Source organism: Parus major, chromosome 20, assembly GCF_001522545.3.
Source record: "Parus major isolate Abel chromosome 20, Parus_major1.1, whole genome shotgun sequence".
Taxonomy (NCBI): Eukaryota; Metazoa; Chordata; class Aves; order Passeriformes; family Paridae; genus Parus; species Parus major.
The window spans coordinates 10,661,624-10,805,802 of record NC_031788.1 but is presented as its reverse complement, the minus strand read 5'-3'; the positions used below and the strand labels follow the sequence as shown (position 1 = coordinate 10,805,802).

Genomic DNA, 144,179 nt, shown 5'->3' with positions numbered 1-144,179 from the left:
GTGGGAATCAAATGGAAGTAGTCCTCTGCTTAAAGTTAAGCCAGGTACAAACCTAAATGTTTGCAGGAACTAGTCCTTGGACTTGACAGAATAAGCAGCTCTTCCTCCAGTACATTCAAGTTCTCATCCAGGCAGCTCTTAGGTAACAATATTCATTATCAAAAATATCTTCTGATAAAATATTGAGCTGCAGTGTCTTTCTGGCAACTCTGCCACTTCCATGCTCATGGTCACATTAGGCGTTTTCTGTCTCCCTTGTAAAGAAAACCTATCCCTGCTTTTAATGGAATATAATCTCTCATGTTCTGAGTACTTTGATGATGTAAAGTGCAAACTAATTTATAAGTATTGCTACAAAATATGGAAGCTTCCAGTGCCTACAGCACAAAATGCTAATTCAGACACCGCCCATTTAAGCAATGTTAATCATACACACACAACTCACAACTCATCTTCAGTACATGGGTGGAGATATGTCAAATCTATCAAGGTAGTAATTTATTACTACATCTGCTCTACTTATTTTATATTAACTCACCCATCACAGCCACCTTATCAAGACAGAACAGAATCAAAAGATCCACTGCTTCCCTTTTTATTATCAATAGCAAGTGAAGGGCCCTTTAGAGGTTGTGGATATTTGAGTAGCACAGGTCTAATGCTTCTGCTCTAAAATACATCAAAAGATAACAGAAGTGAAGGGCAGAAGAGTAACACCAAATAAAAATTGCACAGCTCTCTAAAGCCTTAATAACAGACAAGCCAGAGGCTCCATTTTACAGGAGAGGTGATGGAGGTACAAGATGGTCTGGTGATGGAGCTGCCTGACAAACCACCAGGATCTCAAGGTTCTAACTCATCTCCTCTCAAACGTTCACTTCCCCAAAACCTTCAAATCCATTGTGTTTGATCATTGTGCTTGCCTGCACAACTGGCATAGGAGGCTGCATTTTAACTCTAGCTAGAAAATACCCAATTCACCAGGAAGAATATAATCATTATGTTCTACCAGTGAGTCAAAGAAATGTCAATTTAATGATATAACAATATCTTTAGAACCTGACAGGGCTGAACAGAAGGGCCACACTTGGCAGCTACACACAATGACTTAGCAACATTTACAACCAGTTGTGGAAAATGCTCACCAGGTGCATGTGTGCTCATTTCAAGTCTGTTTATCCACACCAAGGTCCATCTCCTGCTGCTCTGCTGAATGTGGGTTTGGCTCAGGCACGACTGAGAAGAACAATAATAGCAATTATCAGGACTGACTCTACTGCCTTTAGCTCTGGCATCTTAATTTATCTCTACTCAGTGATTTCTTAAATAGTCATGTAGACACTGATTTCCCATCCTGGCACAATATTAAAGCTGTAATAGCTGGTGTTTCCCAACCTCAATTTTCCTCTTGTCTTTACCTCCTTCTCCACCATTTCCTACATCCATTTCAGTGAAATGCCCTTTCCATTTATGAATGACATTTAAATTTGGATTGGGGATGTGACCCTGCCCCTAGGAAGGCTTTGCTGACTCCTGCAGCATAAATACAAACAAGGCTAAAGTACAGGTCAGCAACTAGAATGTTCTTCCCAGGAGAAAAGGAGAATGCATTGAATGATTGGGTCATCATTTGTTCCACTTTTCTTTCTCCTGGGGAAAAAATAAACTCTTATTTCTTCAGCAAGCAGAGGCTGCCAGGGTGTTCTACCCTTTGGATATAAAGCAGGATCAGAGAAGGCTTATTTTGGAGACAATCAGGCACTAATGATGAGAAAAACTGGAATATCTTTCCTCCATAGTTATCTTTTAAAAAACATGATTTTGTTTAATTTGAAACTTTATATTATTTTCAGATGATATGAAAATTGTTGATTCCATTGTTGATTTATACATTTTCACAGTGGAAAGCAGGCAAACATGGGAAGTAACTGAGGGGTTTCCTGGGCTTTATTTTGCTAATTTCAACATCTGACAAAAAGTATTTCTGCAATAGATTTTTTTTTTCAGAGCAAAGTCTTTTTCCCCTGAAATAAATGGACCAACTCTAATTATACATTTTATATTAATGAAACACTTTTCTAGGTGTTCATCCTGCTGGCACTGTTTTGCATATCAGGCAGAGGCAGCCCTGCACCTGTCTCACAGAAGAGAACCAAGATCCATTATTCTTTTTGCTTTCTCACAGTACCCCAGGTCTGTAATGATGAATCAATTAATGACACAATTCAGCTGAAAACCATGAACATTTGCCTGTTATAGTTTCTGTGCAGCTGGGCATCACTGTACAGCAACATCTGGTAGGACACTTGTCATGGTTTAACCTACAGGCAGCTGAACACCACACAGCTCCCTCCCTGCCTCGTGGGATGGGGAGAGAACTAGGAGAAAAAGTAAAATGCATGGGTTGAGATGGAGACAGTTCAATAGGATGGAAAAGAAAGGGATATCAACAACAACAATAATAATAACAACAAGAACTCAACCATCAGGGTGTATCAACTGTTCTCACCCAAGATCCAAATCACAGTTACTGGGAGGAAAAGTTACACACATCACATCACAGGACAACATTTTAACAAAGTGAGTTGCTATTTTTAAATTATTGCAGTAATTTATTTTTTAGTTACAATCATGAGTAACTGAGTTGATGAGCAGGTGCTTTATTAAGCACTTACCAACCACCTGTAGCCTGGACAGGTATCAAAAAAATCACTAGAGACTTAGCAACTGCTTTTTGAAGTCACTTTAAATTAATAACAGCCTGGTTTTCTTTCCCTTTTTTTTGCTTCACTGATTTTAATCACTTGTCACCAAGTTGTATATGTGTCACTGTTTTTTCTGAACAGCTGAACTCCCCATTTCAAGCAAACTGTTTGTAGGTACTTGTTTGAGAATTTGGGGCAGCAACTTCACCTGATCTGCTCTGGGTGGTGGTGATGCACAGTTTCGTGCCCCAGGAGCACACAAGGTAAGAAACAACTGCTTGCAAGAGATGCAGCTGCACCATGAGGAGAATCACTTGTTAATTCAAATGGATCAGTCTCAAGTGATTTCCCTGTCTGAATGACTTTGCTGTTGCTGAGTTTTTTGGTTTTTTTTACAGGAGCTCTGGAGTTTGTCTGTAGTGCTGAGTTAACTGGTACCAGCTCCAGCTCCTGGTTTGGCTCCCAGCTGACACAACCTGCCTGAGCCTGAGTGCTTTTGACTGGCACTGATTGACCTCGGGTGGGTTTATGAACCAGAGCCCCACTAAGCACAGCTCTGCACCTCTCACACGAGCAGGAATGTCTGGCTCATGCCAGTGTGGCTGAGCTCCTTCCCAGGACCTTTGCACAAAGTCAGAAGGAACAGCCTCACCTGTCCTAACAACATGTGAACTAAAGTAGAATCTCCAAGCTTTATACTCCAGGTCACATAATATTTTATCATACATTACATAGAGGGCACTGTTTGATAAACTCCAAGGTAATACTTTTAAAAAGTGGCTACAAAATTCTCATCTTTTTCCACAGCAACACAGAACACTGAGGGGGTTTATTTGTAGTAATTAAAAAAGACATAGTCCAGAAAGAGCTTTTCAAGAGCTACACCAGCTTTCCCACTACAGTATTTCTTGAGAAGGATGACATGATAAATAACATGATAAATAGCATTACTAGAACAAACATGGGACAAAACATAGGTGCTTTTGGAAGTGGATATTGGATTCTTGGCCCCTGGCAGCAAGAGAATGACACCTGTGGAAAGAAGGACATAAATCTTTCAGGTAGCAACTGCCAGAGGCTCTTCATCCTCTGTGCTGACCATCTGCCTGAGGGAGTGCAATCCCCTTTCTCAGCAGAAGTTTTCAAGATATTTTTCCTGCACCATCCATTAACTTGTAATATTTTTTTCTCTTTTGCCTTTGGAACTGGTTGTTTTGTATTAACCACATCCCTCCATTAGTAACTCACTTTGTAAAAGATTTTATCATTATTACTTTAACCAATCTGATAATTCAGCTAGAAACAACATTCTTCAGTTCTCTTTTTCACTGATGTCCTGTTTCTGGAGCTTGTCCTGCTCTGTAAGGTTATGACAGTCCTGAATCCTACACTTCTCACTGACACTATGGAAGATTTCCAGCCAAGAATTGTAAATCCTGACTGGGTGAGGGAAGATGGTGCTTTGTTAAAGCAGCAGTTTCTAAAACATTATGTTTCCATAGTGACATTACTGACGTTCTTTATTAAACCTTTTAAAGGTGTCCTTTGGCTACTTGGGTAAGCAAAGAGAGATCTGGAAGTGTGTCATGGTCACAATCTGTTCAGTCTGGGGATATTCAGCTCTGCTGAATACATCAATGATGTAATTGGAGAGCTTTAATCAGAGCTCCTAAAGAGGCGGCTATGTAAATGTTATGCAACGTCAAACTAATCACAGAGTCAGATATCAACTCACACCAGGGTGTCTGATCCTCCAGGGCACACTGCCCTTCCAGTATGATTTCATCTCCTAGAAAGGATCTCTGGTGTGAAAACAAGCTCCCTGGATCCCTTCCAGTCCTCCCCTGCATGTCATACTTGCTGTAGAACAACCGTAATTTAGCCAAGTCTTTAGAGATTTCAAACATCTTCAGAAACCATCTTGATTTTTGGCAATGAAGGAAAAACCCTGAAATTACTTAACCATCTAGTGATTGCAGCCTTTGGAGCTGGCTTTAGTTCTCGTTATCCAGTCGATATCTTGGCTGAAGCAACCACGAAACAGAGTTGTCTGCTGTGTTGGAGCTGCCTTGTCTGTGTGCAGTGGTCTCTAGCAGTGTGTGATTAACTGGGAGCAGCTCCTGTCACCGTGGCACACAAACTGCACAGCAGGGCAAAGTGGGAGGGTACAGAACCAGAGAGAGCAGGAGGGAATAAAGTTTGTACTGTAATTAATGCAGATCATTTAATTGTTAGGGCTTATCACTAAAATTCCTAAAGATAGGGACAGTAATGGCACAAATAATTAAACTGTGCTGTCTGCAATATCTTCTACCAGCAAGTATCACTTAATGTGAAATTAATTATTTAAATAAACTTCATATGAGCCTCAGTGAAAGCAGGGAAATGTGTTCAAGACCTGAAACTCTTCAGGGAAGCAGAGCTCTTTGTCCATTTCCATCACAGAGCGTGGGGAAATATTCTAAATAACCAAGTGCCTTCACAGGCATAATCAAATTCCTGCTACAATTTTATATAAGCAATGTCCTCTGAACACTTCTAATCTTAAGTAAACTCTCACAGTTAGTAACACATTTGAAATTACTATTAAGAAAACCAGCCAGTTTCCTCATTTGACCATTTTAGAGTAACATTTAGTGATATCTCTATTTGCTGTCCTCCCATGAATAGTTACCATATGTTGGAGTTAATAGAAACATTGCATCATCTTTTATGAGTGCATCAACTCATTTGCAATTAAGTTTAGATTGTCTAATAAAGTTCTGTGACATTTTAGCCTACATTTTATTTCCCAGTAAAAGACTCCTCTGAATGTTATTGCCATAAGAATCAGGGTAATGAGGAAAGATAAACCATTTCATTTGAGGCTGGACAGATGAATATGTCAGCAGAAAACAGCAGGTAATAGATGAATGTACAGTGAGTGAGGCAGCTGAGGTGAGGAACTCTCTGAATGAGGTTCAGCCAAAATTGCACAATCCAAGGAGCTCCAGAACAGTTTACCAGTAAAGGAGAGGATTCCATGGGGTTGGCACTTTCAGCTTTGTGCTGCTCCTAATCCCTGTGGAAGTGCTTACACATATGAAAGACAATGAAGGACAACAATTTTGCTGAAGAGAGACCCAAATCCACCTTGCAATTTAATAACTGTTCTTTCCACATCTTTAGTTGCAGGATATGGCTGACTAAGGCTCTTAGAGCTTGAGCTGAATTTCCACAAACTTGGAAGTTTGTTGTTGCCCAATATCTCGTTTCTTGGGAAGTCCCACCACACCTACCAGATCCAACTCACCTTGAACTAAAGGTCCACTGAAAACTATATTTTTTTGGGGGTTCCTATCCAGCCTGATAAAAAGTGTGTATATTGTGTTTCTTTTCCCCAAACAGAGCACTTCATGGGAAGGGATAAATTCAGCATTGCAATCAATCCTTGGCCTTGTTGAAAACATTATCAAAATTGCTAATTAATGCTTGTGCAAACAAAATTGTATTTCTGGATATGGATATCTAACATGGCAAGGCTCCAAATTTCCCTGAGGATATTCAGACTGAAAGCACAGAGTGCTCTAACAGACCATTCCTCACCACTCTTCACTTTTCAATTAAAAAATTCTCCCTCTTTGCTGTAGAATGTACATTACTCTACGTTTTCCTCAATGTCATGAATTATTTATTTAATTTAAACCCCTTGTCTTCAAAAAGAAAAGGATAAGAGATGAAGCAACTGGAGTCCTGGAAAGGTTGATAGACAAGGATGAATTGCAGCCAAAACCTAATTGAAGAAAAAGTGTCAATTCTCCATTTATAACTGAAAGCAACTTTTCAGCTGAGGATTCCTCTTCAAACACAAGCCTGGTTCTTTAATGAAAAAGAGAGCAAAACACACTTTAAAGAACTGTCCTGAGAGACTTTCAAACACTTTGAATTTGTCACACCAGCCTAAGTTAACAAATGTTATGGATGAACCTTTTGTTATAAAACAGAACTCGTGCAAAATCCTCCATGATTTGGAGTTTTTGAAAATCTTTGAGACCATTTATGAAGCAATTTCATGTATAAAAGATTCTCCTGGCCCTCACCCAGTGGCATTTATATTTTTACCCTAGACACCAATGTCTAGCTTGGAGGGAAGGAAGAAAAGGACAACTCATTACAAACACTGTAGGATCAGTTTAACTGTGGAATATTCAATTAGATCTCAATTAAAATGAAAAGAAATCGTGTTGAAATTTTGGAATTCTGCATGAAAAAAAAAAAAAAAAGAAAACCCAGATATGCCACCTTTCTGTTGCACATACATAAAAACACTACTCCACAGAGAAGAGTAAGACAACTCCAAACTTATCAGAGTAAGAATAGGTAGAGGAAACAAAAAACCAGTGCAATGAATTCGATGCTTAGTGTTTTGTGAGAAAGTTTTTCTACCACATAATTTCTGATAATTTTGTGACTCCTCCTGAGATACTTTTCCACTTGACTTAAACTTCAAAAAGATGGAGGAACGTTGCTGTAATTAAACTTTCTCAATCCCCTCTCTCTGCTTTTCCACAATATGGCACAAAGAAAACTTCACTGGACCTCCTCATGGATGCCTTCATGTTCCTTCAATAATGAAATCATACCCAAAAATTTGGAGGAAAATAACATTTCCAAATAATCTCTAAATGGGAACAGAATGTAATTTTAAAATAGCTATTACTTGACTGAAATGATGTGTTATTATGTACTCTTATAGGTAATTTGGTATATTTACTTTAATAAAGCATAATAGGTGTTTGAATCAGATATGCAATTTAATAATATTTGTTAACAAAAATGTTTACAAGGTGTAGCCATTTAGAGGGAAGATATATTAGCCCTAAAGTTAATAGATTGTCCCTTCCCTTTGCTTTATTCAATACAAGATGACAAAGAGAGTCTTCCTTTAGTTCATAATCTGAAATACTCTGTTATTCAACTTGGAATAATGTATCCAAATGATTTTTACACAACAAAGAGCTGCATAAGCCCAGCACTAATATTTAAAAGTGATGGATACAAACAACCTGTCCATATTTCATCCTCTTGCAATATTTATTCAGCAGAAAAGAGATGCGGGGTGGGAAATGAACTTTACAAAGTAATTACTCTGGATCTTGACAAAATCCATTCAGAGGCCTTCAGGTAAACATCAGCTTGATGGGTGCCCTGTGGTTTGCCACAGTTACGTGTCCTGCTTAATGGAAATGGGATGTAATTTAAACCCAACAGCTGGTCCAGGGAGGAACAGAAAATATTTAGAAAAAATGTAACTAATAATAGATGAGAAATGTAGGAATTAAAAAGACAACTGATGGTAGGATTGGATTCCACACCACAGCAGTTACTACAGACAAAAACACCTGAATTTAGCCCTGTTCTTTTGAAAGGACTCTTTATAGGCTTGTATACAACAAATACTTTGTATATTCAAATATTTTGAAAGACAGCTTAGAGAAATCTTCTAGAATTATAGATATAATCTGTTGATAAACAGTAAGGAAACAATATCACTATTAATATCTCCCAAGCCTCTTCACGAAACAAACAAACAAAATTGCAGTTGATATTCAGAGTATGACCAGGTCTCTGCTCTTCTTGGGAGTGGCTTGTGGGGGTTCAGACCTTGCTGTGAAGTTCCACCCTCAGTGCCATCACAACTAAAGATTTGTTAATGCCTGTATTAGAAAAAGCATTCTCTTGGAGATGATGAGGCACCAAATCCAGCTCCCAGACCTCCCAGGACACAGCACTGGACTCTCGCTTTCCACTTGAAGCCACGTGTGTGGCTCTGCTGGATGTGACCCACGAGCCATGGGAGTGTGGCTGCATTCTGCATTTCCTCATTTGAAGGTCTGGAAAGCACATTTGGATCACCCAGAATGAAAGTCACTCTGTAAATGTGATTATAAATGGATGCTGCTGAATTTGAATAAAATTTACAGCGAACAACAACAGACTTTACATCTCTTTTACACATACAAAGAAAACTGAGCATAATGGAACATTCTAAGGGGAATAATCAGTGTCAAACAGCACCATAAGAAACGGAAAGTTCCATATTACAGTAAGCAATCTTCTGGAGAAGATGGTAGGAAATGTTTTATATTCATATTTTCCTTATTATACTTTAAGCACACAAAAAAAGTAATTTTTTTTACAGCAGTACACTTAGTATGGGAATTGTTTTACTACTCTACTGATTTTATCTTCCCATTTCTTCACAGATAAGCAGCAATAAAGAAAAAACGGTCAATAAAACATTACTTTTTAATTTTTTGCATATTGCTCCTACTCTAGGTTTCATTCTTAGTGTTCCTAAATAAAAATCTTATTTAATGATCTCTGTTATTGGTTGTTATGTGAGGAAACAGAGCTGAGAATTTGAGAATGAAGAGTCTTCCAGATGGAGCTTACACATTAACATTTAATATTTATGACATGGAAAGGCCACCATGAAAAACTTTATACCAGCTGAACGAAAAGTAAATTTAGAAATTAGGACTGGCTGATGCTCAGTTCCTGCTGTGGATGTTACAGTCTGGGAAGTGATAAGTAAAATTTGGGTTTCAAGGAAAGAGATTAACACATGGGGTACAAGTTTTGGTGAAAATACTGTTTAGCAATCTGTGCTGTGCTGGGGTAGGGAGCTCCAATATTATCACACGATAATGCTGTGAGAAAAACCACCCATGTCCAAGGAGTCTGAACCTAAACAGGCTGGGCTGGCCTTTGTCTCTCCCTTCCCTCCACCCTCTCTTGATATTTGCTTTTCTTGGGCAGCCACGTGAATGTGGTAACATTTACTTTGAGCTGGTTGGAAAAAAAAAGAATGACAGCTTACAAACTGAGACTGGTCTAAACCTCCAGCTCCTGTTTCCATTCTCAGCTACATCTTTCCCCCCACTTCATTTGTTTTTCTATGTTACATTAAGTTCTAGTTTTGCTTAAATGAAATTATGTAAGAGAAGAAAAAGTGACTGTTTTATAGATAACTTCCAAAAAGTCATTTTGTTTGTGTAAAATACCTGGAATAAGTCAAATAAGCACAAAGATTTGTCTCAGTCTCACTTAAGTGCTGTGGTTTTCCTCATTTTCTTTCCCCCTATAAAGGAGGGGAAGGTGAGAGTGATGAGGAAGAGCAGGATGTTGGGAAACAGCAGCGTTTTGCTGAGGAGAATCTTTAAGTCTTGCACGTTGTTAATTAAAAGCAACATCATGCAATATTCATGGAAGTGATCACTGTGACAGTGCAGGGTCACAGGAGGATTCCCCTCTAACACAGCCCTTGGGAAAGGTTTATCTTCTGCTTAAAACACCAACTTGCAGATGTCCCTAAAAAGAATTACAGCGTTGATGTATCTGGAACGAGGCAGCTGCTGAGCTACTGCTCTGTTTTGCTCTTACAGCTTGAGAATCCTTCCCTGCCTGCCAAAATCAGTATCAGTCAGATTTTGTCAGCATCCAGCCCACAGAAATGCAGCACTGGAAGTCATCTGGACTGTAAGAGTCAACAGGAGGAGGAGAGGGAGGAAGGACTGTACTGTAAAATCCCATAACAGGCTTGATATTCATTTATAACTCCCTAGCCATGCAAATATTATTAGGTAAACACTGCAAGGCAGTGAACAGCAAGTGATTCTCCAGTGTCAGTTTTATGACTGGGATCAAAGCAGGCCAGCTTGATAATCTGCCTTTCTCTGTTTGCTGGCTCAGAAATATGCATTTTTCCACGTAATGTTCTCTCAAACCTGGTATTAAAATGGAAGGACAGAGATGTTTTGCCTTTCAGCTATTCTCAGAACTCCTCAGACAAGAAGGTAGAGTTTTCCCTACAGAGTCAGTTTTCCAGAAGATCAACACTTTGAAGGATAAAGAGGTTTTCTCTCTGCTGGGGACAGAAGAGCCTTGCAGGTAGGAGCTGCCACGTGTCTCTGATCAACCAGAGCCCCAAACCAGTGCCACTTTAACCTCCCTCTGGTCACCTCTGTCTCTGCTCTGTTCCAGTACCAGCAAAATGAGAACACAGCCATGAGAACATGCAGTCCTCTGAGAGAGGTGATTTTGGTTATTAACATTTTCACGATCTACACCAAAGGCCATGAATTTCTGATCATCTGGTTAAAAGGAACTGTCTGGGAGCAAATTTTCTATCATGAAGCTATTGTAGTAAATGGAGATATCCTGGTAGTGCCATGGTTTCTGCTGTTTAGACACCCTAAAAAACAGCTTGTCATTGTAATGGGCTACATTGAGTGCTCAATAGAGGAGTTTTCAGGAATCAGTCACATCTAGACCTATTTGATATTCTTGTCATAGTTTGTACCTGAAATAATGAACTGAGCAAATCTATTCAGAATTGGCTTCAAAATTATACAGCAAATTAATCAATAACTTGATTGCAGTCCTCTTTTCCACAGCAATGTTGCATTGACATTTTCAGGTTATAATAAGTGCCATTAGCTCTGACTACACAAACCCCATCACTTTTGGCAATGACAATACTTTTGTGGCTGGAGTGTTGGAGCCCGGGATCAGATCAGGTCCAGGATCAATACAGCAGCAAGCATTAGTCAGTTAATATTGAGAACAAACTGCTACAACATCCAAAAATGAAGCAGTTTCTTTTGAAGGTAATTTGTGCTTTTCAAAAGATAAAAATAATAGCAAAGTACAGAAGAAAATAATGGAATTTTAAGCTGCTCCTCTGTGCAGCTCAGCTGAAGCCTGTCTGTAGTCTCACAGGTCACCTGCTCCCATTTTCCTGCCTACACTCACACTTCTCATCATTCCAAAATCCTCTTGACACGGTGCTTATCCCCTTCTTGTCCACTTTTCAGTGTCCTGCCCCATGCTCAGCTCTGGAGGCAGAGATTAAAGCACTGAAAATCTGGACCTAACTAGTCTTGAACAAAAATTCATGAGTGGAAATAAAACTTTTTTTTTCTTCAGTATTCCATGTTAAAAAAAAAAAAAAAAGTTTTATTTAGGCTCAATTCAAGCAGAATTTATTTTTCCCTCAGTTTGGCAGCTGAATCAAAAAAAAAATCAATTATTCAGAGAGCCCTAAGAGCCTTACTGAAGCCACCAGGGACCAGTGCTCCACTAACGATTTTTTGTGAGTTATTTTGGTTTAATAGTAAAAAAGGCTGTGTCTGAGTTGAGCCAAGAGCCTTTTGTAATGTTTGTGTGTCAGCATTACACGGCCTTTATTTTCTCTTCTCTAAAGCCGGATTGTTTGAAGCCTAATACTGTGATCATTTATTTACACATGGCCCAGGAGGCAGCAGTTGGGCTTGGTTAATATTCAGCACAGATTTCTGCAGTGATTGTCCCTGGCTTGCAGCTTCCACATCAGACACGTGCTCTAAGCTCACTGTGCACAAAAGGATGTTGTTTCCACCATGACATTATTATTTTGTAATGGACTTAATTTTCATTTTAATCTACTCATGGATGATCTGTTGGTGGGGAATGCAACTGTCAGGCCCCTCTGGGCTTTTCCAGAGCTATCACAAGAGCACTCTGCAAGTACCAGACCACTGTTTTCATGCAAACCACAGGAGCAGAAGAATGAATATTGGAGGAGGAATAATGCACATTGACCTCCCAATGGGAAACAAAAGGGCTTTCTAAGAAACCAAATCATTTGTAGGTAAGAAGCTGTGATGATGAAACACAAAAGATGTATGACCAATATTTTATCCAGTATATACTGAAACCTATGGAAGGTTAACAAATAAACTTTTTTCTCTTCAACCTTTCCAAAGACAACATCAGCAAGTTCTCTTACAAAACATTGCCTTTTGAATTTCTCTTCCATGAGTGTACAGGCACGTTTGGAAAGGCCAGTGTATTTTGAGAGAGATCCCAGTCAAAATTTACAGAATTTCCTCCTCTGCAGCAGGGACTCTATGAAAGCAGCTGTGATAATTAGATTTATTAAGATCGCAAAGTAAATTTAAACCAGTTTCATGCACTGATCTATTCCTTTGCATTACATATATAAACCCCAGAAAACAAGGATTTGACCTGAAAGTTAAACACCTGCACCTGATAAAATAATTTTATGTGCTTATGCTGTAGATTAGTGCCACAATGTAGATTTTATTGGTAAGAGGTGCTGCCTTAACTTGGATCTTTTACCCAGTGCACCTGTGCTATTTCCAAATATCAAACCTGTGGTGGCTGATGTTTGCTAAACACAAATTACAGCAAGCTGTTGGAAGAGCCTTGAGGCCCATGTCAGGGTGCTGAGGGGTGTGTGTGCTCCGTTTGCTTGAAAGAGGGGATCAATTCTGTAAGGGATTTATTCCCTTCAGATCCTACAGCTAATACAGCATTAAGTGATCTTTTATCAGCTGTTCCAAGAGTGCACCTCACTGGTGGAAACAATGCAAATTTTAATCCCAAATCTGGAGTAGTGAGTAAATCCTCTGAAGAAGATTTAAACTCCCCCTTTCTCTTAGTGAAGCTCAGCAGTCTCCTGCAAACCAGGACTTAGAGAATTTGTCTGAATAACCTCCTACCACTGAGACCATAGAGAGAATGGAATATTTTACATTAAAAAAACCCCAAAACGAAACCACTTTGTAGTCTGCAGGAAGAAATTGGAATTAATGAACTATTACAGTGAAACAGCTCTGCAGTTTTTTGATATTTTCATCTTTTGTCTGTAAGCACACTGGTCATGGCAGGGCCCATATAAGCATTTTCTTTACATAATTATGTTATTTCTTGGGAAATGAAAACCTTCACAAACCATGAGATTTATGGTTGGACTCAGGGATGAGTCTAGTCCTGGCTAGACATTACCAAGTGATGTGTTTTCTAGAACAGCAGTTCTGGTTAAATACACAAAGTGTTACTGAGGAGGACTGAGATCACAAACCAGAAATCAAACTTTGAGACAATATCTTAAAATCCATGAGGACTTTTGTAAAATGCAGGATTTCTGAGGTGCAGATTTAGGCCGTTATGAGTGACCCCCTCTTGAGTAATCTTTTGCTGGTTCTGCTGCAAACTCATTACTCACTTTGTTTAAACTTTTAAATTCTATTTAAATTTTGCTAAAAATGCTGTTTTCCCCACTTTAATGGCCAAGCCATGTCACCCCCTCTTTCTCTCTTTTGCTCATCCCAAACTATTATTTTGACATGTATCTGTTGAGGATCTGGTTCATTATCTCCTGAAGAACATCTTTTTCTCAAATGTCAAAACAAAAGTATGCTCAGCTGTTCTGCAGAAATTTGCAAACTAATGGACCTTTCACTCTAGAAATAAAGGACTTTAATTGAGTATTTTAATGTGTTTGGGAGGATGTGGAAGATGGATGAATGAAAGTGATACGTTTTTTCACCAACAAAGACTAATGTTGCAAGAATGTAAGGGGAAGTGCATAATTAGTTTCCATTTTCATCAGAGCAGATACTCAGCTTCCAGAAGGTTTGAACTTAAACAATTTGGATATGTAACCTTTTCAAAATAAATTTTTAATGCTCATCTACTGCAAAAATATAGTGAAAGTTGGTTTCCACAACTAATTTTAAAAGTATAACAAGCTGGATGTTTTTTGCTAAGTTTTTACCTAAAATATTTCTATTTTCTTCTAAAGGTAAATTATTTTAAATTATATTTAAGTGCATTCTTATGCTAATGGCTTTCAGGAACAGCATCTCTCTAATTTCCCGCTCTGATAAGTCTTTGCCAGGGGATCTCCTGCCCATGAAATGAATCCTGTTGCTACCAGCAGGTTTGATGTATCATAGCAACAACCACTAATGTGGAAAATTCAAACAGAAGAAAGACACTTCACAAGCACTCAAGTGATATTCTAGGGGACCTTGCAGGAAGTACTTCAACTGCTTAGGTTAAAAAAAAAAACATTAAAAAATTCAAAAACCAATTTCTGCTCCTACTTTCATAGAAATCTTACAGCTAAATTCTAAGGCAAACATCACCCTCTCTGTATACAAAAATCTGAATCTCAGGGATTTTACCTCAGTGTAGAATAGGAGTGTGAGAAAAGTTTTCCCACAGTTGGAGTGCAGACTGCATGTGGGATCCCATACAACAAATATCAAATAATCAAATTAATTTGGGGGAATAGAGAGCAGATAGCTCATTAAATTTTCCTTGGTCCTTTTCACTGTTCTAAAAACTATGCCCAAACTCTATGAGCTGGAAAGAGTTTCTGAGAGTTAAAACCTTAATCTGTGTTTTTCCCTTATTTTTTGCTATTTTTACACTTCATTCTGAAATGAATTTGAGCACAGGTGTGCTGATGTACAGCCAAAATAAGGCTTTTTATGTTACTTCTCATCTAAAACTCTAGAAGTACTTTCTTTAAAATTGAAATGTGATTTCTGCTACGTATTTATTAAAAATACCCCCATTTATTTGAACCCACCAGCACTCCAGTGACTTAACTAGTGGTAAGAAACTGAAAGAGGCAGAAATGGGAACTCGTCTCCTGTAGTGCAAAATCCCAACCATTACACCCTATACCACGCCATTTGGTTTTTTCCATTTATTTTGGAGGCTTTATATTCCTGACAATTTATATTCTTTATATTCCTGACAATTCTACAGCAATTCAGAATCCATCCAGCCATGGGATGGGAGAAAAGAAGGGGATTTGTGACTGATGCTGCCAAGTTAGACAGCAAACAGAGAGAAAGTCAGGCTTTTCCCCAAAATCTTGCAGCCATGTCCCATGCCATAAACGTTCCTGTGAGTGACTCACAGCAGTGCAGAAATAACCAGGCAGGCCCAGCTCAAAAATCCAGGGAAATGTAATGAGAGACCCTCACCAGGGCACCATCTGTTCTTTCCCTGCAAGGAGATCAAATTGTTTTGTTATTTATGTAAAAAAAAAAAAAAAAAATCAGTAAAGATCCAAATTATGGTCATTTGAGTTTATTAAGAGCTGATGGATCCTCAGGGGGATTTTGTAAATAACTACAATGCAGATGCTGCCAATGTACTTTAGAAAAAGACAGCCCTATATGGGTCAGGGCTGCACTGCATGGACTGGAAAGAGTCATTAACAGATTTGGCTGGTTTTTCACTGCACTGTGCTGGTTAAATAAACCCGTTCATGCTTCATTCTCTTTTGGGTTGGCAGGATTTCTTCCTCAGTCTAAAAAAAGTCTTTCAGCTGATCTACCACAGGTACACACTGTCAAGTGGCCAGAAGTAGAACTGGGATTCCAGTCCTGGATCAGACTGTTTTATCTAATTTTTACCATCTGTAAGAGCCTAAGTCCTGGAAGTGCCCTGAATACTAATGGAAAAAGCTACAGTTCTACCCCTTAGTTTAGGAAAACTGCATTTTCCCCCTCATCCCAAAGCAAAGTTTAATTTCTCGTGTTACTGTCATTTTGATAAAGTAAAAGTTTGGTGTTGAAATCACATCTCAGGAAAGTGGTGGCAAATTGAAAGCGAGTACAATTTGTTCGTTAACACCTCATGTTTCGAAATAATTTATCATACAAACATTTCCTGGAAAACAAAAGCCACTTATGTGCAGGCAACTTATAAAATGTTACTTGTTTATCTAATAAACTACCCTGGGGCCAACAACTACATTAGCATTGCACAAACTTTCTAACTTATTCATCATCACTATTTATTATTAAAACTTTATCTGTTTCAAGTTAGTGAATAGCTGCCTTGGGATACACTGCTCAGAGCAGAGGCAACCGAATAAAGTTTACACAATTTGCATAATATTGTACAACGGATATTAGCTTAGAACAATATGAATCCCCTGGATCATTTGCACAGCCCCTTTGGTGTTTAATGTTGGTAAATATTTAAATAACAGCAAGCCTATATAATTATGAAAATTCCTCTTCCTAATCCGCACAGATTGTACAAAATGTCGTAAATCACGTCTGCTATGCAGTCACAGCCAGGCTGAGAATAAAGGGATGATTTAGAGATGTTTAATGCATTTCTGGGAATTTTGTGACCCATCATTCAGCACAAGGTGTCTGCCAGGCAGGAGGAACACGTGTGAGCAGTGCCCAGTGCAGACACTGGGTGTGACGAAGGACGGAGGCTTTGAAAGCAGACACAGATTTCATTGCTCTGCTGTGTTTTTGGTTTTACTACAATTCAGCTGTGGATTAGGTGCCTGAGAGGATTACACTCCCTCTGTGTTACTTTGTGCTGATGTACAAAGTGCTGGATAGACAGGAACAGGATGGGTTTTTTTTCTCCCAGGACTGGTAACACTCCTGAAGGAGAAGTCAGCTCACAGTGTAGAATGAATTGTGTAATGCTGGTAAACTCCTCCCATCTCGTGGATGCACATTTAAGGGCCTGCTTCCCAAAACTGCCTTGGGATTTATGATGTACTGTGGAGCAGCAGAACTCTGTGAGATCTTAAGATCTTTCCTGAGATTCTGATTATGAAACCCATGGCCCTCATAAATCACTTTTTTGCACATTCAAATTTTTTTTTAACATTTGTTTCTCTAGGGCTTTTTCAGTTAAAGATCAGTACCAACCACTACTGAGCAAGGGCAACTTTTACTAATGTGAAAGCTGGAACATGTTCTACATTATGTAAAATTCTCAATATCTGCAAAGATCAAGCTTAGTTTTAAGGTCTAAAAGTGTAGCCTGGTGGGTGATGTCCTGGATGAAGATACATGAGACCTGAGATCTATTTCTGACTCTGACACCAATCCACCACCCATCAATCAAATGTTCTTTACATTCCCTGCCTGTAGAATGACATTTAGAATTATCGTTTAAACTCTTCACTGCAGTAAGGTCAGGGATCTTTTTGGGTCTGCAGATAGTTGAATGCCTCCCTGTTATTGTAACAAACAAAATTACAATCAAGCCAAGATAAAACAAAATCAATTGCAAATTTATCAGTGCTTCTAAATTTATCTAGACCAACTAATAGCTAATTTCTAGTGCATCTCAGAAAGTAGCCCAATACCTCCCTTACATTTTCATGACTGGTATAAGATACAGAGAAGAATTTTTAAAACACAGCTCCTCTTTTCCACTCTTTTGTCACTTAGTGGCCCTTCCCAGGCTTTTAGCAGTTTGTTAGAGAAGCTAATACACTCTTTCCATCATGCTGTTCAGGAAAGTGAAAATTAAATAAAAGGACCAAGAAATATTTTGATGACTCTAATGTATTTTTTCACCTTTTCCCCTTAGGACACACACTGGGATTCAAATAGATATTATTTTTGATGTTTTTTAAAGAGACTAAAATGGATATCTGCGGAGTTAATAAAATATCTCATCCCTGAAGAGTGATTACATTTCTTTCACTCATGAGAAAGTCCTTCATAATTCATAATTCATTTATACCTGAGGGTCTTTTGAGTTATGGGTCCTTCACACTTTTGAAAGACATGTAATACCCTTCATGGATGACGTCTCTTATGTGTATTGAAATTGTAAAATTAAAGCATTGAGGTTTTGAAGGCATATTCTACATGTAAAATACAAATGCAAGAATGTTTCCTTCTCCTTTCTGAGGGGCCTGCAAGACCTTAGGAGAACTTGACAAAATGAAATATTATAGTGGAATCCAATGTAAGATGTGCTGCATGCAAGACAAGGAGTAAGAAATTGAGTTTTGCATTCATCTATGTCAGCAGAATGCACTGGTATAGCTTTATTTGCAATGCTTTAGATGTATTTCTTTTATACTTTCAAATTGCTAACAGAATATGAGTATTTCACCTGAAAGTATCAGCATTATGTCAGCAGAACATCCTGATATCGAAGAAATATTTTATACACTAAAAACCTATAAATTCCTGTGTAGAAGACACTGAGTGGACACAACAGGGAGATAAGCACTACTTAGATTTGCAAATATAGTAAATATCACACAGGTGCTGCAAAGAAATTTGAACACAGTTCACTAAGTTTCCTCTGTGTTCTACTTAATATTTATAGCTAATTTTTATTAAACTGTCACACAATATTATTTAGGTGCTTAAATTGGTACACTGTCCTTCAAACCAATTCCTGGAAGCCCTGGAGAAGAGGGAGATAATGAAAACACAGATTTTAAAAGGGTCATCCCACAGATGCTACACAAATATGTCACAGTCACTGACATATAATCTTGATTATGTGGATGACCAAAGTATATAAAAATCATTATTTGTTTGCTCAGCCATTGCAACAGTGCCAGACCTGCTGTCCCCCAAATCCCTGTAAAACCTGTGTCCCCAGGGAAGGCCAGGAGCTCATTGTGGTGTCACAGAGCCCCAGGAGGGCAGAGCTGGTGGCTCAGAGGGGCTCCAGGCGTGTGCAGAGCTCCCAGCCTGAGCCTCAGCACAGCACCCTCACCCTTCAGCACTCCCCACCTGCAATCTCAGGTGACCCCAGCACCCTGAGCAGCTCCTCTGGTGCCCACTGACAGCAGAAATAGGATTCTCAAGGCAATTAAGCACAAATATATTTGCAGAGCAGTCCAAATAGCATTTTACCATCAGTAATATGGAAAAATGTTTCCTTCAGGTACAACTTGACTGCTCCCTCCTCTGCACGCACCACTAATCACTGTGATGAGATGAAAACTGCACGTAACCAAGTGACAAATGAGCACTTGGTTTGGAGTAAAAGATGGAGGAAAAACTGGGGACAGATGTTGTGCAGAGTTTAAATAAATGGACAGAGTGTCACACTAGAAGCAGAACTGTCAGCTTGGAAGGATATGAGATTATAGACAGAGATCAACCACGAGGCTTCCAAAGACACACATCAGTCAGCATGAGGCTGTAAGCAAAGTCATGGAAGAGTGGTCTGGAAGTCTGGAAGGAGCTCCAGTTCAGAAATAAAACAATTAGAAGAACAATTAACTCATCTATTTTGTGGACAAGTCTTGTCAGAACACAGCCTGAGTAACACTAAAATTGTAGTTAGGAGTGATTCTAATATATTAACGCAGCATAGAATAATTCTGTTTTATTGAGCTCATTACAGCACATCTGTATTCCCAACACTTTAATCTGTTACTGGCAGAAGATATTAATGTAACCTTCAGGCAGAGGAAATCAGCATTGTCCTTTTCTAATGCCTGAAGTCCTCCAAGTTCCCCAAATCCACAATAAACTCCTGGACCTGTATCAAGGTCTGGCTGTAGGCACAAGACAGGATTTGTCTGGGTAGTTCAACTCTGTCAGAGTTGAAGTCACCATACCAGAAACCAGGACTCCCTATAACAAAATAATACTGAATTATCTTTCCTTTCCTCCTTAAGATCAGGTAGAAGATCCAAGATTAAAGACTGTGCTTTCCCTGCTGTTTCTTTCATTTATGGTGTTTTTAAACAAGAGATGAGTTAATGAGGGGAAGTTTCAGCTCTCTGATCCAACAGCCAGGTACTGTCAGTGACCAGGAACAAAATGTCTCCCCTTTGGATTGTATGGGGGGAAAAAAGGAAAAAAGAAAAAAGGAAAGAGAAGGGAGTGTGACCTCAAGGCTCAACAGGAAAGAGTAAATGAAGATTGAAATAGTCTTTGGATCAACTGATGGAAGAAAACAAAATATCTTTCCACTGAAGACAGTGTTGATAGAAGGAGGGAGGAGAAATAGAAAGTTTAAAAGATGAAACAATATGCTGTAGTTTTCTACAGGAAAAGGGCAGGAAAGATTTAGGTGAAGCATAAACAATTCTTTTCTCTTCTTATTTCCAAGGAAAGGCTATAAGAATATTCCATAGTCCTTGTTTAACTGGGGAATTACTGGGATGGAATGATGAGCTGAAATGACCAAGAACTTTTGTTTTTAAAAACTGAAAGTGTTTAAAATGAAGGCAGATTAACTAAGGTAGTATTTGCTTTCAAATAGGAAGGCTTTTTGCCCTCAATTTCCCCAAGTATTACATAACAAACTTATTCAATTAAAAAAAAATATTTACTCTTCAAACAAATTAACAGAATTTTCTGTAAAGAGCAGAGGCAGCAAATGTTGCTTTGGCATGATTTGAAAGGAGAATGGGAGTGATCCAGAAGCACATTTTGTATATGTTAAGACTATAGCAGATGTCTCATACAACATTTACAGTTCATTGTTTCTTAAGACATTTTGCAGTTTAAAAGAAGCTATGAAATAGTTCTTTGGTCTCACCCTTTGATTGTCTCTCTATTGCCTCACTCTGTACTCTCTCTATGGGGTCTCTGAGACAACACTCCTTTCATTAATCTTGCTTTCATGACCTTTCTGGAAATAAAAACAACAAGATGAGGCACACTAAAGAATACATATTATTCTTGGATGTGGATTAGAGCTGGGAATGAAAGAGGAATTCCAGGATTTCACTGGGCACACTGTCTGCAAAGCTGCCAGGAGCAACTTCTTCAGCCACAGTCAAGTAAGAAATTATCTTCTTCCAAGAGAATTCCCTCAAAGTTTGTTTCTTCCCAAAAACATTAAATGTGTGGTTATTTGGGTCATCATCTACCTGCTCTGAAGAACACATTTCCTAGGTACAAATTCTCTTTTTTGTATGCATTTGAATTTTAAAGCAAATGAATCTTGTGAATTGAGCAGTGCCTAGAGCAGAAATCCACACCATTCCTAAATAAAGAACAGGGCTGGGCATTTCGAGAGTGTATAAATATATATATATATATATATATATATGTATGTATGTATGAAATTAATTATATAATAGTGTATATGAGGACATAAATAGATAATTAATGTCAAAACTTTTCCAAATCTGTGCCAGAAGTCCTGAAATACAGTGCACACCATAGAAAACTGAAAATTCAAACCTAACCAAGTCAGTGCAGGTATTTCCATTCACTGAATTAATGTAAAATTTATGGGTTATTTTTTCTTTAAAAAATTTTGTTCCATATATCAAGTCTAAGATTATATTTACAAATATGCATTTAATAAAAATTATCATCACATAACACAGAATTTTGTTTTTTTTAAAAAAAATTTCTTGAATAACATTTTACCAATAGTAAGTAAAATTAAAAACATACTAGAAGAAAATGAACTGAAAAAATTCTAGCAGAACTGATCAAATACTTTGGCATTGTAATGCAAGTATTTTGCTTTTCTAATTGAACAAAAAAATGGTGGTGTGGAAAAAAGTAATGAAATCAAAACTGGGATGGGAAGGACGTACAGTCATGTCAGTCCAACAATATTTATGATAGTTTAAAAGTACTTGAATGTGAAAAATAAGCCTGGGCTTACCTCTCACTGTCATCCATGGCTGCATCCTGAAACACTCAGGATTTGCTCTGAGAGCTGCAGCTCTGCTCTTCCTGATTGAAAACAGCCAGGGAATGCAAAGGGCTCTCCCGAGGGCTGGGAAGATCAGCTTTGGTGAGCCTTGAGCACTTTGATCAGACCTGGGGGAACCCCCAAGATCATGAGCCTTTTTGTGCTGCAATCATCTCAGTTTTCTGTAACGTCCAAGGGTGAATCCATCCTCATCACCTGGTCCTGAACTTCCTGGACAGATCCCACAAGGAAGGGGAGTGAGTCTGTCCTAGAGATGGCACTGTTGCATTTCTGTCCTTCCTGGCAGTGGAAAGCTCCTAACTGGGTAAAAAGGAAATCAATCTATGCATCAGCTGTCATGTTACAGCATTTTTAATGTTAACTTGCTCTAAAGATCAAAATCCTCTCACCTTTTTTTTCCTGTCAAACTCAGATAACTCTGTTGGTCTACCTAAACCAAGATAAAAGCAGAAGATTCTATTTGTCTGTATAACAAACTATGGCATTTTGCTCTTTGAATTTCTTCAAATAACTATCTTAATTTTTACATGGAAGAAAAACTTAGAAAGATGAATTTAAATACCAAGACTCCAGTTACATTTGTTCTACTGCTTTAGACATTCCATTTTATTTTTGTGTGTGTGTGGGAGTGGACATGTAAGTGTTACATTCTGGGAGCAATACCAACTGAGCACACGAAGGATGAGACACCCAGGAACACCAGGAGCTGAAGCTTCCCACCTTGGTGGTGTCATTTAGTGCCTGACAGAAGAAGTAAAGTGATGCAGAAATAAAACTTCAGCTCTTAAAACCCCTAAATCAGAAACTTAGCAGAGTGGACTCCTGTCCTGTGAGCTGCCCCAAAGTGGGAAACTCTCCTTTGGGAACGAGGCATCTCCTCAGGTGGTTACAAAGCAATGTCCTTGCTCTGAGAGAGGTGGGACCAAGGCATTCCCAGGAAGTGCCCTGCTCATTCCCAGATTTCCTTCATGGGCTCTTTGCTGCCTAAGGCAAGGAAAGGAGCCAGAGTTGGATAATAACAAGGGTGGGGAAAATCCCCAAACTGCTCCCTCAGAGAGAGGAAAGCTCAAACCCAGCCCTCTGCCTCGTGGCTTACAGGAATGGAAATCAACAGAAAAAAAACAGAGCAGATCCTGGGAAATCTTGCCTTTGCTTGTTGAGAAGGCAGCATCTGACCTTGTCCCTTGTCTGGAAGTTACCTTGATAAAGCTGAGTTCGTTTGCCAAGATGAATTGTGGGCATGAATTGATCAGCACAACTGCCTCACCTCAGCCAAGCTGTCTGAACAGGTACAGCTATTCCAACACCTTCCTTTAAATAAAGGTACCTTTGGAGGCCTTTATTTAAAAAGGAATTCGGTGATGAGGTGACCTTGTACAGCCAAATCAAACACTTAAATCCATTAGAGTATTGAAATCCTTGGAGGACAAACTTGTTCTTGTTCACATATTCTTACTTTTTTCCTAAATATGATTTAATGGGGCATTTACAGACTGAGAGCAGCTCTTTGTTACAACTCAGTGTACAAAAATTAAATACCTGATTAAGTGCTCTGCAGGACCAGATCTTCATTTCATACTATTTTAAAAAAGTATCTCCCATGAAGTAAAAAGATTAATTCAATGTTTTATAAAACTAAAGTTATTAAAAATTTAGTTATAAAATTGCTATGCTAGAATTATACATGATTGGTTTGGATAACCTTAACATATATCTAAGACATTAAATAGAGTGTTGTAAAAGTAATGGCTTTGCCAATTAACAATATTTTTTTGCCTAAGAACTTAGAAGAATGAGTGTATTAAAAAGTAATTTTTTATTTGAGAGTAAGGTACTGTCATTAAAGCTGAAATGCATCATGGAGTAGGCAGGTATGGGAAAACAATTGTGTTTTCTGGCAGACAGAAGTAACAGGTGATCCTTCTGTGCCCTTTATCCTGTGTTCACGCAGGAAAACTGCACATGGTATCAAATGAGGATCCCCAGAACAGATTACTGGGCCTTAAAGCACAACTCTAACATGTTTTTGAACATGTTTTAAGTACCATTATAACAAAATTGGGAACATTCTGTTCACAAGATCTGTCTGAGCAGTGTGTCCTGTCAGGAGCACATGGAAGAGCTCATCTGTAGGAGCAGCAATTCCGTGTGCCATGAAATCCAGAGCCTTCCCACTCTCCTTATGGGTGGAGCAGGGAACACAGCAAATCACAACTTTATTAGAAAGGTTTGTGTTCTTCCCCTCCTATCTGCAGATCAATGAGTGCAATGCTCTCATTTTAGCAGAGCTTACAGCCAAAGTTGCATAATGAATTGTCTAAGACACTGCAGCTGACAGACATTCTCTTTAAGGACAAAGGGAGGTGAATGGCTTTGAGGCATTCTGCCCCTCTCACCTGTGTGCCCCTCTTCCCCTCACTGCTGAAGGCTGTTTGGGCCATAACAAATAAACACAAGTCACTTGCTAGTCCCAGGAAGGGAGCACAATTCAATATTGCACCTGTAAAGTTACACATTTCTATAGCAACTGATGTTTGCCAGAGTGGCCAAAGAGCTCCCTTTATCATAAAAACCCATGGAGAACAGTAGGGAGAAAATCCATTACTGAAGAAATACCCAATTCCAGGCAGAAAGGTCAGAATTGCTCCTGGGTTCTCAACATTGGATGCACATACCTCTGGGCACTCCAGCCATTCACTCAAGTGCTCAAACTGCATTTTTTTTATACCACCCATGTGCTGCTGCTTGAAGAACAAAATTTTTAACTGTCTTAAAAAGAATGAAGTTAGAGTGAAATCAAATGGACTGTAGTGACTACTTAATCTTTTCTCTCTTATTAATATTGAAGAGATTCTTGAAAGTGGAAAAACTAGATCACACTTAATCAGGTATTTAGTGGAAAAACTGCTCCGAGGCAGCCTGGGATGTAGAATTTTGGGAAATAGTTCTCTGAGAACCCCTAAGGTAAATCCCTGAGTGCCTGCTTTGGACACAGGATAAACTATTCTAGTTTGCTAGCACAAGTTATCAATTATTAGCCCCAGGACTTCAGGTGTTATCCACATGGTTTCCATGGAGTTTACAACAGTCCATATCAAATCCACAGAGGACACCAGGGGTGTTTTGATTGGGAGTAGTGCAAACCCAAAAAATAATAGGGGATGTTTTCAAGTTGGGTTCAGAATTAGTACAAATCCAGTAATGATGCCATAATAGGCTACTCAGTGTCTCCTTTCCTCATCTGCATCCAGGAAAACAAATTAAATTGTATAAAAAACAATGCAAAGGTCCTGGCAGATCATGTTAATTGGCACTACTTGTAGGACAGGAAACAGAAATTCTGTTATAATATGCCTTATCTATTTCTCACTCTTCTTTTACTTAGAAATAGTTTTGACTAGTCTGGTTTCCTGCTTGCACCATACCTGTTAGTAAAATTGCTGAGCAGAGTTAAAATCACATTACAAGTGTCTGTCTAGGGACTATTATTTAGAAGGTATTGCATCTAATGGAGGTGATACATTTTCAGCACTTTTTGTATTCAGGACTCAGGTTAAAATGGTTTTTTTAGGGGAAAAAAATATGACAAAAGTGTCTGCATTGTCAAAAAGTGGCAAAGAAGTGTTGATAAATTGGCTGGGCAGCACTTGTCAGGGCTGAGTGACCCTTGGAGATCTGGGCTCTGCTTGTGCCAGTCAGTCCCAGCAGCCCTGGGGGGGGGCAGAGGTCAGGACAGGTGCTGGGTGCTTGAACCAAAGTAGATTCATTGCTGAACTAATGAAGGGTTGTTAAAACATGCTTTGTGTGGCAAAACCACCATCTTGTGCAAGACCCCATGAAGCCTCACCTGATTTTACGAGGATTGAGAACAAACCTCTGCCCTGCAGAATATTATGGTGTAGCTACAAAAGCTGTGCAGTTCAGCCAGATGGTGTCAGGAGCAGGATAATTTGTCTTATCAAAGCCTCCATCAAGTACCAGGCTCCTGGTGCTTGAGTTAATTTGGAGAACTGTGAGACAGAAAGGCTTTGCACAGTATCGACAAATCCTACACTCCATCGTTCCAATTTTGGAGTGAGGAATCCAGGGAACACAAGTGACATGAATTTGTTCAGTAATCTCAACAGCTTGCAGACAAATATTCCAGAGACACAATGGCCCTTCAGCCAAGCCCAGCTCTCAGGGAATGCATGTTCAGTGCAGGCTGGGAAAGGCAAAGCCTGGAATTTCTGGAATTGAGGATTTACCTCTGGAATTGAGGTAAATAACTGCAGAATGAGAATAAAAATCCAATGTACTTCACGTACTCCAATCTCTTCTTTTCTAAAAAGTGGTGATAAAGGTAAATTTTTCCACGTGGACAAAGGTGCATAAAGTATTCTTGATTAACTAAGGTGAAGGATGAATTTCTGGATGTTGCAGAGGAAACAGTTTATAAATGGACATTTTTTCCAATGCTGTCTGCAAGTGTTTCAGTAGGAAATACTTTGCCCCAGATTTTCAATGGTGCTCTTCACTTTAAAAATCCAGTGATAAGTATGCTTTCCTGAAATGGACATTTTTAACAGTCTTAGTATACGAAATCTCTGGCAATGAATTTTGTTTGAAATCTAGAAATAATTCCAACCTAATGTAAAACAAGTTCTGGATTCCCTAACTTTATGACTAGAAACCACAATACAAACAGACAAATAGAACCCCCCCAAGTCCTCCAGTGAAAAAACACACAAGTTGTGCTCTTAAAAGGTGTTGCCATGAAGAACTGCTTTGTCCCTCATGCTGTGCAAATCCCCAGCAGCTGGATCCATATAAATCGCCGTGAAGATTCATCATCCTCTCCTGAAACGTCCCTGTAAGGAACTGCAGTTGTACGAGGTGTCTGCCGTGAGATACTGCCACAAATAAATCTGACAAGCAAACAGCTCCAGCAAAATGGATTGCAGCTGATGGAGTGTCAGCTGGCTCAGTGAGCTGGGCTCTTTTATGGCTGCAAAGAATGAAAGACCAATTTTTGCGGAAAAGTCGGGTGGCTGATGGAGTCAGTGCTTGGGCACAACTGTTTCAAAACACCCCCAAGTATTCAGTATTCCCAGCATATTCCATATTCCCAGCTGCCTGCTCACATAGGATGAGCCGAGAATCCCAATAATGCCGAGGGGTGAGAGCAAATCTGATAGGTCCTGGTCTCAGTTTGTGTATCTTGGACACGGTTTTGGAGATTTCTCCCACTTCATTGTGCAAAGATGATTTCTGGTGTTTTATTTGTAATCACTTCCCAGGAATGGAAATTAAAAAATATTTATTAAAGTGCTAAATGATTGCTGACCCCTGGATAGTCTCTCTTTTGGAAAGATTAACCACTGTCATATGTAGAGTTAATTGTATGTGTACAATTGTCCTTTCTCCCTTTTCTCCCCTTTTCCCTAAAGAAAACTTAAATATTTACTTTAATAAGTGAATTTAAATTATTTGGAATGGACTCATTCCCATATCAGATATTCAAATTAGTTTTTAAAGTTATTTTATGCTTTAAGAAAACCATTGCATAATAAAATTTCTTAAAATGGAATATAAAATAAACATTATGAATGGTCATTTCTATGAAGGAAATATTATTCTAATAATAAGAGTGTGAAATAGGCTGCTGGGATATACTGGATGTTTATGCAACTATTCTTACATCATGACTGTGCATTTGTTCCTATGATTACTACAAATTATTTAAATATATGTTAGATCAATACAAAATGTTTGAAGAAAGATCAAGAAAATTAAAAATCAAGACCACTCTTAAAAAAGCCTGGAAATATATGTACCCTCACAGAAGATAAAGCATTTAAAAATACAGTCTACAAACCTGAGATAAATTCATAGCACAAGATTAAAACTTTGAGTATATGTAATTCTAACTAGATCATACACTAACTATTTCCTCATTGTGTTCTAGCAGCCAAGTTTTAATTCAATGTATGCACATCTGCAAGATTATTTAACAAGAGGAGGCAGAAAAATAATTCAAACGTCAGACAGAGTGTTTTCCTGGCTATTTGTGTATATAGTGTAACTGTGGGAAATGAACAACTATTCCTGTTTTTGGGAAAATAGAGGTCCCAATTTCCAGTCACTGAAATTAATTCTACACACAATAATCTTGTCTTTTTTTTGGTTTGCTTCACAAACAGAAGTCTCTTGCACACAGTGCACTCTAAAGGCAAAATGTACTGTTCTCAGGTATGAGAAAATAACATTATTTCAGGGGCAGAACATCACTCACAAATATTGGCTATTTAACAAGGAGTCTTAAACATAAACCTGCTGAGCTACTGTGTGCCATTTTTCCAGAGAAAATGCACACCTGCCAGTAAACTGCATAAATCAGATTAAAGGAAATGTATGAAAGAAAGAAAAAATACCATCCAATTTTATACCATTACATAGCTTTTTATATGACAACATATATGTCAAAAGGCACTGCAGAGAGGAACATTTGCATCTCAGCTGTAAAGGAGAAAACTCCCCTGCCCTGGAATCAGAGGGATCCCCTGAGCTTTTAGAGGGGGTGGCATTTTTTTTTCAGCTGCAAGACTCTGCAGGCCAGGCTGCTAATCCAAATTTCCTGCAGTAATTCCCCCTCCCCTCTACCACCATTAAAGGGTATCTGCTCACAAGGGTCTAGACAACAAAATGCTTGCAAAAGGAAATGATCAGCAGAATGAAGCCAGCAGTGTCTAGGTTGATTTGCTGAAATTTTATGTATTTTGGGGTTTTCCTTTGGACTGGATTTAGTCTGAATTTAGGATCCTGCCCATCACACACAGACCAAAGCTGCCTAAAGGAGCAAGTGCTGGTTTGGACTCAGCATCCCCACTCACTGCTGGGTGGCCTGAGGACATCAGGACAGAGATTCTGATATATTTTTCTCAGGAAAGAATCTGCTCTGAATTTAGCTCTGAATTTAGCAGAACCCTTCTGCAACTGAGCCAACACGTGGCAAGTGGGGACAGCAGAATTCATTTATGAACTGCAGCTCTGAACAGATTCATGGATGTGGCCCATTAGTGTGAAACACATCATTTTCTGAAGGCTGAGAAAATTCCAAACTTATCTCAGATTCCATGTTATATTGTGAGCAGCAGCCAGTTCAGTGAAGCAACTTATATGGTGCAAGGACTGAAACCACTGGGGTAATTCCAGTTTGGGGAAGTGACAACAAAGAAGATGCAAGCTGAAAGCAAAGCCCTCATGTGGAAAGGCTCATTCCTCTGGCAGGAAATAGGAGATATTTGGTGATTGAACAGTGTTATGGTGTGAGCTTGAGACAAACATTTGGAAGCAGGTGAGGCAGAAGTCTTTAAAATAGAATAAAAAATATCTGGGAAAGCATTTCCAAAAGATGTTACATATAAATACTATAGTAGTATGCTGATCTGAAGCACTCCCTGTTTTTTATGTAATAAATTAGATTTGTGAATGGGGTTTTCCTTTTTTTAAAAATTCATTCTTGTTTGTTGGATTCCATATGCATACCACACATCCACCAATATTAACATTATCTTTGTTTCTCTGGTGCTGTTGCAATGGGTTTTCCATTTCCAAGGTTAAATTTCCCTCTGTACAGTAGAGCAGGAGTATAAAAGCCTTGGAAATGTTAAGATTGCACTGAACTATGACAGCTGTTCTTGCTAACTTTGCTGCTTACCAGTGCTGAGGCTTCTACTGAGCAGAGAATTAACATCTGCTGTCACAAGCTGATTCCAGAAGTGACAGTAAGTTGCAAACTGAAAAACGTTGGCACAATTTCTCTATATCCCTTACACTGAAAGCAACTTATGGAATTCACTGACTGCATGTAAGGGAGGCAGTGTGCAGTAATTAATGGCATATTTAAAATCTGTGGCACACATTTGCATTTGTCTCTAGAGAAAGAGGAAGATGACAGCATCTAGGTAAATACTCAGCAGAATTTCACACTCAGAATTCTTCTGTCTCAGTAATCTGTAAGCTTGCTGTAACCAACTAAAGATTATATTTGCACCACTGGGAAAAAATTCTTATTAAAGAGTATTCTGACTATGCAATCACTAATCAGTTTTAAATTCAGGGAAAGAATCTAAAAGATTGGAACATCAGCTTCCAGGGGATGGCATGAAGGAGAACTGGCTGGTTCACCTCTGTCACTTTTACTTCTTGTTTTGAAATCAGCTGGTGGTGAGTAAATTCTCCCATCTCCCCATGAACCTGTCAGGTTTGCAGTGGGCAGTAAAGCCCTCATGTCTTTCCAGGTGAAAAACTGTTAGAGAATGAGAAGTGACTTGGCTGATCAATGCCCAGAAGGAAGAGCCAGGTTTGAAGAGGGACACGTTTGTCTTGCTGCATTTGGCGCCGTGTGACCGGGTCTGAGCTAACATCAATAACGGAGCACACGGAGCCATCTGCTCAGCTGTCTGATGGAAGAGACTCAGTCCAGAAGCCCAGCTCTAGTGGCTCAAAACACCTACAGAAAACTTCTAGGAAGGAAAATGAAGCAGTTGTAACCCCAAAAAGCTTAATGACTGCCAGGAATCCACAGGTGCCTCACACCAGTTACTCAGATGACTTGGACATGCTGCAGCAACACAAGAGAAAAACCCAGCTAAGACTAAATCCTGTCTCCTCTGCCAAGGTGGTTTTTCTCTTTGCTGCAACTGTTTTTTAAAAAAGAAATAAAGATAGAGAAACATCCCAGTCACTGTCTTGGAAAGAAGAAGGAAGTTCATCTGTTTGCTCTCGGAAGACATGGCGAAGCTGTCATTGCAAATCATATTTTAAATAAGTGTGTGGGAGTACGTGTGAGACGGAGGGAAGATGAGAGAGCTTACACTTAGATAAGACAAAGACAAGCTCTTCATACACAAAAGCTATTCTTTTGTTGCTCCTACTAGTACCACCTCCTCCTCCTCCCTGAAGTTTCCACTTCCTTTCACTTGATAACATTTCCTACAGCCTCAGGTAATGCACTCTGGCAGAATTCTGTGCTGAGATCTAACTTTTAAGACACACAGAACACATCAGTAATTTCACACAGGAAAAACATCTTCAGTTGGTAGCCTTTAACAATAAGGAGCCTTAAGTAACAGCTTCTGAAACATTCCTGGTAGAATAAAAAAAAAAACCCTGACTGACAATTCATTCCTCATAATATGGTAAGATTGATTGCCTTAGAAAGCCTATGAAATCACATTCCCAGTGATGTTATTTGAAGGCTGTGTATAATTCATCGACCACTCTGTCATGCATTGTGCATGTGATGTTATATTTTGGACACACTGGGAAGTATTAGATATAAAATTACTTTGTATGATGCAGCCCAGACGTAAAAAAGTGCCTTGCTTGGGACTACATGATTCAGTGAGAAAATATAAATGGGAAATTGCTGGAGCTGAAATTTTATTGCAAAGTTATTTATCTTTGTTATTACTTTCTGAATCCTTTTGTGCTTATGGGTTGCTACAACAGATAGAAAAACTCTTACTTACACTTTACACTGAGGATTATGAAGGCGGAAATAGTCACTGAATACCAAAAAAACCCCCACATTAATACGTGGTCCAATTTTTGTGTTTATTCTCCTAATGTCTAAAACTGAATTTTATGTATATTTATCTGCTTATACATACACAGACACATTCTGAACAAACAGTTCTAAAATTAAACTGAACATGAATAGTGATGTATTATTTTAACAGAGAAAGATGTGAAGATGATTTTAAAGAGAAGGGAGGGTCATTTCATAGTGAGAAGAAGGAAGTATACATGTATAAAAATGCCTTGGCTGCACACAGATTTCACAGGTAGAAAAGCAAGTGCTTCCAAGGCAAACACATCTATTCATAAAGGTGACTATTTCCATCTACGGCTTCTAGTTCTGTAAAGCAGAGAATGCTTTCAGTTCCCATCTCTGCAGTGGCAGCCTGGCTCAGGACTTCAGTCCACATGCATCCCACGTGTCATTTAGTTTGTCAAATTAATTTCCTGTTCCTGAAATGTGCTGTTCCAGAAATGGGCTTGCACTGGCACTGACTGCAGGCACTGCTGGCTGTGGCTGTGCTGGAGAATCAGTCGTGTCCTGCACTACAGCACCAGCTGGCCACTGGCTGTGGGAGGATTTAGCTTTGGCCTCTGCCACCTCCAGTTTCTGAGCATTTAAACTTCTGAACTTTCCTTTCAGAAGACTCTGACAAATGACACACAGAGAGCTGGAAGAGAACAATTTCTGAGAGAAACACACACAGTTTGCAGGTGACTGCATTATGCTACCAAACCCCATCTCGGCATCACTGATTCCATCCTTCTCTTTTATAAAGGTTCCCACCATGTGATCCATCCCTCTGGAAGAGATGGAAAGGAAAAACACATCTGCATTCCAATATCATAATCTCCAACTGGATTTCTGTATTGCTAAGAGCAAAGGGAATTAGGGATTTCCAGAGGAGGCTTCAGCCCCATATACATCTCCAAAGCCGTGCCCTTTGCTCCAGCTCCCTCCCCTGTGCAAGCTGAGCAGGCTGGAACTCTGCTGCTTTAAAAGCATCTTCAACAAATATAAGAAAATGAATCAAAAACAGGAGATTGAGAATCCCAAATGATGCAGCCAGCTGAGCTCTTTGAATCATTTCTTATTCTCTGTAGCCTGAGAGGATTACAATAATGCTAATTTTTGTGAGGCCTTATCATGGCAAGTTGAGGGGGAAGTATATCCTACAGTGGTTTATGGGCTATAATAGAACTTTCTGTAACTCATAAAAAGAATCTAAAGATTCCATGATATGCACAACAAGGATATGAGCAGAAATCCTAAAATACACAAAGAACCAGATTTACCAGAAAGTGGTAAATATTCTGGTCAAGACAGGATCTGATAAACATGTAAAATAGAAATGCAATTAAACAAGATATCTTATGTTTTAGCAAGACATTTGCAGAGCTGCTTGTGCCCATAATCTCATGAACTTGAAACTTGCAGATGAAAAATTTGTGTATTAAAATCTTTGCTCTTAATTGTGGTTATATGATAATAATGTTAATTAAATGATCTTGTAATTATCTCACATAGGTATCTCTAAGGATCTACATACTAACATGAAAGTGCAATTGCATTCCTGATAGTAATGTCTTGGAAATAAATCTGAAAATTAAAATAAATCCTTACAGAGTCATGTCTCAGCCTCAAAGAGAAAAAATGTTGAGATGTTCAGAAACAGATTTTTTTTTTTCCAGTGGCAAGGCCCAAGATTCTGATTCAGAGCAGCTAATCAACAACTAAATTAATTCTGCTTGTAGTTAGGAAACACATATTTGGTGTGAGAGAGTATTTGGAAGGTAAAGAGCAGAGGAGGAGAGAATTTTTCATTTGAAGACAGTAATATCATTTAGTGTTTAGTAGCAAAAAAAAAAAAAAATATTTCTAGCTTTTCCCTTGCCTGTCATTTTCCTGTGCATGTCAGGATGTGTGCAAGCATCCATAAATCAGCTATAATAAAATCCAACTCTTTGAAATAATATCAGATTATTTAAACATGCCCAGAAAGAAGACACAGGAATGACAAATAATACTTCTACAAGGTACCAACTTCACATTGGCTATTAATGGGTGCATTTAATTTGTGGTTTAAATTAAAAGACAGATTCATAAGTGCATTTTCATTGTCCACAAATCAAGGGATATATAAGAAGAGAGAAATACCTATGTTTGGTTAAGACATATAATTTGCTCAGCTCCTTAATCAAGTACTAGAGTGAAGCGTTATTTTTTACAATTCAGTGCATATTAATTTTTGTTCAAAAACTCATCTGCTAAGTTTCAGTCCTGCATACATCTGCTGCAAAAATGCATTAGCACACTGCTTAGTGAAAGGGAACTATTTTACCCTTTTGTAGAGTTAAACCCATTTTCCAAAGCTTAATATTTGACATGGAATGAGTATGAGCAAACAGAGATTTTACCCCAGGCGCTGTTAGCCAAGTGTTTAAAAATCACCTTTTCTGCATGAAAGGGTGATTCCAAGTGACTAAACTGCAGACATTCAGCTGGTTAAGTAAATTCATCCATCTATCAGTGCTGAGCAAAGACTGGAACCTGCTCACCCCAAAGCCCCTGAGGCTGCTCCCAGGGCTGGGCTGCTGAACTGGGGCTTTTCCCTCTCGTCCCAAACTACCCCTTCATGCTCTCTCTGATACCATTTTTATTGGAACCAAAAGGAAATACCTCTCCAGAACAGCTTAACTGTTTGTTTTGTTACAGCAAACTGTTCTCCAGACTCCACATGAGACCAAATCTGGGCACTGCATGGAATCCCCAATACTGTAAATATTCAGTGCCAGGTAAGATTAATTTCTTGCTCTGCACACAGAGCCCTTCAAAGCACACTCAAGCGCCATGCAGCTAAAAAAAATTAATTTCTCTTTATTCTTCCTCTTTTGCCTTGGATTTATAATATTTTCCCTCTTCTCTAAATATAAGACAATTTTTAATTGAACTATCTCAGCATGGTGGGTTTTTTTGCAGCCCTGCAAGTGGTTGCCTCGTGAAAAATTGTCCTACATTGATCTAACCTGAGTTTGCACTGTCTCCCTCTGCATCATGAGCCAGACTGGTACTGTAACCTGAAGAGACACATCCTCTAAATGTGTTCTGGCTGTGGATTTTTTGAGATTTTGTCCTGTACAGAGAGCTTGGTAACATGTCCTCAAATCCTATCTAGCTCAGACAGACAGCCTCAAACTTTGACAGTTTTAGGAAAGAGCCCTAACTTTTCATTGTCTGTCCATTTCTCCATTAAGAGCAAACTCTTCAGCTATTTCTTTATGAATGTTTTTGGATTCATAGCAACTTGTATCAGTATTACAAAGTAAAAAGCATTTGGAAAATGTAACTATTTGGGCTTAAACAAATGCTCTTTTGCAGCATTATAAACTTTCTTACTTTTATGTTGCCTGTAACTGAAGGACCAGGAAATTGAGTTGAATACCTTGAGTTCACAGCCCTGTTTGTGGCTCTGTCCTGATGCAGCAGCTGACCAGGAAAAACAATTTCTTCTGCCCCCAATCCTGTATTCCCAATTCTGAAACTCTGAGGCAGCAAAAAGCTTTAATTAAAGCTTCAGGAAAAGTACCAGTAACCACAGGCAAACCTACCTGAATGTCTCACACTATAGACAGCCTGTGACTCATGGTGGAGACGTCATGATTTTATGCATGAAAAGCAATAGTTGCTCTAATTATCCTCTAATTAGTTCGCTATTGACTGCAAAGGAAAATGCATGTGCTCCTCTGACAGGTGTGTGAAACACAGAAGAGAAGAGTAAAAGTACAATACTGTCAGATGTTCCCAGACATGCTAACCAATATATCATTCCAATAAATTTCAGCTTTGAGATGAATATAAAAGCTGAAAACATTCTATAGAATAGCTCTAGACAAACTGCCAGGAAGAAGAAGGTCTTGAATTCACAGTGTTTAATATATGATCACATCTCCAAGTACAGTAACTCAGAAGTGGGAGGGTACTGAAGGAATGCTAAATGTAGGGCATTATATATTAATATAATTTCTTTCTTTCTCCAAGATAAAGAATATTTTTGCTCACGCAGCCTTAATTCAGATGGCCTGTCAAGTCCTCCTTTCTGCAGTGTCATGATGAAAAACACTGATGTGGGCCAGCAGAGGCAATGCTGGGGCTTTCCAGCTATTACTGTATAAATGTTAATGAAGCTCCTCCAATGGAAGGCCCCAGCCAGCTTCCTCAGCTAGACCCTCCGTCACAGCAGCCATAAATTATCCAGTTGTTTGCTTGAACATTTGTTGAACAGTTGTTGAACATTTTGGGATCAGCACAAGTTCTCACACTGATCTCAGAGTGCTGCAGCAGTCCTGAGCACCTGGATCATCCTGCCCTGAGTCCGGGCTCATGTCTGGTTCTGCAATAAGGCCCGTGAGCTCTACAGCAGCTCAGGGCTTGTGCAGAGCCTGAGAGGATCTGTAGTGAAATGGAGATGGGAACTGAGCTTGGACTGTGCATACCCAGCCTAACACAACTGCAGGGCCATCCCCAGGCTTAGGGCCAGAGCTGGATGTTGGGAGGCAGCAAAATTCCTGGGATGCTGCTGCCTATTTTACCTGTTAGAGCCTCACAAAGCCAGATAATCCCAAATGGGTTTGGGCAGTCCATATGGACTGTGGGGCATCCACTTGCACTGGGAACCAGTTCACCTGAAACCTTTCCATTTCCATACAAGCAAACAAAGCAGCTTTCCCTGGGGCTCCCCTCTCCCATTACTCTGTCAGGTGTGTGTCCCATGCTCCATTCTCCCTCAGGACACTCCTGTTTCCTCTGGGGACTCACAACACAGTTTTTCCCACAGTGTTGAGAAAATCTGAGCCTGTGCTGATGCACTGAAAACTCTGCCTTTGTCTTCACTTGTCCTTACACAACTGTATTATCTGAGCATGCTACAAACACACCTTTATTTTTCAGGGCAGGCACACCTTGCTGTTTTTCCTGTCAAATTACAGAAGACATTTGCTGGTCTGACCATCCTCATTAAACAGCTCCTTTATAGCCATGCATTGCCATGGTACAAAGCAGTTTTAAGCTCTTACAAATAAAACAGTTTATCATAATTAACTGCACGATGGGATAGAGCTCCCTAAAGAAAACTATAAATATTGTTTCCTTGCTCCTGACAGCTTGGCAATGAGGATTTGCCACGAGGTGAAAGAAGCATCTATATTTTACTACCTCAAGTAGCAGAGTGGGCTAACCAGAGCAGTAATTGCAATGATCATAGTCCTTACCACTCTTGACTGTGCAGAGAAGTATGCAGTGACATCACTCGAGAGTGGTCTTTGCTGAGCAGGATCAGTGGGGATGCAGCCAGGACTGGAATGTTAATGACTCGCAGTAAAATCAGCCGATTTACATTCTCATCCATCACCATCCCCACAGACAGCAGAAATGCACTGAAAGAGTGTCCATTGAAAGTCTAGCTCTAATTAACTCTCACCCTCACTCAGCACAAGAAGAGCTGTGCCTGATTCAGGCTGCCCTAGCCGTGCTTTGCCACACCTGCAGGGTGGTTTGATGGAGCAGCGAGCGCATCTCGGGTGGCTCCTGCAGAACAGCTCTTCCCAGCTGGGAGAGCCACTAGAAGGACTCAAAAGGGTCAGGAACCTTTGAAATTTTTACAGCAATCTAAATCAAAGTGAACCATGTTCATCCACTCGCTTTACATGCTCCTATCTCAAGGTCAAGTATTTTCTGTAAACTTTCCCAGGTGCAGGGAGAGGAAACAACGCCAGCTCAGCCTTGCTGCAGAGCCACTTGAGCTCTCCCAGAGTAAATGTAAAGAGTGCAGTGAAAAATGCAAGGAGGGAAATGGACAGTCAGTGGGACCTGGGCTGCTCAATCAATATGTAGCAAAACAACCATTTTCAGTGTGGAAAAATTTAAACTAGATATCTCTGGCTGTCAGCACCTTCCTTTGCAAAAGACACTCTGATGCCTCTCTCCTACAGGATCTGGACGCAAGGAAATGTCATCCCGTGTGCTCAGACTGGGAGACAGCTCCACAAATGGTAACTTTGAAAAAGTAAGAAATCTCACGATGCAGACTTGTGTGAACTGAGCCCCAGACAATCAGGAAATGGACTGGCAGAGAGGAAAAGTCGCAGAGGGCTAAGCCTGGCCACAAACCACAGTTATGTTGTGCCTCCCTAAAAACCAAATACAATCTTAAGAACAGAAAATCATTGGCTCAAGATACATCCTGTGTTCACTGATTCAGACCCTTTCCTTATTTTTATGCCACCACCCTTAATCCCTGGTGTCAAGAATCTCATTTAATTCTTTCAGCTTCTTGACTATATTCTCTCACATTGTTACGCAGGGGTGCAGGCTCATTACTTGCTACATGAACCAGCTCTGCAGAGTTTGTATTTGACTCCTGATTTTGTAAGCCTTCAGATTAAGTCCTCTTATTGTTAGGCTCTTTTGGATCAACTTTATCAAAATTTTTATTTCTTCCTTGAGTTATTACTTTATTAAATTTAAATCTTTAATAAAGTCTCCTTTCCCCCATGACAATAAACTCAGCATGAATAAACTTTTCTCACAACTTTTGCAATTTTCCAAGCCTTTATTTTCTCACTGAAATCTGAAAGGTTTCTACATCAGGTGGGTTACTTTTTCAGTGTTCAAAAGAAATGATAATTAGAAAAACTCACTAAAATATGAGTCAAGGGTGAAACTCCTACCTGCAGGTTGCAATGTTCTAGGATTTACACATGATATCTGGTCTGTCACTGGCCTGTGCTAGGTTACACCTGTGGCAATGCCATTCCAATGTCATTCCAATTCCTATTGATTATATACATTTGTATAAGCTAAACCCAGCTCCTCAGCTATGTTTTGCTTGTGTGTGCTCATTGCAGAGTCCTGTCACCCAAATTGGTGCTAATTGATGATGGCTTGGTTTTGATTGTGAGAGAACAGAGCCAAATAACACCTTGAGCTCTTCTCTGGCAGGTCATGAACCTGGGCTTTGTTTTGTCTTATTCCTCTTTACCAGCATCTACTTGTACAACATCCCTGCTCAGCTGCTGGGTCTGGAGCAGCAGTTCCTGATCAATCCAGGGGAACAGGCAAAGGCATCCTTCCTTAACTGGCAGGCTGCACTTCTCCAGGAGCATAAAATCCATGTAAGGTCAGGCAGGCAACACTTGTGGTGCTGCAAACTTCATTATTCTTTGGCTGGTTTCCCATCAGCCTTGCAAGTCCACTTCTCAGGGATGAGCTAATTAGAAAATGGCCCATGAAATTATCGAGACTCACACCTCACAGCTCGGTGTTGCTCCTCCAAACTCTCTCCAGAGGGTGGTGTCTGGATTTAGTGCTTTGTCACTTGGAGCTCAGGGCTCGGTGCCTTTAATTAGGGATGTGCCAAAGCAGCTGGGTTTAGTGGAGATGCTGGGGACAGTTTCTCCATCCCACTCCTGTGTTTTGGTGTCATTAACAGGGGGTGGCTGCCGTCACAGCCTGTGCACACACTTTGAAGCAGCTGATCCCCTCGAGTGCTGGGGTTTGATCTCTGTCCCTCCCTGTTGTGCTGTACCACGTTCCTACACTTCAAACTCCCCATTTAGCTGGGCCACACAGAGAGCTGCTGTGATAGAATGTGGCATGACACTGAATAATCTGATTAATAACCCAATAATGTGACACCTGGGGTCCACAATTACAGTGGCCACTGCTCAGGAGTTTGGCTCCTGGAGAAGGGAGGGATAATAAATTATTCATCAGCTGCTCTGATCATCAGAAAATTCATACCTCCTCTGTCTTCAATAAACCTTTTCACTCTTATTTATAATCAACCTTTTATTTTGATAGATGCTAAGTACCTGTTTAATATCTCTGCCATTTCCTGAATAAATGATAGATACTGAAAAATACCAATAGATTTGAATTATACTAATTTTAATGTTAGAATTAAACTACAAAAAAAAGAAAAAAGAAAAAAATATAATCAAGGTCAACCAAGAGGCCTGATCAGTGTAAAATGAATGCCTTGATAAACAAGAATGATGATTTCTTCGTATCAATATTTCTTGCAAGTCAGTAATGGTATTATTTCATTCTAAATAAGAATGAAAAATGCAGTGGCTCATAGCCACAGATTAGATGAAATATTGGTGCCATCTGCTTAAAACTTCTGTAAGTATTATTTGGTTATTTAAACTAATACATCAGACTGAGATAAAATCACTAACTATTGCACATACAGCTCTCATAGTGAATTTTCAGGAACAGATTTGCTCTGTGTATTAACCCAAAATATACTAATAAAAAGTCTGAGTAATGGAATATTGTCTGGAGAGTCTCATAAAAGTTGGAGAAAATTTTATTCCATCTCACTGTAGCTGTTTCTATGCTAATCTTTGATGCTATTGTGCCTCTTCCTGTATGCTGTAAGCACATGTACATTGCACTGGAGACCTTGGGTAACAACAGGGATTGAACCATTCCCTGCTGTGCTGAAAACCTGTCTTGGCCTTTTGAAAATCATATTCTTGCTGCCCTCAGTCTGCAAAGATCACAGAAAAGCCAGTTACAATGCATTAGAAAATGCACTTTTTCAGCTTGTTTCTGGTTTCCTTAAATTCCACATTTAAGCAGCTACTTAAGCCTCACTGATTTCAAAGTCACTGCCTGTCTAGAACCTCCTCTATCTTGCTGTGAATATTTCATTCTTTGTACTGTGTTTGACTCAATACTGTAATATTTAGCACCAAGTTTTGAATATTTGTCCCATTCTAATGGTCATGACCTTTCTGTGTCTAACCCACTAAAATAAATCTTCAGGGCAAGTTATAGAAGCATAAGATAATATTTTGATTGAGTTCACTAAGCTTTGGATTAAGGTTATGTGTAAAATAATTTAAGGTTAAAATAATTTAAGTAACTTAACAAGTCATAACTTTCAACCCATGTGAACTTTGATCAATTCAGGCCTGACTGTAAGAAGTTCTGAGCAATTCTTGCTTACTTCAAAATCAATAAGTGGCACAGCAGCTCTCAATCTCTCTTTATTTGATCCACAAGTAAGAGCTTAAGAATTTGACCCCATAAGGCAAAATGTTTCTACATAATCAATATGTGAGACCACAGCCATATCCAAGCCAGCTCCGCTGCCCTAAACCCTGCTTAAAAATTGTATCAGTGTCTGTGTTGTAGATAACCTGGGGTTCAGAGGAATTTCAGGAAAACAGCTGGGATTATCAAGTCTAGAGAAATGGTTTTCAGAAATGATACAATGGAGTCTTTAAGAAACAGAAACTTTCTGCAGTTCTGAGCTATAAATTACTCATAGCATGTATTACTCAAGTCTGATAACATCTGCCCAAAGACAAAATCTCTCAGCACTGTGTGTTTGGGGCTGCTTTATTCTGGTACCAGAATCAATAATGTCCTATCAAGCCCTGGAGAAAATGAAGGGAATTTCCAGGACCCACAGCTGAATTCTTTTCAGGATGACTTAGTCTTTGGTACGACAAAGTAATAAGGTTCTCTACATTGATGCAAATGCATTCCTAAAGGTCACCTTAAGTTTAAAGAAAGTGTTGTGAGGAAAATCTGATTTCTCAGTGCTGATTCAATAGCACAATGTGTTAGCACTTTCACAATGTGCTAGCACTTTTCAGGAGACTTTGCCACGGGCACTTGCTATTTTTATCTACCCACCAGGCAGCTCAGCAAAACCCAAGAAACAATTTAACTTTGTTCATTCTTCCCCCTTGTGTATATAATAATACAGGAAGAGGAAATAAGGTGAAAACATAAAATGATCATTAAAAATGAATGAGAAGAGTGTGGATAGAAGACTTTTGGGTAAATGGACTGTATCCTCATTGTCACGTGGATTTTATTTATTTATTTACCTTTTACTTTGCTGTAGGTTAAACAGAATATTAACTATTTTCTCTGATTAAAGTGCATTATGTTGTTACACTGGAGAAACAACAGGGGAATAAATTCTGAACAGGAGATCGATACTGTCACTGCTGCTTCTCCCTTGCTCCAGGGGAAGGGAATTTTGTATCTTTTGGTCTGCAAGCCAGTTCCTGTGCTCAGTTGTTATTTGGCACTTTAGGTGGAGCTACAGCTCTCTTCTTCACTGCCTGCCTGCTCCTCGCCCTCCATGGAAACTGAACATGAGAACAGTGTGGGGCTTGCAGTATTTTCACACATATGCAAGTGTTCAATAATTTATCAATCTGATCTCAAACTGGTGCATGGAAAGATCCCTGTTTTGCCACTGACCTCTATATTACATGTTCCAGTGATAATTTTGGAATGTCAGTCCTCTATAAGGTAACTTTATCTGCAGAGTGGTTCTGCTGCCATCTTTGGGAGCACCAAGGTTTTTTAAATGGATTTTTGAACTGCACACTAAGGTTATAAAAACAAATCTAGAAAGGAATAGAGATCTGGGGTAGCCATCCTCCACTACACAAATTAACAGCCTAAAGGCTCTCCTCCTTGAAGGAGGAATAAGGCCATCCACAGCAAGGCTTAGTGTGCAGTATTTAGATTTGAGTTCACACCTGAGCTCGTTTCACAACTTTCTCACACAGGAATTCATTCTGATTAATGTAACTAAACTGCCTTTACGTATCTTTGTGATAAAGGAGGAATTTAGAAAGCTTGTGTCTACTGAAAATTGAAGTAGTTACACTTAACATGGGAGAGTCTTGGTAAAGGTGTTAGATCAATCTGCACTCCAAGCACACTGGAAGTGACAATCACCAAACAGGGGCTGTTTTGATTTCTTGTTTGCTGTGACACCCTTGACAACAACTGCTAGAGCTTTCCTAAGCTGATGTACAGAGCAGTCCAGGCACAAACTGTAAGCCAGGGAGAATTTCTAGCTCAATCTGTTCTACACCTGCATGATCATATTTAACACTTAGCCAGCACTTAGTTCTACAAAGTGACCTTGCTGCAGCAGTTTCTGTGGTGTTCAGACAACGCTGATATTACAAAGTGAAATTAGAATTCATGGAATACACCGGTAGCTTTTGAAGAGCTCACAAGAGCACTGAGACAATAGAGCAGCACCACAGAAAACAAACAAAACCCCACATCCAAGGCTGTTGAACTGTGGAGTTTTAAACTGCTTTAAGTCCAGGATGATACCGAAACAACAGATGGTTTGACAAACATTTTCCAGAAGTGCAGTTAGCTGACAGAGCACGATTCTCCCCCCTCCACAGTGTTACTGTCTTCTGATCAACATGAAAACAGCAGAGCTCGCAGTGACACTCCCCATGGAGAGCCCTAAACAATACACAGGATTATAACAATGCACTAAGAGCCTGGCACAAGCCTCCCTTCTGCCACTGCCTGTCCTGCAGGTCCCGTGCCATTCCGTCATCCCAAAGCATCCCAATCTGTTAAGGCCAACAGTACAGAAGCCACTAAAATGTTCTGTGTGGGAGAATTTATGCCAAGCAGGGATCTCAGCAGGGATTTTCAGGAATGCAGCAGCAGGATGCAGACCATTACTGTTTTAGTCAGTAAGCAGATGGCAGCAATAGTTTGCCTCAGAAATAAGTGACCAGAGCTGCTCAGTGCTGAGCCTCTCACTGCATTATTCCACAAGGAGGAAAGCATCCTGCTTTTTACACATTTGTTATCCTTATTTTTCACAGAACAGCAAGAAGGTACGTGGGAGGGAGGAATACATTGTTGCTTAGCAATGAGATGCTCATAGCACGGTTGGTTTTTTTAAAGCTTTTGCTAAATATACACATACAAAACTGAGATAAAACCACCCTGAGTACAATGGAGAAGTAAAATTGCATTCCTAAGAATGGAATTACTGAGGCCAAAGATTCCATTTCTCTCTGTATCGGGTACCCAACCAAATGAATATTCAGGAGAAGATTATAAGAAATGTGGCAAGTATGAAAAGTGGTAATTTCCCTGGTATTCTCTCAATTGTGTCAGCAAGCTCAGAACTTTCTGAGCCCCACAGTGCATCCATGTAATTCCTGAATCCTCATGGAAGTATCTGCAACAATTCACAGTGTGGTTATGGAATGTGTTAGAAACACTTCCACAGTTTCTGCTGAAGCTGCATCCTGGTGATCTCACTGTCCCTGTCTCTTTCACTGCTCCTTATTCCCCTCTCCTAACTGGTGTTTCAGGCATTGTGATCTCCTCTGAGCCCCTCTGTGGACAAGGATCTGGGATTAACCCCCAGCAGGGTGTGGGGAGGGAGAGGAAGCACAGGATCATCATAAAGGCTGGAAAAGGCCTCCAAGGTCATCGAGCCCAACCTTTGACTGAGGACAGCCACAGCCACCAAACCATATCATGGAATACTTCATCTACTGATTTTTAGAACACTTCCAGGGATGGTGATTGCACCTCTCCCCTACAGAGAGGGGCAATCCTTGCTTGGGACCTCCAGCAGGCAGCACCTGGGAAATGGGAATTCCAAAACTCCCCAGACTCCCCACAAAAGTAACATGCCAAGTTATTTCCCAACCAGTTCTTCACTTGAAAGTTTATATTCAATTACTTAGGAAATACAGAGCTGCAACACCTATAAGTTGCTAAAAGACCAAAAGATCCCCAAAAAGATCCTGTCTGCTACAAAGTATTGAATGTGAGATTTGGCAAAGGAATAGGAAAGACATCTTAATGCAGAAACACTTAAATGTACAACCTTCCCCCCAGTTTATATTGAAGCACCAATGAAATTTTGGTTCCTGTTTCTACTTGTTTTTGCAAAAGTTTTTTAAAATTTAAAGTCCATAAAATTAAAAAAAAACCCCTTTAAGTTTGTGACTTGTAATATGTTTCATAAGTTTCTTTTCTGCTATGATTCACTAATATTCATGCTGATGAAAGAAAATCTTATCTACTTTCTCTGCCAAATTAAAATGTGAAGAATGAACAAAAAAGTGAAGAAATAATCAAGCATATTTTTCTAGTTCTTTTTTGCTGGAATAACATTTTGAGAAGAGGTCCTTCTTGTTTTTATGCTATTAATAATCCTCCATTTGCAAAATCATCAATGTCTGCACAATTATAAAACTGTAATTTCAATTACTGAAGTATGAACAAGTGGGATGAAAGCATGAGTTATGAGGGAGAAACACTGCTTTTTCTTCAACATTTCACTATTAAATCAGGAAACTAACAATCTGTGAGTGGTAAATGGACTTATTTCTAAACAGAACATTGGGTAAAATTAGATTACACAGGCAAGTAATTTCTGAAGCTAAGCAGATTTGAAGTGCTATCAGCTGGGTGGACAAGTTGCACAGCTGGTGTTCTTGTGGGAGACTAAGGCCTGGCAAAGGAGAGATACTCAAGTGAATACACAGCAGTCCAAGTATTTTGGGTTCTCCTGTGCTGTGATTTTCACCATCATCTTCTGGCTTCTCTGATGGGAAGATGGGATAAACTTTTACACTCAGGTTAGCAGAAGGCTTTGGTACAAGAGCTTTCCCTTGGACACTTCAATATCCCTCCTGCAAACAACAATAATGATACAGAAATTCCACCTGAAAACATCTAAAACACAATGGTACACCAGCCTTTGGAGCTGGCTTGCTGTGAGATTTGAGGGTTTTCTGAAAAAATGACAGAAGTCTGTCTTTTGGGAGGAAAAAGAGAAAATCTTTAGAAACAGTTAAAACCAAACACACCACCCAGATCCTCCTTGTTTTCTTCAGAGCTGTCTGTGCACTGGAAAGAGCAGAACTATGAGAAACTGCATTTAAATAATATTGAAGTGTTAAGGGAAGCATGGATTTCATCACATTTGGAAAGCACAAACCATAGCATCTGTGGGACTCCTGTTCCACCTCTCTGCTGAGAGAAAAAGTTTTGTCTGTGTTCTGTAAAGGAAGGGAAGTACAAATCTCCAAAACTATACAAGCTCAGGATAAAATAAGAAGTGATAACATTTCAATTGTCTTATGTAACTGAATTTCATTTTGTGAATACATCAAATACAGTCAAGCTCCAGCTTGTTTGTTGCTACTGCTTTTCTTGCATTTGTTGCAGCAACTTCTGAAAAAAGAGGACAAATTTTACTTTGGGACATGATGAACTATACACTCTCACAGTCAACCTCTCTTGAAGGCAAACCTTGGTTTGAAGCTATGTATTGTCATTTATTCCTGGTATGGTTAAAAAAATACAGTTCTAAATAGGCTGAGTGATTTTTGTACCAGCTTCCATTTCTAAAATATCAAGTTATCTTTATCTATAACTTTATCAAGTTATGAAAGGGGAAACTACTGTAAATTTGTTTTAAAAAGAAACATCACTGTTTTTAATCCTTCACCTTAACCCCAAAATTTTGCTTCTTTGGAAATGAAAACTGCAGCTTTGCAAAACTGAGCTTACAACTTCCAGCCTTCTAAATTCTGCTGCCTCTCCTTGCAGCATTAATAACCAGAGAGAAGACAGATAATTAAACCATAGAAATCACTGCATTTCCACCTCCCATCCCTCCTTGGTTAAAAATGTAAGAAAAACATAGCAAATGAGATTTTGTCTCAAGTGTTTTTCCCCTGCTATTAAAGATGCTTCTCTGAAAGGAGCACTTGCTGTTTTTCTGCTATTAATAATCCTCGATTTGTGACATCAACCCATCCCCACAGCAACACGCTGTGTTCAGCTACTGCCTCACATCCTCTGGCTGCTTCTAACCAGAAGATGGACTAAAACCTTGCAAAGCTGGATGGTTTCTCTATGCAAGGATGGAAATTTGGCTCATTGTTGTTTTTCCTCAACAAGTCACATTTTCATTAACAGGAGGAATGTTCACCTGTTTAATGCAGCAAATCTACACCAAAGCTTGGTAATTTGGGCCCATTGGCCCTCAGATAAGTAGAGGTGAGTTGTACCATCCCTATAATTAATTAGGAAATGCTATGAAAAATCTGGTAATAGCAATGGAAGAGATTGATGCACCTGAAAGGAAATTTGGAGAGCTTCTCACTGCAAACCTACTGTGTTGTGCATGAAATGAAAAGGAAAGGAGGAATGAAAAACAACAGCCCCCTATGTGATACTTAGACTATTTTAGTGCTGCCACTGTTTAAATCTCTGAAATACTGTGTTCAGGAGTTCTCATTAACATGGATTTTAATGGGAGATATTTGTCTGAGCAGCTAAGTCGTTTATGCTTACATAAGGCTGCCATTTACAACAAGAAGTATAATAGCATCTTTGAGCTTTTTAATTAAAAATTAATTAGGAGATTTAAGAACAAAATCATTGGGGGTTACTGTACAATAACATGTTTACAAAATCAGGTCTGGGCTTTTTGTTTTTGTTAAGTGTTTCAATCAATTCTGTGTCTATTAAATATAATTACGTATGATGCTTCCTCAAAATTATAATGTAGCATTTAAAGAGCAGCTGGGAAAAGTCTGTAATTTTAACTTCAGAACTAGGGTAACCATTAAAATGCAAATAGGTGCAAACAGCAGTTTGCTGATGAAGAGACCCCTCAGCATAAACATTTTATCCATTAATCTTGAGATTACGAAGATTCCTTCTGTTTTATTACTACTTATTACTTTTGCCAGTCAGGTTTCCTAGAAGATGTCAGGTTCCCTCAAGAATAATTCACTGTTAGGAATAAAAGCCTGTTCTTACTGAGCAGGATAACACAGATATAAACATTCACTTCTATACATACACCTATGCTAAAAATATATTATGTGGAAATGTCTACAATGAATTAAGAAGGGAAAAGAAGGAAGAAAAAAGCTTTTGTTCCCTATTTTAATAGAGTTATCAGCTGGAAAAAGAAGCTGTGTTCCACTTCTACCCCAGCTTAAGGAAGTAGCTTAAATGGATCAGACTTCAATCTTCTCCCCTGATTTAGAGAGGCATTCAACCATTTGCTTAATTTTTCTTTGAACAAGGGAAAGAAAGAATGAGCTCAGGTTTCACAGGTCTATTTCTGGACTAGGGATTTATTTATGTTAAATTTATTTATTCCTAAGCTTTAAATGGACTTATTCTAACTTGCTACTGCTTCTCTAAGAAGATAATTTGATTCACTATTCTTCAATGAAACTACACAGATGAGTAAGTAAGTAATGTATATCTGATTGAAATAACTTATTTCTCAAATTTAAGTAAATTCAGTTTAACAGCAGTTTATCCAACAGAATATAATCAATGCAGCATTTTGTATAAGATTGCAGTTATGGCTGTCAAACTGGTGACAGAGAGGGGTTTCCTAAAAGGTGAAGTGCACACAGGTAAACACCAAACCTGGCCACGCCGACCCTTTATACATTCACAGCTGGGTGTACAAGCACAAAGAGCCATGTAAATCAAATGTGTCACTTGTGTGAAGGACAGCAGCACAAGCACCAGCGGCTGTCACAGCAGTGTGAGCAAGCAGAGCTGCACCCAGAGCAGCTTTACAGCTTCCCCTCCCAACAGGAGCAGGGAACGTGTCATTGTGTGCTTCCAATCATCATGATTCCTCTGCCAGACAACTTCCCTGCCATGCACACAGCCCTTGCCATTCAGAGAGCATCACACACTCTGTGCTGGACTCTTTTCCAAACACACTTTGTGTTGGATTGTTTTCCAAACACACTTTGTGCTGGACTCTTTTCCAAATACACTTTGTGCTGGATTGTTTTCCAAACACTTTGTGTTGGATTGTTTTCCAATCATGGTCTCCTGCCCCCTTACACACATTTTTGGGTATTCTGTTGAAACCCCAACAAAGGATTCTATCCTATTGTTACCAACACCTCCAAAGCTCTGCTCTTACAGGGGATTGAAGACAGAGTCCTAAACACTGTCTATAAGGAGATGATGGTATTTGTGTTGCTGTAATCCACATCACACAGTGGCTCCCACCATGGAAAAGAACAGCTCACTCACTCCATCCTCACTGCCCTGTACCAACCACTCAGCTCCTCAAACTGTGTCCTTTCCTGCTTTTATTTTATGGAAATGTTTTCTGTAATTATTTTGTTTCTTTTTCTGTGAATATTATGTAGGGTTCAACAAATATTGCACCCCACTGCATCTTGTACCAGGCTACTCTTTCTCTGAGAGGTCATTTCTTTGCAGGAATTTCTTAGACTTGGGATGTGAAAAATCTAAGTGAGGGATGGGCAGTGAACAAAGGAATTAATTATTCAGCTAACCACAAAAGGCTTCACATCATTGTGATTCAGCCAAACAAGTCATTAACAGACAGATGTTTGTACTAGAGGTTTCTGGGGGATGATGAACCATTATTACACTTGTAATCACAGTGGTTGGCTGAATGCAGCCAGCCTTAACATTCCCCCAGTTCTGAGTTCAGAACAATGTTCCCCAAAAGGATGAGGAAAGAAAACAGATTTTGATGTTGAAATCCAAATTTAGACTAAGACGAGACAAACTTGCTCAGGGAGAGAATGAATTTTCCTGAAATTCAAAACTATTATGCCAAAGTGAAGATCAAGAGGCTGCCTGATTACAGGGGATGAGTACTCAGAGTGCCAGAGGGCTTTAATCAATCAGGAAAAATTATCTCAAACCAAAGTTGGCTGCTGAAACAAAGGAGAGAAGACATGGAACTCTGGACATCAGGGGAGATTGCTGAGGGTGGGAAGAAAGCAAGAAATACAAGAAGGATCAGAGGGAGTGTTGGCCAATCACCCTCACCAAGGACAAGGGCACAACTGAAATGCAGGGAATTTCATTTAAACACAGGAAAACCCTTTTTTCCCTAAAGAGGATGTGGAGTCTCCATCCTGGATATTGAATTTCTGAGTGCTGTGAGCAGGATGGGTGCATGAGATGCTTTAGAAAGAAATCATGTTTGCAGTGTGACACACATTGTAGCTGTCTATTAGACTTTATTTATGAGCTATTCACATACTTACGAAGAGATTGCTTTTCCCTCTGACTTTAGTATGTAAGATAGTTCAATATAATCAGCATTTTCTCTAAAGTAACAATTAGTGAATGATGTATTGTTGTCCAAGTATGAGCCTTCTGTCTGTCTTCAGCTGAAAATCAAATTATTTCAGCAGCTTTATTGAACTTTAAATGAGGCAGAAATTAAAGGGCTATTAAAAAAAAACTAATTAGAAGAATATGAAGATAAATCTAATTTTTAAAATTTTCTTTGATAATATTACATTTTTCCATTTTTACCAATTTTGCTCTCAACACAGAAGAGACCTGTCAACATTGTCAGAATTTCTGAGAGAAAACAGATGCAAATCTGATGTTGTCCACACATGGAAATTATATTTTTGTTCTAATTAACAGTAATTTTCACGTGGCTGTCACCTTCTCAGTATGCTAACTTCTGAGATTAAAACTCATGGTTGTGCCTTTAAAATAGCTGTAAGACCTTGGTGTGGAAGGTTTACAAAACCTTCATCAAGATGCAGCACAGGGAAGGTGAGAAGAGTAGAGAGGAGGCAGAGGTGATGTGCAGGCCCTGTGCTGTGTGAAGCACTGATTTTGTTATTCACAGTTTAAGCAGGGGATGGAGCTTGTTGTTAAACATTCCATTTTCAGAGCAATATCTTGAAATCAAGGCTGGGCTTCTCAAGGGTACTGAGTGACTTTGCCATAGAGTCAACTTAATTTGTCACACTTAAATAGCTACCATAATTAATAGTTTAACTATAATTTGTTTAAGCACAGAACAACAAGGCAAAAAAAGCTAAGTTTAATAGTTTTGCTGCCAAAAGGTACTGAGCCATACAACCTGTCTCGGGAACGTGGCCTTCTAGAACAAATCACTGCATGCAGAAAACTCTGTGCTGGGCTATCTATACTTCATCCCCTTTGCTCACACATTTAATTTCAAAACCATCACTTCTGTGAGTGCCATCATTTTAAGTTTTAACAAGTTTACAGATGTGTAAGTACCAAAAATGCATTTTACTTGAGCAATATGAGATGTACATTTCTGTTCATACAGTCCTGCTATGCACAAAAACATTGCAAGGTTGGAAAATATAAAAGATTGCACTTTTGTATGAGTCCATCAGAAACTGTCACATCAAGGTTTTAAAACCCTAATAAGAAACAAGATCTCAGCCTCCTTTCCACAACAGCAGTGCAGTTACCAAGCCATTCCACCCAAATGTGCTGCCCAGCTCTTTCATCTGCTGCTTTGAGATGCATCTCCTGCTTCTCACCCCATCACTGCACTTGCAGACATGAGATGAAATATTTCAGGATGTTGTGTGAACCTCTGCCTTCTGATGCTGTGAAATACCTGAATTAAAGGAAGCCTCTTCCCACACCTCCCTCCAGACTGTTCCAGGCAGACCTACCTGGGACTGGATGTTTCTGCATTGCAGCAAGCCCACAAAGGACAAAGTTGGTCACCCAAAGTTCAGAACTCCTGCTTGTTGAGCTGTGTGGAGCTGGGGGAGGATGGTTTATGTTCATCTGTATTCAGTTTCACAGCTCCTGCAGAGAAAACCAGTAAGGTTGAAAACCAGGTATAAAAATAGTTATACAAAACCAGTTAATTACCTGATTTTGACCCATTAAGACTGTTATGAGTAAGTTCAAGGGACTGGAATGTCTCGCAATAATGGTATTTTGTGGAACAAAACTTGCAACAAAAGTCTGTGACAAAGTCATACTGAAAACCAGTAGATTATTCAAAATTACAGCAAGTAACTATGTGAAGAACAACAACACAAGTCAGAGATGATTTCTTGCCTTGTAATATTTTGTTTCTGCAAGAATCAAATGTTATGTTACACATAATTATATAATATTATCCATTAAAATGTATCTGTTAATATACATTAACAAATGTTATGTTGTATATCAGTGCTTTGTCAATACTCTTAATATGTGCTCACACCCATTGTAAAGGAACAATTTTAACAAGGTTTAACCTTTGAATTCACAAGAAGATTCCACTTTCACACCTGATGCAGCCTTAGTGTCTGGAAGACTTAACTTCTAGGAGCTGTCTGATTATTGAAGTTGTTTTGGTTTTTTGAGGTTATTTTTAGGTGTTTTTTTTTTTCCTGATAATAAAAAAGGATACAAAAAGCATCAAAATGCATAATTTATGGGAGCACATAAAAAAACACATTTTCCTAGCAAGTCACTGAAATTTAATTTAGTGATGGAGGACTAGGTCAAGGAATATATTTATAGCTATTTTCACTTTAAGGTTTATACATCCGCTTCTTTCTAGAAGAAACAGTGCAAAGTTGTGTTTTCGCATCCTATATAGAGCTGGAGAGGATTCACACAACTGCTTATGTTGTGACTGGGATAACTTTAGGTGGTGAACTTCTGTTATGGAAGCAAAGTTTCCATGGTGTTCAGTGAGGAGAAGTTATCTGCTCGGATATTTTCAGTCAGAGGATTGTATTATTCACCAGAACTTACAGATAACTTAAAGACTCTGGCTGCATTTCCTTCTACCTTCCCACCAGGCAGCTGTAGACAGCAATAACATTTTATTCCTCTTACTTTTTCACTTATTTTTGTTTAGATTCATATATGTGAGACAAAAACACGTGTCCTATGTAACAATTTATGAGTCTCATCAGGGTTTGGAATGAAGTCCTACAGAGAGCTGAAAATGGAAGCTCAGTCTGAAACTCAGCCCTTGATTCTCTGCAGAAACACTTCTGAAAACCAAAACCACTGAAGACAAAAATAGGAGCTTCACTGAAGAGCTGTAAACACAGACAAAAAGCTTTCAATGACTATTCAGAGATTCATTCCAGTCAGTGCTCTGTGTGTGCAGAGCATTTACTCCAGAAATGACTCTAAGAGTGCCAGGAGATGGGAGCATTCAGGAAAATGTGACTTGACTTGGAAGATTTTGTTGTTTTCTTCTCCAAAGTATCATGTGAAGTGTAGTGGTTTCCAAGTTCACCTGTTACAGTCTCTAATACTTCACTATTTGATCCATTGCCTTTTCTTTGCAGAGAAATAATGTTAACAGGCAAATAATTATATTTTCAGCATGCCAAAAGTGATGTGCTCTGCTGTCTGCTTTAGCAAGGTCAGATATTAAATCAACAGAATCAAATTAAGATGTGATTTTAGAGTGACTTAGACACCAAATCAAATTCACTTAGCTGAGTCTTGGACTTTTTAATCAACCTATCAAAAAAGTTGAGGAATTAATGGAAGGAAATAATTCAGATGAAGAACAGATTTCATACTAGTGAAGTTTGCAAGAGTTTTTAAAATTCCTTTTGCCATTTGAGCCCTACATGTATTTCTTCCTATGGTTCAGTCTGGAGAAGATAACTCAGACTGCAAACAGTGCTCATGCCTTCAGAGGAGTCATCAAGAATTCAAATCTGCAACAATTTTTGACAGGTGTTAATATTAATGTTTTTTCTGGGCTGAAGAACTATGAAAATAGGGAACAGTTTTATGATTTCCTGGTGCTTGATAGCTTTTATTAATTTCACATTTCACTTTCCTGCCAGCATGTGGGCTGGTAGGAATCAAAGCAGCCTCACAACTGTGCTGGGATGTGCTGGGGTGTGGGAGGCCACAGAAGGTGCACAGGAGGGAGATGTTCCACCCAGCAGATCTCCACTTGGGCTGTCCTTACACCAGGGATGAAGAAAGGAACACCAGAGAATTCAGAGGAGCCTCTGCTGCTTTCTCTCTTATTATTATTGCCCATCTGAGGTCAGTGAAGAATGCAGGAGTTCCTCTCAGCAGTTTTCACTCCCATTCCACTTCTGCTGATGGCCAGGACACTGAAATTTCCAAAGAAATCCTTTTCTATCCCAAAGGATGTCCTGGCTCAGCCTGCCCCTGGAAATGCCACTGCCCACATCCTTGGCACAGCATGTTTTAAGAAGGGTACACAGCATAAATAAGCCATTAAATGGCTCAGCCCCAGGACACCCTCCAGAACTTTCCAAGCATCCATCAGGGCATTTTTTGCCAATCTGCCCTGTGGAGCTGTTTATAAAAGGCTTTTTTGCAGGGGACAATATAATGGCTCCTTCAGGGAGCCAAAAATGAATAAGATTTGTCACAGTGTGGAGCCTTAAGAGTATAAAAGCTGATATATATTAATACATTATGATGAATTACCATGGAGGAAAAGCAGAGAATATCTAAACATGTTTTGGTTTATGTTAGATTTCGGTAAAATAATTCTAGAAGCATTAATAAAATCACCTATTTGTTTACAGTGGACTGGGGTTTGAGAGTTGTATTGTTTGTTTTTCTTTTCTTTTAATAAATTTTTAGAATGCTGTAATTTTATTCATTTTTTACCCTGGATATCATCAATCAGAGAATAAGAAACCTGAGGGAAAAAAATATTTATGTCAACCACTATTAGGCTGCTTTACTGAAAGTAATTACAATGAAAGTAAACAAAGAAAATAATTTGTTTGCCAAAAAAAGCTTCTGGCAGTGGCCTACTTGAAAATTAAGAGATTAACTGTGAGTAAAAATTTTAAAAAGCTGTGTATATTGGTCTAGTAATTTTGAATTGGGGTTTTTATATGCTATTTGCAGATAAAAAATGTTTACTTTAGCTTAAAGCTCACTGTCACTAGGATGGAACTTTTTCTCAAGAAGATTTATGCATGAAATTCAAACATAGTTAAAATTTTGCTTTTATGGTTTATGTAAGCCATGTGCAGAAACCTACATTTTCAGGTGTTAACTTATTCATAGGTATTTTTAGCTTTTCATTGGATGTAAGGGAAGGTTTTCAGAGCTACAAGCGAGGTTTGTTTTAAAATCCACCCAAGAAGTATCAGTATGTACTTTTTGGGGGTTGATGAAAAAGAGACATGCCAGCATCTTTGTGTAAAAGCATTTTAGTTTGAAATATTGCAGAGAATTTCCAAAAGCCAGGAAGATTTTACTTCTTGATATGTGACAGAGAATCTACCCTTGAAGATGCAATGCGAGGGGAAAGGAAAAGCAACTTCCTACACAGGAAATGAGATTAAAACCTTGCAAGATGCTACCCAAATATGCCACAGACATAAGGCAGATGGCAAAGGTGAGGCATCTTCCCTTTCCTCTGCAGAACCATCCTGAAACAGTGGAATTCACATTTTTGACACTGATAGATCCTGCACATATTGCTAAATAGCTAAAGGAAGAGATGGAGAATCTCATCAGGCAGCAGGGTTTTCTTTTAGAGTCTTCCTTTCCCAAACCCAAGTGTGCAAAGCACCTCTGTTCACAAGAGGTCAGAACAAGAAATTTCTCAAGGAGGGAGCCCAGCCTGGCAGTCAGAGAACAAAATTCTCTGTGCCTTCTTCCCCCCCTTTTTTTTAGAGTAGAGAGAAATAACAAGAAAATGGGATGTGAAGTAACTGCAAAACATGAACAGACATTGTCCTTTCTCACAGACGAGGCAAGGCACACACAGCATTTGCAAGAGACACTTGTACAGTGTATTTTTGAAAAATAGCAGCCAGAGACAGAGAATTTGTAACCTCCCTACTGAGGCCACTGCTTATCTGTTCTCACCACGGAAAAAGTTCTTCCTAATGCCTGTTCAGTGCTACAATTTAAACCCATTATTTCTTGCCATTTCCAACATGCCTTTGGAAAACAATTTACTTATCTCCTGTTTACATCATGTTAAGGTTAAAACTTTACTTTTAGACTAAACCTTTCAGTTTTTCCTGTACACTTCTGTTTTTTCTTGCTCCTCTCTGGCCTGTCTACCTTTTGAAGAGATGTGGCCAAGTTAAACACATTGCCCCAGGTGAGGCTTTATTAAAGTAAAAGCTGCTGAAGTGCTGTATCAATGTATGAAATCAGCTGGGCTTTCCATCAAAACACATATGGGAGCATACAAACATTCCTTTTTCCTCTCTGTAAGCAGAGGTTTGAGGATGCAGCAGACAAGGGCAAAACCTGCATTTCTCCACAGCAGAACAGGATGTCTCCACATCAGAAGCACAGAGTGGGCTGGAGAACTTTCTGTCCCTGGAATTTTTCTTTAAAAAGCAGGAAACCAGCAAAATGCAGCCTCCATAGCCACAAAGATCCCTCATTCACCTCCTGCCAAAGGTTTACCTGCAGTAACTTGGCAGTTAGGAACAAGGACTACAGGTGACACAGTCTTCCTCTAGACAAAAATTAATTCTTGCTAAAATGAAGAATATACTTGGGACAAAGTTAAGTGAATTTAGGTATGAGTTTAGCCACTGTGCTGTACAGAAACAGAAAAGCAAACAATGTCCCATTGTTTTACTTTCAGTAATAAAAAGTCAGCTAGCCTTTACTTTTCCTATAGCTACAATTAAGTTGATAACAGTCAGAGTGAAAGATATCTATCCCTCTATTGCTACAAATTAAACAAAAATCACTTACAGAAAATTGTGAATAGAGCCCTGGAGAGCCAAAGAGCAGCTTAGCACATTTCTGGAAGTAATTTTCTGCAAGAATATTGCATGGGATAATAAAACTGCAGATAAGAACCTCATTTTAGTGCATATCTTTTGCCTCTGCCGTGCTGTTACCTCAGGATTATGGTAGTGTTTTGGGAAGATAGGAGACAAAAAAGAAATCCCAAAGAAGATGTGTGTCCTCATTACTCAGCCATTGTGATGAGAGGTGACATAAAAATGCCTCTCCACCATGAATGAGATACCCGGTGGAACTCTTGTGCCAGGTGTTGTCAGGTTCAGTTACCCACAGGCTCCAGCTGGAAAAATTAAACAATTTTGGCATGAGCCCCCACCCAGTGAACCTGAGAGAACTAAATTACCTCCCTCAGGTACCCTTGACAAGGAATTGTTCTGAAAGCTCCAGCTTTACAGATTTAAAACGAATCATGCTGGATTGAGAACAAATGAAATTTCACATAAACTACTAGATAAAAATTAACAATTTCCTCTAGGGAAGGCCAGTATTCCTTTGAGGACCCTGCTTGCAATTTTAACCCCCACCCTTGTCACGCACAGGAGCAGACAGTGAGGTGATATTTATGAAGTTAGTGCTTCATGTTTGTCCTCCAGAGCTGCTGGGTCACCTGCACTGCTGAAAGTCTGGGGAGCCTGGGCAGAGCTCCTGAGGGGCTGGAGCAGCTCTGTAAGTGTGGCTTGCACTGAATCCAAACATCCCTGAAAGAAAGCAGCTTTGACCTTGTCCTGCCCCAGCTGGAGAGGGCTGTGCTCGATTCACTCCTATTGAGGCTCACAGTAAAATCCTCAGCTGTGTCACATTCGTCACCTGTGCGCTCAGGATCCACTCAAGAGACTCCAAGATGAAGGTACACACATGAGGACACTCAGAGCTGGAGTGGAGACACCACACCATGTGTGTCTCAGTACAGCAAAGGGGTGAGGAAGAGGAGCTTCCCCACTTGTTCCTCCACCTGAACTCTGGATTTTGCTGCAGCTGCTGGACCATCAACGTGGGTGATGCAGAACCACCCTGAGCCTCAGCTGGGCTCCTTGCTCTGCCTCACCCTTCCAACTTCTCTTTCCATCTCAGTGAACCAGTGCAGCACATTCCCAGGACAGGACTGGCAAATAAATCCTCTGAACACAGAGGCTGCTGGCAGTCTCAGGCCAATATTATTTTAACTTTACTGTGCATTTCCAAAATAGCACTGGGCAAACTGGCAGCAGCAAAGCAGAAGGACACTTCTCTTCTGAAAAGCTGTCAGGAATTTATCTCACAAAACCCACAACCTTTCTTCCTGGTGGCTTGAGTCTTGGTTGAACTGCTACAGTTAAAGTATTGAACTATTGAACTATTAAAGCTGTAGTGAAATACAAGGTGTAGATAAAGTATGTGTGTCCAAAATGATGCAGAGAAAAGGGACTGTTTGCTTTCAGCTCCTGCCCAGCGTGCCCCAGCAGCAAGAAGTTTTCTTATTTTCTTCCTTTTTGGCTCTCTCACTGGTGTGTGTAAAGTTCCTACACAGAGGGCAGGAGGGTCGTGCTGTGCCAAATCATGCACAATATTTCGGAGGTGAATGGGGGTAGAGAAAACTTGTCCTGCAGAAGAATTCATTTAGGCACTGAAAAGAATTCACATTCAATAAACAGCAAGATTATGCAATGAACAAAGGGTTATATTACAGATCCAAGAATATATATAGAAAAAGCCTGAAAATATTATCCCATACATTGCTAGACATCTGCTATAATTTTAGTTAAATTAAACACGTGCTGGATTTAACTGACTTGATCTCCTGTTTGCTTTGAGAGCTGCTCCACTGATAAGAAAAACAGTCACTTTTTGCATGTCTTTTGTCTTTTATCATGGGAGTAACTTATGATGTCAGGTTACATTCTAACATATCTATTGTGTGATTCTGTGCAACAGATTGCATCTTAATAAGCTAAGTCAGGAAATTCAAGATATACATAAGGTCTTTTGTGATTTGGCAATGTCTTATCTGTCAAGCTGCTGGATATCTGAGCTGAAATAGAAATGACAGGGTAAGGGGAGGGGTAGGACAAAGATATGGGTTCCATAATGCTGATTTAGTAAATATCAACCTGCAGATTGCTCAGGCAAAGGCAGTGGGAGTGCAGGTTAAGTCTGCCAAAACACAGAAGAAAACCTGTGCTGGTCCTGTTGCTGTCAGGAGCTGACAGACAGCATCAGGGGCTGTGTCTGGAATCAAGGTACAGACACACAGAGAACAGAAAGGAAAGGGGCCCTGATCTGCTGTTTGCTCCCTTTTCTCCCACCCTGTGGGTGTATCCTGTTCCCTTTCACAGAGTGAATGCTGCTCCTGCAGAACGGGAGGGTTAGGGATGGGATGTCCATGCAGCAGGGGCTCACAGCCTGCCCAGGCAGAGCACAACACTTCCCAGGATGGGTATTTAGTAGTGTGACAGAGGTGGAGCTTCTGGGGAAATGAAAACCCTGTAGTGTCCCCCTGCCTGAGCCGGTGAGCTGTTCTAATACCCCAGCAGAGGGCAGGTCCGCCCTCCCTACTTAATATCATTTACAGCTCCGAAGTAGAGGAGTAGTAGAGTGTGCCAGCCTTAGCAGGAGAAATGTCTGGACACTGAGATTCCCTCTCTCCTGCTTCATCTGCAGGCCCTGTCCCTGCTGTGTGGTGAGGTGCTGGCAGTGGTACCTGAGGGTACCTTTGGGTCAGAATCCGCCTAAAATACAGGTCTGCCTCCATTTTATCACCTGGCTCAGGACAGAAGAGATGCAAGGGAGGAATGTGGTGAATAAACTGAGAGGTGCATCAGGAGAACTACAAAAAAACCCCTTAAACTATGCTAGAAGCTTCTGAGAAGGAAAATGTTGGTTATATATTAGAAGGTTTTCAATGACTTGTGACTGGGTGCATGCTGCTTGTTGATGTAGCAGATTTCTGCAGTCAAAGCTGTGAATGACACTCCTGCTTTTCCAACACTCTCCTGGAAACTGGGCTTAATAATAATTAATTAATAAGCTTAATGCAAATGAGACTTGGATGATCATGTTCCTGCAGGAATCTGTTATGGGAGGACAAATTGCTGAAGAAGTGTTTTGATCCAGTGAAGATGTGTAGAATACCTGTTTAAAGAAGGTTGCACCATTAGCAGAGAGAAATCTTGTATGAAAAATGTGTTTGCAGTTACTAAACAAACTTTAAAAAATAGTTCTTAACAAAAGGGTGTTGAGAAACCAACACTACAAGATCTAAGAACAGAAAAATTTTCATTTTCTTCTCTGGTGGACTTTTAAAACACAGAACTGAGAGCTATTAATTAATTGAATTAGTAGTACACACCTATTCTGTCTATTGAGTCCTTATCATTGTGTGTCAATTGATAGATATCAAAAGAAGGACATATACACTGAGCATCTTTCTGATACTCTGTGAGCCTGATTCTGTAGGTTTCCTAAAATTCCTTATAATTAAATATATTATATTTCTCTCACACAATTTTAAAAGATAACATGATATCTCTGTTTCTCACAGTTGAGGAATATTTTTCCTAACAGGGACTAATTCTTTGTTTATGTATATAAAAATGAAGCATTCTTGGTCTGACACATCCTCATAATGAAATAAATAAGTCAACTCCAGCACATGTAACTATCTTAATAGAACTGTTTACCACACATGAGAAAACACTTCCAGAATATGTTCTAATGATACCCTAAATAGCATTTTACTTTCAATCTGAGAAACAGAGTTTTTCCCAGTATAAATTCAAACCATGATTAGTGACCAGAATTGCCAATAAAATAAATGAATAGTTGGGGAATATTTAGATCTATCAATGGAGTGCATGCTGTACTGAAACAGCATTATGTCCTTGCAGGTAGAGAATTTTAAATCAAAGTAACATTATTATCAGTGTCTGTCTTCATGCACTTTGCTTCACAGACACTATTATGCATTGAGCAGCAATTAGTGAATCACCAGGGATACTTTCCTAGACTCTTCAGGTCAGAAAAGCTAATTAACCTTCCTCCTGTATTCTGAACAGACTTACAATTATCAGTGCCAGATCTCATCTTTCTTTTTTCTTTCTTTCTTTTTAAACAACTTTTAAAATATTGGTGACAAATTAGGAAAAATGTAAAGAAGCTCTCCTGATAAAACCAGAAAATCCACTGAAGAGGTCAAAGAGCTGAAACTGTGACCCAGGTTTGTTTGTTTATAGCAGCAATGCTTTGTTTAATAGATTTCTTACAAAGCTCTGTGAGGGAGATTTAATTAACTGCCCATTTACACTCCAGGTGACTGCAGGCACTCAGTGCTGAGTGAGAGCTGTGTTTGCTCTGGCCTGGGGTGTAAATGCAGTGAAATTTGCAATTGCTGCCCTTGGAGAGGGGTGAGCAGTGACCACCAGTGCCAAAGGCACTGCAGGATGTCACTGTGCACTATGCTGTGGCAGGGATTTAGGGTGACACCTCTGCAGGGGATCTGGCACCAGAATCAAGGATGTGGCACCAGGATCAGGGATCTGCCATGCTGGACCTTCTGCTTTACAGGTGACTTTTAGGAGGAATTTAACAACAGGTTGATTGGTGGGCCAGTGCCACCAAAAGGAGGCCAGAAGGTCATTTGAAAGCCATGGAAATGTTGGTTATCTGTATTGGAGCTGAGTGCATAGATAATTTAAATAAGTTTGGTTCTAAGTTAGGTACCTCATGAGAGGAAAGAAGGTGCTTGGCCAGAACCAAGTACTCCAGAGAAGTAAACTGACAGCCTAAGCCTTCCCTGCCAATACCTGTCTGATTCTTCATGTCCTCTTCCCTTGTCCTCAAAATGACCACACATTTATTTCTTCTACAGCTGCTGTTCTGGCCTCCCTGCAGTTCAATCATTCAGTTAACCCACAACCATGAGACAAGGATTTTCCTGATACAAGGGGAAACTCCCAGCATTTCAAAAACACTGCTATGGCTCCCTAAAAACAAACCAGCAAAAGGATATAATTCTGACCATAATTCCAGCACCTTTTGCACAAACTGCCCCTTACATTTTTTTTATCTTTAAAAGAAAAAGCAGAGGGAAAGGTTGAAGCAAATCTGGAAAATCTTGTCATCTTGGTGAGGCACTTTGTGACCATGGCCTATGTGCAGCTGAGCCCACGGATGAGGGGAGGGAGTTGAAGTTTTCCCTCATTTCCCAGGATGTGAGAAGCCCATGTAGGGCCCTGCTGCACTCACTGCAGGTACAGAAATCAAACCTCAGCCACTTTAGGCTGCCTTTAGAAGGTGAAATTCTCTGCACATCCCTTGAGCAGAGGATGTTGTCAAGGGTCTGACAAAGAAAGGAAGGAAGAAGCAATGTGCATGAGGGGAGCAGGATAGAAGAGTTTTTCTGCAGCATTTAAACATAGGAAAAGATCTTCAGATCCTGGTGTCAGGCATACTTAGGGAAAAAATTCAATTTAATATTTCCAATGTTTTGCCATGCATTGAGCAGTGTGAGTCTCAGGACTTGAACTATAGTGGAACAGTGTGGCATATCTGTAAAACTAATGTTTCAAACTGCTGTGTGATAAATTAAAATAATTCCACTCTTCATACTGAAAAAAACTAGCTGCTCAGAAGCCTTTGAAAAAGTACTTTCAAGATAAAATATGTGCTTGTTGTTTTTGTGTCTTTTCAAAGAGATGTTGTATCTTCTTCACAGCTTCAGTGGTAAAAAAAAAAAAAAAATTCATGTAAAATGTGTTTTTCCCTGACATTTAGATGTCTTGCAAAGTGGTTTATTATAGATCTTCTGGACGTTTGGATATTTAGTTAAATGTCAGAAACATATTCTCTGTCCTCATGTGAATGAATATCAAGAGTTTATTTATTCATAATCTATTTGTTATTCTTTTTCTGTTTCTCACACAAAATTATCTGTTGGAAAGTCAGTCATCAGAGACACTTAAAATTTTTAGGGGTCATAAATCCAATTAACCTCAGCAACTGTGCTTAAAATGGTGAATAATCTTAGACAAGTTCTTACAGGAATCTCCAGAAGCACTCAGAGATGCGCTTGCACCTGGTTTTTCAAGTGACCTGTAATGTAATTCTCAGAACATCCACAGAAGGCATGATGTGAGAAGGCATGATGAGCTGGGAACACAGAAACCAGGCTTGTATGAATTTCAGTGCTCAGCAAACCCACCCAGGAGTTCTCACTGGACTGAAGTGGGTTCAATTCCAGGAATAATCCTGTTAAAGGTGAGGACCAACGCTGTGAGCCCTGAGAAGAGGAAGGAGAGTGATCCACCTGAGAGCTGCCAGAGAGCTCCAGTAAAGGCAGATCTTTGGCCTGGGCTTTTTTTTTTATATATATGTAATAAATGAATGGAGAAGAAGCAATAAAATGTAGAAGATAGGAAGTTAATAATCTGGAAAGAATGAATTTTATTTAGTTTAGGTAGATATGAAGCAAATTTTCTGACTGTCTTTAACTTGGATAAATCCTAAATCCTCCTGGTTTGCAGGATGTAGAGTGGGAATGCATTCCTTTCATTTTTTTATTTTCATCACAACTGATCACTCTATAAGGATGGCAAGTGAGAATATCTATATTTTTTGCCTACCAGCATCAAGAGGGGCCTCTAGTTAGTGCTGCCTGGTTCCACAGTGTGGGGAAGAACACCTGTCTCAGACCCGAGAAGCTGAAAAACATGAAATATTGAACAAAGTAAGAGACCATGTGATTGCAAATTTCCCAGTAGAACAGTGAAAGTGTGTTTCTTATAATTTAAGGGGAAAATGTGAAGGTGTAAAATTGAGCAAAGTAGATAAACGGTTTTGATTCAGGAGAAATGGGTAAAAGTATTGACAAATGCTTGGTTTTGTTTCTAAATATCTGACATTGGATCGAGGTTACACATTCTCATGCATGAAAATGGATCACATTGCATGGGAGGGTTCCAGCACGGGCTCAGGGGGTGTTTATTCCCTGTTCACTCAGGGGAAATGCTCTGCTCTGACCAAGGTCCTGCAGGAATGATCCCCTCACACACCACCTGGACTTCTAAGCCATCAGTTCTGCATCTTATGCAAGGGGGCTTTGCTGCTTACAGAGCTTCTGCCTCAGTAAATGCTGGGAAATGGGATTAATCCTAAGGAAACACATCAATTTCCAGGCTAAAAAGCTATTCTGGTGAAAGTTTCCATGAGTAGAGATTTACACAATTTACATCAAAAAGGATAAAAATATTAGCTGGTGTCTCTGCATTGATTGCTCTGGATCAAGTAGAAGGATGGTTGAAAAATACTATCAATAATAAAAAACTTCTGTCAGAGGTCCTGAAAAGAAAACCCAGAGTTTCCAAAAATGTCAAAACCCAAGAGGTTCTTTAGATTATCTCAAAAACCCACTGTGTTTGCTATATTCCTGATTGAGATTTTCACCAAAATATTTCCACATGAAACCTCCTTCTACTTTCTCTAATGAAACAAAATTAATTCTAATTCATTCAGCTACACACAAAAAAAACCCCAACCAAAATCTGCCTGGAATAGTTGACTAACTTTTGCATTATTTTGCCACAGCATATTCAGTGAGCACAGCAGAATGCTTGATTGTACTGAACAATAAAATCTTGTATCAGTTATGCTATAATCTGCACTGTATTTTAAGTGAAGATAATACTTCACTGTTTGTTTACGTGCAAGGGTTTTTTTTGTTCTCTGTGGTGCAGCAATTATTTAAGAGAATTTTTGGTGCTTGTTATTGTTATTGCAAAAGTACTGAACAAAACCCAACAGAGCTAGATATTGTTGGGTATAATTTTATTAATTCTTTTTGTTTTTTTGTTTTTTTTCCACAGAAGAGGGAGAAACTATGAAAGGGAAAATTCTTACCTCTCCTTGAGGCACTGGAAGTGTGTATTTGTGAGGAGTCTCAGCTGCAGAAGACAGAAATGTAGTGGCTGAATTCTATTCAGATGGGAATTATCTATTTTGTGTGCTTTGAGTTTCCTTTATCCTTCCAGGAGTAGTTAAACCTAAGAAGTTTCAGGCATGTAGGACCTGTGATCTGAGTAGAGCTGAGGATGAAAGGCTGAATCAAAAAAGCTTTCTGCAAATTTTCCTTCAAGTCTTCTTGAAGCCAGATCTGTTATGATTTTGCATGTGGGCATCAGATAGGTTATATATTAATAATCTGCCTTTCACTGCATATTTCAGATGAAAATGTCTATTATGAAACAATTAGCAAAAGCTGTAATATTGGATGTTACTGAGGCATTCTGTTCACTTTTCCCAACTAATTTCTGATGTGAGGAAAACAAAAAATAAATCCCCATTTTTATGAAATATGGCGAATAGAATTAGATAATATTGGTCTGAGTGCTCAAAAATCAGAACTAATGCCCACATTTCTGTCATTGTGTCTGTTCTGAAAGCAGCAGCTGATCTTTGCCACTGTACCAGTGCTGGTACAGGTTGCTCTGGCAACAAGGATGCACAGGCAACAAGATTCCACTCAAGTCAAAAAGTTTAAGAAGGAAATTTTCCCTCTGATATTTATAGCTGAAAAGTTGAGCACATACTTAACTTCAAGCATCTCTGAAGTCACCATTGCTTTTAGCTCTCCCTTCTCACAACCTTGATCATTTATTTTGACTACAACAGAATAAAAACTACCACTGAGAAAAATTTATTCCTTTGACTCCAAAGAGAGTCCCTCTGCTCAGGTTAAATGTCTAATTAGGGAGGAAAACTGCTGGTGGAATTTTTTATGGATTAGTGTTAGGTAGGGCCCATTTTATTTAACATTTTAATTACTAAGCTGACACAAAAGTTTGGGACAACGCTTGTGACATTTGGTTCTGAAATGTGGTTGGGAGACATCATCAATGTAAAGGAAGAGTGGAATACCCTACAGGACAATCTGGTTGACATTTAGAGCCGGAGCAATGGAAATAGGATGAAATGTAAGAGCAAAAAATGCACAACCATTCACTCAGGAATGAGGAACAAGAATTTCTGGTACAAGCAGGGAGCTCATTAGCTTGGAAATGACAGAGGGTGAGAAGGACCTGGCTCTATTACCTGATCACAGGATGGCTGTGAACCACCAGTATGACTGAGACCATGAAATGGCAAAGGTTATGTCAAGACAGAGCAGGTAAAAATCCCTGCTGGAGTTTGAAAATGGAACTTTTTATGAATAAAATATTAACAGTAGTGAGGAGATCTACCAGAACCTGCTCTTTTGTCCATACTTTTTTGTTATTTTTCCTCATTTAAAGATACTTTTCTTTGTCATAGGCACAGGTATTTATAAAAGCACTATACTAGAGTAAAGCTACAAAAATTTAGCAAAGAATTTTTACACATGGATGTCGGAGCAATGGAAAATCTGAAATAAGTGTTGGTTACCGCTGACCTTGGCAGCCCATTCTCAGGGTTGATATGGTGTGAGAGAGCATCCAGTCAGTCCTTCCTTAAATCACAGCTGGTTGTTTGAAAATAAGATGAGGATTACAGGCTAACACATGGCAAGTTAGACATTCCAAAACCTTCCCTGCCTTCCAAAAGGAGCAAAGATGACACTAATGCATGGCTGGGCCATGAGTTCCCTGGTTAAATCACTTTATCAGAGCCCTCCTGCACCCCCTGCACACACATCATTCCACACTTCCAACAGGACTTGCATTTTGAGGACAGAAATTTCAAAGCAGATTTCATCACCGCAGGAAAAGTGATACTGGAGTTGGTCCAACCTTGCCAGAAAAAGCTGTATTCCCACATGTTTCCCAGTGACATACTGAGCATAAATATGAAGTGCTGAGTACATGAGCCAAGCAAATTATTACACCTCTGCAAACGAAAATTGTCTCTGAGAACTGCTTTTTCCAACCGTGGGCTTCCAATTCTTGACTGGTTCAGGTTTTTATTGACACAGAACAATGATGAACTAGAGGTCAAACCAGAAGTTTGTTCTGTGCAATGTTCATGCACTTTGAAAGGTTGCAAGGTAATGACACAGCCCTGATGATTATCCATTCTCAGTTTTCAGTCACAGAATTAATTTCTTTGACCCCTACTGTCTGTGTAGTGAACTAAATAAAAAACAACCATAATAGCTGGAAACTGCATACTTTAGGGCATATCCTGGGAAAATAAAGCCACAATGAAAATAATGAAGGGAGAGCTAAAAGGTTTAATGATTAAAGGATTAAAGATTATGGGTTAGACTTCTGGAACATTGGAAGATTTCCCTACACATGAATGCATGTAGCACTTAATTAAAGAAATGCCAGTAGATGGCACACAGAAGTGTATTGCATGCTTCAATTTTGTCATATCACTGTAACCTGCTATTGCTGCTTATGGCCAATCTCTTCTTTATGCATTTCTTAGCATCAGGGTTAATAAAAGATTTGCTATTTAGGTTCATTACATATAGCCAGAGAGCAATCAAGCGTTCAGAGTGTGCTACTCAGTATCTCTACAATGGCTTCACAGTTCATAATAGAAACATTTAGGGCTACACATACAAACAAATTATCTATCTTTTCTTTACTCTGTTCCCTCAATTCTGACCTAGTGGCCTAACAAGTTAATGTGATTTGCCATTTCTCTAGGCTGGGTTAATCTTGATGGATGTGTTATGGTTCTATCAAGTATAACATAAACCAAATTACCAAAGTCTTCAGATCTCCTTCAGTAACTCAGTTTTCTGCAAGAAGACATTTTATCCCCTTTGTGCATGCCATTTTTCTCAATCTTTCTCCTCTTTAAAAAGAAATAAATAACATTGGCAATGGAGCAACTGTTGACTTTGATCACTAAATTGCATTACATGCTTGTTCCCATGTATTAAGTAGAAGATTCAAGACTAGAAACTGCTTAGAATGATGTAGAGTCACATCTAGGGGTGGATAATCCCATTGTTTCTAACCATGATTAGGGTCACAGAGGGAGATCCAGCTGCCAGGTAACTCAAGTCATGGAAATCTTTACAGGGCACTGCAATAATTTTGCTACAGGATTCAGAGAAGAGACAGAAAATGCAGCCCCAGGGCTCTATTCTCATTACTCCTCCTGCATTGGAAGAGGGTTAAAATCCACCTTCAGAAAAATAAACCATGAAGAATACCAAATTAAATAAAGTCTTTTTGGGACACCACCACCATGCCCCCCAACACAAAAATCCACTGCAGGATTAAAAGATAAATGCTGAAGAAAAATAAAAATAATGCAGTAATAGATATTAATAGATGATAATGTCCACATGCTAAACTGAAGAAGGATTTAAAGCTTATGTATTATTCTCCTAAAAGCTGCTTGGAATGCTAACTAAATACTTTATCACAACGACGCTTATAAAAATGTTTTACCCCTTAAAAATGCAACATGAAAATAATTTTGCTTCCTTTTCACACATGGGGTTGTAATACAATAGGCAAAGGAAAGCCACAATATGTTCTGAAATTTTCTTCAAGAGGATCTGGGTTTTCAAAACCTGGATTCAACATTCTGTGTGTAATGGGATCCTGCATTTCCTGGGGCTTCACCTTGTCCCAGAATTGTAAAGGTTGGAGCTACACCCAGATCGTTGTGTAGATTGCTGACAAAATACATCAGATCCAGCTTTAATCGAGGATAGCCAGAGCACAGCAGTTCAAATATTTGGGAGGTAAATAAATAAACATCCAGGGTGCTCTGTGCTGAAGCTCACATCTCCCTCAGCAGTGAATAAGAACAAGCACAGACCTTTCTTATATTAGCTACACACAAACCCTATATGCCCAACACTAAGAGATAAGGGAAAAAAACCCACCATCCTTAGGTGTTTTTTTTTCTCATTTTTCTCATCTCAAATTCCACATCAAATGCCAACCATGCAGAACCCAGCTGCAATGGAGGTTTAAAAATCATCTGTTCAACAGGTATTTGAATGTCTCAGTAATGGCTTTCACCTTTACATTAATATAATTATGAGATGCCTTTATTGGTTTGGATGATGAGCCCACAAACCCCCTTGTTCTGCCCTCAGAGGGAGGAATCTGAAGGATGGGTGGGTACAAGAGCTCTGTGCCTGTGCTGCTGCACAGGTGAAGTTTTGTGTCCTTGCCTTGGAGAACAGCAGGAATGGGAATTGCAGCACCAGTGCCATGGAGGGGGCTGCTCCATCCCACCCAACCCTGTTTTCCCTGCCTGCTTCCAAAGCAGCTCTATTCTGCACAGGGCTGTGTGCTCTGAATCCATTTGTCCTTAAATAGGTATTAAATAATCTGCTTGAGCCCTCAGAGACTGTAGGGTCATGCAGTCAGATGGATGATATTTGAAAATATTGGTCAACTGCTCTTCTTTTAGTTTAATTTTTGCATAAAAATTAAAGCAAATTTGCATAATTGCTTTCAGCCACAGGTTGATTTCTGCAGATTTCAGTCAAGTAAAATATTTTGCTTCTCCCGCCTCAGTTAACAAAGGAATAAAGACAAAATAACTTCTATTCCACAGCAGAACAAACCCATCAGCTGCTCTCAGTTCAGCTCTTAATGTGACTTTGAAGATCATTTGTGTTATGCTGTGGTAGGATGTTGTTTCCTGATCTTAAATTGGGACCTCCCTTTGCTCCTAGTGTGCAGACACTGCAAAAAGGACTTTGTCTTTACCCAAGATGATGCCAGCATAAATTAACCTTCCATAAAATACCTTTTCCTGTAATTTTATGAGCTTCAGCTCTACTTACTCTCCTCATCATGATCAACTCAGGGTGTCTAGAATGGAGAAATGACATCAAGATATCAGCTTATCTTTTGGAAGAATGCATCAAGAGGTTGTACTGGGGTTGAGAGAAGAGAAAAGAATGAGAGAGGTAACTTTAAATTTTAGAGACAAGAACTGGTCGTATTTGTACACAAATATTGGAATAAACATGAGTGAATATCTCAAGTACTCCATCCTAGTCATTTTAACTCAGAGAAATTGACTGGAAAATCAACTTGTGTAGGAAATTGGGTTAGCAGATAATAACAATGCACATTTTAAATGTGTTTCATCATTCTGAACATATCTAGATTACAGCAATTTTGGCTTCACTGTAATTATAAATCTGCATTTTACCATGTTGCATATTGTATTCTGGATTCTGCACTCAGAATTCAATTGTCCTCAGGACCCTGTCCATGGAAGTTAGTATTCAAATTTGTTTTCCTCTCCTCCTGATTACTGCTGATAGTGCTAAATTTGGGAGTTGAGGTTCTGCCTTCCCCACAATCTATGAGGTAATGGTGTGAATATTCAGAGGGCATCAGTTCTGGCAAGACAAAATTGAATCCCAAATCCAAAATTAAGCCCAAATCATGGTCTTAGTTTTACCAGATGAAATTTAAGCCCCCAAAAGCTGGGATACATGACAGAAATGCACACAAATGAATACAACCACATAACATAAAAGAACTATTACTGAGTGACGCATATTTTTTATGACTAGCTCCTTATTTCAGCAACTTTTTCTTTCAAGTATCCCCTCTATAGGGGAATGATTTTGCATTCAGCAGTAATCTTCGTGAATTCAATTGGTATTCATGTAGATATCACATGTATTTGCACCGATTTTCCACCACTGTTTAGGATCAGTTAATGGGCACTTCAAATAGAGTGTTACGCCTATGGGAGTAAAATAATTTCAGTCTTGGTGCACACATTTCCAAGTCAAAGTACAAATGATGAAATTATATTGGGAACAGATCAGGCAGTTGTTGGCTTTTCAAATAACCTACCAACAGGCTGTTTAAAAAAATCTGTGAGGGCAAGTGGAAAGATAGCCTTTTGTCTCTGAGAAAAAAGTACTTAGGAATAAAATAATTGCTTATTCTCTAAGAACAGAGAGACAGATGCTGCTGTAAATCTGGCTGGCTGCACTGTGGTCAATGAGGCTCTGTTAATTTACAGCTATTTGTGAGGAGATGTTTGCTCAGTCACTTTCTGATGGGGATGGCTGGTCTAAAAGCTGTTCTATTTTATAGAGGGTTCAGTCATTTCATTTGTTTCCTACCTTTCTGATTGGTGTGTGCTTTACAGTGGTAGCAAATATACTTTACAGCCAAGGAAAATGCTCTCTCTTGTGATTCACTGATTACTTCCTATAATCTGAATTCAAGTGTGATGAAGAATTCTTTTCAGGCAATGCAAAATAACTAAGGAACACAAGTTTGTCTCCCACATTTTCTTAATAAATACTGTACATGACTGATAACTACCTCAAGAATTTTGCTCTTCTGTTGAATGGGTCAGCAGAAAATTCATACAAAAAGTGAAACGATTTTAATGTTCTTCTGTAAAAGATTTTTAAAGCTGGTTGCTTTAAGCACTGCAGATGCAGTCTTTAAATAGGTTGTCATTAGTTTTGTCAAGTAGCACTTGAGACATCAATATGAATTCTGAAACAACCTTTCCAATTTACTGATCGAATTCCCTGGTGAATAGTCCAGAACTCATTACATTAAAGGGGGAAGATGGTGTAACCACAGCCATCCTGGGCACTGGGAGCTGCCTGGAGGTGCTTCCATGTGTTGCTGTAGGCTCAGGAAAGATTCCCCCTTGCCAAGCTCAGGGAATGCTCCAGAAAAAAGGGATCAGCTTCGACTCAATTCCTATTCTCAGCACAGGGAAAGGAACGAGGCCATTATTAGACTACAGAAATTGCCCATGGCACAACAAGGCATCCCCAGAACTCTCCTGGGTTCTGCCTGAGCACCCTCCCTTTGACCAGATTCTGGGTTTAGTTTCCACATCAGGAGTCACCATTGATATGAATAAGGATGGGGGGAATATAAACATTTATTAATGCTTTGTGCTGAATTTCAAACGATCCCAAGGAATCTGGCTGCTAGATGCCCATTAAAATTAATAGGAATTGGCATCCAGCATGTCCCTGTGGTTTTGATATCTCAGCTGTAACATTCTGTTTGTTTGTTGGCTGTTTGAAGTGCGCAGACCCTGAGCTGCAGACGCTGCTGGGATCTGACATTGTTTTCACTGAGACACGAGAACTGCTTCTGTATTTGCACTGATCTTTTCTTTATTATCACCCTGCACACCTTGGGTCAATCCTACCCCCAGAGTTCACTTCAGACCACAGATCTTTTGAGCTGACTCTGGTCTTTTTTCTTAATAGAGCATGGATGGGGATGTCATTGTCCCAGTGTTTTGTTACTTGGGTCCTGTCATCACTTTAAACATTTGATAGATGAAGCTATGGAGAATTGAAATATTTATATTCATACCCCTGAGAGTTACAAATTGTAAATTGAGACAGGAAACTATGAAAGCTCTCCCAAGAGGCAAAATCACTTCTTTTTACTGCTGATTATAAAGAAGATTGGCTGGCAGATGTTAATATTGGCAGTTATTCTCTGACAAATTTTCTCTAGGTACGGCTAATCAATTTTTGCTGCATGGAATGAGAAATGGAGCTTGAATATTCAAATGTCTAGACATGTAAATATATTACCTTTATAAATAGGTTTAAATGATTAATATCTTTGAAAAAAAAACAAACATGAAAAATGAATTAACTAGAAGTGTAGGGTGAAGATTCATAGATTATTTAGATGATAGATAACAAAATTTGTCTATACATTAGGAGGATGAAATGACCTGTGCAGTTAACACATATGTATTTATAGACAACACTGGTCTTTCTGAAAAATCTGTCTGTACTTTAAACTCTATCCCTTTAGACAGTTTAAGTGCTGTTATTTGAAACAGAGCTGTTCTAGACAGAGATATTATCAATGTAATAAGGATAATGTAATTTGATCCATTAACACTGCAGAAATAGATCCTTTCTCTGTGCAGGGTCCTGCAAACACTTCAGGTAATTTAATAGACCCCAATGGGATGCTCTGAAGGTGAAGGTTTCAGGGAGTGACAGGACTGATCCCATAATTGCAATATGATTGTTTCATTCATAAACGTTCTTACTTCATGGCGATTGAGTACAGATCTCTGGAGGAAAAAGATGAAATTTCCTCCCTGGAGATGAGCTGTGCCCATTCCCTGGGGTGTTCTCAACTCCTTTGCTCTGCCCATGGGAGCAGCTTACAGCTCTGTGATGCATCCCCAGCCCAGCTGCCCTGGTAGTTTCACACAGCAAATCCCAGCAGCTCCTGGAAGTGCCTCTGACAATCCCTGGCGAGCTGCCACAGAGCAGTTGTTATTACCCAGGTACCACAGAAGACACTCCCTGCTTTCCCAGCATATCTGCTCACTTAGCTATGGTAATATGATTAACCTGATTATTTCTGAATCAGTCCACTGTGGCAAATGATGAAGTTCCATATGGCTTTCGGAGAATGAAAGCAACGTGTCTGTGTGGTGCAAGAAATGTTTCTGGATGGGTGAGTGAATTATGTATTATGATTCATAGTTAAATACCAACCTAAAAGAAAATTCTTTCTATGGAGACTATTTAGACTGTTTCTATATTTTATAAAAGGCAATGGATCAAAGAAGAAGTCTAAAGCAGCAATGCGTACTTAATGACCTGTTCCATGGAGTAAATTATGGCTGGAATTGTCAGGGTATTAAACTTAGTAGAGCAGAGCTTAAGCAACAGGGATGGAAATTTTCAAAATATATTTCATTCTTTTACAGTGACACAATAGCAAAATAAAGGAACCTCTGACAATATGATTTATTGAAGAAACTAAACAAAATATGTTGGAGTTACTGCATCCCAAAGTCATTTAGCTGTTCTATTACTTTTAATGAATAGCCAAGATCAGGGAATATATTCAGTGAGATAAGGCTCAGTGAATTTCTGATAAGGGGAGAAAGGTAAAAAAAGAAAACCTGCATCAATTTTTCATTTGGAGGTTTATTTACTGGAGGTTTATATATATAAAATCCCAAACAAGCACCAAAATGAAACACACTATTTTCTCTCTGGTCCTTTTATCCATTTAGAACCAAGGCTTGACTAGATAAATATATTTGTGTGATAGTGTTTCAGGAAAAGGTCAGATAAAAATCAGATGAGAGTTTCAGAAATTCACAGGTGTTTGTGACACATTTCTCTGTTCTCAATGGGACACGAGGCTAAGACAAATCGTGGCCTCTGCTTGTAGCAAGCGGCTGAGAAAGACCTTGTACAACAGCTTTATACCTGAGCAATGACCTAAGGGTTAATCAGGAAAGGACCATCAGATTTTTTGGGCTAAGCCTTCAGTGCCTGAACAAGGCTGACTAAGTGGTCTTGCTGTCCCCAGGTTGTGCTGTAGATAAAGACCATGATAACATCCACAATCTGGGCTTATTTTGCCAATTTAAACACTTGTAGCTTGGTGTTAATGAGGGTGAGGACATGACTTGACTCTTTCCCAATGATGAAGGACTCCACAATGTTCTGTCACCCTACTTGAGAGTGGAAAATTCCTTTCCTTAGGGTGTATTTCCTTCTTTCCCCACGTCCCAGGGAAAAGTTTGTTGCAGGTGCTAGGGAGAGTATCAGAAGTGAAGCATTCCTGGTGCTCTCAGGTGTGCTGGAGGTCTCTTAAGCTGACTCAGGAATTATTAACAATGAGGTTTTTGGTGATAAAATACAGCTGTTAGCACTCATTTGGGTCTCCTAAAAATTTATGTGTGAATAAACACAGTACACCAATAACTGCTTTAAAACTGTTCAAAGATACAGAATATCACATTGATGATTAGCAAAATAAACTGTGACATACTCTTAATTTGATGACTATAATCAGCACTGATCACAGTCTTAGGATCTTAATGGATCTCCTTCAGACTGAAACCACCCATTTCCTCAGGCACTTTTATGTAATGACAAGATGGTCTTTGCACCAAGAAGAGTGATGGGTTTAGTAACAGCAATGACAGCACGGCTGAGCTCTTTGGGTGGAACCAGAGTAGCTGAAAGTTATGAGGAACATTAGGAAAAGGCATTATAGACACTTATTCACTTCCACTGGGATCACATTCCAGCCATGCAAGGAACCAAGACACTTATGGGAAATTCTGCTAAAAATCTCTTGAAGCTGGCATTGTTGGTGAAACAAAGAGAAAATGATGACAACATGAAGATCTGAATAGACTTTATTAATAATCCATTTTAAAAGCTTCATCAATATGTAAACAGCTCTGTAAGATCTAGATTAATAGACTCCTTCTTCCAAAAAGATCATTCAAGTACCTCAATTCTTCTCCTGACTGCAGCAAATGGCAGAGCTCTCTTGAGTTCATGCCCACTCTGAGACATAAAAGCCAAAGAAAGATGTTTTTAGAAGAAAAAAAATCCTTTCTTACCAAGAAGAAAAAAAAAAGGAAAAAAAGAATTCTTGGATGTCAGAATACTTCAAAAAATATCTGATGCAAGAAAAGAGAGCACGAAGAAGACTTTCTGAATCACAGGTTGACATGAAAGACACATCGAAGAGATAATGTGAAAGAGTTTAGGAAGCTACATAGTTTAGAAATTCCAAGCACTCTGATGCCTTTCAAGTTCACTGTTAAAATCTTGACTAACATTTGTACTGGCAGAATTTTTTTGTGTCACTGTGAGACCCAAGGTCACATGTTGACCAGTGTGATACAGGATCTGACTGTATTAATGCTGTCTACTTAGAGCAGTTCATCTCCTTCAGCCCTCCAGCCCCCAGAGACCAGACACTGATTATTCCAGCATAGCTGAGACCCTGAGGCTGTATTTGCTATTGATCCAGAGCTCTCACTGTCATTAATGGGAGCTTCTCTTCATCATGGATGGACTACAGCACTTTTATTCGGAAAATCTTGCCAATAACTGTAAAACCTTTTAAAAACTACAATAAAATAACAAATAATGGATTTAAGGAGCTATAAAATAAGGAAACAAGACAAAAATGCAGACGAATCTTTGATAATTTATATTTCTGTGTCATGGGTTACCTGTAATGTTACAATTAATCTTAATTCTGCATTGAGAATTGGCACTGTCAGTTTAAGTCAGTTAAATGGAAGAAGAGAATATTCTGTCTGTTTTGGAAAAGGCTGGTACAGACAGTGAGGAAGAAAAGGTGTAAAAGATGTTCAGTGGATAGCACCTAACTGTGCCAATGACCTTGTAACACTGCAAGGCAGGGGCTTGAAGGGTCCTTCAGTTTTCAGACACTGAAAGTTCAGTGCCTGTACTCTTGTCCTCAGAAGCCAAGGGTTCACTGGGTGACAATTTTGGGATCAAGGGACTTATCTGAGTCTGTTCAGTTTGAGTGTGACTCTGTGACACTGAACAGGGGACTCCACTCCTCAGTGAAGAGACTCCCTAGTCTGGGGCCAGCTGGGGAACACACAAACTGAGAACTCAACCAACAAGGAGCATGTAGTTTCTTGTCACCTTTCCTTTAAAAAAGGCTGATCTGACTCAAACAACTGGTGGTATCTTTGAGAGAATTTGGGATATTTTTGCAGTTGGACCAGGTAGGTCCATTGCTCTGACTGATGCTGTGATTCTTTAACTTTTGGCTCCTGCAATGTCCTCTCAGCTCATCTCCCTTTGTACAACTGCCTGAACTGTTGCCACCAATTAATGATAGCTAATAGGTCCCTGACTACTGAGAACACTTGAAGCCAGTAATTACAGCCTGTTCACACTCCTCTGCCCTGTAGGAGCAGAGCTGCTGCTGACTCTGCTGAGTAACATTTTATGACCCCTTTTAGAGACTTGGAAAGGCTGTGATTGAGTATCTGAGAAAACATTGATCCAGTATTTATAAAAAGGTATTTGGTAGGAGTGTGTAAAACATGTTTTGTGTCCATTTGTACTCCTGCATAGTATGCAGGCTTACCAAGATTTTACAGTTTTAATTTTAAGAAAAAGTCTGGCATATCTAAGCTATGACTCTTTTCCTCCCTCTCTGAATTCGTCAAAATCTAGCAGTGATGTCAAATTGCATCATTGAAGAAGGAGAGAAGAGGAACTTTCTTTCACTGGGCTCTACATGTTCTATCTCCTTTCTCAGGTCAGAAAGAAACATCTCAATTTTGCCTTTGGTGTCATGGGTGTGCAGTATATTGCTCATTATGTATCTGAAATACATTAAATAGAATTGTTTCCTAATTTCTCTGAAGGCTTGAAGGTCAGGGACCCTGGTGAAAAAGGAATTCATATACAAATTCTCCCTCTGTTCTTGGTTTTACAAAACTTTCCTGCTAGCCCAGCACAATGACAGACAGTTTTCTCTCTAACTTCCCTTCTAGAACAAAGGGGAACACAATAAAGAGACCAGGATGTACTGACATTACTCCACTGCTGGTTTTCTTCCCTTTTCCCTGCCATCACTTATCCTCTCTGGAACTTCAAAACAGCATTGTCCACCTTTATCCTCTGAATACTGTTTTCATTCTCAGTTGCACCATTATTAAATCCATAGTTTTAAGTACATTGTACAAATTATAACACGTTGCCTTTGTTTTCCCTTTCTCTGGAGATAAGAATTTTGTGGGCATAAGGAAAATTCTGCCAATACACATTTATTTTACATAGGTACAGCCAGCCTAATGAAAGCAGTAGGTGTCCCTTTTCCAATTACCCAAAGATGTTCTGCCACAGAGGGCTTTACTTCCCGACAACAGACAGAGAATTAGGAGTCCTGAGGCTTTTGACAACCTTTCACTGCATGTTCTTTTCCCCCTCCATGTAATTACATGCTCCAGCAGCCCCAGTCGAAGTGGTATGAAGAGAGGCTGTTTCCTTCAGGGTTATTTTCTCCTGCCTCTGGGTTCTAATGACAAGAGGCAAAAGAACAAAACACCTTTTCTTCTGTGGTACATCCCTGGTTTCCACTTCCACGTTGCTCATAAACTCTGGTGGCGCAACACTACAACTGTTCTCAGAGAACACAAATTCTTTCTCACCTTATTCACAGGGAACTTTTAAAACCCTGGGTACAAAATCTTCAGGAGACTGCAGGCAGTAGTTCCTACTCTTATAGAAGGAGAAAGTTCACAAAAGTCACTTCCAGTTAACCAGAAGAATTAACAAGTGACTCAAAGATATTCACTATAAAAAAGTGATCTGCACTGAGGATACATTCCTTACTGCCTCAGTGCACAGAGTTCCTTTTCATGATTTACAAATATAGAACTTGGGGTAATTCTGTGTACGGACTAGACTGCTTCTGATTCAAACAGTTTTGGCAGATATATGCTGACTTGTAGAGATGTAAACTTCAGAGAGTGGTTCATAGGTAAAAAGGCCTTTAGAAGGTCAGGATGTTCTTGGAAAGGTCTAGAAAAATAGATAAAAATTGGAAATAATTTTCCGGGAAGGCTGAATGGAAAGGTGCCTCAAGGTAAGCAGGCTGAGGACACTTTTCCTGTCCAGAGGAAAAAGCTATCCCCCTACATTATCCTATTTTTAACAAAGAGACAACTTTATTAAGAAATCACTAACAAGTTAATTACCACTTGATCACCTCTGCTTTGCGCTCACAGGAAGGATGATCAAAACTTGCTCTAGTCTGAACTACACAAACTCTCTAAAAGTAACCATTTATACAGGAGTTCTGTATGTTTTGGTGGGATTGGGCAGCATCTAGGAAGCAGCTCTACCATCTCAATTTGCAGCATCACCAAAGCAAAAACATCACCCTCCCCCAGAAATCCACCCTGGCTTAGAACTGGGTACAAAAGCTGAGCCATTCTGAATCCCTCCAGGGGAAGCCAGAGTTCCACACATATAAACAATTTGCCTGCCTTCTGTCTAACTCTGCTGGGCTCCTAAAGGCCAGCTGGGACATGAAGGACTGTGAGAAAGCAGCCTGAAGCCTTCTCCAAAATTCAGTGCTTCCAAACAGGTATCACAAACCAGGCAAGACAAGCCCAAGCACAAGGCAGCTGTTGTATACTGCTGAAATATTTAATTTGACCCTAGAAATGTGTCTCTGGAGTGAGGAAGAAAGAAAAGCATCCTCTGGAATTATTATTTCTATTCCTTAAAGAAAAAAATAGAAAAAAGTGAGTAATGAGTACCCCAAAATCCCCATCAGTGTAGTAAAATGAAGCATGAAATGGTGTTCAGGGATGAAATCCATCTCATGAAAGGCTTTTGATGGATGTGAATTAACTGTTTAAGTTAAAAAGGATAAAACTTTGTAAGTAGTTTCTATCATTGGATTGCTCAATTCACCATTAAGTGTTTTTCTATTTTTAAAAATTCTCTGAGGATCTGGGTCACAACAAAGCAAGAACAAAATGCCTCGTTACCAATTTATTTGTTTCTAAGAACAAGTAGATGTCACCAAACACTTTGTTTTACTGTCTAGAAGCCTAGTGACAAATCAGAAGTATGTCTTTCCAAATCACCATGAGCTGAACTTTCTCTGTAAAATTCATATTTCGCATTGGGAGGTTATTTTGAGATCATATTTTCCAAAATAGCTTTATCAACTTTCCTGCCCTTCCCTTCTTTGCATACTCGTGTTGCTGAATAGGTGCCACAGAACCCATTAACGCCTAAAGTGTCAGGATTTTTCCCTCACATTCCACATTTATCCAAATCCTTGGTTTTTCTAACACACTTCTACACCCAGCATCTATTCTGAGGAAACTGTTTCTTTCCCACAACTATTAATAACCTTTTTATGCTGCTTATTCTATAAATATCTGTGATATTATGAGTAGAGTGCAAAAACTGCTCTCTGAACCTGCCAATATAGAGCTTTTAAAGTGTCCATAATTCCATGGAGCTGAGTGCAGAGTGAAGCAGTGGCTCCACAAGGGCAGCAGCTGAAATCATCTTTACATCTTCAACTCACTTAAGCCAAAAATCTCAAACTCTGCTTTACAATGCATTTCCTTTAACAAGCCTTTTGATTAGTATTTTGCAATTAATTCCAAGCATGTAATAAAACCTCAAGGAAGGATGGTGCCACATCACTTAGCCCACAGAGAAGGCACAATACAAATATTTTACACAGCTCTCCTCCCAGTCCTTACTGCTAGATTTTTATAAATGCAACATGTAGAATTTTTCTACTGAACCTGTGAGAACAGACAGACAAGATGAATCACAAGTATTTTCCTGGGATATTAAAATGTGTGTATCTTTCTGAAACTCATTTAATAAATGATGTGAAAAACATCAGCTTGACTTGCTAAATGCAAATGAAAGTGGGTCTCAAGTTGTCTCTTATCTAACAGTTGCTTATTTCAATGATGTGCAAATGAGTAGTTCCCATATACAAAAATTATGGATTGGCAGAAAAACTTAATAAATCAACCTACTCCAATAAGATGTCTAGGTAGAGTCATCTGTGATAAACTGTTGATCTGATTTACCATTTTTAGTAAAGATTTTATGCTAATGAAATGGTAACTAAATTTGAGAAGTTAGGATCCTTACCACAAACAGATCTCACTTTCTTGGTTGGAATTAAGTTCATCCACTCAGTAATCCCAAAGTAAAGCAGCTGGAGAATAATCCTATCAATATATTTCCAAATCCCTTTCTAGTTTATTCCCATATTAAAGTCTATACCCTACCCTGAGGAGGAGGTGTTTTCAGGGAGAAAAAAGCCTTCAAATTTTAAAGAATTATTTTCTTTACAGGAAAAATTCTAAGCAGGACTCCAGAATAATCTATGGAAGAAAGTAGCTCAGCCCATGACAAGGTTTTTAATCCTCTTGTATTGGCACAAAGTCACTTTTTCTTTTCTTACACTTGTCCAAATTCCCCTGTCACTGAAGATCATTGTGCTCTGCAAGGGGACAATGCTCCAACAGCTCCTCATTTGTACAGACCAGGGTTTGGTGCCTGGTAAAGCCAAATATATGCATGACAGGGATGCCACACAGCTTGTAGTGGGAAAGCCACAATGGGAATCTTTTTTCAGTAAGAAATTGGATAAGATTGAAGCACTCTGTTTTATTTTGCTTGAAAACCAAAACATCAGAACTTTCCAATAAGCAAGGCTTTTATCTGGACAGTCTTTATTTCAGCCTGGGAGGAATATAAAATTCCTGATTTCAAGTTCCACAGTACAATCTTGCCTACAATAAACTCCTCATTAGGGCAGTGTGTGTTCACAGCAGACACAGAAACAGCTCCAGGCTGGCTGTTTGCCACAGCATCAACCATTGCATGGTGAAGGATGTGTGATGGAGGGACATCCAAAATCTCCTTCAATTTCTCTGCAGCAATTTTTCTACAGGGTTGATTGTGATCTCTTACTCTGTTTTAGAAAGAAAACCCCTCTCTGAAATATTGCTTGCTGTGGGAGCTCATGTCACCTTGTCAGTGCATTCATCACCATTATCATATTCTACTAAAAGATTGGCAAATTTGTTCAGCTGTGTAAGACAGATGTTATGGCATTTGACAGATGATTTCAGCACCAAGATGAATTTTTTTGCATGTGCTGTATACTTTGGCACTCCCTTTTGCAGCACAAGAGTGAATTTTCTCATTGTTATCAGCCAAACAAGCCTTGAAAAGTGGGAATCATCAGGGAAGAATTATTCCTAAAGCCTGAAAATGGATTTTCCAAACACAGTGGTTTCAGTTCTAATTTTCTAATTATGATATGACTTTGGTCACTGATTGGTCACATTCCTATTCTGATTGGCTGGAAATGGGTTTAAGATGAAGCCTTTCCCTCTCTGGCTCTCCAGAGAAGATGGTGTTTGGGGAGGATGTCTCCCAGATCACCAACTCATTTCCATAATGGGATTACCTTGCCTAATGCAGCTAATGAAGAGCAAGGAGAGAAGCAGAACAGCAGAGAGAAAAGCCTGTAAAGGATTCCTGCTCACAAAGAAATACCTTTCCACTGTTTCTTCTGTCTGAGACCTGAGAGAGAAACCCAGCATTCAATTAACTAAAACAGTTTTTATGATTAAAATCTCAGCAGTGGAGCCTCAGATTCTGCAGGCTGATCCAGTGGTTGGGGTGACAGCTCTGAGACCTCAGAATTCCAGTTTTGTTCCAGTTATTTTTAACCTCAATTACCTCTGCACTGCATTCAGCACTGCTCTCCTGCCTCACTAGGGATATGTGATGGTGGATACATCCAACATTAAGTGCTGCACAGACACTGTGTGATGAGTTGCATGGACAAAAGATGACAAAAGAACTGAAAATCTTCCCAGAAATCCTGTGAGGAAAGCTAATTTGATGGTTCCTGTAAATTTGATAATCACTCTGGTGTGAAAACTGGAATATCTGGCAGTGAGAAATGACTGTCAGCTTTAGGAACTTGAAATTTGGCATTCATAAGCTTTTCATGGCTTCACAAAAACTGCTGGAGTGTGGAGAGGCAACACCTCCTCACGTTTTGGCTTTTGCTGAGAAAAACAAAGGTGCTAAATACTCTTGTTTAAGGTTGAACTCAGTTTTAGGACACCAGATTTAGGAAAAACAGGAAATATGTTAAAGAAAGGTCCAGGTGGCTGAGCCACCTCATCACATAAACTACCTCTCTTAATGGTACAGTTCATTATTACAATTTCATGATTAGAAACCTCATTAATTTTTATTGAGAAGTAAGGTTTATCAGAAGCACAACATATTTGGAGGTAGGCAGCACCTCTAATATCCTCTCTTTGACATGTTTTTATATAGAAGGCTGTCACATTGATGGCAGATGTTCAGCCTGCTTGTTTGTACCTTACATTTTCCAAAGCAGGGTGCTCTGGCTTAAGTGATTCTTCAATTATTTTCAAGACGAGTGTTTGTTTTGTTTGGTGTTTTCAGTGTTCCAGTAATTAAAAAATGTGGCAGAATGTTTGTCTTAATTGTGCAATGAAAGCCCCTCACAATAGTAATTACTCTAGAATAAAGTCCCATAAAAAAAACTACTTGGCTTGTGAAAAAACATTTTCCAATTAAAAAATTGATGCAAAAAAGTAAAGAAAGCCCCATGTCTGTATCACAAAACTTCGGTTTGTGCACAGCCAGCCCTATCAAAACACACAAATAAAAAGTGATCATGAAAAAGTGTGGGTAGAAGGTCACAACCTGAATCATAATTGGGATTCATTTAAAAAAGCTTTATGGGATGTTCCCAAATCACAGTTTTATAGCCAGGAAATGAGTGTGCAGATGGAGGAAATATGAATACCGATCACAAACTACATTCCAAAAACTCAACATTTCCTTAGAAGTATCTGGAAATAAAAAATTACCCCAGAAATTTTTAGCTGCTTTAAGGAATAATGCATATTACGGAGTCCTTAAGGCCTCAGCCCAGAAGCCTGATCTGTTCTGGGGAGCCCCTGTGCTCTCCCTTATCTTGGTGAATTTTTTTATTGAGAAAAATGCTAGGGTTGAAGAGATAAAATAAAATAATCTGTCCTGTTTATAGAAGAATTAGCTTTTTAATTTTTTTAGTGTATTACCTGCAAGTCCACCAGGCCTATGTGACTGTCATATTTTTAGGGAAAAGAATTTTTTTAGGGGCTGGAAAACCTCATTATTGATTAGGTAGCTGCAGTGACTGTAACCTGAGCTGTGTTAGAAGTATTTTCCAGAAAGCTCTTTCTCATGATTAGATGTGATTTCAAAATAATTATTTAACATAATTTGTACACAGATCTATGATACAATTGTACCTGATTATGATAATACCTAAGTGTAGGTTCTCAGGTGTCATGAATCATGATTAAGATGTTTGACACACAGAATTGAAGGCTCATAACAGACTTCATCTATGGTACACCTGTTTATCAAGTCAATTTTCCACTTTCAGAAGGCACTGTATGTTATGTACTGAGATTGTGTACGGAGGGTGGAGATGGAATGAACAAACTGTATTTTGAGCATGAATTATATATGTGAGTAATTTATTCAAAGTCTTTCACTCCTATAATTTTAGCTAAAAGCCTCAGAAAGCTTCTGCCAGAGTTTTTTCTGTTGGCTCAAAGGAGTTACCCAGGAATATTCTCTGGGAGGGGGAGAGGTGCAGTCACTGAGTGCTCACAGCTTTCAGCATCCTGTGAAAAATGTACCTGCAAATTGTTGCCTACTGACTGCACAATGCACTGGTAGAACTCAACTGAGGTGCCATCAAAATTCATGGAACAATTAATTCTGTTAAATTCAGTGCACTGCAGATCAGATTGACAAGGTAGTTAAAACCCCTCTGAAATTTGTAGGGCTAACAGCTACAATTTTGAATTTTTTAATATTTAAAAAAATGAGAATCTTGACCTGCTTGCCATGATTTTACCTCAATATCTGGTTTTAGCAACACAGTGGTAATTACATTTTCTCTTTCTCTCAGAGACTGAGTTTTTTCTATTAAATAGTCCAAATTAGCAGGTTATTCTGCATTAACTAGCCAAGATCTGCTTCTTTTGAATGTCATGTAAACAGCATAATTAACAAATCCAATATCCAAGCCTGCTAATTTGTGTTTATTATTATGTATTATTGTATTAGGTTATTGTTCATGTGCTTCCAGTTACTAAGTACACCCAAAATCACAAAGCTTAATACGTGTACCTGAGGTAAACTGGTTAAAGAGGATGGTTACAGGTGAAGATAAAGGAAATGCTACACAGTGGGTTTACATGGAAATGAGACACAGATCAATCAGCAAAAGTCAGAGACCCCGAGGAAGTAGGAGAAAAGAAATAACACAAAATCACTCCACACTGGTTAGACCTCAGTTGTGTGGCCTGTACTAGGAAAAGCCCAGGAAACAGCATCAGAGATACTGGGAAGCCAACAACAAACATGAAAATGGCCAAGAAATAGAAGGGAAGCTGGATACTGGGAATGTGCACAGCAACCTCTTGCCAACAGCTGCATGTGAAACACAAATTTCACAGCAAATCCTACTTACAGAAGGATGGATCCCAGAGTGCCCCAGTCTGTAAGGCACAAAAAGAAGTCTGCAATCATGTTGATTTATTCAGTTTAGGAGTTGCAGTGGAATGGGAAACTGCATCAGACACTGTCATGTTAATGTGTTTTTTTGCTTCTCTATAATGAACTATTAGAATTTGTCTTTTAAATAGACCTACTCTTATCAAGCGAGCACATCTGTGTTGGCTTGCAGTTGATTGCTGGCCCTTTATTAGTTTTTTCATTGTAAAGTTCTGTTCTTCACAAGCTAATCCCCAGGATGACAATATTCCAGGAGTAATGTCTATTTGGTGAGTGTGGATGTTGACTCGTCCTCTCCTCATGAGCCCTTCTGTAAGCATTTGTGGGCCTTAATGATCCATATGGTGCTGTAAAGTAGGAGGCAGTAGGATAAAAGACCCTATTTTTACCAATAACTTTACCTGAAAAGAAAACTGATTTCCAAGGGAGACAGGTGAGGAAAATGGGTAAATGATTTTAAAACTGTTTGTCACAGTGTTGAGAAACAGCAGCTATCACAAACCCAGCTTTGGGCCACAGAGCTGCAGTTAAAATTTGTTTATGTTCCTACCAGACCTCAAAACTAGCTGCAAGAAACAACAACCTATTACAGTGTGCAGAAATCACAATTACAGCCCCATCCAGAAATCAAAACCAAGGTCTCCTGCCTCTGTTCTCTACCTCACAACTATTCTCAGCCTTAGTCAAACTCCAAACCAAGAACTATTCATACATTAGGCCCTGCATTATTTTTCAGACGTCCTGCATTATTTTTCAGACCTAACTCACTTTTGAAAGAGAAGGAAATAAAATTTCAGCACCTTAAGCTATGACAGCAAAGCATTTCAATATTAAAGAAAAAAAAAATCCCCAGAACACAGGCTGTAAATCGCTATCTTGTGGTGGAAGTTAACACCTGCCCACATTCTGTACCCAGACATTTGTTCTGCTTTGTGACACACACACTGTCATCTGAACAGCAACAATGACTTTCTCTCCTACTTTGTAACTCTTGCATCCCTGCTATAACAGACCCCATCTCTGTGCAAGAAAATTCTGCCAAATTCCTATTGTTGCTTCCATTCTGCTGTATTGACAACCTGACTGTAAGCAGGGCATGGTGTGAGCCTGGAAGGATCAAAGTCTGCTGCTATCAGTGAAAATGCTTGCACCAGCTTTAGTGGGCCATGCCTGCAGAGAGGAAATCCAAAATATCTGATGGTACCCTCAAACCGAGGGTCCTTCTGCCCAACCCATAGAGGAGCAGAACTCAGATCTCAAACAAGTTCAACACTTCAGTTGAAGTGGGGCATGGAACAACAATCCAATTATGTAAACCTTTCACCACAAAGTCAGAAACCAAAGTCTGGCTGATTTCTGAAGATTAAAATTAAAGTAGGTTAGATTGATTTAAATGTTTCAGCATGATGGCTCTTCAGAAACATCAAATTCTTGAAACGTTGACAGAGGATAGGAATAAAACACAATTCTATAGCTATTTTAGCTGTTGTAAGCATGTCCTGAAGTATAGTTTTCTTTAAAAAAACCTTTTTTAATATTTATAGAGATGTGTATTCAGCACTGTAATCCCTTCCTAGACCATCAGCAAATTATTCATACTTAAAAGCCTTGCAGCTTTTTCATGGCTGATTTTCTTTTTTTTTTTGTGTGACAGAAGGAATTAATCATGGCTCTAATGGCTCTCTGGCAAGTGCTACTTAAAAGCAACAAATGCATTTGAAAAATCATTAGGTTTGCCTGTCCAGTTTAAAGTTTAAAAAAAAAAAAAAGAAGAGTAAAAGAAGCTCTTGTATCCTAAAGTGTTTGGGAGCTGGAAAATAAAAACATGGAAAGAAAAAAAGAACTAAATGGTCCCTAACAAAAAATTCCCAGCAACTTTTTCTGTCTCTTTAGGAGCATCAGGTTCTGCTGCAGGGACAGAAAGCTCCTGGCTGGGGAACCAGCCTGACAGGGAGGTCCAAAACAGGGTGAAATTGTCCCTACCTAAATACCAGCAATCTCTGCCTCTCCAGTGCTCCAGCTTTTTGTCCCGTTTTACAGTGGGTCTGAAAAATGGGACTGATGATATTTTCTGTATGAGATATGCTGATAAAAATCTTTGTATGAGGGATAAACCAGTGGTTTTGCTTGTGCTTTTTAGTGTTTATTTGCTTGTACTGCAAAAAATAATCATCAATGCTCATGTGCTTTTCTTGTAACTCTGTACCTAAACTCCTCCAGTATTCAGCAGCATTAATGGAGGCAAAAGTCTTTAAATAAAGCTCATTTCCTTAAAGTCTAATTCTATTTCTCCTAAATAATTCTATTCCAATAAAAGGAATATGAGGTACCAGATATTATTTGATTAATATTGTTCTTAGAAGCCTTTACACTAACATGCCACATGAGGGAAGTGTAGATACTCTAAGACTTCTCCTTCTGAAAATAAGCACCCAATTTTATTTTTATCTTGTTAATGGATTATGAATGACATATAATTATTTTCCCTCTGAAAATCATGTTAATTTTCAAGAGAAAAGGCCCAGCGATAGAATTAGCTATTGAAATGTGATAATGTACCACTGTTTATTGGTAAAACAGAACAAGATTTCCTAATCCTCTGTAAACCATTTCCATCAATCCAGTCCTGGCTGACACCGCTGTATTAACGAGGTTCTGCTCTGTCCTGCAGGCACCAGCAGCACAGAAGAGCACTGAGGTTTCTGTGGGGGCAGCTTGGATCCCAGATGCTCACAAATGAGTCATTTTGGATGAGGCCCTCAACTCGAGACTGACTTCAGGAGTGTCACAACCACCTCTCAAAGCACTTTTTGTTTCTTATGATCCAGACCTGCCACTGAAAGACTCTGGCTCAACAACGATGACAAAATCATGCTTCAATCTTCCTACACTGCAAATCCACACACAACAGGTAATAATGATAATAATAATGACCCTAATCATCATCATTTATCTGTAAATCCTGCTGTACTTCTGGATGCTTAAATTTCTTGTATTTAAGCACAATGACCTGTCCAGCTCCTCACAAGATTATGATAGAAAGGTTTTATTGTTTCTTCTTCAGTTTCACTTGTTCATTGCCACCTTGGTGCTGTGGAAATCTCCACTGATCTTCATATAATGTTTTGGATAATGCATTGAAGATACATTTTGGAAACTATTCCTTACAAATGATTACATGCAGTAACATTTCACAATAGCACAAATAGTTAGAAAACTAATTTCCTGTGAAGTACAGTATGTTTTCTTTATTAATAATGGTGCTCCAAGTTGTATATATTACAATTCTTTCTAAAGTCATAATTCAGAGTAGTGCTCTGTTTCTTTATTTTTAGATTTCAATAAACTTGACATTATTGAAGAGGATTCATAAATTTTACTGAAATTCAATTACTATAACAATTGGTTCTTGCTCAGTGTCCTGACTGAGCCCACTGGTAGAAGTATGAGGATTATATATTCTCACCTCATTTCACAGGCAATAATGAAAGAAGATGAGACTAAATTCCTCCTATCTAGGTCTTTATTTAAAAAATAACAAGGGCTTGTGAAGAACTTCTTTCCACACATTCAGAACAATGAAAACAAGAGTTGATTGTTTGATTAGGAAGACAAATCTCAAAGACAATTTCTTTCTATAGGAATTTTAGCTTATTTTAAAAAACTTGAAAAACTTAAAATCATAAGTAAATGGTTCAACATGTGATTTTCTACCTTTCAGAGGTAGGAAGCTTATTTAAAAATAATAATTCCTTGATTCTAATTCTAAAAATTACCATCCTCTAAATTTTCTTTTCTCCCCTAAGGGCAGGCAGGACACAGAGGGCAGGATGAGCCCTCAGTCCACCAATGGAATTCCCAGCTCTGCCCCTGGAAAGGATCAATTTGTCTGCAAATCTCAGAATCAGTCACTGAGACACTCCCAGGTTAGAATGGTCACTCAATTAACAATTAGCCTTATTAACACCCAGCCCCAGAGAGGTGAGAGACTGGGGACAGGGTCAGAACAGGCCCTAAACCACTCACAGCTTTTCTTACTGCTCCTCTCAATAACCTGTCTCTCATTTATTTGTTCAGAGCAGATACTTATGAGCCCAGTGGTTCAGTTTAGCAGGATTATTTCAAAGAAAACAGTTACTCAGTACGCAGAAAAATATGCCCCAAGCATATTAGGAACAAGGAAACAAGTTATAAAAAATAAAAAAAAATCATTACAGTTCATCCCTAGGTGTAGAAAATTCAGGCCATTATAATGTAACTATATAGAACAGCAGCTAAATTTGCTGATTATGACCCATTTTGTCAAGGAAGAATGACAGCCTCAGCTTTTTATCAGAAATAACTCTGGACACCCTTAAGAAAACCCTAAACCAAAATCTTTTGCCGTTATCTTACACTGAACTTCATCTTTCCTTATTCTTTCCATACAGACTAAATAAAATCAAACAAAACTCTAACATTACTAAGTGAGAGAATATTGCCTACTCTCAGCTATTGAATTAAATATTAATTTACTGTTCTGATTTTTGACATAAGATTTCATTTTCCAGGACATGTAGGTCAGAGGATGACTGTATTAATCTGTCTGTCCCCAAATGATAACGTCCCATTATAATCACATGGCACAATAGAGCTCAGGATTTAAAAAAAAAAAAAAAAAAATCAAAAAAAAAATCTTTGTATTTATTATTAGGACACCCAGTATAAATTTCTTTTAGAACTTAAAATCTATGAGACACTCTGTGGTACCAAAACTCTAAGGGAAGTTCATCTTTAACAACACATCTGTGTGAGACATCATTTTCTGTTTTATTAAATAACATCTATTAACTTAGCTTTATTTTATTTGATGTGGCAAAGAATGTCTGACCTTTCAAAGCTTTTCATTTGCTGCAGTTTAAGAGAAACATTAGAAATGCCATAAGATACTGCTGCATGGGAAACACCAAGGATTCAAAGAAATTAAACTTGGATGTGAATAGAAAAGACAACTCCAAATGTCCCCGCTCCTTGCCATGGTATTCATTTCCTATCAGAAAGCTGACATTCAGAACATTCAAGAAATATGACTGCCCTTTCAAACTTCAAATTCGGATTTATTTCCTTCCCATGCGATGTTTATTTGACCCTGTATTAATGTCAGACACAAAAATCATGTTGTGATGAAAATGAAATATGTTGTTTGACTTTTTGATTCACATATACAGCACAAATGTCATTAGAAGGAAATGATACTTCAGGTTTGCTGATTTTCTGCAGCTGTTCTAAATATTCTGGGAGTCCTTTGGAATCTAAAGTTTAGTAGCCATACCAGTTTGGAGGAGATAGTTTGGGAGATGAATATTAATAAACTATGATAAAATATATAATAATGAATGAATTTCCTTCAATGATCTCCAAATATTTTAGGACAATGTTAAATCCCTGCTGGGGAAGATCCTACAAGACGTACAGAGGGGCTCAAGTATTCTGGACTCTTGGCTTGAAATTCGTTGATATTTTAAATCCAATTTATTATTATAATTCCAGCAACAGGTATTCAATGCTCTGAATGCTCTGCTATTATGGAGCTGGATTTTTCACATCCTACTAACTCAGGGAGAAGTATGTCAGTGAAAATATTTATTACAAGCATCATCTTTTCTTAGAAGACTTTCAGTTATTCATTCTGGTTTTATTATTGCTTAATAATTTATGTTACAACATTCCATTGGCATTTTTCACTGTATTAATATTCTCATCCCAAGTATATGTACTGAAATTTCTGTTAAGGCTACTACATTGCCACATAATTGTTAACCACCAGCAACTAAATTCTGATAGAATAAATAAAAATACAATTTTCACAATTGCCATGGAGGAAAAAAAAAACCTCCTAGAAACTAGATTAAGTGTTGAATTTGCCAATTTCATCACTGTGGGAAATAAAATGCTATTCCAGCATTCCTGCTGGTATTGGAACTCTACATTTAGATGGCTGGAGCATAATATTCCAACTCATTTGGAATTTATAATTTCTCCATGAATGGCAATATATTGGATTTTTTTTCTTCATGTAACCTGAATTTTGAGCAGTTTTAAATGCAGGATGTGCCACTTTAAAATAATTTCTTGCTGCTGCATCTGTTGGTTTATCAGCTGATTCTACTTTCCCTCTTTGCCAGGTATTTCAGCTGCCCAAATCACAAAAAACCTCCACAGAAAAGATTTGAGGTGCATAGCACAAGAGATATTAATTGAAATCTCCTATTTTTGTGTTATTTGATGGATAATTTAAAAATGCAAGCTGATGTGAATTGCACACATTTAAAACCTTACTTATGAAACTCTGCAGTGCAGGCAGTGCTCAGAAGATGTTGTGTGAGCCATTCTTTCCTTTCTTGAAATTAACAGTGCCAATAATTAAATTATAATAATTTATTATGAAAAGCAAAAAAAATAAATAGTGTAAATGTCATTGTAACGTCAAATTTTGCATCAAATCAACAGCAAATGAAAACAGTAATTTGTTCTGTTGCTGGAAGGGCACCAGGACTTCTGTGAGCACTTGGTGCCCCACTCTGAGTTTTATTGGAAACATGCAGCAGCTGCTACTGTGTGTTCTGTTGGTCATTCCCCATTGCTCCCAGCAAACATCACTTATTTATAGGTGAGGATGTGCGTGGCACACACAAATCCCTGCCTGACACCTGACAAAGCTCAGCAGAGGAATCAGTGTCAGGGAGCTGGAGCATGGCTCAGACCTCAGCAAATTTGTGCAGCTTCTCCAAATCTCACCTCAGCACCTATTCCTGTGTGGCACTTAAAAGTCCATTTTTGGAGTTAAATAGGCCTCCCTTGGTCTTCCTCTTCCTTCACAGCACATCAAATATTGTTCAGGCTGCTGTACATTGCACACAGGTAATATTGTGCAAAAACACAAAAGGCAGAAGAGGCACAGAGCTGAGATCTGCCCTTGCCTCCAAGTCTGGCAAACCCAGCAGCTCCATCCTGCCCACTGATTCCAGCTGAGCCCCACTTTCCCAGTGCTCCTGAGACAGGTTAGAAAACTCAAAATTGTCCAAACTCAGGGCCAATACCTGCTTCAAACCTCCCCAGGTAGTCACACCCCAGGAGCTGTTTCCTTTCCCATCCAGAAGGGTCCATCACTGCACTCTGGGGTTTGACATCTCAGCTGGGATATTTTCTTTGCTATAGTTTGCTTAGCTAATCCCAGTTTGTAGAAACAACATCTATGCAAAAAAACATGCTCTGAGACCAAGAGCTCACTCAGCTGGAAATCTCCAGGAATGTTGTGGGAAAGAGATAAATCTTTCAGTTTGCTTCAGTCCTGAGTTCTAGTGCTGGTCTCTTCATCTTCAGGCATTCTGATTTATAACTAATAATTACTCCATCATTAATTTTGAACTGAGAGAATAGAGAAAAGGTAATTAAAAAATCTCTGGAGAAGAATAAAATAAAGAGACAGAGTGACGTTAACTGAGTGGGAGGCAGAGATACTGAGCTACTGCAAATTAATATATCCTGAGCAACTGTCTGCTCTCCTTTCCTGGTCTGCAGTTAATAGACAGTTCATCTTCCATATAGCAAGTTCATTTTCCTTCTGCAATGAACAATTCACTTTGTTTATTGCAATTTCTCCAGCCAATCTCTTCTTCTATCCTTTTATAAAATAACTCCAGCCTTGCTGATTTTCCAGTCTCATGTTCATAGATAAAATACTACAGAAGGCTGCACCAGGGCTAGGACAACTGCAGAAAACCTTCCAACAGCTTCAAAATATATCCAGAAACAGACAAAATGCACCTTAAAACCTTTGGTACACAACTTTAGCATGGCTATCTAAAATACCATGCTGAGAAGCTTTAGTTAAAGTGGGTCCAAATGCACAACATTTCCAGGCTTTTCCCCAAAAGTATGGATAGAATAGAAAAGTACTGCAGGAAAAAAAAAACAATCAACCAACAGATAAATGAACATGAGACTGCAGACACATTATTTTTCATTGTTAACCACCTTTTCCCTGAAAGGTAAGTTCAAAAAGAAATGTATAACAGAAGAGTAACAGATAAATTATTAAAATGAATATCTTTGAAAGAGGGGGACTTTTAACCTTAAGAGCTTCAAGATCAATTAGAATGGCTCAAGGATCTCAGAACAATGACATTAGTTTAACTATATATACAAAAAGAAAGCCTTTTACTTACAGAAATGCTTACAAAGTTACTCTGAGTCACTAACTGCTTAGTAGTACAATGATCATGTAGTGAGAGCAATAGTGTGATTGATATACAAAGAACTAAGAGGATGGCATTCTTGGCAAGTCCTTAAAATACAGGAAATCATTCACTGAAGCCAAATTAGGCGCAGTCTGCTGTTCACAGGGTTCTGATGGAGGCAGACTGAAGCCTGGGGCGAGCCCTGACTCTGGAATGTTGGGGGAGAGCAGTGTTCAGGAGGAGAAGGTAACTCGGAGGAAAACGAGCAACAGAAAATGGAAAAAAGGCCCAGCTCATGTGACAGTTCTGGAAAGGGGAATTCTTGCACAAGACAGGGCTCTTACAGCAGAACTGAGCCCTCCTATCCAAACTAATCTTTCCTTGGCACTTCTGCCCTATTAGAGCTGGCATTTCACCTTGAGCAGGAGCAATGCCATGGTAACAGATGGGAGCAGCACAGCCTTGCAGAGCTATGTCTGAGCATCAACTGTTTGTTGAAGATGAGATCCCCAGCCAGTGCTGTCAAACACTGAGACTCAGAATCTCCCTGTGATGGAGCAAAAACTGCCTCCAGCCACAAGCCACTTCAGCAGAGTGTGACTCAGATTAAGTCACACACAGACACTACTGATGAAAGCAGCCCAGTGCCTTCCTTTAGTTCCCACTGTTAAAAATTTTCTTCAAATAAGCTCAGAACTGCATTGCACAGAGAGAAAGAAAGAAGAATTTCCTTGTTCTTGGAAAAGGAGGTAAGAATTTCAATAGGACAAAACCCTTAACACCTCCCCTAAACTATTTATTCATCTCTGGCCCCTCAGAAAGAACCCAACAAAACCCAAGCAATCAAAAAAACAAGCAAATGAGCTTAACATGAATGGACACACAAATGGGACAAAACTTTCTAGACTGGTGGAATAAGGAAACAAAGGGACACACAATATCAAAAATAAAAAAGATGTTAAAGTTTTTTTGCTACCAGAGCTATACAAAGTTAGATTCAGCTCAATCTTCCTGGTGGACAAGAAATTCCCCAGTGTTACATATAATCTGGTGCAATTCAGCTATGAAAGGTAAATTTAAAAAAAGGTGCAATACTGCTGCACTCCCTGTGACAGAAGTAATTATTCCAGATGTTTTTGAATTATTTCTGCAGAAGAACAGTGACAAACCAATCCTCCTGGCAGGTATTGCTTCCTGGTTTTGTGCAGGAGACATTGAGAGCAGTTTTAAAGAGTAAGAGACTGAGGAACAGTTTCCAACCAACAAATGCTTGGCAGGTTTGGAAAGCAAACCTGTTCCTTTGAGCTGCTGAGCAGCACTCAGACTCCCAAACTGATCTTTTCATGGATAAGACAATGGCTCTTCAAACCAACAAGAGTTAAGACATCCAGGGAGCTTTTATGGGGGTGGATTTTCCTACAGCACCTTGCAGGAAAGCAGCCAGCAAATACACTTTAGATCCCCTGCAGTCCCGTGGAAGTTGCTGGCTGTTTTTGTGCATAAACTGGAGAATGTGCTGTCTTTACAGAATTAGGGCCTTGGTTTGCACAGCATTGCCCCAAATGCCAGTGGGAATCATGCAGTCCTTGACAGGGTGATGACTGAATAATTTCTACTCATTGCTTAGGCAACACATTTCAAAAGATAACCTTATTGGACAACCTGACAACATATTTTTATCATAGAATGCAAAACCAAGTTTAGGTGAAACTTTGATTCATTTTTAACCAAAACCTGCGGCAGTCTTTTAGCTTTCTACCAAGAATTATTTTGACAAAAAAATCTCCTCCCTCCTCAAAATGCATAACATGAAATTATTTTGATTCCACATCTTCAAATCACAGTATTAATTCACCATTGGAAAAATGTATTTCCTTATGACTTTTATATTATTTAGATTTTAAGTCATAATTTAGGACACCCATATTTCATGTGACCATTTTTAGTATTGGGTTTAGATCAAAAATCCCATTATTTTGGCAAGTAACTCAATCAAAATAGTTTGGAAGGGACCTTGAAGATCATCCAATTCCAACTCCCTTAGCACAGACAGGGCAACAGAATTTCTACAAAAAGTGCAAGCAAAAATGTACAATTTTATTGGAAAGAAAAGATAAAAAGGTAGTGAAGGTAACTGACCACCAGAAATGTAATCAAAAATCAAAACAGCTGCATGTTTTGCAAAGACCATCACATGACAAAACACCTATGAAGACCCCCAGCAGGATGAACAGATAAATTTTAAGCAGGAGTGGTGGTGTGAATGATACACTTGACCTTAACTCTGGAGTTACAAGATTAACTATTCCTTCACCATCCCTTTTCCAGTCAAGCTTGACAATTTGGAGATAAAATTTATTTGAAATGTACTGACAAAACTCCTCAAAGTTAACCAATAATTGTACCTGACACCAGGGGCATTAGGTGACCCAAACACCCATCCATATTTTTCATGTAACTCATCTCACTGTCACCAAAGCGGCTTTGGTGACAGTGAGATGAGTTAGGACCTGCTTTTTGCTTAGGACCTGCTTCTCCATTAAAAAAATAGATGAAGCTAATGCAAGCTGGACAAAGGGCAGATAGAAGAAAGGACTTTGAACAGTTTGCAGTCACAGTCGAGATTTTTCTGGTTGATGGAACAATAAAATTAACAGCCAAAGAGTGCTCCTGGATGTCTCAACAATCCTGTTTGAATTCCTCACACCCATCCCAAATCAGTAACTGGCACAGTCCTCTCTGAGCAGGGAGCTGGTATCTGTTCTAGGCTGCTGACAGCTGTCTGCACACCTGGGAGAAGCTGTACCAACAGAAAGCACATTTAACTCTCCCTTTGCTGTGGGACCATCCTGGGAACAGGCTCAGGAAGGATAATGCCTTCCCCAGACAGAAGTTCTCCCCACTGTTTGGTGAGGAGACACCACCTTCCCCTGTGTGCTGTGAGATTTGTCACTGACAGCAGGGCAGGGGAATCAGTGATGGAGCCATCTGTCCTTGAGAAACACAAAGCTCCCAGGTTTAACAAAACCTGGAGGTAAAAGCAAATGCTGCATTTTCCCAGCACAAACATACTAGTTTATTTATTTTCATTTGATTTACACAAACACAGCAAATCCACTGAAACACAAATGGCTTCCAACTATATACCTGCAGTTCATGTTTACACCCACTTCCCTGGATATTTTCTGCAGTTTTAGCTCACTACTGCTCCACTCACTGGTCAAAAACTGATGCAGCAAAGCACTAAAACAGAGCTAAAAGTTTAATTTATAATTCCATGTTGATGCAGCTTTAAAAGAGCGTGTTTCATCATTCAGGGCATGGATGATAAAGTCCATTCCCCTTCCCATCCCTTGAGTTATCTTTAGCAGCCTGTGAGTCAAAAGTGTAACTGCAGCTCCTGCTGACGTACCCAGAAGAGCTTTCAGCAGGCTTTGATGTGCCCATGTGGGATGCAGCAGCACATTTGGACAGCAATTCTTCATGTCTAGGAATGAAAGTGTTAAATCTGAAATTCTCTTGACATAAAAGGGATATTGAGATGAAAGAATAATCAATCTTTCATAAATAATATACATGGGTGGGTACATTATATATTCAAAGCTACAGTCAAATGGTTGGGAAGAATGATAATTTATTCCGTTGAATTTCTTCGGAATGAATCCTGGAACAGATCAAACAAAAAAGTTATAAAATAGGAATTACAGGTAATGAAGGGCTCCTTGTTGCACAGGCGATCTTCTAGCTCTCATACATAATTAAAATATATGAGGTCAGGGATAAGCTTAAAGGTGATTATGTCAGGAATCATTTTGTTATTCTTTTATTAAACAATACTAGACCTATATTTATTTTACCAAGACATATATATACAATATGAAATGACTAGGATTGAAATGCATATTTTAACTTAATGTGTTTTGATTAAACACAGAAATAACAGAACTTTAATATTTGTATCTTGTACCTGTAGCAGGCTTGCTCTAGATATCTAAATTATTTGCCTTATTACAAATTCATTCCAGGAAGCAACATTTCCAAGAGGAATCTTTTGGGGATATCACCAAGTTTCCTTTTTTTGCAAAGTTTTTTAGCCATTGTGTCTTGGTGTGCTGAGAACATGATGAAGCAATGGCTGGTTGGCTGAACAACCCTCATTACACTTCCAACACCTACGTTGCATAATTTTGCCATGGATATTTTTATTACTTGACTACCTGTTTATGATACTTGATGCAGGATAACAATGGTGTGGTCCATGTCTGTACCACCACATAAACCAGCACACACCTCTCTAACATTATATATAATTTGTATTTGGAGCTACAAGCAGGCCCAAGGGATGGTGAATAGCTGTGTTACTCAGCCAAAATAAAAGCCTGGGTTTATAGTTGTTTTTAGAACAAGCTCATCCCCTTTTATTATAATTAACAGCTGAAAAGTTTTGAAACCTGGCTGAAGGTTTGAAGCCTGACAGAGAACAAGCAACCCCTGACAGTATAAACCCAATTTCCATGTGAAAGCAAAAGACCCCAAAATGAAGGCAAAATTGGAAGAAACTTTTTTTAAAAAAGTCCACTTTTTTTTGGGTCAAAACAGTAAAAAGCAAAATGTCTTGAAAAAAAGTAGGATCCACGAAAGACAGTAGGAATGAAGCTAGGGAGGGTGGATGATAGGAGAAACAAAAGAGAAAGGGGGAACCTGAGTTCACATCCTCTTATGAGCAGCAACTGTCAGGCAAGAGCAGTGATTACTGTGCACCAGTTCTGCAGACAGAGGCAGAAAGGCTGACAATCCTTATCTGGTGGCAGATGTTCAATGGCTTTTGAGAGAACAGAACTGTGATGATTTGTCCCATTCAATTTTGAAGAGAAAACAAAAGGAAGAAAAAAGTTTCTAATATGCCTCCTCTTATGCTTTCAACCTAGATTATAGTGTCTTCAAAGGCTGGTGCACACTCAGCTTCCCAAATAGTTTTAAAGGAAATATATAAACTGAATTTTTAAGATTTTTCTGCTTCAGTGTGACAGACTGTCAGAAAATTAAAGTAGCAAATTCAAGAAGGGTTTAGTCTTTGTTTTCTGGTTCTTTTCTTCTTGGCATTCACTCAGAAAAGCATAAACAATTCTCTTTGTACTGGCCACATAAGGATTTTTTTCTGGGGGAGAAGAAAAAGCAACATCCAGGGAGATAAGGAGCTCTTGGATTCTTTTCCAGCATGAAAAAAGAAATTGATTTGAGAAAAGGAATCTGTGAGATAGTAACCACCTTTCCAATTTTAACTGAATTAAATTTCATCTACAAATATTTTATTCTCAAATGCAAATTCAGGGAAGGGCAAGTCTGCATTTCAGATCTGGGTCATGTTCTTTTGAGTCACCTGTTTCTGTGTGAACAAAGAGAAGGAAAGGAAACACAGGTGGCTGCACCTTCAGAGGCTTTAAATTATTCCTGAAGTTTTGGGTGCTTCTGGAGTTCTGATAGGAAAGTATTGACTGTCAGCATCCCTTCAGAGAAACAGCCCAGGAGCAGAGGAATGGAGGGGTGGAGCGACTCAGAGCAAAACTGAGGTAACAAAAGTGAAAGGAATGGAAATGAAAGACAAATGTTACCATTGATTCCTAACTATAGAAAATAGATTCTACAGGACTCAACTGACTTTTAATATAAAAGTTAGAAGAAAATTGAAAGTTTTAAATGGATCCTAATGGATTTATATTTTTCCTCTTTTTTAAATGTAGAAAAAGCTTTCAGATTATCCAGTAAAATGGGAAAATTAATTTACTGTTAATGGGCAAAATAATTTCATTTACTTCATAGCTGAAAGTTAAAGGTTATAAGAAATGCTTACTTGATGTAGACCTGGTTATGTATCACATTTGAATTCTAATAAATCACATTTATATGACAAGTTCTATTTTAATGCTCTCTCATACCCTACTCAAGAAGCCAGATTTAAAGTATAGCAATTTTCCCAATAGTAAATAAATTATCCCAAAATATTTTCTAGTACTTCTACTTTGATTACATGTATCCACCTTCCAACCCTTTTGAATATAAGAATTCAAAGTGATTTTTAGCTTTCTTCTGCACACCTGTTCTTACAAACTGTGGCTGAACTTCACCATAAAGTCTTAATGTATTTTTTTGTTATTAAGAAGATAATCTTAAAGCAAGACTTGATCTGAAAATTTATCAGAACTTCTGAGTCTGATCATAGTCTTTCTTTCACTTGTCCATTAATGTGACCACTTACACTTAATAAATTATTTCACAGAACAAATTGAGAACTGAAGAGAACACTGCATATTTTGTGAGGCAGATAACCACATGAATAAAATTTAATTAAAAAAACAGGGATCCCACAATCTCCCTTAGAGTGGCAGTACCCCTGCAACTACAATCTCAGTCCCTGTTTGGATGCACAGCCCAGGAAAGTTGCAGGGAATCCAGAGCACAAACCCCAAATGCCACCATGTCAGGTCAGCAGCAACACAGAACAAAGAGAACAACCACAGAAAGTATAGTCCTGACATATCCTTTAAGTAGAAATGTTTCAAAAGATTTTCACAAGCTGCTCTTTAAAGGTCACATTACATTGCTGCTGTTTATTTCCTCATCAGTTAATCAGGTGCTGTTTTCTTTTTGTAAGGTTGCCAAACCTTAGTAATTGAGTTTTAGACTTTTTTTTATATGTTCTGAACCTGAGCAGAGTGTGTTTCTTTTTTAGATCCCAGATTACTAAAAAGTAGAAGTAGCTACTGTGTTAACAGAATTCTACTTATCTGGGTTCTCATACAGAAAATCCATGAACATGTCTGCAATTCACGTATTTGAGTAAAATTGTGTTTGACACCAGACATTCGAACCCTCAGTATTACAAACAAATGCAAGAAGAACTCACAGGGAAGATGTCTGGGAGACAATTCCTAAATACTTCTCTAGCTCAGAAAAAAGCATCTCTGACTGAAAAGAAACAGATATTGATATAAGTGAAGATTGTTGTGTTTTGGTGCTTTTCAGGCATGGTTTTGCATAGGATCAAAACCCCCAAATCCACCAGACTTGACACCATTTACATCCTTGTAAAATTATGGTCCCTCTGAGTCACTTATAAATCCATGTTTCCAGCTTCTTTCTCAACCAAACCTCACTAGTCCCAAGTTGGAGGTTAAAGAGAAGAACCAGAAACCTGCAGCACCTGAGAGAGCACCAGGGAAAACATCCCTGGGCAGGGTCCTGCCTCCACCACCACTCCGAGAATTCTGATCCCTTTTTTCTTTTTCCAGATTTCTAGAAATTGAGAGGAATACACCAAAACACAGAAATGAATAATCTCCTGGTTTAAAATAGCACTTGAAAAACTTAAAAAAAGGCAATTAAAGGTAAATTTGTCCATCATTCGCCATAAATTAATGTAGGTCTAAAAAATCCAAAAGTCGTCTCATCATGCTGCACCTATTTTTCTTGCACAACACTCACTTTATTTTGACAGGTTCTGTCTTTCAGGCTAATGACTACTGGCATCAATCCCATTTAGTATTTCTCAATTTACTTCTGAACTGATTCTTTCAAATTTTATTTCTTACTTTTCCCCTCACTTTCTTATTAAAAACTGTTAAAACCTTAAACACTGTTTATGTTCAAAATTAAGATGCAAATGAGCTCATTGAAAAATAAATCTTAAATTATCTGTGGGCATGAGGTCTGATTTTCCCACATTTTTAGAACATGAGACCAAGGATGAAGGTAAGATGTGTCTCCTGAAGTCCTATTGGAAGTTCACACATGCTGTGTATTTAAAGTTTGCCTTTTGATATATCTAAATATCCAATCAACAGACACTGTTCATTTCAATTGGACTCAGTGAAAATTTATCTTTCCAAAATAGCCCTAGGGAGTCACAGACTAGTCCAGAATAAATAATTTCACTAGATCAGTTATCTGTTACATCAATGGCTTGAGAGATGAGACTGGGGCCACTTTCCCTTCTGTGCTTCCAATCTAAAGGTTTTATAAAGTTTTTTCACCTCCTTAAATCCACCAAAGTATGGAACAGAGCTTGAGAGTTCTAAGCTCCAATCCACTGCCCTTTACAAACTCTCTCCTACAGTTGATTTTGGTTTACATTTTATTAAGTTTGCCTCAAGATAATTCACACACATCCTCACACTTAGGCACATAAAACAGTGTTTAAAAGTAGCATTTACAGAATTTTATAGCAATTCACAGCAGACTAATGAATTCAGCCATCTTCAGGCAGGAAGCACTGCCAGCCACAAAGTTTTTATGTGACTATCTTTGCTGCTTCAAGATAACTAGAAGGCATTTTTTAGCTAAATGATTCTGTGGTGCTCTCATTGATGATGTATAACTCCATTTACAGTTGTAATCTGGGTAACAAAATGAATAATCCATCATTGTACTATGAATAGTAAATTAACCCAGATAAAAGTGTTGAACATCCAATCAGAATCATTAAGTAAGCAGAAGACTAAGATTGGTGAGGACACATTGGAAGCAATTATAACTAATGAATACATTAACTTCAAGCTAGAGAACAGCACGGCTGATATTCCAGTCCATCAAAATAAAATTAGATTGGGGGCGAGCAGACACAATATGGAACAGTCTCTGAAAATAAACAATTATCCAGGAATGTAATTATTTTGAAGAGAAAGCTTCTGAGCAGTGATGTATTTTACATCACAGAAGACCTGCTGCATCTGCTGAAGGTGGTACTGTGTAAATAAGAGAAAAAAAGTGTGTACTTAAAAATGTGCTGCAATGAAAATCATCAGAATCACCAGGGATGGGGGAGAAGCAAAGACAAAATAAGTTAAAAGTGCTTTTGCATATAAACCCAAAATGGTTGATTAGCTGCTGTGAAGATCATGGGCTATGCATTATGCTAATTACATTAACTAACCTGCAAGGCAGTAATATAGCAACACACTGATTGTAAAGTCTTGGCAGAGTCAAACTGGCTGCCAAACCCCAAAATATTGAAATGCAGGATTTAAATCCTGTACACCTAATATATTCTGAATGAGAATCACCTAGCCTATAATAGAAAAAGAAGTTAATCTTGCACAGACCTTTTGGGAGTGTGATACTGCTTTGGTTCTTACAAACAGTGCTTCTGGTGGTATCAGCATTTATCTAGCCACTGAGCCTTCCACCACATTCTCATGTCCAAGGTAACCACTTTTTTCCCATGAGGGAAAAAATCATCTTTGAGTTTGCACAGGCAGCTCCTCTACTTACTCCAAGTTGTGAAATTTCTGCAGGCCCAGTAGGTAACAGTATTTTGCATCCATATTACTCCAATATTCATGGGAATCCTTAAACAAGCTCCAAATCTGATTCAACAACGGTGCCACAATTCCCTGGCAGACCCCTCTCCTGACTTGCAGGCTGGGTAGGGTTGAGCCAGGTCCCCAAGCATTGAATGAAATCATCCCTCCATCTAATTAATCCAATTAATTCCCTTATCCTTTCACACAAGTGCAGGCAACAGTTGATTTACATAAAAATCACTGCACTAGGTTTTAAAGTAATTTTATAATCATAATATTAATTTTCACAGCATTTAAGAAATGAGTTGGTGTTTATTTGTTTATTATTTTAGACACTATATGACACCTCAAAGATGGAACAAACTCAGGGCAAGAAATAAAGCATAAACTTCCACTGGAAAGAGACACAGGCTGTATCTTAATAGTGACAATAACTTAGCTATGAATTAATTTATCATAATTTTAAAAAAGTTGAAAGTTGTGGCAGGTACTGAAAATTAGACTTTAAGGCACTCATAGGGAATTCTGGAGTCTTGTAATTTACATCACAAAATGATATTTCCAGCAGTTTGGAAGCTGGGAATACTCTCAGTGACCACTTCAACAAGGCTGGACTGAAGTCACTGATGTTGTGTCACCTGTTAGGGGCAGCTCAGTTTCCAGTCCCTTCAGAATCAAAGAAACTACTCACAATCAAATTTTGGGTAATTCCAACCAGATTTGGACAAGTTTAGAATATGGAAGCCCTCATATCAATCTACTCCTGCAAGCAGATATAAAAATCTAGCTCATACCTAGGGCCTAAATAAAGTGAGACTTTGAGAAATGTTTGGCATCTGATGCCTTCCATCTCATTATGAATGGCCAAAAGCTATTAACTCTTGAGTTGCAGAATGCCTCACAATACAGCAGAATTCCATCTTTTCAAGGCTTATTTTCCTGAATTCCAACTGAGTTTTACATCGGAGTCAGCTGGAATTACCTTAATTAAGCATAACAGTGAAAGATTGATTTTACTTAGCTGAAATAACTTGACAACGTCTTTCTTGTAACTGGTTACCTGTCAGTATTTAATGGGCTGGTAATTACTCATTTTATCTTAAGGCAAACACTACTAATAAAGTTTTAAAAACATTGCTCTTGCAGAGCTATTTTTTCATTGTGGGCCTAATACACAAATAATTATGTCATAAAACTGGAAGAAAATCTCAACTTGATACATTAGCTTATTCTGGGTTTGACAATATGATTAAAATTGTTCTGAATCTTTCTCCCCCAACAATTTACTCTGAAATAAAAGTGCTGAGCATTGCTATTTATAATCTAAGGCTTCAATGTACAAAAATGAACTGTTTATAATATGCAAGGAGGTAAAAATGTCTGGAATGAGACAGAGGTAAAAAGCTTCACTGATTTGACAATGATTGCAATGCAGCTGGAGACCTGCAGCCTTTAAACTTCCTGCAGAAACAGGGATCAAAATCTCTAGGAACTGAGGCTCCAAATCTCCTAACACTTGAATCTTCTGACCTTTTGGGGTTTTTTTTTGAAGGATTTTATTCATAGTCTCCCATATACATCAATAAAAAAACCAAAAATCCCAACCCCAAAATCTTACCAGTTTTATTCACAAATTAATTTGAGCTGGTTGGTTCAATTGCACATTTGGTTTGTATTTTGTTCTGTGAGGCAATTAGACTGGTCTCATCTACCTGGCTGTTACACTCTCTAATTATGACTTTCATTTTTAAAGACTACAAAAACCTAGTAGTTTTAGTATTTTCTAACCTTATGGCTATAATAATAAAAAAAATAAATAAATCAGTCTTTGCTGCCACAGCAATCTGGAAAACTGACACAAATCAGCTTTGACCCATCAATCCAAATATGAAATACCTTAGCTTTTAGATGAATATTTCAGTTTGTACAACTGTCAAAAAATTCTTGTAAATCCTATAGATCTGGTGTGAAGGTCATGGAGAGGGAAAGAATACAAGACACTAAGCTGCCATTCTTATAGTTACTTTTCTGTTCATTACCATGCTTAAAATAAAAAACCCACTGATTATTTTTCTTATTCTCAGCTAACACAAATTCTTTTTTTAAAGACATTTTCACTGCTTTTGGATAATAAGCCTTTTTTCCGCTCATTACTGATGAATAACTTCATATTTGCTGGTTTTAGAAGGCTATTCTTAGTATTTTTTAGCTTTCCTAAAGCTTGATGAATTCAGTCTGATGAACTCAGTGACAGACCCACTAAAGTCCAGCTACTTGGGCCTTTCTTTTCAAATGTCTTTCCCATCCAAAGGGATAAAAAGAAATATATTTCATAGCAGAGATCACATCAAATTAAGAAACTGACATTATCCCAGGAAGGGTAAGAAAGCTGGACACTGAGCCCATGCATCACTCCCCAACTGCTCCACTGCTACCACAGAACACATTTTCCCTTGACAACTGGAATTAGATGTGATGATGTGTAAGGAGGAAGCTTTACATTACTGAGAGCAGGATGAGCATCTCCTCATCTTTCCATGGCTCTGAGCCAGGGCTTTCTCCTTCCACTGCCTGCCTCCACAGCAGCTAATACTGGAGCTTTTCAATACCAGTATTTCTACTATGCCACAGATTCATTGTTTGCTGTAGAAAGGAGTCACCCAGGCAAGGCCGTGGCCCACCAAGGAGTGTTTACATTTTTAAAACAGAGATGGGCACAAAAGATGATTTCTGCAGTGAGAGAAAATGTCCACTTCAGCCCAACACTTGTTAGGCTTTGCTGAGGGATAACACTCTGTTCAAGGCTGTGTTCTGCTGTTAAAGTGAAGGACACTGGAAATATCTACACAGACACTGTGATGCCATTAAACTGGTGAAAAAACCCACAAGAAATCCCTTTCTCTTGTGAGGTGAAAATAAGAAAGCAATGAATTTTCATATTACTTTAAAATACAAGTAGTAGACACCCTCATTTTCAGCAGTGGCTGAGCCATAGAAGATTTATGCAGGAAAAATAAATGCAATGAAGGAAACCAACACTCCTCTAAGTTCTCATTAAGGAGATCTTTTATCCCAGTTCAAAATAATGAACTATTATTTTTATTCTCTCTCCTGCAAATTACATAAATACTAAAATCCCACTGGACTACTGCAACTGAGACTGTTCACTTTCTTGTGCATTTACTCATTCTGCAGACACAGGTGAAACATCCACCTGGCTATGAGGCAGCAGCCAGCAGAACAGAGCCATGGGAGAGGCTGGGTGAGCTCAGGGGATGCTGTGTTTTGGGATGAAGCTCCTAAATTTGTGCAGCAACATTAGCCCCACTGTGGCTGGTAGAATATATAATAACCTTGCCAGCTGCCACAACTAACTGAGCCAGATGCTTTCTCCAGACAGAAGCATGAGTTCTACACCAAAATATCTGAGAAACACTTCAGACACACATCCTTGCCTTCCATAAGTGTCTGTGGAAAGAATCAGTCTCTAGTAGGTCCTTTTTCTGTTCCTAACACTTTAGCAGTATCAGGAAATATTTTGTGCACATGCAACAAATGCCAATAGTGGCTCTGCTAAACTTATACTACATGTAAAAAGGCAAAATTTCACCTTAATTCAAGGACAAGCACAACTTACTTCTCATTCCTTTCACTGAAGTGATAATGTTGTCAGACCCAAGATTTGGATGTTCTCACACAAGATCAGCTGTGCAAATCTGCCCCAGGGAATTAGAAACCATCATTATCTTTTGCATAATTAACACACTAGAACTTCTCACTAAGGAAAGACAGTAGCAGCAGTTTGCACCTCTTAAATCTTTGCAGAAAAACTCATTCTCTTCAATTTCATATTTCTTTTAACCTCCAGGTAATGTAAAGAGGGTAAGTTTCCTCCTAGAATTTAGCTATAGAATTTAGTTCTCTATCGTAAAGAAAAAAAATCAATGGCAATTTTATGTCGAGTTTGAGAAAATGTGAGATAATTTGTTCTTAAGATCTCCAGTTGAAAGTATTAATTACTTTAAATGCACAACTCTCTTTCAAACATGTAATTGGGACAAGATTCTGCCACTTTTTTTTTAATAGCACATTTTAATTGAAACTTATTTCCTCTTCAAAAGCAAATGTAACTATACATTTGCAGTTCCCATGTAGTTGTACAAAACAAAGACTGGGCTTCTCTAAAGCTCTTCTCACACACGAATCAGGCACTGAAAACCTTTCATCAAAGGCACACCCAAATTGCTGATATGAAATTCGGGATAAAATTATACCTTGATTTCATCAGGTTTGAGATATGACCCAAAATATCAGATCCCACACTCCTTTGGACCGTGCTGGATCAGGAACAGCTAATTTGAAGCCGTGCTGATGTCAATGAGAATTCTTCATTTTTCACAACTTAAAATGAACCATTTTCAATGGCCAGGAACTCAGACAATCACGGCATGAATTGCAGAGCTCTATTCATGCACCATTCTGAAAGATTTCCTTGACCTACCATAATTAAAAAGTTTCCACTTGCCAAACATCATGTAGATGTTATGCTTGGAAGGGTGATTTGAAGCACACTTGACTCTTGCTATATAAAATGAAATGAAAAAGTCCACATAGAAATAAGCCCATATCTACATTTTATTGCAATCAGCCAGAAGACAATCAGAGAAAAACCTATTTTTCTGCACTTCTAATCATAAAAACAACCTTCATTTGAGGCCTGTAATTAACCTTTTTGTATTACTGCAATTTGCTGAAAGTCAGAAAAACTGAAACATGAAACTGAGCTTAAAAATGTTCTTGCTTATGTAAAAGGAAATGCATCATGCAGCATTAGACATTTCATTATAGTAGTATTTTCCTTCTCTCTTTTCCTCATTGGATCTTTGCCCTTCTATAATTATACAACATTAATTCCTCCTCAAACAAAAAGCCAGATGTTTTCAGGCACTGAGCTCAGACTGATCTGCTGCTAAAAGCAAGTCCAGCATTAGCTACTAATGGGTGTCTTCCTTCCATTAACCTGGATACAGGTAGCACTCCCAAGAGGAGCTGGCAGCATCCAGCTTTAAATTAATGTTTTCTAGGAAGACAAACTGTAAGACCATGGTCGGGGTCTGGACATGTTCTTAAACATTAAAGACACAATCAGGTAAGATTTGTGTTAGTTTTGTTTTGTTGCAAACCAATTCTGGAACAGCTAAAAGGCTGCTGAATTAATTAAATTATTACTATGAAAGCTAATTTGCAAACCCTGTTTTTCCTTAAAGCAGTGGTGAGGAAGGAGGACCCAGAGCACAGATTAGATCCAGCCATTGTACACCCAGAGCTCTCCAGGGCTGTTTCAGAGACAGAATTCCACTAGTCTGTCCCCTGTGTGTGGGAGCACTGGGAAAGGGTGCCAGGGCTCTGCTGCTGAGATCCTGTAGCAGAAGCCTGAGGAGCACCCAACATTTGATCCTTTTTCTCAGACATACTTATCTGTTCTGTGGTGGCTCTGAGCTGTCAGGCACTCCATCCTTTCCAGGAAGGATCAGTGGGAGCAACCCCTGCAGGTGCATCCTCCAGGGAATCTGACACAAACTAGTTTGTGGTCAAAAGGGCACCAGGATTTTGTCAAGAAATAAAAATAAAGGCTTGGGGACAAGCCCAAGCACCACACAAGTATTAACTGACTGATTAGGCCTGGCAGGACCACAGCAAAGAGATCTCAAGCAGAAGCCAGACTTCTCCACCAAAACAGCACAAAAAAATTTCATTTTCCTACAGTACTTTCCCCATACACATTAAAATGGAATGTAATTTAAAAAGGGGAAATGACATTTCCACTATCCATTTTCTAGACCTTCCTGAAGTTGTGATGTATGAAACACCACATTAATAACACAGACTCTGTTAATGGAAGCTTTTTAATGCTATTCCAAGAAGCTGTTTCTGCTCTACTAGCATCTATATATACAAAGGAATGCCTCAGAAATAATAGAAATATAAGGAAATACTTAATATTAAATTGTAGTGGATCAAGATTAGACAAGCACTTCTATTCCCTTTGGATACATTTGTAACATTTAATCTAATCATCATTCAGCAGTAGATACAATTCCAGACTACATCAAAGCAACTAAAATACTGCTTTGATGGTTTAATAGTAGCTGGCAGTGTAATGACAGGTGGCCAGAACCACAACCTAATTTGAAACAAGCTGCAAGGGTGGTTGAAGACACAGCCCTGAATTCTGTGAAGCATATTTCTTTGAATAAATTGAGAAATTCAGTTGAGATCAGAGCACAGTAAATTTTGAGTGCTGTGCTTCCTGTACTTTCCTCACTGGTGCTGCCTCAGGAACCTGCTGCAGTGGGTACATTATTCAACAGCAGTAATGCTGCTGCTTGCTTAGGACTCTTTTTAGTACTCTCAGCACTCTTTTTGTGTTAATTTAAGATTATGAACAAAAATTCTCATTTGCACAATTGCTTTAGCAGCAGGGCATGGTCTCTTGAGAAGCTGAGTGGATAAACACGGCAGCATCACCTGAGGGTGGCTTTCATTGCCATGCTCTCATCATTGGGCTTCTGTTAGGAAGCATCCCTAACACCCATTTTCCTGAGAATTCAAGAAAATGCATTTTTTGCAGTTACTTTTTAGCCTTACTCCCAAAGTCTGCTTTTGGAAACATCAGGTTTCTCTAGCAAAACCTGTTACCTTAACTGTAAGGCTGCCAAAACAGCAGAAGATTAATTACATGAGCTAGAAGCTGAAACTACAAGGTACAACAAAAATCACTCATGTACTTCAAAGTTTCACAGTAGATGAGGCTTTCAAAATATTGTGGGTTTGTTATATGAGGAAACACCTGGGGTTTTCTGCATGCAGAAAGAGTGTAAATAATTTTTAAGCTTAATCACAACAAAGAACCATTAGGTAGTAATGGCATCACTCAAATATTCAGAGGGGCAAAACTTCACACTGTGCTATGCAAAGGAGGCTCTGAAGTCACCAGAGGTCTTTCATGATTCTTAGTGCAGCACACAGAGCAGCTTTTTTTATTAGGAAAAGATATTCCCCCATCACTAATAGTAGCAAAATATACTTACCTTTCAAAATATTATCTGTAAGTCTTTAAAAGACACCTGCTTTGAAATTCAGCAGGTTTCTTCAGGGAAATAGTGTAAAACAGAACAGATTAAAAGGCCCTTTCATGAAGTGATGAATTACAGCTACTTGTTATCAAAATTCTCTGAGCATTCACACTGAGAAAAAAATTTGCAAAGATTAATTGGTAGAGACAAAAACTGGTCTTAAAAACCCTGTAAGCTGAAGTGAATCAGGAAATCAATTTCTTACATATGTTTTATCAAAGCAAGACAAGCATATTTGTAGAAATAAACTGTAAAGAATACATTATCTTGGAAGGTTAGGCTTCTTAGCTGGAAAATTTTCCTGGGTGTAATCATCGACTATAAAGGCTGATTTTTTAATAAAAATAACTACCCAGCAACACACTGGTATTTGCTGCAAGTCAATTTACAAAGTCATGACACAGAGATAAAGCTTAAACTTCAGTTAAATGAGTTGTCCCTAAAATTGCTGTAAAAAGCAATGACTGAACAATCTCTGTCCTTTTGAAGTTCCTGTACTCCTTCTGTTTTGTGCAAATTGTGACAAGAGATAACTTGTGATATCAAGGATCTTCACATATTTACTATATCCCCTACTTCACAAGGCTTCTCCATCAGACATTTTTGCATTGTTACATTTAAAAGCTTCACCATAGAGTTTTCATGCAGTTTTCCCCTATAGTTTGATTTTGAAATTGTGTGGCTTGACATTTCAGTGAAAAAAAGTATGGACTGATCAATATAATTATATATACTGGAAGCAGTTCAATGTGTCTTTTCTTAAAACATTGTTTTGAAACCTATCTTGTCCTTCAAATTACTGCAAAACACATCACCTTTAAGTAAAATATTTTAAAGGACTTTATTGCACTGTGCTATAAAATACTAAAAAAAGGATTTATTTAAAATTCTTCAAAATCCCAGAGGATGACAAAGTGCACACAACAGAGGAGGTGTTGTTATGCTATGAATTACACAGCTTTTCAGCTCAGGAGTTTGCGACTAATTAAGAAAGTTTTAGGAGTGTAGGAAGGCCAATAACACTGAGCAGGATGTTAAGAAATCAATATTTTTGTTAAGGGATCAAGTTTTTCTGTGCATATTTTCAGGTTGTTGGCAATTAATGATCTTGCAAGAAGCCTTCAGGATCACCTGGGAATGCTAATATTCAACTCCTGTTTGGGAGAAAACAGCCTGGACTTTCTAACCCACTGCTGGAGGACAGCACTGGACATTGGCTCATCATCATAAATTCCTTCTCACTGGCCATTTTTCATTTTGGTCCTGATGAATTGGAAGACAGGAATAAACTGACTTATCCAGACAGTGGAAAAAAATTCTAATTTAAAACTGAAAAACTCAACTACTAGAATCTAGTGAAGTAGTTATCACACTTAGGAAAGTTTTAAAATTCACAAGAAGGTATAATCTATAGTCTTAAAATGGATGATCTATAACAAATTACATCATGTTTTAAAAGAAGCTTCAGGATTTTTCCCTCATCAAATATGTTTGTCAGCAATGAAAACACTGAAGTTCTTGCCAGGAGAATTTCTGTTTGATTTCTCCCATGACAGAAGACATTGAGTGACTCAATGACACCATTCTGTGCCACAACACAAATGGCTGTGGGGGTGTGAAACAGTATGCTGACATTTCTGCTGATTTTCTTTAACCCTAAACCAAAAGATAACAAAGGCTTTGATAACTGGAAATCTGGTCCCACAAAAACTCAGGTGGTGCCATCCTCCCATAGCTGGTAACAATGATTATCCCAACACAGAGACTGTTCCCACACAACTGGAATTACAGCTCCAAAGGAACCCAGCAATTCTGCAATCCCAGCCACCATGAGTTCACCACATGCAACAGAGATCTTTAAACACATGATAAACTTTCATTCTGTTTTATGTGGCATCTTCAAAGACTGTCACCACAGACCTGTGGAAACCTTGGGCTTCACTTCAGCTCTGGAGAACAGGATAAATGTTCAAGCCACGTTTTTGATCTTTTAAAGTGCTTTACTCAAGAACACTCAGAACTGAGGGTGAATCACAGGGGTTCTGGCAAGTACTGCAGAAGTTTAATTGTTACTTCAAATTACCTATTAAGATAAAGCAGTTTCCTAAAGCCTTTTTTTTCCTCCTATACAGGCAGAATTAATTGTGTCATGTGCCCTCATTTTCAACCAGGGGACCATAACCCAGGTCCCAACCTCGTTATCTTCTCGGATAACTCCTAACAGAGAAGTTGCTCTAAAGTGAAGCAGTGTATTCAGTTCTTTACATACCTGCCAGGAAATTATGATATAAAATGTACAACCTCATTTTACTGACACATACTTAATGCCAACCTTAAAATTCACAGAAAAGCACCCCAAAACAAACCCCAAGAATCTTGAACATGAGTTACATATTCTTTGCTTAATTTTCAAGAACAATTAGCAGGTTACCCTTTGTTTTGATTTCTTTCTTGAAATCTAATTATTCCATATGTCCTTTCACATTTTGTCTGATTTGCAATTGTATTTCTCATTATCATTTTGTGAGGATATGCTGCTATTTCCTCCGGTTTCATTCTCTCTTTTATGTTTTACTTGTACAAAATTAATTACATTGTACCTTCAAGCATAATTTTAACAGTGTCTCCGTTGCACTGTGTCTGCCTTTAATTAATGCTCTTCTAATGTAGGTTTTAGAGCCAAATGGTGCAATATTCTGAGCATCAAAGAAACAAAAGATCTAACAAAGCTGAAATGAAAGAACCAGACAAAGCAGCAGACAATGTATTCTCATTTGAAAAATGTCACTTCAATTTTATTTTAGATAGTAGACCCAAAGAAGATTGTTTCTACTTTTTCCACATTCATCACTAAACTTTGTGGTAAGGCTCCCTCCAATCTGTGACTAAATCTGTAACTTATGAAATGGGATTAATTTCTCAATTGTCTGCCTATCTGTTACAAGTCTCTAATCCACATCCCTCTGGCAGAATTTATTTTTTTTGTTTTAAAGACTCAGCAAGTTTTGGAGCTCCCCCATGAAACACAATTTTCCTCTGCTCTCCCTCCCCCAAAACTGAGGCAAATTGCACTCAAATTCTCTCTCAGCTGTCAATTCAAGGGACAATGGGGAAGGAATATTCCATGGATTAGCCTATGTGCCTTTTTTTTTTAGAAATGCAGTGTTTGCTCACCATTGATCTAATACTTATTCAACCAGGAACTTGAATTACCACAGACACTGAGGTAATAACTGCAGTTCTGCAGGGCTCTGGGTATTTTAGACTCATTCTGATCTTTGGGTTTCAAGGACTTCAAAGCAAAGCCTTGGGTGTTTCCTGTTTCTATTAGGCACAAAATAGATTTTACTGAGGTCAGGAGTTTTCTTATCACATTACATTTTCAAAGTTAATTTTCAATATATAGCAATTATGAGCAAAATGAAGCTTTTAAAATTTCCTGATCATAAAAACCAATTTTTCAGCTGCATACAGCCATTTACTTAAGTGAATCAAGTTAAGTTTCAGGATCTGAAGAGCACTTTCAGTTAGATATTTAGATAAAAAATGGAATGAAGTAAAAATTAGTATCTTTCACAGCTCCAGAACCTATTGAGCAGCAATGTTTGTGTATGCATACATGTGTGTATATATATATTATATATATACACCACAGTGACTTTGTTACACACAAAGGTGGTACCTGGTTTTTAATAAAACCATTTTCTGGGCAATAATAAGCAGAGTATTTTTGAAGGAGATCATTATAGGTAATTAAAGCATTAGGGATTTAGCTTTGTTAGATGGAAGCACTCAGATTTAAAACAAAAGCATGTAACTCAATTTGGGGATTTACATCTGTGAGTTAAAGGGGACAAGTTAAAATTATTTTCACTTGAAAAGGAGAGGGGGTTGTCTGAGGATTATTGCAATGGGATATATTTTTAATGGGGACAAAGCCTGTCCAGGGATTCACATGAATGGCTATCAACGACTTTGATCAGCGCTGTAGCCACACATCAAAAGACATAACTAATTCCAAACCAGTTTTGCTCATTGTTTGATAAGCATTAGTCAGTTCAGATAAAGTCTGCATGCTTCAATCACCTGCCTACATTGATCTGCATTATGCAAAAGTCACTTAAAATCTGTGTTTCTGAATTTTTAATTGTTTAATTTTGTGAAGAAAAGTGAGTTTTGAAGCACTGTACGTAGAAAAGAATTAAATAAGCTTTGTAACAGAATAAGAGGTAAAAGAAACAAAACTAGGTGGGTCATATTTAGAGCTTAGCAAACTTGACAATGTCTTTAAGGTGAAGGAATAATAGAGTTAGTCAAAGTTCTCCCTTTCATGGTCTTATAATGTCAAGAGAACAGCATTTCAAAGTATGACATTACATGGGCTCATTCTTTTCAAGAACACAAAAACTTTGATTTCAGAAACAAATGAAAGGAAAAAAGTGACTCTGAAACAAAGCACTCCCCACATGTATATTTTTAGTGCCACGTGTTCAGACTAAGGGGCCATATGCCCTCACATTACTTAATGCAGGAAAAAAGGCATTTCCAAACCACCTTTGAAATTTCAGTTCTTAGACAGTAAACTTGAAACCGGCCAGTAGGCAGAGGCCAGAGCCACATTTTGAAACATTAAATAACTTACAAAAAATCTTTTGTATTTCAATTTTACTTTTATCCCTGAATCTTTTTCTTTGAACATTTAACAATGGACTGTCTTTTTTTTTTTTCTCCTGCAGCTTCGTTCTAAATCCTAAAGGGGCACTTTCCATGCAGTCAAAAATACAAAGTTCAAAACGTTCAGAGAAAATAAAGATAGAATTTAAATGGCTTGCACACATCATAGATGTGGTTGAATTACACTCTTTTGCCTTTAACCTCTGCTAATATTTGTTCTAACAAAGGCAATAGTAATAAGTGTTTTACCACTGTGAACCCAGAATGTATTCCTTTTGCCTCAATATTGTTGCAACGGGAATTTTCCCATAAATGCATTTTGTGCCTTCTGCTGTTTGTAAGACAAGCGTCAATAAATGCAATGTTCCATGGGGAGAATGATGATTCCACCCCAGTTTGAGTGTTCACAGAACTTCCTGTCCAAGGGATGATAAACTCCAAAGCCAGACATGATCCAGCACTCTGCAGTCTGGCAGAGCAGGCAGATCCCGTGGCCCTCTCTGGGAATAAACTATGCCATAAACACCGCTTGATTTGTTTGTTTGCTCCATCAGACTCATTGTACACACCAGCTCGACTTGCTAGCTCTTGCACTGCACCAAGTGGAGATTTTAACAACCATTTAAAAAGTACCATTGGCCTTTAACTTTCAGGTATTTCCCAAGTGTTGCTGATGTTTGAGCTGCAAAGCTCAAGATGCAGATGTTCTGCCCTTCAAGTCCCATGAATGCTGGTTTTGGAACTGCAAAGCCTGCTTTGACAAAAACAGAGATGCCACAGGCAGAGCTTTAGATTTTCTTTCTGTGGATGGAATAAGAGTAGAGACAGATATTGCAGCTTTCAGAAGAAAACTGTCCAAATTTGACTCTAATTGAATGGTGACAAGTTTAAAGCAAAAATGCCAAATGGCTTTACCTGAGCTCAAACCTCTGGCTTTAAGAGGACTGCTTCACATGTATTCAGCTTTTACATTCTCCCACAGTGACAAAGTGCTTGCATTTCTACTCCTACAACTCAACAACATTGAGAACACACAAAAATATTTGGCCCCTCCAGCCTTAGGAGACAAAGCAAGGGGCGTCAGACTCTATAGTAATTTTTACTGTTGATCACTTAGCCAGAAACTAGTAATGAAGAGCGGATTATGCCTCTGGTAATCATTTATTTCCAACCCCACCCAAATTAGCTCCATAATCTTGCACTATTTCATCTGAATGTTCCTCAATATTCATCATTTTATCATTTAAAATTGTTGGTTTTTTTTTTTGATGATGCCTATAAGAAAGAAAATGTAAGGACATTTTGAAGATACAAGGACATGTGACAGCAGCAGCTGTGTGACATTATTCACTTCAGTAAATGAGCCAGTGTGCACTCTTTGATGTATTACTGTGACAAGGTCACTCTGAGCAACAAGGGACAGGTAGATGCTTTCTGAAGTACTTGCTGGAGTTTTTGAGAATAAAGAGTGAATTCTATAGCTCCCTACTTTCTTTTATTTCTTGAGTCACTGAGTCTCATCAACAATGCAACAAGGCAACTGCCACCCAGCATGAAAAGTCAGATTTAGGGCTCTAAAGGACACTAATTCTGGCAAGAACCAGTCTTCATGGTCAAAGACACCACAATACTCCTCACAACAGAATAACTACCAGTACACAGTGATGTAAACATTAGTGGTGGGGAATATAGTCTTTTGCCATCTTTAGTACTATCTAATTTAAACTATTCAAACACTTGAATCCCCTTTTTGTCTAGCACAAACTACATGTTTGGTGAATGGGTTAAGTTTGGTCAATGTTCACTTGCTCCAAAGCAGAGATGGAAATCTGTAATCTGAGTTGTGTTAAACAATCATTTATGAGTACATGCTATCTATGTTTGCCAAAATATTAATCATTCTGAGAAGACATTAATTACTTGCCCACCTATAAAAGGTGCTCATTTAACTGCACTCATTCTCAGTTTTTCTTTCCTACTTTTTCACAGTAACACTGTGGGCAAGCTATACCTTCCTCCACTGAGCCTAATTTTACTCATATAGGTGTCTAATTCTAAAATAAGAAAATGAATACTTACATTCAGCATTGAATAATTTTAAAGTACTGAAAATGCCATAGATTTGAATCAAAATTTTCTATGTAAAACATACCTGAAGTAAAACTACTTAAAGCACAAAATCTGCATTTAATGGGTTTTTGAGACAATTTGGTTGCCAGGTGTCTGTATCCCAGAAATATGCAAGGAGAGTCCAAAATAAATAATTCAGGTGTAGTTCTTGACATCATAACTTTTAATTGTTTTACAGGTTTTACAGCCTTATGGATATGCCTTTTGGCTACTATTCTGTGAAAATAAAATGTTCAAATGTTTTCATTGAGGTCCAGCTCAGAATTCAGCTGTGTCTAGTGCAGAAATGTTGCCGAGAATTTTATTTAATCAGGCACAGCATGAAAACATCTTTTTTAGCCTTCCCAGTAGTGGTGTGGACTCTCCCCAGTAGAGCACCCAAGAACCCCAGACTTCTCTGGGCTGTCTCACCCTGGGCTGCCTGGTGAGCTCTGCTCCCATACAGTTCTAATGAAGCTGTCTGGCTTTGTGCAGTGCCACTGATTTAGTTGCCATTGACTAAGAAGTGGCGTAAGGTCACTGAAGGGAAAGCCAGAGGATATGGATGGCTCAGGGCGTGTTTGAACACGGGAAGAAAGAGAAAACAGAACAGTCAGGGCTTAAGTGTAGCCCTGTCTGCATTCCCTGCTCCTATTGATCTGCTCTTACACATGCACATTTCAGGCTCTGTGGAATAAGATACCAGAGAAATATTCAAAGAGCTTCAAAAATACACCATAGCAAAGTACCAAAGCTTCAAAATGAGCGAAGCAGCAGACTGGAGAGAACTGACCAACTTCAGCACAACCAAAAAAAAATAAAAAAATATTGAAGCTCAATCCAGTCTTTCTGGCTGCAGTTAATTGAACAACTGTGCCTGTGCTTTGCACGCAGCTAAAATAGGGTCTTAAAACAACCCCTCAGTGTGAATTACTTTCAGATAGTTCAGAAAACTTACAGCACTTGGGAGTTAATTTCTAACTTTCTCACATTTAGCACATGCACATAAGATCTGGTATGCTTTGATCTTTTCCTTTACAAGATAGAGGCTGATATTACGGCACAATTTCTAAAAGAAAAATTAAAGGAAATTAAAGGCACCACTAAAACATGGATTTTCTTTTTTTTTTAAATTAAAAGAACTCAACTGGGATAAAACATCTCTTTGGCTCAAAATGGAACTGATCAATTGTTCAACAGTTGGAATTCATGCAGTCTTATTTAATGATGTGCTCTAATGGCAACCTTTTTATGCTTCATTTCCCAATGGCAATACACAATGACACAGAGGAAAAAGCCATGTAATGTGCTGAAACAATATCTTGGATTGTTGCTAAGATTTAAGGGAAATAAAGTAGTGCCAAACTGTTAGCACTCCTAAGGAAGCAGACTGATGGATGGATGGTCTGTGCAAACTAACCCCGAGTGGAAATGAGATCCATTCTTCTGCGTCTGCACAGAGATACTTCCATTTGCAAACCAACTCATTTCAGGCCCTGTAGACTTGGTTTTCTGAGAAGTTTTAGACCTGGGTATTCCCACATGCTCATCTTCAACATGTTCACTACTGTACACATCAAAATTCTGTTTCCACATTCGGGTGTTCATCTAAAACTGCTAATTGCCATGAACATTTCAACGTGAGCATAATATCAAAGGCCAGTTTATTACAAAAATACAAGATTGTGATACTTGTGGAGCATTTCCAGATGAGTGCTGAAATAAGTAACATTGCATTCAACTTCTCTCCTGTTCTGTTTTACTCAAGACACAAACTTTTCAGATAAGAGTGATATATGAAAAGATTTGGGCACTTCAAGTTCAGCATTTGCTTTTCAAACCTATGTATAAAATCAAAAATCATGCTGCTGATGTTAAGATCTCAGCAGGTAAAAAAACTTAACAAAAGGAAAGGTATAATCCTTTGAAATGGTGAAATGTAGGCTCACTTAACTTAGTACACAGCTCCAGAAAAGTCCTTGCTCACACTGCAGAGGGTTCAAAGGTTTGTAGGTTCATGGGGAGAGCTGACAAGCAATCTGAAGTTGTATTGCAATGACCACTGCCATTATCACATGGATGATCTTAATTCCTTCTCCTTAGAACTGATGCTGTTATGAAAAAGCATTCCCCCTTTGAAATGGCAGTGGTACATCATCCACTCCTGCTTGCACAACTTTTTGATGCCTTCATAGAAACCAAACATTTACTGCTGTGTGCTCAGAGGCAACACTCATTTTCACTCTGCAAAAAACGCACTCTGCCATTAAAGGATGGTCTTACAGCCCTTTTAGGGGCTGCTTTCCCTTTAGGTCCTCTCCTGCTTGTCACTGGCAGCTAAATAAAGTACATGAATTTTCATATCCTCAATAAAGTAAAACCTCAACCTCTTATCTACCTCTTTGTAGCAATGAAAGCTGAGCACCTTCCTGAACTCTTGTGTCATACATGCATTTATTATGTGTGCAGACTTTAAAGCACATCAATCTGTAGAGGTAAATTAACACCCCACATAAGCAAAGAGCTTTCCCTATAAAACTGCAACGTTAATCATCCTTTGATAAATCAATCATATCACATAAGGAAGGCCCACATTTTGTCTAGAAAAGAGCTTTCTACTTTTTTATTTGAGTCCTAATTGGCCATTAAGAGAAAGATACATTCTGCTTTGTCAAACTTAGATTTATGTAACATGCTCCCATTTTAAATTTCTCTAAAGATATCTGCACTCAAAGTCACAGAACATTTAACTAACAGTTTCATTTCAGCCCAAGATCTAAAGGAACTAACATATTTATTAAAGCATTTTGATCCTTCAGAGACAGATTAATAAGAAGCTTGTGACAGTTCAGCATGATAAAATGAGCCAATAAACAGCAATGTGTGCTGACGTTAGATATACTGATCCACAAATAATATAATACATATTTGGTTTGTCACAAAGAAAAATCTCTTGAAAAAGCCATTGCCATGATTAAATACTTTCTGCTATCTCAAAATTTCTGTATTCTATACAAGTTTTCCTTACAAATTCCCTCAACAAATAAACCAAGCAAGGCTTTTTCCTACACAAGGAAATCACAGCTTTGTATGATATCAATATGGAATAATGAGTCAAAATGCAGCATGAAAAGGGTTTCAACATTGTATGGGTTTTTGGGGTAAAAATAGAGCACTAGATGCCAGAAGTGTTGAATGTTCATTCACTATAAAACAGATGTTCAGGCTTGCCCGGCTAGCTGCCATTCACCTACCTATGAATTATTATTTGTATTATGCATTTGTTTTCTGGTAACAGCTCAGAAATTCAACGTTTTTAATGTGGTTGTCAGTAACAATAGGGACTCAAGGTTTAGATCTGGGATAGTCTTTTCTGTGCAACAGCTTTCTTTATTAAAGCTCATCCTTTGTCACTATTCCTGCTCATCCATTGCTACACATCAAGTGAGGGTGAAGCTTGGGAAATACACACACTCACATGCTTCAGACACATTTCTTCCACTAAACATTGAATAATGGAGTCAATTGTTTTCTCATTTTCACTGTTTATACATCACTGCTGCCAAATGACTTTCCTGATGTCCATTGTGATTTATGACGTGAAAGAATACTAAAACTAATTTATACTAATAAATGCAAACAGCCCCATTAACATCAATACATATCCTAATTTACACCACCAAAGAATCCATACTGGTATACTTAGAGCAATTTCAGAGTATTGCCTAATGAAGATAAAAGGTCATTGTACAAACTAGCAGTGATGGAAAGTTTACAGCAGTCATCCCAAGGTTCCAAATGCTGTGCATAAAACTTAATGTAGTGTACTGCATTATCCACTAATGCTTAAAATAATGGCTCCTGAGATTCTGCTTATAATGATCCTGATCTAAATGTGAAAATAACTTCATGCAGTTTTTTCTCCAGTCATTACTTACTAATCTGCTTTCTCTTTCTTCATCCAACCTGTCAGACTGATGGGGGATCAGACATAGGAGGAACTGGAATGGACCCTACAAGTTACTCCTTGCTTCTCACAGCAAAATCCATGCTTGCTTAATCTGGCATAGATGTGGCAATAACAGTTTATTCTGTTACATTGAAATACTCACCACATAATGAAATATTACACAGCACACAGGAAGAAACAACAGTGGATTAAATTGTAAGCAAAGAAATAAAACAAACCCTCAAAATAACTCCAATTTTGTTTTTGAGTAATTAATGTTTTTGACTTCAGCCCAAAACAAGTGTTAAATTCATAGTCTAGGACTTCAACTTCACTGTTGGAGCTTCTTGTTTTTGTTTGCTATCCAAGTATTCAGGAGAACATAAACAACCTAGGAGGTGCTGAGCTGATGCTGGCACACAAATCAAATTACCTTTCTTTAACAACTAAAGCTGTATCACCAGGACCAGCCTTTTCTGGGGCGAAATATTTGGATGTATTTCTTTTCTTCCAATAGCATAAGATCTAGACATTTTAAAACTGTGTGATAGTGTCTTAGGAGACAACTTAAAAAGCCACTGAATTGTTACCCTAACACACTGCATTAGGAAAACACAACAGAACCATTAATATATTGATATTTTATTTTACTAAATATATTTCTCTACTTCATAAATTTTCTTATCTGTAATCTCTCATCAGAACACAATGCTCATTAATACATGCTTCCAATACACCAGTTAACCAGAGCCTGGTTCTCCATATGTACATGTAGGAAAGAGACAGACAAAAGGCTCTGATCCAAAGTCAACTGCAGCTAATGCAAAAAGCCCTGCTAGTGCCATTGGCAATTTCCCAGAACTGTCCTGGCAATTAAAAGCAGATGGGTGCTGGAAAACCAGCCCTGGTGACCAACACCTAACCCAGGGTCACATAATGACTTTGGCTGAGACCTGAGACTGGAACTCAAATCTACTGAATTTCTGTCCAGGGGTTTAATCACAAAACTACTCTTAATATTAAATCAAAAGATTTTGAAAAAATATATTAGCAAAATACAAATTTTTCACTTCAGGGATCTATATCATCATTCAGTTAACCATTTATTTTAAATATCTCAGACAAAAATAAGTAATCAAAGTTCCTTGCTATGGTGTTAATTAAGGATTTCTAGTCATACCTCTGAGCAATCCACTAACCTCTAAATGATGTTCTAACTGAAGCCTGAACAGGAGCAAAACTGAAGTACAATTAAGGTTTGCAGATCTGCCTATATTATAGCTTTTTAGCTGTAACCTTTCTACCCTGTTCTGTAATTAGTGAACCAGATCATACCTTCTCCAGACACAGACATTTATAAAGAGTTCAAAGCTTTTTTTGCAAACTCTGGAGCAAGAACTCCAGGAAAGTAGAGTAATTCTGAACCAGCGAAGCAGCACTACCACATACAGCACCTGGCTGCCCTTTGCAGAAATTGAGATTATTTTTTTTCCCCTCACACACCTCTTGCTTATCAGACCACATCTTTCAAGTCAATGAAATGCAAGGTTTTCTACCTTTCAGATTTCTCACACAGCCCAGTTCTCCTAGGTTTGTTTTCACTCCTGTTCTACAGTCAGCAAAATAAACCAGATCTGCATCTCTTTTGAGCATAGCTACGGATAAAAGCAGGTCCTCACACCTCAGCTCCTTCAGCAGAAAAGTCCAGCAAGGACCCACAAGTCAGAATAACCTGAAAGCCACACATGGGGCTGAATGTGCAATCACCATTTACTGCATCTCTCTGGCAAAGTGTACAAAACCAGGACTTATAAAAGGCACTCCTTTGTTTCTCTGGAGCTTATAGCCAGGGATTTGCAAACCCATTGCCACAGGAGGGAGGCTGAGCAGAGCCCAGATAGCTGCTATACCTGCCCACCTGTCCCCCCAGCAGTGTGTGAGCTGCCAAGAGCCCCACGACAGCTCAACCTCAGCAGGAACTGCTGTGTTCCAGCCAGGAACAGGGACTCACCCTCAGCTGGGCCCGAGGACAGGGCCATGGGCTGCAGGACCACCACTGCCACTCAGAGGTACAGGAGAACAGCCAGGCCGCACAAAGCTGCAGTTGGGCTACCAAGAACCAGGAGAAATTCCTGTGAGGAGAAGGAAGTAACACTAGCACCTCTCTCAGTTTTATACCCCCTCACAGCCTGGGAGGTAATTAGAGAACCACCAACACCTGTGCTGGACAAAACACCCTTCCCTCAAATTGGAGCCAGCTGGTGCTGGGCCCCCCTGGAGCTGCAGCTGAGGGGCCATGGCCGCTGCTCCCTCAGGGCTGGCTAGCTCCCCATCCTAACAGTGAGGGTTACCAGCAACCCTTGCTCTGTCCCCTGAGCCATTTGGGACTTAATTTACCAAATTCTTTTATCAATTCCCAAATATTTTACAAATTGTGATACTGAAATTCTGGAGGAAGAAGCTGGGCTAGTTTGTGCACAGAGAACCAGAGGTAAGTCTGAGAGGGCTCCCCCTCAGGAGCTGCTGGCCAGCTCTAATTCCAGCCAATATTCTGCTTACTGGGTATGCAAAAATTCAGGTGATGTTCCAGATTTTACTGTGTGAAAGTATGTGTGCAAGTTCTTCAGTAAAGGCAGCCCTGTTAAGCTCTCAGTGGCAGAGCAGATTATTTTCTCATTATGGGTAATGTGTGAGAAATCTTTATCTGGAATTTTCTTTCTTGTGGGGTGTTTGCTGGCCTGAGGAATGGAGGCATATCTAATGGCCCCATGGGCAAAATGAGAATTCAAGGGTGGTTTTGGTGTGGGACACTGTGTGGGAATGGCATTGCCAGGCTGCTGAATGAGTGTGAGCAAGTGAGTCGTGTCACTAGGGCAAAATCCACCCTAGTTTGTTACCCTTTATAAATCACTGTTACGAGAAAATGGTACAAGGAGGTGATTTTACTGACCACTTAGTATTGACCCTCTGCTATTCTGACAGTGCTCCTTGGGAATGTTTGTGATATGCACTGTTATACAATGTTTGTGATGTTTGAACGAAATACCTGTTTGTGATCAAAATATGGCACTTACCCATAACTACTTCATAAATCCTAGCAATTAAAAAAAATTCTAATAAGCAATTCTGAAAATGTATTAAAACCATACTCTGTTTTCCTGTTTTGTTCAGAATAAACCTTTTCTTTGCCTTTCACACAGAGCTTTTAGAGTACACTTGAGTCATACTTTCATACAGTTCTCCAGAACCTGAGAGCTAGCAATATAAGGATTTTTAAATTGAAGTTGGGATTCTCAAATAATCTTAAGAGCCTGAGAACTGGGACTGTAGGAGAAATAAACATCACCAATCTAAATATCATGAGTCTGATAACACAGAACAGGGATAAACCAGAGATTTATAGGTGAATAGAATAAAGGAGGAAAGCACAAGATCAAAATAAAGATGCCACTTTCTAGGTAATTTAAATTTTCTGTTTAACATATTGATTAGGAAGAGTGGAAGATTGCTGATGAGAATGTAAAGGGAGAACTAAGGCAAGTGTTATATTTGGGGAGGTTTGTTCTTATCTGCTGCAAGTGAAACAGCTTGTTACCAGTGTGGGTGAGAAGTAGGGTATGGTTATAATCAAAAGATAGCTCTGGCTGTGCTTATTTGCTACTGTAGTTTGACCACCTAAACGACCTTTGTCACTGTGTTGGAAATCCTCTTGTATTTCTGAGAAAACGAGTTTCTTATCTTGCCCTTCCTTTGCAGTCTCTAATTGTAAAATACAATCAAAGTCAGATTGAAGTGCATTGTGTTTACCATGTGCCTTCAGTGTTAACAAAGGAATGAAAATTCTCCACTGATCTAGTACAAATACATATGCTGTTAATTTCTTTGGGTTTGCTTCCTTGGGGTTCTGTAAACAAAGATAGATTTATTGACTGGGTGGGTTTATGCCAGCTGTTCTTTCAAACCTGTCAATGTGCCACTTGGATTTGTGGTAGTGACTGGAAAAGCAGGAGTGCCCTTTTCCCAAGCACAGGACAAACAGAGCTCCAGCAGGCTCCTGAATTCAGTGTGGCCTCTACAACCACAGTTTTATAATCAATCAGATCTGGTGAAATAAGCTCTGGATAAATGATAAAACTATTCAAATGTTACTGCACTCATCATTGTGTGAGACTTGGGTTTTACGAACCTGGTTCTTGGTAATAGTTTTTTCTTGGGAAACCACCACATAGCCAGGCCAGTTATTTTAGCCTAATTTAACTGTTTTTATATGACTGAAAGTACTGCTTTACATAGCACTTAGCCAGAGAAACAGTACTGACCTTTGGATAGAAACTCTTCAATTTTGTCTATCCATGGATTACCACTTATGGTGAAAAATGTGGGATCCAGGATGTCCTGAGGCAAAAATTCCTGTCAAAATTGAGGGCAGTAGATGAGAACTCCCTGAGCAGCCTGGAGACAGGTCTTCCAAAACTCTGTTTGCAGGTTTGTTATTGGTTTGCTGTAATTGCCCAGACAAATCATCTGCTTGTCACTTTACCTGACTGTAAAATTGGAACAGTAAGGGTATCAAGATATTTCATGTGTGAATTTTACTTATTTAATACTTTGAAAGAGCCCTACAAGCCCTTAGTATTTCTATTGAAAGTATTTTGGAAGCTAAATTACTTTCTTTGTGCTAATTCTATAACTTTATAGGAGTGATGTATGAGACAAGCACTGAGGCATAATATAATTTAACTTTAGTTTTACACAGCTTTTGATATCAATTTGATTATTTTCCACAACTCAACAATGTAGTTCACCCTATGTTAAAATAAGACTAAATTTGCTTGGTAAGGGAATAAAAAGGAAATTGTACTTCAGACAGTGGCCCTGGGGTTATGCTAATTTCACTGGTTTGTTTGATGCTATTTCTCTGGTAAAATGTTTTGAAGAAGAAAATTTTTAATCTTTTGTCCAGGGAAGTTAATTTTCCCGTAGTTTTTTTACACCTTTAGAGTTATTTCTAAGAAAAGAGGACTATACCACATAAAATGTTTCGCAGTTAGGGACCAGCAAACATAGTGATAATATGGTTTGGTTGTATAGACTTGCATCTGATAAATATAAATAACCCCCCTTTCAAATGAATATGAACCAAAAGTCAACTTAGTGATCTGATGAGGTACTGACAAATTCACATCCTAACCTAAATGACATTTGTCACACTGAAGTAGAAACAATTATTAATAATTTTCATTTCATTAGGAGCACTACAATGAAATGTCAACAACTTCAAAAGTGTAGCAGAAGTGTACAAATTAATTTTGATTTTCTGAAGTGTAATTATTTTTGTAAGTACCGCACTGTGTAATCACTTTTGGCGCTATTACTTGTGCAATCAATAACACTTAAATGTACTTAGCTGTTTTCAAACATAGTTTCCTAAGGTCACCCTTTACTGGTGTGGAAGAATGTAAAGAGTTGTTTTCTAACTGGTCAAAAATGTAGTGGAATTTTTTAAATACATAATTATTCATGTATATTTTTATTTTTATGTTGATTGCCATAAAGGGGTACTCAATGTCTGTGCAGTTTGGATGAGAAAAAAACCTGTCCTGACTTTGCTGGTGAGTCCATTTTTGTGCTCTGGGTGGCAGCATCAGCTCTTGCTCCTGTGCCTTCACCACCCAGGACTCATCCTACTTGGCAAATGCAACCTGACTGCAGAGTTAATTATATTCCCCTGAGCCAGGCAGTCAGGCCAGACTTGGCCACACATTAGCCAGATGAATGGCTGGTAATCATCTAGAGGAGCACATCGTTCCCACAAGCTTAGTCAGTCCTCAACTGACAGCATTTGTAATAATTCACGACCCTGCAAAAAAGACCACAAGAATGCACATCTTGAAGGAAAGTTACTTTCCTACAACGTGGCTTAACTGTTCTGTATTTTAGCTGACATTCTGATAGGTTTCCTCCACAAGCATTTTGCTTGTGTATTTGTTCATTATTTTATGGAGATCTCCAAGATCCTCTGGGAGTCTTTCCCATGCCCTTTGCATCAGGGTAGGAGCAGAGATGGTTGCCAATTCAGTGTTCAGGTTGGTTTCTGCACTTCACAGCAGCTCCTTAAAGGATGCAGTTTATAATGTAGCTTGAATGGATCCTGGAGTCTCTTCCTGTAGCTCAGCTTTCAACCCTATTTTAACTTCATTTGTAAAACTGCATCAATGGTTTATCCATACTGGAAGATAAAGCTGGTGTAACCAGAACAAGGAATGGAGGCTGTACTTCAGCTATAAAAATTACAGATCCCTGCCATTAAAAATGAAAACCCAATAAAAATAGATTGAAGCTTCCTGTCAGATTAGTAAATTATCCATTAGTATACAGAAGTAAAAACAGGAAAAGACACTTTTTGCCATGAGGAAAAGAAAGTCATAAAATGTACAAAAAAAGTATCATAGTCAGCAGTAATGTCTCTTGACATCTACTGCTAATTGTCATTAAAAATAGTGGTTCAGCCATTTATAGCAACATAACAGTTTGAGAACACAACAGATAAGGCATTCCAGGCACTAACTTATTTAGAGGCTGAATATCAATTCTGATTCCAGAATGATGTTAATGTTAAAAAATACACACTATTTTAACATTTCTAGCTTTCTTTCAGAAGTTATCTGCATTTGAAATCTGTGTGGAAGAATAACTCCAGTAAATTGTGGGCAAGCTTGTTCTGCTATTTAGGAGCATATATATTATACAAGGAAAGTCAGTTAGAGATGGAGGAACTGTGTGTATGAATGTAACTACTCAGTAATTGTACCTGAAAATTTGTTTTAGAGTAATTCACTTGATCTAAACATGTGTACTATACCTCTCTGTCTTCTTGGATTTCAGTATTCTGAAATTTTGTTTGACTTTTGGGACAACTAAAGCATTAAATTCTTTGTCAATACTCCAGAGCCCACAGTTCCTAGGCAGTTGTACTGGAACTGTGTTACTGGGCTGACTGCCAGGAAGCCAGGTAGGGTTTGTTCTGCTTGGAACTCGACTACTCTGCAAAAATGCTTGAGTTTTGGTGACACAGCAAATTCTGTTGCAAAGTATTTTGCTGGAATTGTCAAACTAAGTGCAAAGTCCATATAAGAGTTTGTTTGCACCTGAATTTGACATCATTGCTGCAGATACCTAATGGATGTGTATGTTTTAAGCTCTCAATATCAGATTTTTTTTTTATTGTTACTTAAGCTGTCAATGTGTGTGTGTTATTCTACTATTATGGAAGTAATCCTCATTATATATCAGTGACTTTAGTGTAAAAGAGAAAAAAGGGAAAAATCCCTGCCAGGTTTTCTCAGCTGTGTTCCATAGCCTTAGTTCCTCATCCATCCCATGGATCACAGCAGAAATCTCCACACCTGTTCCTCTGGTTTCTTGGGAAGAAAAGCTCCATCACAGGTTCGACTGTTCTGAAATGTTCATACACCTAGAAAGTCTTTGGTTTATCTTGCTGAAGAAGTAAACACAGAATTGGCTTCAAGTAGGCATTTTTTTAATAGATAAAACCAAAATTAAACTCCAAGTCTAAACAACATGCTGGTTCAAAATGTCTTTATGTGAATGTATTCCAAATCCTGTAGCAGATAACAATTTTGTATTATTTCCATGTGAATTGAATTACACCTTCATTTTCATAGCTAATCAGGTTTGGTTAGTGATTAAGAATATCTGGGATTACAGGTGATTAGCTAGTTGGGAATTGGGAGTTCCCTATAATTTGGATTGGATTTATAATTTTGTCTAGATTAATTGAGTTGAAGCACTTGAGATTAATGAAAATAGATAACAAGTTTATTCTTTGAGGAAAAAGCAAGTCAATTGTGCCTGTCTTACATGGATTGCATCTATTTGCTTACTTTACTTGTCAGGAGGTGACTGTGAAACCAAGGAATATTTCATGCACTGTAATTTGGTTCAGGATAAAAGATCTTAGTGAGCAAACCCAGGAACAGTTAACGCAGTTCTGCCTACAGACCACCAGATCACCCCCAAAAAGATGTCTGAGCCATAGTCAGTAGATGAAATGGAAATATTTTTTGTGTGATCTGATGGGATGCATTCTAAATCCTACAAAATTTTTATGGGATGTTTTTGCCACGGCGCATTGGGTTTAAAAGGTAGTATCACTAAGTCAAAACTGGAAAAGAAGAAAAAAAAATGAAGTAGACCTTGCCAGCTGCAATTACATCTTCTAGTCACTGAAATGTAATATAATTCAATGTCTGTATTAGCATTCAGCATTGTTAATTCATGGGCAAGTAATTTAGTTGAATTCTCAATGAGAAATTGAATTTGAGGTGACTCAGCAGGAAAATCAGTGTGTTCTGTAATTGAATGGAAAATAGTTGAGTTATTGCTGGCAGCGTGCTTGATGTAACAAGCCTTTGTATTACATGTGCCATGAATAGACTGAATGGTTTGACAAGGATTACATTTATTTCAGATAATGAAGCACAATAAAATGTGGGGTAATTAAGGACTAAAGAAAACTACACGACCCAAATCCAATGTGAAAGGTCCCAATTTAGGGAGAAGTTCGGAAGTATCCATATAAGGAATGTTTATGTAGAGTGCTTCAATTTTGACACAGTTGATTCTGCCTTGTTATAGGAGATGGTTAGACTGTGTTTCTAGGTCTTTATCAATTTCTTTTTTACATTTCTGTGGTTGTCTGATTGCAGCATTCACATCAACATCCAGCATGCATTTGAGTGGAGGAAGCAGTGTGATCCATGTCCTCTGAAAGGTAACTCACCTAAAAAAGAGCTGGTACAGGTGCTGCCCTGCCATGGGGAGCCGCATCACAGCACCTCTCCTCTTACCTTCAGCTCCATGTGATGCAATCATTTACAATAAACTGTTCATTTCTGACTCAGGCTTTCTGCTGAGAAAAAGGTGAAGTTCAGCTTTGTCTCATCCAAGTACAGGACAAGTAAGCCATCCTTCTAAAGGAACAGGCTCTTAGGGCACTTATTCAGGTTTTATAGTCAGTCTCAAAGCTTAAACATGAAGACTTTTGAAAAAGATTTAGTTCAATACTTGCTCATATCGGTTTGCCTTGGAAAAGATTTTTTAGCCCAAATGCAACTTTTGTAATCTGACTTGTCAGGTGACTCAATAAACATAATGGTTAAATTTGTTCTATAATCCCATAGATTGGGCTAAAAATGTGGATATTAGAGGAAAACAATACCCATTATCTAAATTAGTGTTTGGAATGCCAGTCTATCCTGTGTGAAATGCACAGTTGTGGAAAATACACTTAACTCCAAGTATCACAGCAAGCAGATCGTGTGTGACAGCTCATCACAGCTCTCGCAAAGGTGTGCTAAGGAACAGATGAGTATAAATAGCATTACAAGAATGCTTTTGAATGTACAGGTGTCTGCATTTTTAGTTTGTCAAATGCATAAAAAAGGATGCTAAAACCTGATTTAAACATAAAAGCAGATGCATTCTTTTGAACAGGGATTAGAAAGCAAATAATTAATCATGCATACCTGAGGATTTATGTAAGCAGCTGCTTAAATAAGAATCATAAACCTACAAATGCAGTCTCTCCTACTTTGCAATCTCTTGAATTTAAAAAAAATGGTGTGGATTTGTTTGGTAGATAGCACTTGACATCAAAAGAAAAATGCTAACATATTCTCCTGGTACCATATAGAAATGAAAATATTCCTAACAAACATCCTGTGCTGTTTTTAACTAGGTGGTAAATACTTTACAAATGCTGGAGTTTGTAAACTGTAGTGTGCTGATTAGGTAAATTAGGATTGGGGAACTCGAGGCTATGTAGGCCTTCTACACAATGGAAGTTTGTTTTCCATCCGGTAAAAAGATGGAAATTTGCATGAGGGTCACGAAGAAAAGATTGGCTGGTCTGAACAGGTTTCTAAGTATTACGGGAAGTGTATAAAATGGACTGGTTTTGACTTTAAGTCAGGTGAAACCAAGTTGATTTCACAGTTATGTTTTCGAATCCGCACATCAAACCAAAATCAAAAGGTCTGGATCTGAGGGAAGTGAAAGAGAAAAACAATTTTTTGCGTGAACAGCTACAGGATGAGATCACCAGGAGTCACACAGCTTTAGTGTTTGGTGCCAGTCTCTACCACACACCGTAAGAAAGGTCTGTACTCTGCTCTGCTGAGTGATTTGCTAGAAGTTCATCACCTGCAGTGAATTCCATGGGATGACAGAGTTTTTATGAATAGGATAAGTAATTCTGGCAACACTTCTGGGATTTGAGGCACCAAGACTTTACATATCAGTTTATTGAATTTGGACTGAGGTTCCAGAACTGTAATAAGAAGTTTAAGCTTGTGGCAATAAAGCTACCTGCAGTAATATATTTAGGCACAAGGGCCCAAACTCCTGCAAAGAAAAAGTGACTCACTTTTATTCAAAATTCAGCTCTCATTGGATTTTTGTCTGTTACTTCTCTTGACATACTTCATGAAGCTTTTACTGTCCTTGCACTCCACTTCTCTGGCAGTTAAGCACACAAGATGTGGAATTAAACTTGGTTGTAAAGATGGAGGAAAAAAAGAGAAGCAGGAGAGAGATGGGGTGCCTTGCCAGCCACTTGGAGAGTTCCTATGTGTGCGTGGTGCTCTCTCAATTCTGCTGGGGATTGGAAATTACCCTTTTCCTTTTCTGAGGAACATTTTAATCTTGTTGCTGCCTTGTCACAGTGTTCATGTATTGCAGCCTTGCTTTTATTGCACTGAGCTTGTTTTCATGGGTTCCTTTTTCAACATATCTACTGATGAAATTGAACACTTTGGGGTTTGAATTTGACAGCTGGAAGATGAGAGAGGGTGTCTGATCCTGCTTCTACAGAATTCCCACAGTGCCCCCTACACTGAAAGGCTTTAAATGTATCTCTCCTTTGAACATCTGATGCTGCTAAAAGTAATGCTTCTGTAGTGTCTACAACTCACTTTATCTTGTTCCAAGAACTGACAGTGTCCCTAGAATACTTTTAAAAAGAGAACTTCTTGGATAAATTCTTTCACTGGTGTATTTTTTCCTTTTTCCCAAACTGCATCTAATGAATATATTCCTTGAACAGCATATTTCAACAACTGTACCTTATAAACTTTTAACCCTGTCCCTTGATGTAGTGGCCCCTTTCAGGCACACAGGACTGTGGAGGACAGACACTGCACTAACTGAAGATAAGAAATGCTACAGTAGAGTGTGACAGGTCGCTTTTTAAGGTACGGCTGTGAATCTCTGCTTAAAAAAAATCAGTAGGGTTCAAGTTCCACAGGGTCCATGTCCTGTGGATCCACATGGATTTTTAGTTGACTTGTAATCTCCTTGGTTTTCCCCAAAGCTCTGAATTTTCATGCCTCCTCCTCAGATGCTAAGCAAGTCAAGGGTTCACCCTACCATCAAAGTTAAAAGATTTAGTGGGAAGAGATTTGCATTGAAACATTTACAGTGATTGCTTGTGGCTCACTGCAGTCTACCGAGCCCCTTTTTAAACTTCACAGTTGTAAACCCGTTTTTAAGCTTGTCGTTTGGAAACAACTCTACGTGAGAAGGTGAAAGGAGCATTTTCCTCAGCGGTCTGGAATGTAACAGCCAGTGAGAGGAGCAGAATGGGAGAACTGCTGTGAAAGGCTTCAATAAGTGGCTGTTTTGTAGCAATCATTGAGTCCTGTCTCAAATCTGAACAGCAACTCCCACTATTGCTCTGAACTTCATTGATGAACAGCAAATTGTCTCGCAGCATTTAAACCTTTACACACACTGGAACACTTGTCTGAGTACCCTGATCTAGGATGCTTTCCCTACCTGGAAAACACCTTTGGAGTTGTAGAGTTTAGCTATGGAAGAACAGAAAAATAGGCATGTGTTTGCTTTCTCAGTACTGAAGGGTATTCATAAACCAACTGCATCCTGAAAGGATGAAACCAAATACTCAAATGCAGCACTGAAACAGAAATTATTGTATTTTCCATAGAAGCGAACAGGTGGTGCTTTTAATCCGACCAAAATTAACCCATGTTCAATAATTTATGCACTCAAATTGACTCTAACAAATGCTGCTTAATTATGCATTCTTGGAAACATGCTTTACGTTTGGTTTCAAATTGGAATTTACATCCAACTATGGTTATCTTCTCACAGCAGTTTTCAGTATGTAATGAGGTAAGGAATTCAGGACATAAAGAATATTCAAAGTAACTTTGCTCTGAATCCAGCTACAATTGCCTACATAGTGTAATTGTCACATTTTCCAACAATGAGAATTAAAAAAGCCCCTATCTTTTAAAAAAAGCTGTTCAAAGAATGTTCTCACAAAAAGAAAATAAAAAATAGAGCAGCTCATTAGATCTGTAGCTTGACTCAGGAAAACATAAATACAGAAGTCAGTCTGTGTTTGAAGTAGAAAAAAGGAGGACAAATACACAGGTTGTCAGTAATCTTTAATGTCTTTCCTTTGTCTCACTCTGAAGTAAAAACAACTGAAACTGTTGAAAGTTGGGTTTATCTAATTCATACCAACAGACTTTCTTCCCCCCTGATTAGTACTTGGAATAATCTTTCTTTATTGATGTGGTGCACACTTCTCTTATGTGCATATCTTGCTATTTTTTTTCTGAAGAAAAAGTGCTTCAAGATAATCAAATATAACTTTACTATGCAGTTTGGAGGAAGCTGAAAATTATTTTCTTCTGCTCTTAATGTTGACATAAAGAACTATTTAGTGTATTTTTCTTGTAACAAGAACTGGAATAATACTGCAGGAGTGAATTAGCACTTTTTCAAATCTTGCCTGGGAAAAAAAAATCAATCATGCTTTTAGCTTTTCATATTTTATGCATCAATGAGATTGTTCACATGAATAAAACCAATTTTTAAATTTTATAAGACTGAGCACCAGCACAGAGTTTTGCATGAGGTAGTAGTGCTTATACAATTCTTAGTGTTCTGCTGATCAATTTTCAGGAAAACTGAAATTTTCCCTTTCAGCCTGTTTTGTAATCTGTTCACTGCTGCCACACGGGATGCCACTGACTCTGTATTTGCATTGCTAAAAGTAGATGTGTTTATTTTTACTTGTAGAATTGAGGAAAGGATGCAGTGGAGAGAAATCTAAGCCTTTGCTGAAAATCCTCATCTCTACTCAGTTTGGACTGCCCAGTTGGAGTGTCCAGGCTCTGAGCAGGTTTGGTATCACCCTTGTGAAATTTCTATCTCAAATTGCAGGGAACTTGTTGGTAAAAGTAGAAACTTCAGGAGGAGCAAGGAAAGCTCCCCCTGAGGCTGACTTGAGGGAGAAACCTGAACTCAATGAAAGGTCTTGGATAATGCAGAAACCTGAGGGATATTTGGGAAACTGAGGCAAACACTGAACTGAAACATAAAAGTTCAGACTTTCTCTTCATTGTCAGCATAAGGAGAGTTTTATATTCCAGTTCAAATATTGAAACACAGTGAAATATTGCTGTTGTAAAGAAGCAGTCATTGAAGGCCTTTCACAAAAGGTCATGTGTTGTTAGCATGAGGAACAGCATCCAACCGGAAGCCTTTTGCTTTTCGTACCTTGTTACATTTTTCTTAGCAAGTTTCTCTCCAGAAAGGTAGGCAAAAGCTCCCTTCTGTCAAGGGATGCTTGTAGGCAATGAAAAAATAAGATCCTGGGTGACATCTAGGGGACGTGGTGGGTAGGTAGCCAAGGCTGATGTGGAAAACTAGGGAAAACAGTTCACAAATCTGTAGTAATCTCTGTGTTTATTTCTGTGTGCAGCTCTTGTGTTTGTATGTACTTACATACATGAACAGTGATGTGTATGAGGAAAACTGAAGGGACAGTTTGGTTTGCTGTCCCAGGAAGTTGAGGTAGAGCAGAGCATAGAAAGCAGCAACACTGCACACCTCCATCTGCAACCAAAACAAAAAAAGGAGCAAAACACTACTTTTGCTTTCCCTAGTAGTGAGCTAGAATTCTGGCTCTCTATTTGTCCTCAGTATTTGAAATAATACAACAGTATATAACTTTATAGTAATTGCTAAATTAACTTGGCCATTTTAATGAAACCCCAAAGTTGGATGTTTACAATATTTTCTGTGCAGGTCAAGGGAGGTAATTCTGTCCCTCCAGTCCACTCTCATGAGACTCCCACCTGGAGTATTCCTTCCAGCTTTGGAGGAAGGATGTGGAACTGCTGGAGTGAGTCCAGATGGGCACAGAGATGCTCACAGGGCTGGAGTGAAGCAGGGAGAGCAGGGGGTGGGTGTTCAGCCTGGAGAAGGCTCTGGGGAGATCTTAGAGCCACTTCCAGTGCCTGAAGGGGCTCCAGAAGAGCTGGGGAGGGACATGGGACAAGGCCCCAGAGGGACAGGACAAGAGGGAAGGGCTTTAAATGGAAAGAGGTTGGATTTAAATGTTAGGAGGGAGTTCTCCTCAGTGAGGGTGGTGAGGCAAAGGCTGCCCAGAGAAGCTGCAGCTGCCCCATCCCTGGAAGTGTTCAGTGGGGCTATGAGCGACCTGATCTGGGGGACACTGTCCCTGCCCATGGCAGTCGTGGAACCAGACGAGCTTTAGCCTCTCTTCCAACACAAACCACTTTATGCTACTTGTAGGAAGTGTAAAAAATGGAGTACTGAGGCAGAGCAAAGGTTTCTGGGAAATAAGACTGAGGACAGCTCTGTCCTCTTATTGCTGTGACCAGCAAACAGTAAATCCAACCCAAACCCCCTTGCCCCTGTAGTACCCTCCAGTTTACAGTGCTGAAGTTCAATTTTAAAGCTCTCATGAATTGTTCAGTACATGCTGTTAATTATCAGCCAGTGTGAATCACCAAAGTCATAACCTGACTCTTAAATGAGTTTCCCATAAATCTGTTCTATTCATTAGAGGTCAAGTTGATAACTGCTAAGAAGGAATATCAATGCTGCATATCAGTTTATAAGGGTATAATTGTAACTAAAAAAATCCCAAATCTTCTCCCTGTGCTTTAGATAATTTAAGTGTGGAACTCAAAGCCCTCAAGTAACTGTTATTTCTTAACAAGATGTGGTAAAAGAGGAGAACAAGTGAAAAAAACCCTTGCAAAACTGGTATGGACATTTCTGAATATCTTTTATACCTATGGGATACAGATGGAATTGTTTAAGTATTTGTTTTGAAAATCTTAGAGTTATGACCAAACATTTTCCTAAATACATTACCCATTAAAGAGAATAATTATCCATAGGAAATATTATCCATTAGGCAATAGTAATGGAAAAGCTTCATTCTTGGAAGTTGGCTATAGGAGGAATTAATATCAACATCCAGATTATGAAGATCTACCCTTGTATCTTCATATTTTAAAAAACCCCAACTTTTCTTCTAATTTTTATAATGGTTGGTTGATTAGGAAAAAAAAGCAGTTGAAACTTACTTAGAACATTTTAAATTAGAACATTTCTGCTGTGTACACTGTAAGGTCACATCAATTTGAGAAAAGCTGCTGAAAAAAGCAAATTATGAGCTAGAAATGTAATACAAACATACTCTGAAACTAAATCATGTACCTCATATATCCCACATTTTGGGGAAGTTTCATTTGTGAGCTTTCAATAAGGAATGGAATGCAGTAGAACTTTTGGGAACAATTTTAATTTATCATCACTTGCAGTATGTGTGTAATAAAAACATGCAGGTTTTCTTTGGAAGAGCATTGAATCAGGCAGATTTAATTGTCTGGGCATCAAAAATAACACCAATAATCAAAAATGTGTTTTTTTGTTAATAGTGAGGTCCTTTTTGGGTACCTAATTGTCATGTGATATATGGCCCCATACTTCTGCTGAATTTAAATAACCTGATAAAAATTAAGTTGTTCAGAAGAAGCTTTTCCTGTTTATGATTCCTGCTTGAATTACTGATAGATTTGCATAGGTACAATTTTGTACCAATGTGAAAGGTTTTTTTTGAAAAATGTGGGGACAGCTGCTGGCTAAATTCCATATATCTGAGCACAGCTACATGGTATTTCTGCTGCTGCTATGAAATGGGAGTGAAAATAGAAATACATAAAATTTTCATAACATGTGAATGGTGAAACTTTGAAAGAAATGTTGACAGAGGAGTTTATTTTTTGACTAGGATTACAGGATGGAGAGGTGAGGCAATGAAACAAAACCAAGCAACTTTGAGATGAAGAAAACTGATAACTGAAGCCTACAAATTATTAATAAGATTATAGTTGGTTTAATGGATCCAATTAAATATAATTGACCTAATTTTATCAGCAAAAATTGTTCTGTTCAATTAGCATGAAATCAGGACAGCACCTACATCAAAAGCTCAATATTAATACTTTTCTAATATACAGCATCTTGTAGAGGGTAAAGTCTTCATCTCTACAAGCTTGTCTCTATTTGGATTGTTTTAAGATTTCTTATAACAGGTCTAATTTGGTTTGAGGCACAGGAATGAATTGTTAAAGTCTCATTTTACTGACAGGTGTGACAGTAACTGTATAAATTGTTTATTGTATCATGTTCATGTGTCCTACTCTAAAACTCATCAAATGAACTGGAAAGTCATCAGTTGACTTCAAACAGGCTTTTAAATAATGCCCACAGATAAATGTGCACACTTTGTACTGTAGGTCTTCTCAATTTTAAATTTTAATCTTTTAGTGCTGTCATGGACTGAATGTGCAGTTCTGAGATTTCAGAGCTTCTTCACCAGACACTTCTCTTGAAGATTTTAAATTAGTTTAATCCTCCAATACGAAATGATCAGAGGCTCTCCCTCAAATTTGGACTGTGCCATGGGAGAAGAGGAATAACTTGTAATTTTTGATTCCATTCCCGAGTTTGGTGGGAGATGAATGAGGCATTTTGAGATTCTGCCTCTTCCTCATTAAAGAGGAAAAAAGAAGTTGTGAGAGGTATATAAATCTATTTGTTAACTTTAATCAGTTAACTGTGGGTGCTGTTAAGGATTCAACCAAATAATACATTTTCTTAATCAACATAAACATCTGTTATTATTTAAGGACATGTGCTATTCTCCAATACCTGGCTTGTATTTTTTCTCAATTTCAATTACAAGTTCTTACTCTTGTTGTTTTCTTTAGTAGTTCTTTGTCTATACAGAAAATTATAGCAAGTTTAACAAAGTCCTAGCTCAAGGAAAGTTATTCACATGCTCAGATCTTGCTCTAAGGTTTATGGTTCTTTGTGGCTGGATTTGAGGAAGGCACTTAACCTGCCCCCCACCTTCAGAATGTTTAAAACACGTCTGTAATAACTCCATATGCTTCTCTTTACAAAGATGAAACCTGCCTGTATCTGCAGTCCTTTCTTTCCTAGGCTAGTTTTATGACAACATTTCACTCCTCTTCCTCAATTCACTTCAAATTTGTCCTCAGTTTCTGTTGAAGATTACAGTGACCCAGCTCCAATCTTAGAAAACCCTTTCCAGCTAAATTCTTACACCCTGAGGAAAATGTCTCTGTATTTTGCTTTAGGCTTTTTCAGCCATCAATGGCAGGTCTGCTACAAAAGATGCTCCAAGGCCATTTTTAACCTTTTTGTCCTTTCACTCTCTGGGTGCTGCACAGCAGGTAAGGGATTTTTAAATACTTGCCAGAATGTGTGGAAAAATAATTCCTGACAACTAACTGTCTTTATGTATTCCATTTCTGTTCACAAAAGTGGCTTGCAATGTTTTCCATACATTTTAGAGTCAATAATTATTGGTTGAAAGTGCATTTTTGAAACTGAGTTGGGAATATTTGACTAGATTGGTTATCTATGTTGCATATTTTATTTTTATTCCAATTAGAAGTAGGATAATTGCATGAAGTTGTCTCAAAAAAAGCAACTCCATACTTATAGTTAGAATATTTTCTCTCATATCCAAAAATATTCCTTCCATATCTGTGCGCTAAAGTTTTTTTAACAAATGAATACTGGAGCCAGGAACACAAATGAAATGAATGTTTAAAATTTTATGAGTATTTTACATTATCTCTTCTGATCTACCTCTATAGTAACTTCTGTAACACAAAGCAAACAGCATTTCTCAGAGGAAAAGAAAATGAAGGAATCTGGTGTAGTTCTGTTGCAGGAGTTAGTAAGGGTAGAAATACATGTTTACTACTAGAGGCTCCCAGCTCTTGCAATAATTGGTGATGTTCCTAAGGGTTTACCTTCAGGAGTCATTTAATGCCTATAAATCACAGCTTCCTTTCCAGGTAAATATCTGGCTGTCAAGGCTGCAGGAAAAAGCACGAACCCAAGCACGCCCTGGAGTTAAAAACCCGACTAAACAAACTCTTAAAAACAGGTGAAGCAGAAAGATAAAAGATCAAAAGAAAGTGAATTTCCATAGTTTTCAAAACATGGCTTTTTTCAGGTTCTACTTGTTTTCTGAGCACTGGGTTTATAAATGCTGTTTTTATTTGTATGCTGATGACCATAGCAGTTCTTTAACTCTTTGAAAATGAGTCCTCTGAATTCCTATGGGGTGCTGTGGATCCCACTGCTAGCAAGGGATCTTTCTTTGGATGTGTTACAGACTGGCCACTGAAAAGGGTTAAAGGGTTGGAACTCATGGTGTTCACATAAACTAAACTTGACTAACTGCAGTTGTTCTGTGGCACATCTTCCTTGTTTACAGTTTATTTTAAGATGTATTTTGTTCAACAGTAAACATCTCTTGTCCTTCAGAGAAATTGTTTTCTCCTTTGTCAGCATCTTGTGCCTTACTTACTTGAGAAATATTCTTAAACTTCAGTCCTTTTAGTTCTGTATTTCTGCCTTGCTGTGTTTAAAATTCCTGTGACTTACCTGTTTCTTGAGGACTCTGGTATTTCTGTACCTTCAAGTCTTCTGTTCTGCCCTTCACATTTTCATCATCACTTCCCCAAAGTGCTGGCTCTGGACACAGGTATAGCCTGGGAACATAGCCCCGAAGGGTGTTGTGCAGAAATACATTCCTGGACTTACACAAAACAGCAGGGTAAACATGGAAAAAGCACTGTTTTCACATAACACTGAGCAGGGAAAAAGGTTAAAGCAAAGGCTAAAATAAACAGTTCTGCCCAACACCCCTCTTGTCACCTAAGTAGAAAGATTGGAGGCTGAGTGCTGGTGTCCTATGAGGAACTGAATCCTTCCAGTGGGACTTGGTTTTCATCTAAAGGTCATGGGCTGGACAAGAGGAAATATTCTCTATCAGAACATCTGCTGTAGTTAGAAAAACAGGTGTACTTGTAGAACAGGTGACCTCGTTCAGGTCATCTTAGAGATCTCTTTAAGGCCTGCTTTGTCAATAATCAGTGTCTAACTTGGGAGATCCATGAGGGAAGTGTGGCACTGCTCTTAAAAGGCTTTTCTGCTCTGTTGTCTTTGACTGCTCCCTGGGTTTTCCAAACCCAGGCCAAGTAACTGTGCTCAGGCTGTAAATTTGGGCTCTTCACTACTGCCAATTTACTTCTAGTTTTCCTGATCAGCTAAATCCCTGAGATGCACCTGGACATGGCAGTGCCAATATGAAACTTCTCAAACTGGTAACCTGCAAGTGCTCTCACCTGAGAACCACCCCAAAAATACTGTGTCTTGGGGATTTTAGAGGAGAATCTGGGACTGAGAATGTGGCCAAATCCTGTGTGATGTGGATGAGGCCAGACTGTGCAGAATGTGCCAAGTCTGGCCAGTGTGGACATGGCCAGAATTCAGCCGGAAAGCATTTCACAAGAGAAACCAAAGCATTAAAATGTTTGCTGACAGCATAAAGCACATTGATTAGCTGCACACTAAGAATTGAAAAAAAAACCAACAAACCAGGGCACAGAAAAGTCTCAGAAGCACCATGTGCTGAATAAATATCCACAATATGTCCTTTATTATGTATTTAAATCAAAAGATCAATCTAGATTTACATTAAATTGTTTTATCTTATTGTGAAAATAAGAGAAGTCTTTAGAGCTGCTTTGCATGCACATTAATGCTATTTTAAGAGTTCTGGATAGCTGGATCAGCACAGTATATATAGAGAGGGGAAAAAATTTGTGTTTTTCATCTGTACATACAGAAATGAGGGTTTGACACCCTGTGATTCACTTCATTAAAGTCAGTTATTTTCAGACTTCTGTTCAGAGCAATAAAATGTGCAGAAACATTAACTAAGGGAGCAAGGAGTGCATTAATGTCAGAACAGATGTGAAATTAATGTGACCTTAAATAATAACCCTTTAGGCAGTACTGTTCATGTAGTAGTGACCAGGGCATTGCAAGAGCTAAATTTGAATTGCACATTGAGTAACAAAAAACCAGTGTTCAGCAGTTTAGGTGAAGTTCAGGTTCCTTTTTTCCAGAAGTAAATAAAAGCAGAAACCCAAATGAGAAACATGCCCACTCATCCCAATGGAGCACAAATAAACTGTGGGTGAAAAAAGCCAATTTTTTTACATGTAAGTCAAATAATTGTTTATGTTCTGGAGGGAAAAAATCACATCAGTTTCCAGTAGCATCAACCATATCTGTACAAGCAGCGATAATTGTTTAACAATTAGGAAATTCCCATAATGTAGATAACAAATGTAATTTTAGTAATTGGGAATTGATTTGTAGGTTTTGCATATTTGTTTGCATTTTTTTTAAAGCAGTCATCTTAATAGGTGGGTTAATTTGTTACTTAAAATATACTGTGAAATTCATGTTCATCACCTGCACAATAAAGCAATTCTAACTTATCACAGAATTATAGCTAAATAAAGTACCAAATATTTTCTGATAGACACCTTATTAGGCAGTTAGGAAATAGGGAAGTGAATCTTAGTGTATGATAAAGTGTACAGAGAATTCTGGACTTTATTCTTTCCTCATAAACATTCAGCCATAAATAAATTTTTCTTGTAATTCTCAGCTTAGCCAGACTTTTAAGCACACATTCAGGCTTTTTCAGCTGCAGGTAAATGTGGGAAGAGCAGGTTTACACTGGGAACATTTGGAATGTCTGAAGAGCAGCTCTCAAGTTGATGAGATTATAGCTGGAACAGTGGTCTCCATACAGCGAAGCCTCTTTAAAAGCAACTCAATAAAAAACCCTTTTCTGTCTCATATATTGAAAATAAGAAGTTGAGTGTGATTCTGTGATGCTGGCTTAAAGAATGTCACCTGCTACTGTGACCTGCCTTTTGTTGGGTCTCATCAAATGGCCAAAATCCCTCCTTATTTATTTGTATAATAATTTGAATACGGAGGTTTGAAATATTTTGTTTGAGAAATGTTACTATACTACCTCATGGAATTTGAAAATTAGGGTTAAAAGAACCTATTGAATATGTGAAAGGGCAGAAAAGCTGATAAATACTTTAAAAACCCCACCCCTGATCAGTGTTTCTTCTATCAGACTAAGGAAATTTTTTCATTCAAGGACCGAGTTCAGGATCAGGGATGAGAAGATGCAGCTTTGTTAACTTCTCTTCACTTTCCATAAAGAAACACCCAAGCTTGTTTTTCTTACTGTTAGCAAGGAGAGACAGAAGTTGTGTTTTAGCCCACGTTCAACATCTAGTTTGTAGTTTCATTAGACAGACCAGTGAACAGCCTTTTCTACCTCCTTGTTAATTGTCAGTAGCTTCCTAAGAGCTACCTGTTTCTTTTACTTTTGCATTTTTAAATTATAGAAGGCTGATGAAATTTTGAGGGAACAGTGTTTGCAATATTGCAAAAGTCCTCTATGTTTTTTTCAAGCTACTGGTCTGAAGTGTGACTTGTAAAAAAAAATGTGGGAATGCCTTCAGATTCTGAAAGTTCAAATGCTTTAAATGAAAGCTGTCTCTGGACATATCTGTTTAATAACCATGATAAGGAAAAGATGCCAGTCCCTCAATATCTTTGAGGATGACAATTGTGGAGAGGATTTTAGGACATGGGTGTGCTCTTCCCTGCTTCTGCATAGGATTGCTGCACCAGGGAGGTTATTAATGAAGGTTTTTTTACTGAAACAATGGTGAATGACTTTCAGCAGTGAAAAAAAAAGACATTTCTGAGGTACAGAGATGCCATAAAAAAGAAATAAAAGCCACCAAAGTGATTTCCCTGCTGATAGAGTTCTGTTAGTGTTTTGCATTATTTAGAACATACAAGAGCTGAACTAATGTAAAAGATACCAGGACTGTTGAAGGCCAAAAGATGGTTGAAATATTTGACAGGTTTTTATTATTACTTTTAAGGTTGCAGTGTCTGAAAAGCAAGCAGACATTATGTCATCCTGCAGCAGGAATATGTTCTTCATTTGACTGAGGTAACAGTGAAATCACATTTATAATAACCTATATACACGTGTGTGTATACATCTTTGAAGTTTGATAATTGGGGATGTAACTACAAAGTTGTCAATGGCTTTTGAAATGTCTTACATTTTAAAGATGCTGGGAAAAATATAGCATAGCTATTTCTCCAGCTGAAATAGTAAGGAAAAACTGCAGAGATACTTAGTGCATCAATTCAAAACAGAAACCTAAAACCCTACCTTTATTTTTGCCTGTTTGTAACACTGTTGCTTGCATAAACCATATACCCTAAGAATTATTATCAGTTTCCTGTCTTCACATATAAACAGCTTTTCAAGATGAATATGAGCCAAGCTTTAGAGATGCAGTCATCTATCCAATAGAAATAGGATAAGAAACCTCAAGTCTTTCACTAGATAATTTCATTGTATGTTTTAAATACTTTCTAGGAGAAAGGTTCAATGTGCAAAAGCTTTGAGCAGCTGAAGGCTTATCTAAAACATTTCTAAAGAGTTGGTGAGAGCACAGAAGGGGAGCATGAAAATCTCCTGCAATATGCCAAGGAGAATCTTTCACAATGGAGTTTGACCGAGCACTGTCCCATTATGGACATTGTATTTCTATGTTAGGTGTTTTCTGTGCATCAGTTTTGCTCCTTCTATCCTGATTCTAAAACATTCAGCCTGGAAATTTTTGTTCAGCCAGTTTTAGCTCAGAAAGAGTCTTTTGCTTTCACAATTTCCCATGTTTATACTTGGGGAAGTATGGAATTAAACATTGTTATAGCAAAATTGACTAAATTCCCAACTTTTAGAAGTGAGTTTTCCTTCTCAGCTTTTGCCCTGGACAAAAAAGAATTCCAATCTGTGTGAAGTTGTTGTACTGTTGCTAAGATTGTCAATATTGGTCTCCTCAATCTCAGGTGCATGCCAAGGTAATGGGATGAAGTTTATATTACACCAGGGTTGTGGCTTTTAGTACCTTGAAAATGAATTTTGTCTTTCAGCGAAGGGAAACCAGTTCCCCAGGGGGTTCTGGGGGAGCCCTTGGTTGGTCTGTTGGACTCTCCCATCCTGCTTTTCTGGGAATACCCTGGTACCCCACCAAGCTGGCCTCTCCAGCAGCCACTGGCCAGGAGCAGTTTTACATCAGCCCTGATGAGCAGCAGATGAAAACCTACAAATCCCATTGACTGTCTCAAGCCATCCAATTCTCATCCCAACTCTGCACGTGTTAACATGTTGACAATGACATTTTTTCTGGGTTCAAGTGCCTCATTATCAAGATTAGCCTACATTTTATTCTTCATTCTAATATCTATATCTTCAATGTTAAGTCGTCTTCAGGGATATCTTATTTCCTGAACCCTCAATTTAGTAAATCCTGCTTATTCATGCCCTTTTATTATATTTATTTCTTTTAAGGGTATCTATCCCTATCTAGAATTGTCAAGGAAACCACCATCTTTGGCTTTAAACAACATCCCCAGAGTTTGACAGAGCAGTGTTATTAGATGGAGGAGTGAAATGATATTTTAATTTGCTTCCTAAATTACATTAAATTATGTATGATCTCTTCTTTGCTTAATGCATCCTTTAAATTTGAAAATTTAAATAGAAAAGAACTTTATTTTTCATTACTAATTTCCAGATAATTAAGTATATATTGAGTTTGTTTCAAAAACTGTTAAAGGTTTGAAGTAGAGTCCCTGAATGGCCAGATCTTGTAACAAAGCATGAGAATACATCCCATCCTGTATCAATTATTATTTTAGTTATTATTCTATCATAAAATGCCACTTCAATGCTGCTTCACTACTCACTTTGTAGGCAGGACAATGATAGCACTTGACAAGAAAATAACGAGTATTTATCTGGGAGTTCCTTCTTCCTCTGCTCTATAAAGAAATTTTTTCCCCTTCTTGATCCCCAGATGGAAAACACCATCTGTCCTTTGAATAAAAAAAATAAAAATATCAAGTTAATGCATTTTGAAATCCAGAGAATAGATACCAAATATATCAAACACTATAAATGTAATTTAAAACAGTAGGTGAGTAGAAATAGGATGTGTAAATTATTATAATGTTATCAAGTCTCTTCCAGGCATATCTCATCTTGCTCATTATCAAAGTTATTTAAGATGTGATACATGGGGAGCCTCCAGCCAGGTGTCAGCCTTTGCTTCCCCTGAACTCTGACTTAGCTTTTAAAGAGCAGAGGTGTCCAAAGAGATGATAATGGAATGAGCAGGGCAGGGGGACCAAGGGACACAAAGACTCCGGGGAAAGCACGGAGATGAAAACATCAGGACAGTGGCAGCAGCAAGGTGCCCACAGCATGTGGGTTTGTATTGCTTGGAAAGGGGAAAACTTCCTTCTCTAGGCTCCAGTGGAAATCACAGCCTCCCAGACTGACCACAGAGTGTGTGTCAAAGTGCAGAGTCCATCCTTGTGTGTTTAGGAATTTATCTTTTAATCCACCTCTCCTAATCTGGGCCCTGGCTGCCTCCTGGGATTTGTTGCTTCATTTGCCTCGCTACAAACAATTCCCAAACTCTTCTGGAGCCTGCTCTGGCAAAGCTTTGAGAACACGAAATGAGTGAATTTTACATTACACAAAGTACAGCAACTGAAGTTTTGAATTTCTCTTGAACCCATTTGCTTGTTTGTGTTTTTTGGTTTTGGGGTGGCAGTGTT

At 38.6% G+C, this 144,179-nt stretch overlaps 2 long non-coding RNA genes across 3 annotated transcripts; one reads left to right on the top strand and one right to left on the bottom strand.

The window, feature by feature from the left end:
* Positions 1–49,471: 49,471 nt before the first annotated feature.
* Positions 49,472–121,295, bottom strand: LOC107213200. The gene is made up of 4 exons (XR_004499962.1): positions 121,180–121,295; positions 62,535–62,612; positions 50,862–51,000; positions 49,472–49,574 (listed from the first exon to the last, which is right to left on the bottom strand). It is a non-coding gene; the product is annotated as an uncharacterized LOC107213200 (long non-coding RNA).
* Positions 121,296–121,471: 176 nt separating this feature from the next.
* Positions 121,472–138,040, top strand: LOC107213218. Of its 2 annotated transcripts, XR_004499963.1 has the most exons (7): positions 121,472–121,659; positions 127,898–127,962; positions 130,346–130,441; positions 132,300–132,402; positions 134,199–134,297; positions 136,706–136,801; positions 137,423–138,040. It is a non-coding gene; the product is annotated as an uncharacterized LOC107213218 (long non-coding RNA). The 2 variants fall into 2 exon arrangements; XR_001524674.2 differs by lacking the exon at positions 130,346–130,441.
* Positions 138,041–144,179: the final 6,139 nt, after the last annotated feature.